Genomic DNA, 136,779 nt, shown 5'->3' on the forward strand with positions numbered 1-136,779 from the left:
CCTGAGGAGTGGGTGATTTGGGTGTGAAGTGACTAAGTGAATCAAGGAGTTGTACAGGGAGTGGTCAAGGTGGAAGGAGGTGGGGATGGGAAGATGTGACTGGTGGCGGGAGCACGTTGAAGATGGCGGAAATGTTGACGAATGATGTCTTGGTGACAGCAGCAGGGAAACCACGTTTAGTTCAGTTCAGAGATACAGCATGGAAACAGGCCCTTCAGCCCACCGTAGAGAACGTAGAGCCTGTTCACACTAGTTCTATGTTTCCCACTTTCCCATCCAATCCCGACACATGAGGGATAATTTACGAGGCCAAATAACATATAAATGTGAGGTTATCCACTTTGGTATCAAAAACAGGAAGGCAGATTACTATCTAAATGGTGTCAAGTTGGGAAAAGGGGAAGTACAACGGGATCTGGGGGTCCTTGTTCATTAGTCTATGAAAGTAAGCATGCAGGTTCAGCAGGCAGTGAAGAAAGCGAATGGCATGTTGGCCTTTAATAACAAGTATAGGAGTAAAGAGGTCCTTCTGCAGTTGTACAGGGCCCTAGTGAGACCACACCTGGAGAATTGTGTGCAGTTTTGGTCCCCTAATTTGAGGAAGGACATTCTTGCTATTGAGGGAGTGCAGTGTAGGTTTACAAGGTTAATTCCCGGGATGGCGTGACTGTCATATGCTGAGAGAATGGAGTAGCTAGGCTTGTACACTCTGGAGTTTAGAAGGATGAGAGGGGATCTCATTGAAACATATAAGATTGTTAAGGGTTTGGGCACGCGCGAGGCAGGAAACATGTTCCCAATGTTGGGGGAGTCCAGAACCAGGGGCCACAGTTTAAGAATAAGGGGTAGCCATTTAGAATGGAGACGAGGAATTGCTTTTTCAAACAGATAGTTGAGAGTCTATGAAATTCTCTGCCCGGCAGTGGAGGCCGGTTCGCTGGATATTTTCAAGAGAGAGCTAGATAGGGCTCTTAAAGACAGCGGAGTCAGGGGATATGGGGAGAAGACAGGAACGGGGTACTGATTGGGGATGATCAGCCATGATCACATTGAATGGCGGTGCTGGCACGAAGGGCCGAGTGGCCTACTCCTGCACCTATTGTCTATTGTCTAAACCTGCATACCTTTGGACTGTGAGATAAAGTCGGGGCACCCGCAGAAAACTCACGAGGTCACAGGGAGAACGTGGTGGAAACTCCACACAGACAGCACCTGTGGTCAGGATCGAACCCGGGTCTTTGACGCGGTGAGGCAGCAACTCTATCAGCTTTGCCACTGCTTACTAAAGAAAGTGGACATCTCCGCTGTCTTACAATGGAAAGTCTCATCTTGGGAGCAGATGCAGCGGAGATGGGGAAATTGAGAGTGGAGGACAGTCTTTACAAGTTTGGAAATCCATTCACAACCAGAGGCGTCTTTGGTTGCAACCGCAAAACTGTGTGAGGGAGTTGCCTTCCGCATGTTCCATAGATGCTGGCGCTGCACCCGCTGAGTTTCTGGCGCTGCTTTTCTGGGCGAACGCGAGGTTCGCTTCTACCGAGTGCATCTGCAGGGCGCTGGCGCTGCAGTAAACGAGTTGTGCCGGAGGGGCGCTGGTTGCAGTTCCGCGTGTTGCGCATGGAGGCGGGGCCACAAGGGGCGCTGGCGCTGCAGTACCGGGCGAGGCCGCGAGGCATGGCGCTGCAGTACCGAGTGGAGCCGCGAGGGGCGCTGGCGCTGCAGTACCGGGCGAGGCCGCGAGGGGCGCTGCAGTACCGAGTGGAGCCGCGAGGGGCGCTGGCGCTGCAGTACCGGGCGGGGCCGCGAGGGGCGCTGGCGGTGCAGTACCGGGCGGGGCCACAGGGGGAGGCGCTCTGGCGGAACGTCACGTGGTGCGGCGGGCACCGGAAGTGGGGTCGGGCGCCGCTGAGCGAGGCTCCGCAGCCGCTCCCATGGCGACCCGTGCGCTGCAGGAGTGGGCCCGGCGGCAGGCCGAAGGCTACCCCGGGGTGGAGGTGAAGAATATGAGCTCCAGCTTCAGGGACGGGCTCGCCTTCTGCGCCATCATACACCGCCACCGGCCTGACCTCATGTGAGTGTCCGGGGGGGAGATGGAGGACAGCGGCCGCTGTCCGGGTGGGGCGGCGGTGCTGGACAGGAGGGGACGGGAGTGAGTGAGGGGGATGGGGTGAGAGGAGGAAGTGAGTGAGGGGAGAGGGTGTGTGAGGGAGGGGGACATGAGGACAAGTTGAGGGGAATCAGGGAGTGAGTGAGTGAGGAGGGGAGGGGGAGGTGAGTGAGAGAGGGTGAGGGGGAGGTGAGGGGGAGGAGGTGGAGGGGGAGAGGGGAGGGGGGAGTGAGGAGGGAGAGGAGGAGGGAGTGAGGGGGAGTGAGGAGGGGGAGTGAGGGGGAGGGATGAGTGAGGGGGAGGGGGAGGAGTGAGGGGGAGGGGGAGGGTGAAGGAGGGGGAGGGGAGGGTTGGGGATTGAGAGGGGGAGGGGAGAGTGTGAGAGTGAGAGACGCAAGTGAGGGGCGGACGGGCTTGGGAGACTGGAGGGTGAATTGGGTGTGAGGGGGCTGGGGGTGAGTGACAGGCCAGGTGGGTCAGAGGGATGCAATGGCTGGGAAATGAGGTATGAGGACGAGGGAAGGGGGGGTGAGGTGAATGAGGGGAGGGTGTCTCTGCTGGTTAACAACAAAGGGACGTTGGTTATACCTGCTGGTTATGTTTGAGCAGAGGTGTAGCAGGTTATGGCAAATGAAGCAGTCATTCAGTATCAAGGAAACAAGTCATCACATTTTGGGTCATCTTGCGGAGAAAGTGGCCACGACTTTGGAGCCTGTCGTCAAGTGTCTGAGGATTGTCTGTCTTTTCCTTGTCAATTAAACCCTGGGCCATTTGCTCAGGTTAGACACAAAATGCTGGAGTAACTCAGCGGGTCAGGCAGCATCTCTGGATAGAAGGAGTGGGTGACGTTTCGGGTCGAGACCCTTCTTCAGACTGAGTGTCAGTGGAGAGGGAGACACAGATATGGAAGGGTACAGTGTGAAAACGAGACATCAAAGGGGACTAAGGTCAAGGAAGATGTAGAAGAGATCATTGTTAGCTAGGGGAAGGTGACAGCGAGGTATACAAAGATAACATTTAATCAGGAGGACAGTCAAACTAGTTGGAGGACAAGGATAGGGGTGGGATGAGAGAGAGGGAAAACAAGGGTTACGAGTTAGATAAGTCAATATTCATACCGCTGGGGTGTAAGATGTTCAAGCTAAATATGAGGTGTTGTTCCTCCAATCTGCATTGGGCCTCACTCTGACAGTGGAGGAGGCTCAGGACAGAAAGGTCAGTGTGGGAATAGGAAGGGGAGTTAAAGTGTTTAGTAACACCAGCACCTGCAGTTCCTCATTGCTCAGGGTGATTGGTGTGATCATTAGCGTGTGTTCTGGAAGAGGTGGGATTTTGGACAGATGCGTGGGTTTATAAGGCACTTTAACATCAGCTGGTGATTAGCTTTTCCTATGTTCTTATGATGTTCATTGTGGGCTAGCACATCTGTGTCAGAGCTTCAGTGCTGTCCAAATGTCCATTCTAAGCTAGCCCCATTTGCCTAGGCTAGACCCATATCCCTCTGAACATTTCTTTTAACATATCTTTCCAAATTTAAAAGCTGTTAAAGTATTTGTCTCAACTACCTCCTCTTTGCTTGTTCAGCAAACCCACCATCCTCTGAGTGACAAAGTTTAACTTGTGGGTTCCTGTAAAATCTTTCGCTTCTCACCTCAAAATTAAGCCCTCTTGTTTGTGATTACCTAAGGAAAAAATACTGCATTTACCCAGTCTATGTCTGACATGAATTTATACACCCCTCTGCTCATCAAAGAATGATTGCTGGCTTTACCTGGCACTAAACGTTATTCCCTGATCATGTATCTGTACGCTACAAATGACTCGATTGTAATCATGTCTCGTCTTGCTGCTGACGCAGCAAAAGCTGTTCACTGTACCTCGGTGCACGTAACAATAAACTAAACTGAATGAAGTCTGAGTCTGTCCAACCTCTCCCTAGAACTCTGGCCCTTTGATCAGACGTTGTGGGAGTGTTTGTCAGTGAGTCAGGGCACCGTGTTGCCATGGTATGTTTCATGAAGGAGCCTGTGTGAGTGTCCCACCACAAAACGTTTTGCATCCCATGCTTTCACATTATTCAGAATGAAGGCTGAAATAGTCAGCAAGAGAATAATTGTTGAAGCCTTTGTTTCACAAAATAAAACTTCCAAAGAATATGGCTTTTCTATCAGTGTTTTTCAATATTGGTCAAAAGAAACTGCAGACGCTGGCATTTACGGAAGATAGACAAAAGGATCAGCATCTTACAGTTTGTTCCCCTGGTCATCCGAGGTTGTCATTAGCAGATATTAGTGTACAGGAGAGAGTTCACTTGAGGAAGGCAGTTCCAGGACAGAACTCTGTGGGTGGTTGATGTGATCTCCAAGGTTCACAGGGAAGTGTCCTGTTGCTAGATTAATGAGCTGCCAGGTTTTCATGCAGGTTATGTTGGAGAGTGCCAGCACCCTGACTGTGCTCCACATGACCACACAGGCACGAGTGAGGTCAGTGCACGTTGCCTCTGCCTTCTGGTGCTCTGAGGAAATGGCTTCACTCCTGAGTGCTCTCTGAAAAGATGGTGAAGTCGCCCCTTCTGTGAAAACCTGCCTGTTGTGAGATTACAGACACAAAGTGCTGGAGTAAATCAGCGGGTCAGCTAGCACACTGAAGAAAAGGAATAGGTGAAGTTTCGGGTCTGAACCTTTCTTCAGACAGTGAGAGTTGTGAGAGTATAGCAGCTTTTGGGTTTGTTAGCAGGGTTGTCCCTCGAGCATCTGTGTTTGAGAGCACAGTGAAGGGATAGAGTTATACAGTACGGAATCAGCCCTTTCGGCCCAACTTGCCTATGCTGACTCGATGCCCCATCTACACTCATCACACCTGCTGCGTTTGCCTGATATCCCTCTAAGCCTTTCCTCTCCAAGTACCTGTCCAAATGTCTTTAAATGTTGTTATAGTACCTGCTTCGTCGTGTTGGTGCGATGTTTGAGTAACAGTTTTACTTGCCTCTTGCTTCCCTGTGGGTTGTTGTTCTTTAGCAATTCTGGGTTGATTCAATTGACTCCAGCTGCTTTCCCTCATTTGGTTGACTTCAAACAGCTAAACAGGGCGGCACGGTGAGGCAGCGGTAAAGTTGCTGCCTCACAGCGCCAAGGCACTGGGTTCGATCCTGACTACGGGGACTGTCTGTGTGGAGTTTGTACGTTCTCCCCTTGACCTGCCTGGTTGTTCTCCAGTTTCAGTGCTCCAATTTCCTCCCACACTCCAAAGACACACCGGTTTGTAGGTAAATTGGCTTGGTAAAATTGTAAATTGTTCCTAGTGTGTGTAGGATAGTGTTAGTGCGCGGGGATCATTGGACTCATTGGGCCAAAGATCCTGTTTCCGCGCTGTATCCCTATTCTAAACCAAGTCCTCTTGTGGCAGTTATGATAAGATACCTAGCCCCATTTGTCAATGTTCAAATGAAGAGTGCCCTTCATGAATCACTGCTCTTGGTCAATCTGTTGGGAAACTGCAAAAGTGAGTTAAAGAGGGAGAAAACCAATTAAAATAAACTTCTTGCGCCTCTCCACATTGCCACACCTGGAAAATGATCCTACATGTTGAGCGCTCTATGATGCATTAACACAGATGTGAGCAGAACGTGGTGCCGGGAATTGCTCTGGAGCAGGGAGGGGGTGTTTGCAAAAAGAGAGTCATTCAGTCTCTTGACATTGATGCAAATTAGTGTTGTTACATTGGCACACTGATCATGGCAATAAAATGCCCTCGTCTGCCAGAGTGTCTAGCTCCAGCCACTGAAAAGGGTGAATCGGGAATTCTGTCTGCCGTATAGACTGTATACAGATCCCTTTCTCCTTTCCACAACCATCACCCACTGCCTCTCTTTCCAAAGCTTCAGCACACGGTCTGTGGTGTTTCCTATCTTTTTGACTTTAGACTTCGGTGATACAGCGCGGAAACGGGCTTTACGTTGCACAGAGTCCTTGGCGAACAGCGATCACCCCGTACATTAGCACTATCCTACACGACAATTTTACCAAAGCCAATTATCCTACAAACCTGTACGTCTTTGGAGTGTTGGAGGAAACCGGAGCACCCGGAGAAAACCCACACAGTCACGGAGAATGTACAAACTCTGTACAGACAGCACCCGTTGTCAGGAACGAACTCGGGACTATGGCGCTGTGAAGCAGCAACTCTACCGCTGCGCCACTGCGTATGAAATGCTTTAACCTGTGTTTCAGAGCTGCAAGTAACCAGGTGATCTTTTTGGATAATGTGCATTATTCTGAGTTTGTTAAACACTGTAGCAGCCTGTGACAATTCATTGATCCATAACACCTTTGTCAGTTAATTTATAAACTTGAATAGCATTCAGCGAACATAAGTTGTGAATTGTCAGGGCTGATTTTGGGGCAGGCTCGAGGGGGAGTGGTGGACAACGACTGCCATTTTTCATACATTGATATGATCTTTGCTGGTGACGGATAGAGGGACTGGGTTTACTGGTTGGGGGAGAACAAGAAGTGTGGCAGAGAGGATAAATAAAAGATTTGATTTTTGTTTCGCAGTTTTGATTGAAAATCTGTTAATCAGTTAGAGTCAAATAGTTAATTTATATTTTCAAGAATTGGTTTGACACGTTGGGTCAATGCCAATCCGTGCTCTGTCGCCCACTCCTACAACTTTATTTCCCTTCTTTCACCAAACCTCTTGTGCAGTTACAGGTCATCACCTCAATTCTGCCTCACCCCTTCTATTTCTTGTGCCTAAGACACAGGTGGAAGCCAACCTTATCCCCATTACACAGCTACATCTCTTCACCAGATATAAGCTGTCCAGGGTCTGACCTCCCCAGAGGAGCATGGGTGAAGCTCAACAGACTTGGTACTGGAGTTGGGCCTTGGAGCTCAGGGCCTGGCAGATATTGGCGCAGAGACAACAACCTGGCTGCTCAACACCCGGCTTGAGATCTAACTATTCCTTTGGTTTATGTTTCATTCGCAAGAAGAAGACACAGTATATGTCTTCCCTGGTGTATCATCATCCAAAAGGAACATTTTTTTCTGTATCTGCCAGACATAATCCTGTCCAGCTCCCTAAAAAATCTCCCTTCAACTTCCATCATGCAAGTAAACTATCCTAGCCTCTCCAACCTTGCCTTGTAGCTAAAAGCCTTTATCACTGGAACCATTCTGTTAAGGATCCTCTATCATCCTTTCTAAAGCATGGCAGCCAATGATTCACTTGTTGTGATATTGGTGCTTTACAGAAGTTCAGTATAGTTTCAGGCACACAGTGCTGGAGTATCTTGGCATTTTGTGTCTTCATTTTTGTAAACCAGCATCTGTAGTTCCTTGTATCTCATCTTCAGCGTAATTATCCTGCCTTTGTATTTGTGATTTTTTCTTACAAAGTCCATAAACCTTTCTGGTTTGTGATTGCTGTCTGCACGTGTGCAGTTCTGGTCACCCCATTACAGGAAGAATGTGGAAACTTGTGCAGAAGAGGTTGACCAGAATGCTGCGTAGATTAGAGCGTGTAAGGAGAGATTGGACAGACTTGGATTTCTTTTTCGCAGGCTGATGGGAGACCTGATAGAAGTATTTAAAATTACCAGAAGCAAAGATAATCGGAACCTTTTTTCCTCAGGGTGGAAATGTCAAGGACTACAGTCATAGCTTTAATGTGAGTGGGGCAAAGTTTAAAGAAGATGTGTGGAGCTGGATTATTATACACAACGGTGGGTGCCTGGAACGAGCTCCCAGGGGTGGTGGTGGAGGCAAATATGATTGTGGCTTTTAAGAGACGTGCACATGAATACGTAGGAAAGGGAGGGTTATAAATCAATGTGTTCTGGCATCCTCACTGATCTGTGAACGTGCAGCCAGATCCGCCTGTTGCTGTCTATATTGTTTCATCTGTCTGTCAAAGTATGACGGGCTTATTTTGTGATAGGTGAGGCACCCACCATGCTGAGCGAAACGTTAAAAGTAGAATTGCTGAAAATATATCTGGAGGCCACGGTTTAACTCGATGACGTTTCATCAGAACTGGTGAACAGTTAAGGGCCAGTCTCACTTGGGCATCATTTACGCGACATCCTAAAAATTGGTTGTGCGTTGTGGCGTGTGGTTGCGTATGCAGTGACGCGCGGTGCCCCAGGATTTTGTAATGCCCAAAATCCACGCATGCCACCTGTGTGACGTATCCCTTGCGCACGCTGACGTACTGATGGCGTACGTGTAGCGCGTGGTGACGCATGGTTATGCACGGTGACGCACGAACATTGCCTGTGCTAGTTTATTATGTGTCACAGTGCATCAACGTCCGTAACCATGCGCCGCCCTACGCCGATGGCGCGGCATTCGCGCGTCATTTGAGCGCCGCACCACGTGACCACCCAGATGTAAAGCGCGCATAGTTTTGAAATTTTTTTCACTGGGAAAATCCTTGCCACGGAGATCAGACTAAGTACGAACAACATCACAAATGGCTCCCAAAAGAAGCAGGGCCCTCAAGAGCACTTGGCGCGCGACTGTCATACTGCTAGAAGATTTTCGCCGGACAGTCGTACGTCAGTCACTACCGGCCTGTGGCGTAAATGATGCCCAAGTCGGACAGGCCCTTTACTGACCTGAAACTCTTTCTTTCCACGAGGACTGGTCTACTTGTTTCCAGTGTTTTCTGCTTGAGTTTCAGATTTCTAGTGTCTGTGGTATTTGTGCAGTTGTGGGATCAGGTTAAGGAGGCAGCAATAAGCTGACGCCTAGTGCTTGTTTTAGAAGTTTGTAAATTGTAGCTAGAGGGAGGGGAGCGGTGCTTTAATGTGGACCAGGTTAGTCCAGATTCCAATGCACTGAGACTGGGAGACAAGGAATAACCTGCAGGAAACGATCATTACATCTTCAGAAGAATAAGAAAGTTGATTCAAAGACAACAGCAACGAGTCTCAAAATGCTGGAGTTAAGGGCGTGTCCCACTTGGGCGTCATTTGCGAGTAATTTATGCGTCACAACGCACACATCGTGATGCGCGCACGGTGCGTGGTGACGTAGGCAGTGACGCGCAGTCGCGCGCGGCGCCCCAGGATTTTGGGATGTACAGACGCGCAAATTTGCCCATCTGCGAGACGCGCAAATGACGCCCAAGTGGGACAGGCTCTTTACTCTGACTTTAACACAAATATAAAATCCAATCTTTTCATCTCTTTATTATTTTTTCCTCATCTTCTGTTCATTTTTAAAACTATCATTTCTCAGACCATACTCTGGCATCATTACATGCTTCATTTAGGCTTAGATAGACCCAAAAAGTTGGAGCATTGACCCAAAATCTCACCCATCCCTTCTCTCCAGAGATGCTGCCTGTCCCGCTGAGTTACTCCAGCATTTTGTGTCTTATCTTCAGTGTAAACCAGCATCTGCAGTTCCTTCCTACACATACTCAAGCAGTATAATTTATAAAGACAGTTTAGGTTTGACAAATAGAGTGGAAGGGGTGAGGAATGGAGGGGGTGGAGCAGTCAGAATGGTTGTACCTCGTGTGAAGGCCCAGGGAAGGAATCAGATTCAGATTCAGATTCAATTTTAATTGTCATTGTCAGTGTACAGTACAGAGACAACGAATGCTGTTGGGACAAGTTTACGGGACATAGTCTGACATTGTCTGCAGTTCTGAACAGCATCGACACGATGCACATTAATGGGGAAGCAGAGGGAACGTCTGGGGGTGATGCTAAAAAAAGATTAGATGCGAGCAGTGTTACAATAAGCTATTCCATCTTTTACATGATACATTTCTCCACTGAAATCCAAACCCATGCTTTTGTTAGCTTCAGGCTTGACCATTTCGATGTTTTCTTCATCAGCTTGTCATTTGGTGGAGATGGACTGGATTATCCCTGGTGTGGGTAAGGTAGATACAAAAAAGCTGCTCCTAATGGCTGATGGTGCAGGGAACCATGCGGAGTATACAATAAGGTCAGGCACAAAGTGCTGGAGTAACTCAGAGTAAATTGGTGACTTTTCGTGTCGGGACCTTTCTGAAGAAGAGACCTAGCCTAACCATGTTCTCTCGAGATGCTGCCTGACCAGCTGAGTTACTGCAGCATTTTGTGTCTTTCCATGGTAAACTAGCATCCGCAGTTCTTTGTTTCTTACAAAAAGGTCAGAGTTTGGACATGGAAAGGAAAGGTTCAAAGGGATATGGGCCAAATGCAGGCGTGGGACTTACATAGTTGGGCATATTGGTCGGCATTGGAAAGATGGGCCGAAGGACATGTTTCTGTGTTGTATAACTCTTAGTCTAAAGAATTCAGAGGATTGGAAGTCTTAAGATTATTACATGGAAAGGGACGAATAAGGACATGGAAAGATATCTTTATATAAGGATGTAAATTTTTTGTTTAATTTAGAGATACAGCGAGAAAGCAGGCCCTTCAGCCCACTGAGTCCGTGCTGACCTGTAATCCCCTTACACTAGCACAATCCTACACACAATAAATTTAACATTTATTTTTAACAAAGCGTACAAATTTGTACGTCTTTGGTGTATGGGAGGAAACTGGCGCATCCGGGGTAAACCAGTCACAGGGAGAACGTACAAACACGGCACAAACAGCTCCCTGAACTTGGGTCTCTGGAGCTGTAAGTTAATAAATGTTCATAAATGTTAAAAATTAATCTGATGTTGGATCAGAAGAGAATAGAAATGCAAGGCTTATGGATGGATAATAATAATAATAATGGTCCCTGGTAATTTGGTGTAGAAGCAGTGGGATTTAGGGTGAGCTGCATTTTTTGAGCAGAACAGGATAGTATTTGAAAGCCCATTTGACTCTTGAATGTAACATCCATAGATTGAAACGTACCTCCATTTCTTCTCCTTTTTCTAATTATCAAGTCTCTGCCCAGGTCAGACGACTGAAATGACACTCGGGTCATGATGTTTCAATTCATGTGACATTTTATTGGACTGGGTGGAAACCATTCCTTCATGAGCTGCCACCTGCCTCTGGCATGGTTAGCTAGATCACCTTCAGCCTCTCTTCACATTGGCTCAGTGTGGATATCTGTACCTACACAGTTCTATTATTAACTATCCATTTGCAGCCAGGAAATTGCATGCAGTTGATTTCCCTTCACATTCACATGGACTCGTTGCTGTTGTCTTTGAGTATTTTTAAAGCACAGATTGTCAGGTTCTTGATCAGTACGGGTGTCGAAGGTTACAGGGAGAAAGCACAAGAATGGGATTGAGCGTGAAAGATAGATCAGCCATGATTGAATGGCAAAGTAGAGTTGATGAGTCGAATGGCCTAATTCTGCTCTTGTGACGTGAACATGAATTTGGTATCTGGTTCTCTTCATTTTTGTTTATCATGACACTGCCCCTTAGGACTATCAATACCTTGACTTCCACATGGCCATCATCTCTCGTCTGTCGCTCAGTTCTGGATGCACATTGTCCTTCAACTAAATGTTGGGACGATCAAAGCTTAAGGGCTTTGCTTCCCGTCTTAAATTTGTGGGCGGCGCAGCAGTAGACTGCCTTACAGCGCTTTGCAGCGTCGACAAGCTGGGTTTGATCCCGACTATGGGTGCTGTCTGTACGGAGTTTGTACGTTCTCCCCTGACCTGTGTGGGTTTTCTCAGAGATCTTCGGCTTTCTCCCACATTCCAAAGACGTACAGGTTTGTTGGTTAATTGGCTTGGTAAATGTAAAAATTGGCCCTTGTGAGTGTAGGATAGTGTTAATGTGCAGGGATTGCTGGTCTGAGCGCACCCGGTGAGCTGAAGGGCCTGTTTACGCACTGTGCCTCTAAAAAAACAAAACAATTTCTATCCTCTCGCTAGCAGATTTCTGGAACTGAGCCAGACTGTTCACAATGCTGGTGTCATATTAATCACAAGACAAGCTTCTGGCCACAAACGCACATCAACATGCCAAATGCTGACTTCCACCTCTGTAATTTTGCATCATTCTTGTATCTACCGCAATCTGAGGAAAGGTCCTGACTCGAAACGTTGCCTCTCCATACTCTCCCCAAATACTGCCTGACCCACTGAGTTCCTCCAGCACTTTGTGTTTTGATCCAGGTCCCACCATCTGCAGTCTCTTGTGTCACTCCCCTCAGCTCACCTCTTACTGAAAACTTCTACCAATCGATTCCAAAGTACTTTTCACCAACATCCAATTTTTAATCAACCACAAAACAACATACACTCTGCTCCATGCCCTCATGCCATAAATACCATTCGCTCAATACACCCCTTGGTGCTTGGTGACCTGCTTGGGCTCCTGGCAAAGCAACAACTTTATTTTTAAATTCCTATCCATATTTTCTAACTTCTCTCCATGGCATCGCTCTCCCTCATGTCTGTGCTGCTCTTGATTGTGTTACGTTCGACTGCTATGTCTTCAGCTGCCGATGCCTGGAACTCTACTGTACCATCAGGCAAGAGATGTACAAGTGTGAAAACGCTCACCTCCAGATTCAGCACCAGTTTCTTCCCAGCTGTTATCAGGTAACTGAACCATCCTACCAACAACTAGAGAGCAGTCCTGAGCTACTATCTACCTCATTGGAGACCCTCTGACTATCTTTAATCAGACTTTACTGACTTTATCATGCACTAAATGCTATTCCCTTTGTCATGTATCTTACACTGTGAGTAGCTCAAGTGTAATCATGTATTATCTTTCTACTGACTGGTTAGCACACAACAAAAGATTTTCTCTGTACCTCGGTACACGTGACAATAAACTAAACTGAAAGCACTTCTTCCATCTTTGGAAAAACTTGATTAAGCTTAGGTTAATTCCTGGGGTGGCGGGACTGTCATATGCTGAGAGAATGGAGCGGCTGGGCTTGTATACTCTGGAGTTTAGAAGGATGAGAGGGAATCGCATTGAAACATATAAGATTGTTATGGTTTTGAACACGCTAGAGGCAGGAAACATGTTCCCGATGTTGGGGAAGTCCAGAATCAGGGGCCACAGTTTAAGAATAACGAGTAAGCCATTTCGAACGGAGACGAGGAAACACTTTTTCTCACAGAGAGTTGTGAGTCTGTGGAATTCTCTGCCTCAGAGAGCGGTGGAGGCAGGTTCTCTGGATGCTTTCAAGAGAGAGCTAGATAGGGCTCTTAGAGATAGCGTAGTCAGCGGATATGGGGAGAATGCAGGAACGGGTTACTGATTGGGGATGATCAGCCATGATCACATTGAATAGCGGTGCTGGCTCGAAGGGCCTACTCCTGCACCTATTGTCTATTGTCTTTGTCTTAGCAACACCCTTCTTATTTCCTCCCTCTGAACTGATTCCAGTTTTTACCCAATTACATCAGATCCCATAAAACACGTTGTTGTAAGGACCCTGTGATGTTTTCAAAGGATTGTTGAACCACAGTTGTCACACATTTACTGTTTGCAATAAATATATATAACTTTCTAGACTTGGATAGGAATGCAGGGAGCATGATTTGCAAGCCTTCGGATAACGCAATCATTGGTGGAGTTGTGGTGAGTGAATCAATCAATTAATCAATCAGTTTTATTCGTCACATTGCACATAAAGTGCAAGTGATATGAATTTGTCAGCAGCGGTACAATAATAAAGAACACACAACCACAATAAAAATTTTGCACAAACATCCACCACAGCATTCATCACTGTGGTGGAAGGCACAGAAATTGGCCAGTCCTCCTCCATTTTCCCCCGTGGTCGGGACCTCAACCTCTGCAGCCGTTGCTGCGGGCGTCCAGATGGTAAAGAACAAAGTAAAGTTGGCCGCGGGCCGGCCGATGGAGCTTCTTCTTCCCCCCGGGTCCCCCACATGAGATCCCGGGCTGTAGGTGCCGCGCCAGCTGGAGCTGTGCAGACCGCGGCTTCAGGCTGCCCCGGGCTAGCAAAGCGGAACGCTCCCCTCCGGCGAGCCCCAGAGAGGGCTCGCCCGCTCCACGGCGAGAGTCCACGCTGCGCCCGCCACTGAAGCCCCGGTCTCCGGGAAATGCCGCGCCGATCCTGATTGTTAGGCCACGGGGGAGGCGACCTGGAAAAAGTCGCCTCTCCATGGAGGAGCCGGCCAAAGCGGTTTCCCCCACACCCCCCCACACCACCCCCCACACAAAACACACAAAGAAACACTAAAAACATACTTTAAAACATACTAAAAAAATAAAAAAGGTTGAAAAAACTAACACGCTGCTGACAGGGCTGCTGCCAGTGCAGTGCCCCCACCGACACTGAAGGATGCAGTTTTCAAACAAGTGAGACATAGATGAATGGAGGGTTGGGTGACGTGGTGAGAGGAGCACATTTAACCCAGGCAGGTGTGAGTTAATGCATTTGGAGACGTTGAATTGGACATATACAGTAAATATACAGATGTACAGAGGGACCTTGGGAGGTTCATAGCTCCCTGAAAGTGGTGGCACAGGTGGCTTGGGTAGTGAAAAGAGCATTTGATATCTTGCCTTAATAGGCCAGTGTATTGTGTAAGAATGTGCAGTCTGAATCTTCAGTGCAATCTTAAGATGGGTCCTGACCCCGAAACATCACATGTCCATGTTCTCCAGAAATGCTTCCTGGCCTGCTGAGTTACTCCGGTACTTTGTATCTCTCATTGTGCATCGTGGTACATCGTGCTGCTTACCTACTTAGACTTGGTTCCTCCCACACTGCTGAGTGCATTGGGCAGCAAGCTTTCGCCATTCTGTTCGGTCGTATGCGACGTCCTCCACCCTCAATAGGGAGAGTGTCCCGGGCTTCCAAATCCTTCTGGAATGTTTGCCTCCACGTGAGTTTTAGTCGGCCTTTTCTTTTCCTTCTTCCGCCAGGTTGCCGTGTCTTTGCTATCTTAGGTGCACGTTCTGGTGACATTCTGAGTACATGTCCTGCAAATTTCATCCTGCGTGTCCTGACTGAGAGGCTTTGTTGCAGTTTCACGGTAGATCTCCTCGTTTGTGATGTGGTCTTCAGGATCTTCCTCAAGCAACGTTGTGGGGATGCATCCAATTTATTTTTCATCTTCACATTGATTTCAGAATCAGAATCACACTTTATTCGCCAAGTATGCTTTGCAACATATGAGGAATTTCATTGGCCAGCTAAGTCATACAATTAAAAGCAACAGATCACTCAAAAACACATTTTAACATAACGTGCCCTCCGCATCGAGGCGATCTGCTCCTGCATCGGGGGGATGTTAGCTCCCCCGCGCCCGGCGATCGAACCTCGCGTCGGGGCTGGTCAAGCCTTCCATGACGTTGGAGCTTCCCGACTCGGCCTCACCCGAGACTGCGAGCCCTTGATGTTGGTTCCGCGGTGGGAGCGATCCCAGGCAAGGGATCAGCTCCGATGGTAAGTCCACGCCCCGCGGTGGGGCTCACGACAGTCCGATGCGGCATCAAGCTCCATCGATGGTGGGCCACAGAGCCCAGAGAATGTGATCCGAAAATTGATCACATCCCCGGGAAGGTAGGAACCTGAAAAAAAGTTTTCTCCCGATCCCCTCCCCCCTCCCCCTACATAAAACGTACAGAAGAACGTTCAAACAAACTTTTAACGCACTAAAAAATAACAAAAAGAAAGAAAGCCATCTCCCCGGCGCCTTTGGTGGTCTACTGATTTTCCATGTCTTGAGGGCTGTAGGGTGGACCACAGACTGGAAGAGCTTGACTTTTAGCATCTTGGATATCACGCCACTGGAACATATTGGTTGCATTCGTGTGAAGACTGACTCCGCCTCTGCTTATGGACACCCCAAGCCCGGACAAAGGAGGAGGGTTGGGCGTAGGGCTAGCACCCCTACCCCGTAAAACCCTAACCCGCTACGGAAACAACAAGCATCGTGCTACAGCTGTAGAAAACATTGGTAGGATAGACACCAGCGGGACAGGCAGCATCTCTGGAGAGAAGGAACCTACGCTGCACTCCCTCAATAGCAAGAATGTCCTTCCTCAAATTTGGAGACCAAAACTGCACACAATACTCCAGGTGTGGTCTCACTAAGGCTCCGTACAACTGCAGAAGGACCTCTTTGCTGCTATACTCAACTCCTCTTGTTATAAAGGCCAACATGCCATTAGTGGTATCCCCAATGAGGAAGACAAGCAGTGAATTTACGGCTCAGCATTCTGCTGTGACTTAAAGACGTTTGGACAATCAAACCAGCATGAATCCCTTACAGTTTGCCATCTGACCAATTTTCAACCTGATTTTTAAAGGCTTGTGACCAGAGGAGAGTCCAGCAGCTGTAGCAGAACAGAGCTGTGATTCTATTGAGGAGAGTGAGGGATATTTAAGGCGTGGGATTATGAATCATGAGAGAGGTTATATTCACAAACTAAACCTATGGGGCTTAAGGAGAGAACCGAGGATTCGGTGACTGTGGAGACCCACTGAATAGCTGCCTTTGAAACTAAGAAAAAACATAAATAGTTGGTCTGCATACCACGTCACATTTGGAGAGAGAGAGAGCTCATTGATGATCTTTCACCACGAGTCAGAGTGGACTCAGTGGGTCGAAGGGCTTGGTTCTGCGCTGCATCTCTAAACTAAATTGTTGGATGCGAAGGTGGTGGGTCGAGAGGGCAAAAGTGTGGGAAATGGAGCAGAGGTAATTGAGCAGCCCTGAAAGGTGCTCCATGGCTGACGAAAATGATAGCCAATGGTAAAAGTACAGTCCACACAAGTGTGAGGGGAGTGGAGAAACAGGGGAGAATGGAACGGTCCCTGCGGGAAGCAGAGTGGGAGGAAGCAGCTACAAGAAGAGTCGGAGATGCGGCTCTGCCCTTTCCCCCACCCCCTCAACCCTCTGTCTGTCAGCCTCCACCTTCCAAACTTCCAGCTTGTTAGCCCCACCCTGTGCACCATTCTGGCTCTGTGCCCCATGCCCACCCCACCCTGTGGCTCCTGCCCCTGTTCCATACAGCTGTCTGTACCTGGTCTCTCCTAACACTCCTCCTCCCAGACTGTGCCACCTGTAAACTGACTGTGGCTGCTACACTGGCCGGGATCCTGACTGTGACCCACAGATTACTCTGCCCTCTACCTTCAGACTTTGGAAACTTTAGAGATACAACATGGTAGGCGGCCGTTCCGCTCACCGAGTCTGTGCCAACCAGTGTTCACCTCGTACACTAACACCATCCCACAGTTAGTAGGATACTACATCCTACACTAGGGATAATTTGCAATTTTACCAAGCCAATTAGCCTACAAACCTGTACGTCTTTGGAGTGTGGGAGGAAACCAGAGCACCAGAGAAAACCCACATAGCCACGGAGGACATACAAACTCCGTACAGACAGCACCTGTAGTCAGGATCGAACCCGGGTCTCTGGCGCTGTGAGGCAGCAACACTCCCGCTGCGCCACTGACCTTACTTACCTCTCCTCTGCTACCATTCCCTCTTTTTCTGGAACCTCCGTGGCCAAGAAGGGAAGAGTTCACATCTTGGCATTTGCTGCCGTGAGCGACGGTTGCCAGAAGGGCTGTGACCTTGAGCTATTGCACCGCAGGGCTAGTGTTGCTGCAGGGCCCAGCGTCCAGTCACTGGGCTGTTGCAAGGCAAGGTGTTGCATTTCTTGGTACAATAAGCATAGATCGACATTCCTGATTATATTTACTGTAAATATTATGAATAAAGTATATTTTTGAGATTTAAAAAAAAACATCTGAGTTGCCAAATGTTGGTGTGCGTTTGAAATGGTCAGATGTAATTGGCTTTCTTGTGTTCGTGCTCATGGTATTTATAGAAATACCATGCTTATTGCAGCACATTTCCTTTGCACCATTCCAAATTGTTAATGTTTAAATCTAGTTGCAATGCAGTGTCCCATCAAGCACAGCACAGCACACAGCCGGAGTTTCCATTCTCCAATCCAGACCAGCAGCAACTGACTGGGACTTCTCTCCGCTATAACTCTAACCCCCTCTCTCGTGTCATTGGTGCCATTTTTCTTAATTCCCACCCCTTTCTCTCCCTCATTTTGCTGCTGCTAACTATCTCACACATGTTCCTCACATACCCAACTGTTGCCAGGCATATCTGAGCAAAGACAGGTCGGGCAGCATCTCTGAAGAACATGGGTGACGTTTTGGATCTGGACCCAGTTCTGAAGGGTCCTGAACTGAAACGTGACCTATCCATGTTCCCCAGGGATTCTACCTGTCCCGCTGAGTTACTATCTAAATGGCGCAAATTGGGAAAAGGGGAAGTACAACGGGATCTGGGGGTCCTTGTTTATCAGTCTATGAAAGTAAGCATGCAGGTACAGCAGGCAGTGAAGAAAGTGAATGTTGGCCTTTATAACAAGAGGAATCGAATATAGGAGCAAAGAGGTCCTTCTGCAGTTGTACAGGGCCCTAGTGAGACCACACCTGGAGTATTGTGTGCAGTTTTGGTCCCCTAATTTGAGGAAGGACATTCTTGCTATTGAGGGAGTGAAGCGTAAATTTACAAGGTTAATTCCCGGAATGGCGGGACTGTCATATGCTGAGAGAATGGAGCAGCTGTGCTTGTACACTCTGGAGTTTAGAAGGATGATAGGAGATCTCATTGAAACATATAAGATTGTTAAGGGTTTGGACAAGCTAGAGGCAGCAAACATGTTCCCGATGTTGGGGGAGTCCAGAACCAGGGGCCACAGTTTAAGAATAAGGAGTAAGCCATTTAGAACGTAGACGAGGAAACACTTTTTTCTCACAGAGAGTGGTAAGTCTGTGGAATTCTCTGCCTCAGAGGGTGGTGGAGGCAGGTTCTCTGGATGCTTTCAAGAGAGAGCTAGATAGGGCTCTTAAAAATAGCGGAGTCAGGGGATATGGGGAGAAGGCAGGAACGGGGTACTGATTGGGGATGATCAGCCATGATCACATTAAATGGCGGTGCTGGCTCGAAGGGCCGAATGGCCTACTCCTGCACTTATTGTCTATTGTCTATTGAGTTACTCCAGTATTTTGTATCTTTCTTTGGTAAACCAGCATCTACTATTCTACTGTTGATTCTACTATATTGTATTTGATATTTTTGTTTCTTTTGCAGAGAATTTGACTCGCTCTGTAAAGAAAATGTCTATGAGAATAATCGCTTGGTAAGTGTTACATTATCAATAACTCAAGTTTCATGTTATCTAACCATTTCCTGAATTGCTTTGGGTTTGCATTGCAGTCTAAATATATTACCATTACTTCCTCCCCCAGCAAAAAGGTGAAATTGTGACCCTTTGTGCTATGAGTCAGTGCAAAATACACAATGGGTGCTCTGAGCCTGTTACACTTAGTAACACATTTCTCAACTTTCTGATCATTTAATCTATATTGGTTTTGGTTAAGTCCAACTTCACACTTAGTCCATAAAGACATCATTCTCTATGATCATAGAAGTGTACAGTAGATCCCATCATTAGTCCCTGGTGATAATTCCTTGTTAGACCAAATTAGTGAGGATAAGAGGACAACTCTGTTTTTCCTGTCAGTAACTGACGGAGACATTTTTGGCCCTGGTTTTGAGGAACGACACGGGTCACCTGTCGGTGAGAGAATACTTGGGGAGCAGTGATCATCAGAGCATAAGGTGTCTGCAGGAGTTTTGAAGTGCCAAGAGAGCTTTAGGTAATGGTTAGTCAACTGTTACAAGGTTAATTCCCGGGATGGCGGGACTGTCATATGCTGAGAGAATGGAGCGGCTGGGATTGTACACTCTGGAGTTTAGAAGGATGAGAGGGGATCTTATTGAAACATATGATTATTAAGGGTTTGGACACGCTAGAGGCAGGAAACATGTTCCCGATGTTGGGGGACTCCAGAACCAGAGGCCACATTTTAAGAATAAGTGGTAAGCCATTTAGAACGGAGACGAGCAAACACTTTTTCTCACAGAGAGTTGGAAGTCTATGGAATTCTCTGCCTCAGAGGGCGGTGGAGGCCGATTCTCTGGATACTTTCAAGAGAGAGCTAGATAGAGCTCTTAAAGATAGCGGAGTCGGGTGATATGGGGAGAAGGCAGGAACGGGGTACTGATTGGGGATGATCAGCCATGATCACGTTGAATGGCGGTGCTGGCTCGAAGGGCCGAATGGCCCATTCCTGCACCTATTGTCTATTGTATGGGATTCAGGAATAGACAATATAAGGATGAGGGAAGACCTCATTGAAACTTACCGAATAGTGAAAGGCATGTATAGAGTGGATATGGAGAGGATGTTTCAGGCCACAGCCTCGGAATAAAAGGACATATCTTTAGAAAGGAGATGAGGAGGAATTTCTTTGGAACCTGTGGAATTCAGTGCCACAGACGACTGTGGAGGCCGTCAATAGATTCATGGGTAAGGCAGAGATTAACAGATTTTTGATTAGTAAGCGTTAAGGGGAGAAGGCAGGAAAATGGGGTTGAGAGGGAAAGATAGATCAGTCATGATCGATTGGTGTAGTAGCTTGATGGGCCGAATGGCCTTATTCTGCTACGAAAACCTATGAACACCAAGTACTGAGGCAGAGATTACAAGACGGCCACTGCTCGCAGTGGGTCCATGTCTAGTGGTCACGAGTTTAGAAAAGAAGTGATGGTTCTTCGGAACTATCTGTTTGTGGGGGTGAGCCGTGACATGTGGCGGGACCATAGAAGCCGCGTTGATCTTTTTGGAACAGAAAACCTGCAGGAAGATTTGATAGAGGTACACGATATTACTGGTTCAAAAACATGGTAGAAAGAAGGAAACCTCACCATTCAAGGAACAAGGGGCAAGATTTCAACATTTTGGGCAAAACATATGAGGAATCGCAGCAAATTCTATTTTTTATTGCAGAGTAGATATGATCTTGAAAGATGTTGATCAGAGAGAATGGGACCTGCACTGTATACAGGAGAATGAATGAACGAATGAATGATGTTACAGTTCTCTGTATGTTCATTCTATGGAACGAGTAGCAGTGCTAGCTGCAAGTGTAAGTGTGTCCACGCGTGTAACCCAATTAGAGCACTCCGCCCATGTTAACCTTGTCCAACAGTTAAGCTTTAAAGCCGCAAGTTAATTCAGAGGTCCATTGTCATTGAGCAGTAAGTAAAGCTTTAAGAGGCCATTCGGCTAAAAGGGATTTGTGCACGTTTTGATCAGAGTTACAGCCGGCGCGTGCAGACCAGGTCCAGTGAGCACGATGACAGGTGGCACAACACAGCTCTCACCTCTCTGATAATGGAGCCCACACGGGTCCACCTGTATGGTGTGGTCACGGGACAAGGTCCGTGTGGTCGTGGGGGATATGTGTACACTGGGTGCCTGTCAGTGTGGCAATGAGTCACAGAGACCCGGGCTCCTGTTGAAAGTGTGATGGGGCATTCCTACACAGGGCACATCGCGGTCAGCATTGCTCTCCCAGTTGACAAGAAACACATTGAGATTGACCTCCAAACACAGTTTACTGCAATTATCATCCTGGCCCCTACCCCCCGCTCTCATCTTCCCCCGTCTGCGACCATTCTCCTTCATCTTTATGAAATTTGGTCTGCGGTTGCTTTTGCTGTTCTGAGCGCAGCGGTATATCGGATTCATCAGCACAAAAGTTGTGGTTTGGAGCTTAATTGTGACCATATGGATTTTGCCTTTTTTGAATCGTATGTGGAGTTTGAATTATTCATTTCGTTTTGGTTCATTTTGGGGGAGGAGGGGGGAGGGGGAAGGGCGTTTGGTAGTGTGTGCCAAAATTGGATGCTTATTATTTAATGAACAGTGAAGAAATGCAGAATTTGTTCTCTGTAAATCAGTATTAAATTGAGCTTGATAACGCTTACATGTTCTTAGTCATTACTGATGAATTTGTTTTTTTACCTATCGTATATTCAAATTCTGTGAAAAAAGATAGATTAGTGGGCGTTGGAGTGAGCATGATTCTCTCCAGCATTTCCTGTTCACTCTCCTGTATTTAATCATTAAAAATTAAACTGCAGTCATCAAGAGAATTGGGATCATTGCTTCAAAGAGGATATGTGCTTATCCAATACAAGGTTTGGTCTGAGAAATTGCAGCGTCTAGGCTCAATGTTTTGTTTTGCCTGCGTTTAGTGAACATGTACGTAGAGATACAGCATGGAAACAGGCCCTTCTACCTACCAAGTCCACATCGATCACCCATTCACACTAGTTCTATGAAACCCACGCTGCCGCAGGGAGAACATGCAAACTCCACACAGACAGCACTCGAGGTCAGGATTGCACCTTGGGCAATGGCGCTGTGAGGCAGTGGATCTACCAGCTGTGCCGCAGTTAAATTCAACTACAGTCATCAAATGGAATGTAAAGAAGACTGGAAGGACACTGGCGTTGATTTGGTGGCCATTTAACACAGCTCAAGATTTATTTTCACCTTCAAAATTTAAATTCTAATTTGAAGGATGTAACAAAATTGATACCTTCCTTTATTACTTATTCACAAGTAGGGCGGCATGGTGGCTGAGCGGTAGAGTTGCTGCCTTACAGCGCCATAAACCCGGGTTCAATCCTGACTATGGATGCTTGTCTGTATGGAGTTGTACATAGAAACATAGAAATTAGGTGCAGGAGTAGGCCATTCGGCCCTTCGAGCCTGCACCGCCATTCAATATGATCATGGCTGATCATCCAACTCAGTATCCCGTACCTGCCTTCTCTCCATACCCCCTGATCCCCTTAGCCAGAAGGGCCACATCTAACTCCCTCTTAAATATAGCCAATGAACTGGCCTCAACTACCCTCTGTGGCAGAGAGTTCATTCTCCATGTGAACTGCGTGGGCTTTTTCCTGGATCTTGGGTTATCTCCCCACACTCACAGGTTTGAAGGTTAATTGGCTTGGTATCATTTTAAATTGTCCCCAGTGTGTGTAGGATAGTGTTATTGTGCGGGGATCGCTGGTGTGCACCAACTTGGTGGACCGAAGGGCCTGTTTCTGTGTTGTATTGCTAAACTAAACTAAGTAGCAAGTGTAACTCTGTATATAGATCTCAGCTCTCATGGCAGTTTTCCCAGCTAGTTTGCAGTATCAGCTCGTAGACAATTCACGTTAGTCCCTGGCGATTTGTCTGGTCCCTCGACTGGACAAGCTAGATGCAGGAAAACTTTTCCCAATGTTGGGCGAGTCCAGAACCAGGGGCCACAGTCTTAGAATAAAGGGGAAGCCATTTAAGACTGAGGTGAGAAAAAACATTTTCACCCAGAGTGTTGTGAATTTGTGGAATCCCCTGCCACAGAGGGCAGTGGAGGCCAAGTCACTGGATGGATTTAAGAGAGAGTTAGATAGAGCTCTAGGGGCTAATGGAATCAAGGGATATGGGGAGAAGGCAAGCACGGGTTATTGATTGGGGATGATCAGCCATGATCACAATGAATGGTGGTGTTGGCTCGAAGGGCCAAATGGCCTCCTTCTGCACCTATTTTCTATATTCCTATGATTAGAATACATTCAGATCTTTTCCATGCAGTGTTGCTAATGAATGGGAATTCCTGCAAATGGGGCAGTTATAGTTGGATCTTTTATAGAGGAAGATGACTGAACTTTATTGCCCTCCCTCACAATGGGAAACGTTGATTCCGCTGTGTGGGAATGTTCATGTTAAATTCTATCGTGTGTTGTGCTCTCTTTATTCGTATGGCTGTATGGTAACTCAAATCTCACTGTACCAATTGGTGCATGTGACAATAAATATGAACTTGAACTTGATCACCATGTATTTCAGGGTCTTCAAAGGTAGTGAATATCTTTATTTGCCCTCCGCAATGTCAGTGTTTAAATAATGGTCAAAAACCTCTGGCCTGCTGTGAAGCTGGCATGCGTGTGGCTGTTTTCAGCATGGCTTCTCTTCAGCAACAGGATCACTGGGAGAATCACCCATGGCTCAATGTGGTCCAGCCTAATTAAACTAATCCCTTCTGCCTGCATGTGCTCCATGTCTGACCATTCCACCTATCCATCTAATAGTCTCTTAAACACACTTAGCGTATCGGCTTCCACCACCACCCACGGCAGTGCATACCACGCATCTACTGTGGTTGTGATTAAAGAAAAAACCTTTTCCAACACATCTACTCTAAACTGCCTTCTTCATCTTCAATCTATGCCCTCCAGTATTTAAAATTGGAGGAAAAAAGATCTGTCTACCATATCGATGTCTCTCATAATTTTTATAAACTACTGATGGGTCTCTCTCAACCTCTGGTGTACCAATGGAAACAATCCAAATATATCCAGCCTCTTTGTAGAGCAGTGGTTCCCAACGTGGGGCGTACGCCCCACAGGGGGGCAATTTGATTTTTTGTGAGGAGGTCTGGGTCCAAATTTTCCATTTTTATTTTTTTGGATTTTCCATCAGTTAAACATATGTAGTTTATGTTTCAGATGTTATTTTGAGTAAATAATTGTTTTTGGGTATAAAAGGTCTTTATTGTGTAGTTATTACATAATCACCACAATGTTCTTTTGAAGCTTGTTTAAACCAAGGTATTGGCGTTTTCAGATTCAGGTTCAGATTCAATTTTAATTGAAGAAAACGGTTTTAAGCTTCTTCAGCTGAAACGGAGTTCACTTTTTAAATGATAAGAATTATATATCACCACATGTGGGGGGGAGGGGGCATCAGGATTTTAGAGGTGATTAGGTGGGGCATGGCCAAAAAAAGGTTGGGAACCACTGTTGTAGAGCAATACCCTCTAATCCAGGCAGTGTACTGGTAACCTTCTTCTGCCCCTTCTCCAAAGCCTCCATGTTCTTCCTGTAATGGTGTGAGCAGAACCGCTCGCAATACTCCAAATGCAGTCAAACCAAAGTTTTGTGAAGCTGTGATGTGGCTTTCTGACTCTTAAACACAATAGCCTGTGATGAAGGCAAGCATACCACACTTCTTTATTCTATCTACTTATGTTGTGACCATGGATCGGACCCAACAAATACGAGTGGATTTTCACTGAGCTGTCACACATCCACACTAAAACATGACGGGTGGGTTTTTGAAAACCATGGAATTAACCACTGTGAACTATGTACAGTTTGGGTATTTCCTGAATCACATCTGCAGTAAAGTCTTTGCTGTCTTTCATGTAATTATGCACCTTTAATTTTCATTCCAAATTCACCCACAAATATCCATTTATTTTTCACCATCAACTTGCCACCGTTAAGACATTCCACATACTGTTGCGTCATTGGGTGCATTTTGGAAACTGCTATCCTCAAATTGAAAGGAATAAAAATGTAAATATCGTGTAGGTGGCATTCTGGCCTGCGGACTTAATTGGAGATTTTAAAAGATTTCCCAAATAGGTCCTTGGGAGTATTTATTTAAGTTTTACAAATTAAAAGTGAATAAGTTCAAGCTCAAATCATAGTATTTTCTTTCAGGGATATTGCAGTACAGGTACTCCCCGATTTACGATGCTTCGACTTGCGATATTTCGACTTTACGCTCGGCAGCGGCAGCGAGCCGCATGTCACTTCCCGTCTCGTGATCGCAATGCGTTTTCGACTTGCGATATTTTTGGTTTACGTTGGGTTTATCGAAACGTAACCCCATCGTAGGTCGAGCTGTATCTTTAATCAATACCGCTAGCATTTTTATTTCCCCTTCTCTCTTCCTTCTATGCGTTGTGGCCAGGAATATCAATTTTCCATTCCTGTTCCGTGTTTGAGCCAGAACTCTGTTACTGCCACCACAGTACAATCCCACATGGCAGTCATGGTCTGTAGCCTGCCAACCTTATTTGTCATAGTGTATTTAAGCACAGCATTCATTGCCAACCCTTTGCTTGGCATTCCGCCCTTGCTCGATCATTCCTCAATTTTTTATTTCACCATTCCTCTGTTAAAAGCTAACTTCAGTGATACAGCGTGGAAACGGGTCACACCGTGCCCACGCCAACCAGCAATCACCCGTACACTAGTTATATCCTACACACTACGGACAATTAACCTACAAACTTGCACATCTTCAGTACGTGGGAGGAAACCAGCGCACCCGAAGAAAACTCACAGGGAGAACGCGCAAACTCTGTACAGACAGCACCCGTAGTCAGAATTGAACCCGGGTCTCTGGTGCTGTTAGGCAGCAACTCTACCTCTGTGCCACCCTAAGTGCAAACGTTGAAGAATTGCTGAAGTCTGAAGAAGGGTTTCGGCCCGAAACGTTACCTATTTCCTTCGCTCCATAGATGCTGCTGCACCCGCTGAGTTTCTCCAGCATTTTTGTCTACATTTGATGAATTGCATGCTGTGATGCCCAATTTAAGACATCCCGACCTGTTTTCTATCAGTGATTAGAGGTTATGATTTTAACATTTGTGCTAAGAGTTAAACCAGCCACATTAGTTGTCCCTTTAATGACTGGTACACATCATGCGGCTATTTCCTGTTAAAGGTTCACTGAATATATCACTGACAGAAAGATTTTACAGAGAGATGCTTGAAATGTTATCCATAGCAGCAGTATTTCTAATCGTGTGTGGGAATAACTGGAGCGTTGTGCGATCAGATTACTTCTTATATAAGTGGATTAACTGCAAAGTTAATTAAATTAATGAGATTGTGCTTAGTGAGTTAAGGCAATTGGTGAAGGCTCATTAATTAATCAGGTGGATTAAAGTACAGTTGTGCCAATGGCACTTGAGTAATACACAGCGAGTCAATACTTCAGGTGGGAGAACACTGTACATTTGGCACCAAAGTAGGTTGGCCATTACCTGCGTGGCTAGTCCAGTGAATGAGAAATTCTCCAAATTAGTTCTGCTCCATATACCTATGTACACCACGAGCCATCTGAGATGCATTGGCTAAGCCTGCAATAAATTGCATGGCAGTTTAATGAACCCAGATATGATTTTGGCAGCATCAGTAGCACTGTTGGGAGCTACTTAGCAAGGGGACAAGACTTTTGCCTCCATCACAGTGAGGAGGTGCTTGGTGAACTCACTGTGGTGGATGTTAATTTGTGTTTATTGTATGTTTTGTTATTTATTATTATATGTATGACTGTAGGCAACAAAATTTTGTTCAGACCGAAAGGTCTGAATGACAATAAAGGAATCTAATCTAATCTAATTTAGTCATTGAGTCTGGCTCTTCCAGAAGCTATGAAGGATGTGGTGTGGAAAACATTGCCGCCTTTATGCTATTGGGAATTGGGCCTGGAGAGGGGTGTCGAGGTGGGGAATGAGGGGCACTACACTGACTTGAATCATACTGGAGCAATGGAAGGTTGTAGATGGAGGCTAAATATCTTGGCATCAGGTCAGGACAACATCTTCAAGTTCCACTCCTAAATCAGATGTCGAGGTGTTCACTGATGATCACGGTACCTCAATGGTTCAATGATACCTTATTTGTCACATGTACTGATGTAGGGTGAAATTCATTTTTATATTCAGTACAGTACAAGTATCACTGTACATAAGCACTTAGATACACCTTAAATCAGCATCTCATATGCAGTACAAGTGTATAACAATAGTACATTGAGTTAATAGTTTGAAGAAGGGTTTCGGCCCGAATCGTTGCCAAGTCTGAAGAAGGTTTTCGGCCTGAAACGTTGCCTATTTCCTTCGCTCCATAGATGCTGCTGCACCAGCTGAGTTTTTCCAGCACTTTTGTCTACCTGAGGCAATATTCAAACTCACCAGTTTGGCACCATTTTCAAATCCCGGTTGTTAGTGTAGGGTTCTTGACCTGACCATGAAGGCCCGTTGTCATGGTGACGTTGCACGGTCGGCCTGGCTAGTGAAGCTGTTGGTGTTCTCCACTGCTCCACCGCTGTAGGCAGGCCCTCGGGTTTCTTGGAGCCCAGTCCCAGCCGAGCCCCAGCGGCCTGGTCCACCGTCGAGCAGTGCACTCACTCCCACAGCCATTCTGCCCGCCGGCCCCCCGTCCCACACCTTCCTCTCTGAGCGGACGAGCCGGCCCTTCCGGGCGGGTTCCTGGTGCATCAATCCGTGGCGGATCGCGGTCCTGAATCCTCAGTCTGCGGCGGGCAAGCTTGGGCTGATAAATGGAAACGAGCATTCATTCCATGCAAGTACCAGGCAGTTGACAAGAAAACCCAACCACTCCCACCCTGGTCGTTCAATATTCTCTTATCACCAACACTTTACTGAGTCTTTCTCCCAGCACTTCCAGAAAGCCTATGCCTTGTGAAGGTAGTTTTCAGAATAAATAGGAAACTGTTCAACTGACGTCACCTCCACTCCATAACTGGGGTCACCTCAGCTTCAGTCTTCAAGCCGCAAGAACACATTTGACACTTGAATATTTGTTCTTGGTCAACTCAAGAGGATGAACATCAACAATGGTCCTCTCTCAACCTGGGCACACAGCACAACTCCAACTTCAAGATCCATGACAGAGAAGCGAAGACAATGTGGCTGCTGTCTGAGGACCCACTTGCCTGTACAAACTGACATCAATGAAGAAATTCTTCATTGCTCCATTCTGAATACTATCCTGAATGTGATTCCCAAGAGTTGGTGGGAATGTGGCACCTTTTTCTTTTCAAGGAGGCTGTGAACACGTTTTTGAACATTTTGCTTAGTCCGCCTGTTCATTTGCCCTATGGCAGAGCTTGGAGTCGATTGTCTGGTTCAAGAGTATGGTGTTGGGCATACAAACAGTAATGCTCGCCCAGTGGTGCTTGTTGAATATAACTGGGCATGGATACAAAATGCTGGAGCAACTCAGCGGGTCAGGCAGCATCTCTGGAGAAAATGGATAGGTGACGTTTCGGGTCAGGACCCTTCACCAGATCATCTTCAGTCTGAAGAAGGGTCCTGCTTTGGCCCCCATAGCAGAAGCATCCACGTCGCGGGACTGGAAACTGGAAGTATTCTGAGCTAATTCTGCTACCATCTATTGCGACAAGTGATGGCTTCCACTGATTGTTGCCGGAAGCTTGCGTCCTTTTCAGGATGGGCAATGACAGCGAGGTCAACATTTGTAACGAGGGACACGAAAAGAAAAAGGGTCCTGACCTAAAATGTCACCTACCCATTTTCTCCACAGGCGCTGCCTGACCCGCTGCTGAGTTACTCCAGCATTTTTGTGTCTATCTTTGGTGTAAACCTGCATCTGCAGTTCCGTGTTGTTACATTTTGAATGTAACAGGGGACTCAGTGCTGGGGGTTGTTAGCCTGGTTCATTGATCCATTTATTACAAGCAAGCATTGTACATGAGAGAATAAGCCCTTTCTCGAACTCCTGTCTTTGCAATGCTTGTAAGGAAGTGAGATGGAAAACAAGGTTACGTGCGAGGCAATCGCTTGAGGGATTGGTGCGACCATGATATTGGACTAGTGCTAGGTGCGGGGATTTGGCAGCTTCTCAACATACTCTAAATAGAGTGACACTTTGTTAACCTACCCCTACGAAGCAGACCTCGTACCTCTAGTTTAGAACTGTTGCTTTGTTCTTATGAGTCATGATAGAAATGTTCATGTGATATTGAATGAAGAGATCAAATGAGTGTTTTGCACCAGTTTATGTTATTGTGTGCAAGCCCAGAGATCTCACAGCAAGCATTTAAAGGGCACCTAGACAGGCACACAGATAGAAACATAGAAATTAGGTGCAGGAGTAGGCCATTCAGCCCTTCGAGCCTGCACCGCCATTCAATATGATCATGGCTGATCATCCAACTCAGTATCCCGTACCTGCCTTCTCTCCATACCCCCTGATCCCCTTAGCCACAAGGGCCACATCTAACTCCCTCTTAAATATAGCCAATGAACTGGCCTCAACTACCCTCTGTGGCAGAGAGTTCCAGAGATTCACCACTCTCTGTGTGAAAGATAGAAAAGGGTTGGAGGGATTTAGGATAGGTGCAAACAAGTGGGACGAGCTTGATTAAGCAACTTGTCCAGCATAGGATAGTTGGACCGAACGGCCTGTTTCAATGATGTATAACTCTGTTACGCTAATCTGCATGTCGTGTGATGGTGGTGCCAGTATAAATTTCAGCCTCATTTGTAAATGGCCCCAAGTTGAAGAATTTGGCATCCCTGATCTAGTGAGGGTGGAATATGCATAGTGCCCAACCATCCAGACTTGAATAGAAATTGCCATTCCCTCGTAGTCAGAGGTCAAAATCCCAAACTTCCACCCCATATGCTGTAGCAGTTCAAGAAGACTCCTCACAATGACTAAAACTTCCCTCAGTTTAGTTTTCGGTTTAGTTTATTGTCACGTTTACCGAGGTAGTGAAAGGCTTTTGTTGCATGCTAACCAGTCAGCAAAAAGACTATACATGATCACAGTCGAGCCGTCCACAGTGTACAGATACATGATAAAGGAAATATGTTTAGAGAGGAGGTTAAGAGCATAGTTAAAGTAAGATATGCTGCAGTTGGAGTAGAGATTTAAAAGAGTGGAGTGTTGCTGTATGTTTGAGGTCAGTGAGCAGTTGGTTGGAGACGGCCACAGCTGACCTGCGGTGGTGCCAGGGCGCTCCAGCTTCTGCCGGCTCTCTCTGCCCTCCAGCAGCTGTCCAGCCCATGACGTCAGCCTTCCATTCTCCTGCAGATCTATTTTTGAAAACAACAGGAACAGCAGTGTAAACACAAAAAGCTGGAGTAACTCAGCGGGTTCGATGAAATGTGCAGGGAGGAACTGCAGATGCTGGTTTAAACCGAAGATGAGCAATGGGTTAGACAGCATCTCTGGAGAAAAGGACTATGTGTTGTTTCGGGACGAGACCCTTCTTCATACTGAGTCAGGGGAAAGGGAAACGAGAGATATAGACAGTGATGTAGAGAGATGTAGAACAAATGAATGAATGATATGCAAAAAAAGTAATGATGATAAAGGAAACAGGCCATTGATAGCTGCGTAGACAAAAATGCTGGAGAAACTTAGCCGGTGAGGCAGCATCTATGGAGCGAAGGAAATAGGCGACGTTTTGGGTCGAGACCCTTCTTCTACTTTGAAGCTGGTACGACTTGGGTGGGGGAGGGATGGAGAGAGAGAGGGAATGGGTTGCAAGGAACTGCAGATGCTGTTTTACACTGAAGAGAGAGACAAAATGCTGGAGTAACTCAGAGGGACAGGCAGCATCTCTGGATAGAAAGAATGGGTGATGTTCCGGGTCGAGACCCTTCTTCATACCTTGCATTCAGAGAGGGAATGCAGGGGTTACTTGAAGTTAGAGAAATCAATATCCAGTTTTTGTCCCTGGTCAATTCGTCCCTTCCCACCCGAACCACCCCCTCTCCGGGCACTTTCCCTTGCAACCGCAAGAAATGCTACACTTGTCGCTTTACCTCCCCCCTTGACTCCATTCAAGGACCCAAGCAGTCTTTCCAGGTGCTGCAGAGGTTCACCTGCATCTCCTCCAACCTCATCTATTGTATCCGCTGCTCTAGATGTCAGCTGCTCTACATCGGTGAGACCAAGTGTAGGCTTGGCGATTGCTTCGCCGAACACCTCCACTCAGTTCGCAATAACCAACCTGATCTCCCGGTGGCTCAGCACTTCAACTCCCCCTCCCATTCCAAATCCGACCTCTCTGTCCTGGGCCTCCTCCATGGCCAGAGTGAGGACTACTGTAAATTGGAGGAGCAGCATCTCATATTTCGCTTGGGTAGTCTGCACCCCAGCGGTATGAACGTTGACTTCTCTAATTTCAGCTAGTCCTTATTGTCTCCTCCCCTTCTCAGCTCTCCCTCTGCCCACTGGCTCCTCGTCTTCCTTTCTTCTCTTCCTCCCCTCACATCAGTCTGAAAAAGGGTTTTGGCCCAAAACGTTGCCTATTTCCTTCGCTCCATAGATGCTGCCTCACCTGCTGAGTTTCTCCAGCATTTTTGTCTACTACCCAGCTTTTTATGTTCAGTTTAAACCAGCATCTGCAGTTCCTTCTTACACAGTAACAACAGTGTATTTTGAATCTGGTTTTAAAATGTAAATATTATTTATTATTATGGGTTAGTTCTGTCCTATTTATTTGGACACAGGAAGGAACTGGTCAGTGTTAATCTGTAAGAGGTAGTATTTAAATTGAAACCATTGCTAACTACCTGACAGGGTTCATTTCACACTTCAGTCTTAACCCACAAGCCTGTAAAAGATCATAGAGACACAAGGGACTGTGGTTGCTAGAGTCTGTCGATGGAATGCTGTCAGCTGCAAGAATCGGAGGATTCTTGCCTGTCCACATTCAGAGGCTAAGGTCAAGTCGATATTGACACATTCATGGACACACACACAACAGAATGAGGTTATAATTAACTTCCTCAGAGCAGAGTCAAAGTAGAGCAGACCGCTTAAGGACAACAGATATCTGCTCGTCCACAGTACAAGAAGGATGTGGAGAAGATGCAGAAGAGGTCTACCAGAATGCTGCCTGGATTCAAGGGTATGAGCTATAAGGAGAGGTTGCACAAACTTGGATTGTTTTCCCTGGAACGTCAAATGTTGAGATGAGACCTGGTAGAAGTATATACGATTACGAGCGGCATAGAGAGCATAGACAGTCAGAACATTTTCCCAGGGTGGAAATGTCAAAGGACTAGAGGGCATAGCTTTATGATTGGAGAGAGAAAGTTTAAAGGAGATGTGTGTGACAAGTATTTTACACAAAGGGTGTTGTGTGCGGTCATGGTGGCGTAGCAGTAGAGTTGCTGCCTTACAGCGAATGCAACGCCGGGGACCCCGGATCGATCCCGACTACGGGTGCTGCCTGTACGGAGTTTGTACGTTCTCCCCATGACCTGCGTGGCCCTGACAATAGGTGCAGGAGTAGGCCATTCGGCTGTTCGAGCCAGCACCGCCATTCAATGTGATCATGGCTGATCATCCCCAATCAGTACCTCGTGCCTGCCTTTTCCCCATAATCCCCTGACTCCGCTATTTTTAAGAGCCCTATCTAACTCTCTTGAAAGCATCCAGAGAACCGGCCTCCACCGCCCTCTGAGGCAGAGAATTCCACAGACTCACAACTCTCTGTGAGAAAAAGTGTTTCCTCGTCTCCGTTCTAAATGGCTTACCCCTTATTCTTAAACTGTGGCCCCTGGTTCTGGACTCCACCAACATCGGGAACATGTTTCCTGCCTCCAGCGTGTCCAAACCCTTAACAATCTTATATGTTTCAATAAGAATCCCTCTCATCCTTCTAAACTCCAGAGAGTACAAGCCCAGCTGCTTCAAACTCTCAGCATATGACAGGCCCGCCATCCCGGGAATTAACCTTGTAAACCTACGCTGCACTCACACAACAGCAAGAATGTTTCCACGCTATATCTCTAAACTAAACTAAACTTGACATCATGTCTGACACAGACATTGTGGACTGAAGGATGTTAGCAGACCAATTTTGAACAGTCTGCCAGTGCCGTTATCATAACTGAAACTGGCTTTTAGCAACAAGGTTTTAAGAGCTGTGGCATGTTGGAGAATGATTAGCTGCAAAGATTATTATAGGAAAATGAAAGCTTGGATTTGACATGGTATCAAGACTGTAATCAAAAGAGAAAATGCTGAAGAACAAAATAGTTAATGTTTCAGGACAATGGTCTTTGATCAGACGTTGAACTAAATTTTAAGCATGCACATGCAAGGTTTTGGATTAATTTAGTAAAGGATAAAAGGAAATTTTTAGTAGGGTGGTAGACCATAAATTGGATGAAAGTGAGAATGAAACTGGAATGTAAAAGAGGATGGTAACAGGTCAAGATTAAAAACAAATAAGGATGAATTTAGCAAAGCTGTAATTGAGAATTAGTCATCGTCTTATAAATAGAACACCGTGCATACCCAACCTGTGTAGGACTGAACTGCAGATGCTGGTTTAAACCGAAGATAGACATAAAATGCTGGAGTAACTCGGTGGGACAGGCAGCATCTCTGGAGAGAAGGAATGGGCGACGTTTCGGGTCTGAAGAAGGGTCTCGATCCAAAATGTCACCCATTCCTTCTCTCCACAGATGCTGCCAGTCCCGCTGAGTTGCTCCAGCATTTTCGTGTCTATCTTCGGATCATCCGATCTGCCATTAACCAGCTGATCAGGATGTCAGAAACCGTGCCAAAGTCCCAACAGACTTTGGTCTCTCCCTCCAGTGAATTGTGTGCTATGTTGATCTCAATGCACGAGGGTGACCTTGTCACCTGGCTGATGACTCCAGCCTTTGTCATACAACGGCGATTCAATTTATGAGTGAATTTTGGGGCTTTCGGGGTGCTTAATATCTTTGTGATCACGTTGTTGGGATTGTACTCTAGCTTCACAAGTGGTCAGACAGGAATTAGAGGATTGCCTCGAGGTTGACGACAGCTGCAAGACTAATTGGATTTTCATAGTTGAGGATTTTAACTTTCCGAAAATAGACTTTGACTGCAAAGTGTTCAGGGTTTAGATGGGATAGGATTTGTCAATAACGTTCAGGAAATTTTCCTCAAGCAATGTGTAGTGAGGGCTTTGCAAGGGATCGGGCAAAGCCTGACCTGCTCTTCAGGAATTGGGGCCGGCAAGTGACAGAAGTGTCAGTGGACGAGCACTTTGGGACCTGTGACTGCACGCCGCCTATTCCTTTCCTCCAGAGATGCTGCCTGACCCGCTCAGTTACTCCATAGATGCTGCCTCACCCACTGAGTTTCTCCAGCATTTTTATCTACCTTCGATATTCCAGCATCTGCAGTTCATTCTTAAAAGCTCAGCTACTCCAGCTTTTTATGTCTCTCATAGAGTTATTGTGTTCAATTTTGATCACCCCACTTTTGGAAAAGTACCATTAAGGGGCTGTCTCACTTGGCCAACCTCATGGCGATTAGGCGAGTTTAGGAGAGTTTGGAAAAAGTGTCATGTTGAAGACCTCCTTAGACTATGTTGAAAACTAGCTTCGACTAGCTACGACTAACTTCGGGAAAATTGGACACCGAATAGTGGAGAGTGAAGACGACCTCCTTCGATTTCCTTCGATCTCCCTTCGACTATGATAAAGATTATCTACGACTACCTTCGACTACCCTCGATTACCTACGACTAACATGCCGACCTACTACGACCTACTTCGACTAAACCTACGAGTAAAAAAAGCATCGATGTTTTTCCATGGCGACCTTTTTTTACTCGCGTGCATTTTTCGACATGCTGAAAAATATGTTGCGGCCTAGCTGAGGCCTCGAGTACACGGGGACTACTCTTGAGCATGAAGGAGAGTTACAAAGACCTCCTACGACCTCGTATCGACCATGCTGCGAGTATAAGTCGAGGGCAAACTTGCCAGAACTCGCGGATTAGGTTGCCCAAGTGGGACAGCCCTTTACGCTGAAAAAAGTGCAGAGAAGATTTACGAGGGTGTTGTCAGGACTCAAGGGCCTAAATTGTATTGTATTGTATTGTATTCAAATTTATTGTCATTGTCTCAATTAGAGACAACAAAATGAATTTCCCTTTACAGTCAGTATCATAAAAATAAATAAATAATAAATATTAAAACGCATTAAAAAAATAAAATAGAATTTAAAAAAAAGCACAAACACAGAAAGTCCACGACACAACACAACACAGTGGCACCAAGGTGAGGAAGGCACCATTGTGCAGCCAGCCTCCCCTCCGATCTTCCCAGATGTTCATCCGTGGTCAGGGCCTTCCGAGCACCCGCAGTCGCCGCCCCGGATGGCCCGATGTTCAGGCCCTCACGCCGGGCTAGTGGAATGCCGACGCCGAACCCCGACGGTGAACATCCTCCTCCTCAGCGGCCCGGACCTCCCGATCAGCCGCCTCCCGCAGCCGGAGTCCGCAGCTCCCGAGTCCGCAGGTCGAACTGGGCAGAGTCGCAGGACCCCACGTTGTTGATCGGCGCCGCCAGCGTTGGGAGCTCCGCAAAACGTAGGTAGATGAGAAGCAGGCGAGGCACGCAGAAGGCTGAGGAGGGGTATTATAGTGGCAAAAAATTGTGAGGGGAATAGAGAGGGTGAATCCAGAATCTTAGTCCCAGAGTAGGCGAATTAAGAACTAGAGTGTGTAGGTTTAAGGTGGGAGGGGAAACATTTAATAGGAACCTGAGGAGCACCTTTCTCCATACAAGCGTGGTTGGTGTATGGAACGAGTTGCCCGCACCCTGCACCCCACCCCCCCCCCCACGGGGCGAACGGCGACACCGCGCTCCCCCCCCCCACGTTGGGGGACGGGTCCCACTTGGTCTAGCAACATTTAAAAAGCAGGTGCATAGATAGGAAATAGACAATAGGTGCAGGAGGAGGCCATTCGGCCCTTCAAGCCAGCACCGCCATTCAATGTGATCATGGCTGATCATCCCCAATCAGTACACCATTCCTGCCTTCACCCCATATCCACTGACTCCGCTATTTTTAAGAGCCCTATCTAGCTCTCTCTTGAAAGCATCCAGAGAATCTGCATCCACCGCCCTCTGATGCAGAGATTCCACAATTGTTTAGAGAGATGTATATGGGCCAAACACGAACAAATGGGACTAGCTTAGATGGGGTGTCATGAGTGATTTATGCGGAAGGGCCAGTGTTCTGATTTTGACTTTTCGTTCTGAACTTGGGGAGTAGAAGGATTTGTATCATCAGTTACACAAAACAGAGTATAAATGCTGTGAAAGACTACTGGCAAGTTTGAATAGAAGCAAGATAACGCCCATATCCCTCTAAACATTCATACTCGGGGATCCCCGCCGGGTTGCCCTTGACTGCACCCCTCCAGATCCATTGGTCGCTCGGCTCTAGGGCGCATCGCAGGAGCCTTCTACCGCTGCACGGTGCATCTGGAGAGCTGCGGCTGAGACAGAGCGTGGGCCAGCTGGTGCCGGCCCATGACAGCCAATGTAGAACACAGGGCAAGGAAGGAGGGTCCCGAACCGAAACATCACCTACCCATGTTCTCCAGAGATGCTGCTTGGCCCACTGAGTTACTGCAGCATTTTGTGCCCCTTTGTGCTGCAAAGGTACTTCGTTGGCTGGGAATAGCTTTGGGCCATATTGAGGATGTGACGGGCACCATGTAAATGAAAGAGTAAACATCATTTTGAAAGGTTGAAACTGAACACCAGTTCATAAGTAAAAAGGAATCCCTGCCGGGATCGACCGGAGCTCCAGCAGCGGCGGGACAGCGCTGAAACATCGCGGGGCTGGCGATGCCTTACCGGGGGTCGCCGTCTGGAGCCCGGATTGCTGGACCTGCTGCACCAACATCATGGAGCTGCGGTTTGCGGAGCTCCCAACGCGGGCGACGCTGATGGACAGCGCGGGGTCCTGCGACTCTGCCCGGCTCGGCCTGCGGACTCAGGAGCTGCAGACTCCGGCAGCGGGAGGCTGATCAGGAGGTCCGGGCCGCTGAGGAGGAAGATGCTCACCGTCGGGGTTCGGCGTCGGCGTTCCACCAGCCCGGCGTGAGGGCCTGAACATCGGGCCACCCGGGGCGGCGACTGCGGGTGCTCGGAAGGCCCCGACCACGGATGAACACGGAGGGGAGGCTGGCTGGACTATGGTGCCGTCCTCACCTGGGTGCCATTTATGTTATGTTGTGTCGTGGACTTTCTGTGTTTGTGCTTTTTAAAAATTTTTAAGTTTTTAATTCAATTTCAATTTTATTTTTAATATGTTGTATTATTTATTTATTATTTATTTTTATTATTTTTTTGTGATTTTTTTATGATACTGCCTGTAAGGGAAATTCATTTCGTTGTCTCAAATTGAGACAATGACAATAAATTTGAATACAATACAATACAATACAAAAAAGACACAAAGTGCTGGAGTAACTCAGTGAGTCGTGCAACATCTCTGGAGGACGCGGATAGGTGATGTTTCAGGTCAGGACCCATCTTCTGAAGAAGGATCGTGACCCAAAATGTCACCTGTCTATTTTCTGAAGAAGGGTCCTTGGACAGGCCTGGCAGCATGCCTAGAGAACATGCATAGAGGTGATGTACTGGGAAGGTGCAATCCATGCTGTTCCTTAATCACTCCGCACCTTTATGAACATTTTAACTCCTATCCCCATTCCCATACTTACCTTTCTGTCCTGGGCCTCTACCGTCAGAGTGAGGCCTGATGCAAATTGGGGGAATAGCAATTGAGCAGCTTACACCCCAGGTATGAGAGTTGATTTCTCTAATTTCAAGTAACTCCTGTATCCCCTCCCTCCCTCCATCCTTTCTTCCCCACCATACTCACCCTTCCTGTTCCACTGGTCGCATCCTTGTATCTTTCTTGTTATCACTTCTTCCCCAGCCAACAATGGGCCATTGTGGGCTCCACCCTTCCCGAGGTCAACTGTTGCCGGCCCTGATTTGTTTTGGCCTATCCTCGCCTGCAATTTATTTCCTCCCACCTCTACATTCAATCTGAAGAAGGGTTCCATCACAGATACATCACCTACTCCTTTTCTCCAGAGATACTGCCTGACCCGCTGAGTGACTCCAGCAATTTGTGTCTATCTTCGGTGTAAACCAGCATCTGCAGTTCCTTCCCACATCTTGATGAAGTGTCTTTGTGTCTCCATAGGCGTTATTTATAATCCGCTAGTTAAACTAAGCAGGGTTTAAATTGGTTTTGTCACACATCTTAGCAAATGCTTACATCAGATTTAAGAGTTTTAACCTGGTATTGCAATTAGCCATTGTATACATTATTGCCATCTCCATCATTAAGGATATGCAACTGTGGTACTTGCGTTTAATTGGTGCTTCAAATGATTTGGCAACGGTTACTATGACTTTTGTGCCAGAGAAAGTTTGCATTTAGTACGCAGTTTAACAATTTCACCAAATCCAAGGGGCAAGTCTTCCGCTGACATTCATCTGAAGAAGGGTCTCGACCCCGAAACATCACCCATTCCATCTCTCCAGGGATGCTGCCTGGCCCGCTGAGTGACTCCAGCAATTTGTGTCTATCTTTGGTGTAAACCAGCATCTGCATTTCCTTCCTGCATTTTGATGACGTGTCTTTGTGTCTCCATAGGCGTTTGAAGTGGCAGAGCAGGAGCTGGGAATCCCCGCGCTGTTGGACGCAGAGGATATGGTGGCGATGCGCGTTCCTGATCGGCTCAGCATCCTGACCTATGTATCTCAGCTCTACAACTACTTCACTAACCAGAACCACGGTACGGAGCCAGCCCACCCCAGCCGCTTTGGAATAGCAATTCTATTTTGTAATAGTTTCCGTTAAATAGCCTGAAAGGTTGTATATGTAGTGAGCGGTTTTATCAAACGAAGCAGTTCAGCTCAAAGTTATATAGTCAAGACACCTTCCAAAAGAAGGTTTTGGTGCTGTACAGGCACCTCATGTTATCACGGGTTTCAGTCACCCAGCAGCAGCCAATGTGGTCCAGGAAGGCTGAATGCATGCTGCAATATAACAAGGTAAAAGTTGGTAGGAATCCCGCTGATATTCAAAGGATCAAAAAACTTTGGAACTAAAAGCTATCAATGAAACTAGAGTCAAAACTGACGGAATAAGCTTGCAGGCTGTAAGGAGTTATTAATATTCTAAATAGGAGACGTTGTGGCCCCTGTAACATGGAGATTGTTGCTCTCTGTGTCCCTCCCACACTGCTGTCTCCAATAACTGTCAGCTGGGGGCTGTTTTTCTGTTGTCAGGCTGCAGGCAAGACTTGCAGGCTGTGGCTGGTTGGTTTTTTTTCTTCTATGTTTCTTACTGCAAACATTATTTTAAGTTCCTTGATAAATGGTTTACACACTTTGTGCATTTTGAGTCATACAACAGAAAAATCAACCCCTTGAGGCAAGTTGTCTATTTGAGCGACTCTTATTTGGCCCATGTCCCTGCAAATCTTTCCTTCAAGATTCAAGAGAGTTTATTGTCATGTGTCCCAGATAAGACGATGAAATTCTTGCTTTGCTTCAGCACAACAGAATATAGAAGGCATGAATGCAGAACAGAGTTTCACGCAGAGAGTGGTGAATCTCTGGAACTCTCTGCCACAGAGGGTAGTTGAGGCCAGTTCATTGGCTATATTTAAGAGGGAGTTAGATGTGGCCCTTGTGGCTAAGGGGATCAGGGGGTATGGAGAGAAGGCAGGTACGGGATACTGAGTTGGATGATCAGCCATGATCATATTGAATGGCGGTGCAGGCTCGAAGGGCCGAATGGCCTACTCCTGCACCTAATTTCTATGTTTCTATGTTTCTATCAGTGTGTACATATACCATTGTATAAATATATACACACCTGAATAAATAAAACAGATAAAGTGCAAATAAACTGATAATGGGCTATTAATGTTCAGAGTTTTGTTTGAGTTGAGTTTAATAGCCTGATGGTTGTGGGGAAGTAGCTGTTCCTGAACCTGGACGTTGCAGTCTTCAGGCTCCTGTACCTTCTACCTGAAGGTAGCGGGGAGATGAGTGTGTGGCCAGGATGGTGTGGGTCCTTGATGTTGCTGCCAGCCTTTTTGAGGCAGTGACTGCGATAGATCCCCTCGATGGACGGGAGATCGGAGCCGATGATGGACTGGGCAGTGTTTACTACTTTTTGTAGTCTTTTCCGCTCCTGGGCGCGCAAGTTGCCGAACCAAGCCACGATGCAACCAGTCGGCATACTCTCTACTGTGCACCTGTAGAAGTTAGAGAGAGTCTTCCTTGACATAACGACTCTCCGTAATCTTCTCAGAAAGTAGAAGGTGCTGATGTGACCTGTCTAAATATATTTGAACATTATAGTCCTACCCACTTCTACAACTTTCTCTGGCAGTTCCATATATCTCAAATACCCTTTGTGTTGACCCTTCAGGTGTCCTTTTAAATCATTCCCCTCTTGGTTTCAATCTGTGCCCTTTAGTTTTAGACTCCCCTTCTCTGGAGGAAAAGACTGATTATTCACCCTATCTGCACCTCTTATGCTGCCTCAGTTTCCTAAGCTCAAGGGAAAGATGTCTCAGCCTATCCAGCCCCACCATATAACTCAAGCCCTCCAGTCCTGTTAGTGAATCTTCCCTGCGCCCTTTACAGCTTAATGATATCCTTAACGACCCGAAACGTTGCCTATTTCCTTTGCTCCATAGATGCTGCCTCACCCGCTGAGTTTTTCCAGCATTTTTGTCTATCTTCCTTCCTATAGTCAGGACTGCATGCAATACTCCTGGTGTGGTTTCACTTGTACAGTTGTAACATGACATCCTAACTCCTATACTTATCACCCTGACCGATGTACATAAGCATTCCAAATGCTGCCTTCACCACCCTGTTTACTTGCGTCACCATCTTCATGGAACGGTATACCTGTACCCCTAGGTCGTTATGTTCCACAACTCTCTCCAGGACCCCACCATTTCCTGTGCAAGTCCCTGTTCTGGTTTAACTCAGCAAAGTGTAGCACCTTACACTGGAACAAGTTGAATCCCATCTGACATTCTTTAGTGCAGTGCAGTGGAGAGATAAGTTTTTTTGGCCTTCCATCACAGCAATGTGATGGATGTTTATGTAAATTATGTTGTGTCTTGGGTCTATTTGTTTGTAATGTATGGCTACAGAAACAGCATTTCGTTTGGACCTCAAGGGGTCCAAATGACAATTAAATTGAATCTTGAATCTTAGTCCACTTTCCCAGCGGTCAAGATCCTAAATAACCACCTTCACTATCCACCATACCACCGATTTTTGGTGTCATCTGCAAACTTAGTGTGTTAATGTTGTCATCCAAATGGTTAATATAAATGACAAACAATAGTGGACCCAGCATCGATCCCTGTGGCATATCACTGGTCACAGGCCTCTAATCTGGAAAAACAACCCTCCACTACTGCTCTCTGACTCCTTCCACTGTCACTTTTGGATCCAGTAGGTTAGAGCACCCTGGATCCGATGGATTCTAATCTTCCAGACAAGGGTCTGAAGAAGGGTCTCGACCCAAGACGTCACCCATTCCTTTTATCCAGGGATGTTGCCTGTCCCGCTGAGTTACTCCAGCATTTTGTGTCTATCTCAAAGGCCTTGCTAAATATCCACTCAACAATCCTCTTCATCAGCTCTTCAAAAAAAAAACCAATCACATTTGTGAGACACAATAACTATCTGTGATCAGTCCTTGTCTTTCCAAATCCTAGTCCCTCACTATCCCCTCCAGTAACTTTCCCACCACTGATGTCAGGCTCACTGGCCTGTAGCTTCCCTGGCTTCTTGTTGCACCCTTTTCAAATAAAGGCACAATATTAGCCCTTCCTCTAGACTTCTGGGAACTCACTCGTGGCTAAAGACGATGCAAGTATCTTCAACGCTGACCCTGCAGTTTATGCCCTTATTTTCCGCAATATGCCCTAGGATACACTTGGAGATGTATCCACCTTGGTATGCTTCAAGACCGCAGCATCGAGTCTGTTGTGTGTTAACATTCTTCAGGCCATTAGCATTCTTTAATTCTCAACGGCATTTAGTTTGCACTCCTGACAAGAGGAAAAGATAGATTAGTTTGTGACCTTTAGAAACAAAATAGATGAATATCTGTAGGAGAAAAAAAATTGAAAGGACATGTGGCTTTTCAGAAATGTCTGGTTGAATATCTGCTTCCTGCACTGAGCTACTATGACTGTAGCTCCCTGTTTTACTTCAATCTTTTGCAACGCCTTGAAAATACAGATGAGATCTTGATCTGGTGCAGAATGACACCTTCCACTGTTCACTGTTGCGCTCCGAGCAGCAAGTGTCAAAAATACTGGACTTGAATTCCTTATTGCTCATGGAACTATTGCTGCCCTCCTGCATTGTTTTGCATCTCGTTTCCTAAGAATGTTAGTGAAGCTCCTGAGGCAGTATATAGTGTTTGAATAATATTGCAATGTAATCAAGTAGTAACAGACTGGGGACCTATAGACATTCATCCCTAACCAGTCTGGATAAGGGTCTCGACCCGAAACGTCGCCCATTCCTTCTCTCCAGAGATGCTGCCTGTCCCTCCAGCTTTTTGTGTCTTATCTTTGGGGACCTATAGATTACTGCCACCATTTGCTGTTCTAGTGATCTCCATTCTTTAGTGAGTGAAATGTAGACACAAGGAACTGCAGGTGCTGAATTTTTTTTTAAGTCTCAAAGTGCTTTAGTAAGTCAGCGGGTCAGGCGACATTTGTAGAAGACATGGATAGGTGACGTTTCAGGTCGGGAACTTCTGACCTAGCGATGTCTTCCAGAGATGTTGCCTAGACAGCTGAGTTACTCCAGCATTTTATGCCCCTGCTGGGTGAACTGTTTCCATTTAGAAACAATTAACCTGGCCAAACAAATGTAAGGATAGAAGGAATGAATGAAACATTCTTGTCGCACGTATCTTGGGTACCTCGGCAGAGTGAAATGCTTTGTTTTGCATACAACCTAGGCCAGGGGTCGTCAACCTAAGGCCCCCGTGCCGAATGTGGCCCGCAACCCGACATCATCCGGCCCGCAGGCGGATTTTTTTCCCCGTAACCACATCCTGGGCAAAGCCGCCGGCACGGCTGCGCACCTTCTGTGAACACGCGATTTGATGCCTGCCATCTGGGGTGGGATGGGGGCGGGATCCATGTGTACACGTAATAGATGTGGTCCGCCATCTGCTCACAGACACGCGCCCTGGCCCCTATGCAGTACAAGGTTGCTGAACCCTGACCTGGGCAATACTCAAGTGTCGGCACGTGTTGGTGCCGACAAAAGTACCGAACAGTCCTATCTACTGCGTTCCGCTGCTAGCCATGGATCCCAGTGTGGGAGGCAAGCGGTGGCCGTTGATTAGTCTGTTGCGATGTTGAAGGCTCACTGTCACATTGCTTTCTCTCTGCAGCTGGTGTTACCCCCTCCATGAAGAGACCAGCTGGATTATCACCATCAGAGCCGTCAGTTAAGAAAGTGCTCACTGTGAACAAACAAGTCCTCTCACCGCATGTACGTCTGTTGGTCATGTGACTCTTCAGCTGTTTTGGGTGACCTTAACTATCGTGGAAATAACGTTACTCATTTTAAACATTGACTGACTGATATCTTGTTGGGACTATTAACAGCAATCAATTATATTTCCATAGAAAACTGATTTGGGGGTTTTCAAAGAGATGGTAATGGAGAAAGGAAAAAGGCTGAGCCCAAAAGTGAGATGTGGGCATGAAACGGGTTGGATTTGGTGGGGAAGAAGACGAGGGAGTGGTTAAGAGAAGGAATCTCTGAGGGGTGCTCCTGTAGATGCTGGAAATTATGCTTGGTCCAAGGAAGTGAAGCTGCCAATGATTAATGCCGGGTGTAAGAGGCACTCATGACTGAGGAGAGGGACGTAGACATGCAGGAAGATTGTTCCCGATGTTGGGGAAGTCCAGGACAATGGGTCACAGTTTAAGGATAAATGGGAAATTCTTTAGATGAGAAAAACATTTTTCACACAGAGAGTGGTGAATCTCTGGAACTCTCTGCCACAGAAGCTAGTTGAGGCCAGTTCATTGTCTATATTTAAGAGGGAGTTAAATGTGGCCCTTGTGACTAAAGGGATCAGGGGGTAAGGAGAGAAGGCAGGTACAGGATACTGAGTTGGATGATCAGCCATGATCATATTGAGTGGCGGTGCAGGCTCGAAGGGCCGAATGACCTACTCCTGCACCTATTTTCTATTAGTCTATAGAGTTGGTGTGATATCTGTGTGCTTGCAGAAGCTTCTGGGACCACCATACCATATGTTACCATAGCAATCCATACTGTGGCATGGTTATTTGCAAGACTGGCATTCCTCTTTATGCAGGAGCCATGGCGGAGTATTGTCAGTAACCTCTTTACTCCTATACTGAAACCCTCTTGTTATGAAGGCCAATATTCCATTAGCTTTCTTCACTGCCTGCTGTACCCGCACGCCAACTTTCAGTGACCAGTGTACAAGGACACACAGGTCTCGCTGCACCTCCCCCTTACCTAACCCAACCTAACCGCATTGAGATAATAATCTGCTCCGGGTGCTTTGTTTTCCTCCCACATCCCAAAGAGATGTGGGTATGTAGGTTAATTGGCCCTCTGTAAAAAATCACTTCCACCCCCTCCCCATGTGTAGCAAAAGTGGGATAGCTTTGAACTAATGTGAAGGGGTGATCGAGGGTCAGCGTGTTCTCGGTGCGCAGGAGGGCCTGTGTCCACACTGTGTCTCTCTAAGCTGTAATTGCATTTTTATTATCCCCCAGAGTGAGTTCCCGGTGGCAACTGAGGAGAGGTCCAAGAGGAACACCCTGAGCAGCACATGTGCAATTTGCAGCAAGCACGTTCACTTGGTGCAGAGATACCTGGTGGATGGGAAACTTTACCACCGCAACTGCTTCAGGTAAGGTGAAGCAACAAGAAGCTGTGCATCTCTCTGCTGTCGTCAAAGCTCAGCAGGCGTCTCACGTGGGAGACTCATCCAAGTGCGTAACTAGATCCAGTGTTCAAGCAACTCCATGCCATCCAGAGTAGAGCAGTTTGATTTGTGTTCTGCTGGACGCCCTCTACCACCTTCACCCCTCCACTCCACCTGTACAGTGTTAAAAATATATATACGGAAGGCAGCAACAATTCACAAAGATTCTCAACAGTACCGCATTCATCGAGAGGGTCAAAAATCATGGGAGCAATATCACCTTCAATTCACATACCACCTCGACCTGGCTACATATTAACAGACTACATTGTTGCTAGATTGAGTACAAACGATTGTCTGAAGAAGGGTCTCGACCTGAAACGTCGCCTATTTCCTTCGCTCCATAGATCCTGCCTCACTCACCTGCTGAGTTTCTCCAGCATTTTTGTCCACCTAGGAATTTTATAAGTAACTGCCTTGTGACAATGTTGTTGGCTCATGGTCTACAATGGATCAAGAAGAAATGCCATTACCTCCTACAGAGCAAATGGAATGGCTGTGGGTATGGCTATGCCATTATCTCCTTAACTGTACAACATGTCAGTGAGCTACTTCCTGAGCAAGACCACTTAGTGGCGTGTACCTGCTGTGAAATCAGTCACAACAGCACTCATTGTTTAGAACATTAACAGGTGTAATGCTGGCGACTTGTCGTGAGGATAAGGTGATAATATCATGGCCATACACTTGAAACATATAAGATTGTTATAACATATAAGGCTTGGACACACTAGCGGCAGGAAACATGTTCCCGATGTTGGGGGAGTCCAGAACCAGGGCCACAGTTTAAAAATAAGGAGTAAGCCATTTAGAACGGAGATGAGGAAACATTTTTTCTCACAGAGAGTGGTGAGTCTGTGGAATTCTCTGCCTCAGAGGGCGGTGGAGGCAGGTTCTCTGGTTGCTTTCAAGAGAGGGCTAGATAGGGCTGTTAAAAATAGCGGAGTCAGGGGATATGGGGAGAAGGCAGGAACGGGGTGCCGATTGGGGATGATCAGCCGTGATCACATTGAATGGCGGTGCTGGCTCGAAGGGCCAAATGGCCTACTCCTGCACCTATTGTCTGTTGCCTATACCATCTACCATTCCATGTTTACTCTGTAGGAGGTGGTGGCATTTGTTCCTGCTCCCATGATTTTTTTTGTCCCTCTTGGTAATTGCAAAACCATTGAATCATTGTGAATTGATGCCGTGTATCCTATAAATTGCAAAACTACCGGTGGAGTGGAGGGATGATAGAGGATGATAGAGGACATTCAGCAGAACACTAATCAAACTATTCCACTCTGGGTAGCATGGAGCTGCTTGAACACTGGGTCCAGTTCCCACTCAGACAAGTTTCCTACACCAGACCTAACGATCTTTGAAGATAGTGCATGGAGGGGTGTTGAGAGGACTGATGATGAGTGTTGAGAGTATGCGCCCTCTGCCTTGCTCTTGCAACAGTGTTGGAGTAACTCAGTCCTCTGATGTAAGATGGGGAAAGATGATTTAACCATCACAGGAGAGCACATGATTGGACTGATAGACATAGAAAACATAGAAAATAGGTGCGGGAGGAGGCCATTTGGCCCTTCGAGCCAACATCGCCATTCATTGTGATCATGGCTGATCATCCCCAATCAATAACCCTAGAGCTCTATCTAACTATCTTAAATCCATCCAGTGATTTGGCCTCCACTGCCCTCTGTGGCAGGGAACTCCACAAAATAGAAACTTAGAAAATAGGATTATATTGATTATATTATGGTTATATTAACTTTGATTTGGCCCCTTGTACAAACCCGAGTCTGGGGTGAAAAGTTTATACTGTACACTTGTGATGCTCAGCCTAAAAAAGCAGAATTATTAACGTGGGGATATTGGACAAACATGAACATTTAAAAATAATAAATGCAGTGACAAAACTGAAATATTGAATTGAAGAAAATTCACTTCCTCCCCTTCTAGTGTGTCTGGAGTGCAGCTGGGTTTGTGGAGGAGGTGTTATCGTGGAGGAGGTGTTTGTAGAGACAGGGTTTGAGTCAGAATCGGATGAATTGATTTTGGAATAATGAACGATTCTATGCCCAAATTACATAGTGTCCTAGAACACAAAGTCTGGCCAGGGAGCATCTCTGGAGGGCGTGGATAGGCGGTTTTGTGTCAGAATCCCTACTGAAGACTGTAGAGTCCCAACAAAGTCACCTATCCATGTCCTCCAGAGATGATGCCTGACTCGGAGTTATTCCAGCACTCGGTGTTCTATGTAACATTCCAGCACCTACTATTCCTTGTGCTTATACAATGCAAATGGTATGTTAGCTTTCATTGCAAAAGGATTTGAGTATAGGAGCAGAGAGGTTCTACTGCAGTTGTACAGGGTCTTGGTGAGACCACACGTGGAGTATTGCGTACAGTTTTGGTCTCCAAATCTGAGGAAGGACATTATTGCCATAGAGGGAGTGCAGAGACGGTTCACCAGACTGATTCCTGGGATGTCAGGACTGTCTTATGAAGAAAGACTGGATAGACTTGGTTTATACTCTCTAGAATTTAGGAGATTGAGAGGGGATCTTATAGAAACTTACAAAATTCTTAAGGGGTTGGACAGGCTAGATGCAGGAAGATTGTTCCCGATGTTGGGGAAGTCCAGGACAAGGGGTCACAGCTTAAGGATAAGGGGGAAATCCTTTAAAACCGAGATGAGAAGAACTTTTTTCACACAGAGAGTGGTGAATCTCTGTAACTCTCTGCCACAGAGGGTAGTTGAGGCCAGTTCATTGGCTATATTTAAGAGGGAGTTAGATGTGGCCCTTGTGGCTAAGGGGATCAGGGGGTATGGAGAGAAGGCAGGTACGGGATACTGAGTTGGATGATCAGCCATGATCATATTGAATGGCGGTGCAGGCTCGAAGGGCCGAATGGCCTACTCCTGCACCTAATTTCTATGTTTCTATGTTTCTATGTCCTACTTGCGTATGGACCAGTGTTTGATCTGCTGTGTTGACGGAATCATTCTTGTCCTGTTTTTTCTTCAGGTGCAAAGAGTGTTCCAGCACTCTGCTCCCTGGAGCCTACAAGGCAGGTGCACATTCGGGCACCTTTGTGTGTACGCACCATCGAGGACGGGTTCCTGGACAGCCGCAGCGTTCTCTGTCTGGACACAGCCTGCAGTTGTACCGAGGGTCACTGCCAGCCCAGCCTCTCCCGTCAGCTAGCCCACGGATACTGCACCATGCACAGGTACCCACAGGAGCATCAGAAGGCTACAATCGCGGCCCATTGCCGGCGACAGAGTTAAATGCAGAGGAAAGTGGCGAGAAGTCGTACAGTGCAGGAAGCAATCAACCACCCTCAGTGCCTTTTAAAAGCTATCATTTTGCTACCGACAGAGTCTCGGAGCTTTCCAACAGCATTGACATCCATGAAATATCAAAACCTGAGGTGGAACCTCCTATTCAGGAGGAAACACAAAGGCCGACGGACCATAATGTCCACGATGATCAAACTGAGAATGGCTTAATTAAGCAGCTGGAGCCAGGGACACCCTCTGACCAGCTCACTGTCCAGAATGAGCAGCAGCAGCAGCAAGCAGTGGTCATGGAGACTGACATCATCGCACCTGGACCCAACACCTCAGAGTCTCCAGCCACTAGCAGCGGCCAAACCCCAGACACTAATCAGACTGCAGTGAACAAAGAAGATTTGGAAGAGAAGCTGAAAACACTCCCAGTTCCTATTCCAAGAAAAACATCCCCCATGGCAACACCACGTCCTGTACCTCGAACACGGGTCGTCTTTGGCAGTGGAACTAATGAAGCATCTGTCCCGAGATCGGAGAGCAGTGCACTAGCAAATGGTACGTAATTTGGTTTATACTCTCTAGAATTTAGAAGATTGAGAGGGGATCTTATAGAAACTTACAAAATTCTTAAGGGGTTGGACAGGCTAGGTGCAGGAAGATTGTTCCCGATGTTAGGGAAGTCCAGGACAAGGGGTCACAGCTTAAGGATAAAGGGGAAATCCTTTAAAACCGAGATGAGAAGACTTTTTTTTTCACGCAGAGAGTGGTGAATCTCTGGAACTCTCTGCCACAGAGGGTAGTTGAGGCCAGTTCATTGGCTATATTTAAGAGGGAGTTAGATGTGGCCCTTGTGGCTAAGGGGATCAGGGGGTATGGAGAGAAGGCAGGTACGGGATACTGAGTTGGATGATCAGCCATGATCATATTGAATGGCGGTGCAGGCTCGAAGGGCCGAATGGCCTACTCCTGCACCTAATTTCTATGTTTCTATGTAATGCATTTACATTAATGACTCAAAACATGCAATGAGTTTGCATAGATTAGACGCAGCTCATTGGCCTGGATAGGGAGTTTAAAAGTATCAGGAACATTGGCTAGTGCTCCAATTGACATGATGTGACATTCAATTTTTCAAAGGTGTTAGTAATGGGTCCTTGGCTTTTTAGTTTTGACTGGATTTTTAAAATAAATTGCTCTGGTGGTGTTTTCGCATGCATGACGGTGTCAGGGGTTACGGGGAGAAGGCGGGAGAATGGGATTGAGAGGGAGAGATAGATGAATGAATGAATAAGTTTATTGGCCCAAGTATTCACATACAAGGAATTTTCCTTGGTGCTCTGCCCGCAAGTGACATCATGACATACAGTGACAGTTAGGAATGATTGAATCCACGATTGAAAGGCGGAGTAGACATGATGGGCTGAATGACCTAATTCTGCTCCTAGAACTTGTGAACTTGTGAGGTGCTTAGAGGGGATAAAACTGAGAGTGAAAAAGGAAAAGAGAGAGGGAAAACTGAGCGTGAAAAGGGTAAAATGGCAGATGGTGTTTATTGTGGGGAAGTGTAAAGACATCTGCAAGATAGGTCAGAGTGCTCTCGAGATGGTGAGTGGCCAGGGGTTGTGGATGGGGGGGAGGGGGGGAAGATTTTCGGGGAGGCGTACAGAAATTAATAAAGATAATCGACAAGTACAAAATTAACTTTAGAAAAAGCATAGGATGTTGAGTTCATTTCAAAAGGTGGGTTGTCCTGTAGTTGTATGGAATGCTGGTTGGAGCACTGCACAGTCCCAGATACAAAGCATACATTCATGGAGTTAAAGGGACAGGTCGGGAGTATGTTTCTATTCCATGGAGAGTTAAAGACCAGGGGCCTTAGTGTAAAGATTAGAGACAAGCTTGAAGTTAGAACGCGCTTCTTCCACCCATAGCAATTGATACTAGATTAACTCAACCAACAGAAATGGCTTTGCGATAGTAAGGTGCACTGTGTTCTTTCTGAATGCAAGAAGATAAAGGCTCATTCTGATACATGTTGAGTATCCTGGAAAGTTAAACTGCAAGGGTACGTAGTCTAGACTGAGTGTAAAAGATTAAGATTTAATGTAATTGATGTCTGAGGAAGTTCATGGAATTGACAGTGGAGAGAGAGAAATGATTTCCTTCATGATAGAAGAAGAAGATAAATGTCTATCTCAAGAAGATACTATAGCGCACTCATTTGTTTTTTGTATAAAAATTCAAAAATTTTGGACTGAAATTTTTGAAATCTTTACAAAATTATTCAAAATAAAATTGATACCAAAAGCAGAATTGATTGTCTTTGGAACAATGGAAGGCAGCCCTGAACTAACTGTGTTTCAAAAGAATCTATTTAATTACGGGTTAATAACGGGGGAAAAAAGCTTATACTTAAATTCTGGAAAAACGCCCCTATACCAACAATAAATATGTGGATTTCAAATATGTTCGAAACATTACACCTGGAAGATATGAGACGACTCCTTGCAGGCAAATCAAACCACTTCCAAAAGACGTGATCTGCATTTATCGACTTACTACAAGTACAAGGTGCAACAGTACTTTAAAAAGAAATGGTTTCCGGATCTGGTAAGGGGGGATGAAAAATACAAAGTTGGTATATCCCTTTCTGCTCGGTCTTCATGAGAGAGCTTTTGTTTCTTTTTCTCTTTTTTCTTTTGTACGGCCTATTTCTTAACTTTTTTTCCCTAACTCTTTGCTTAATAGGTCTTTCTTTCTGATCACTTTTTCACAATATCACAATTTTTTTTCTTTACTTTCTTTACTTTTTAAAGCTTAAAAAATGAATTGGTACAATAAATGTAATAAGTTATACTTGGCTTGTATTATTGTAATGTACTGTATTATTTAACTTTTTTTTTAATGATAGAAGAAGCTATAACTTTAGAGCTAGAGTAATTAGGGGTAGCGGTAGATAATGGAATTTGAGAAGATCGACACAAAAAGCTGCATTAACACAACGGGTCAGACAGCATCTCTCGAGAAAGGGAATAGGTGGCGGTCCGCGTCGAGGCTCTCCTTCTGAAATTATTAAGGAATTTGGAAACACTCCAAAAAGCTGTTGAGGTCTGAAGATAATTACATATTTACATAATTACATATTTGGAAAATGAGTGACCTCTCTGTCCTGGGGCTCCTCCATGGCCAGAGTGAGGACCACCGTAAATTGGAGGAACAGCAACTCGTATTTCGCTTGGGCAGTTTACACCCCAGCGGTATGAACATTGACTTCTCTAACTTCAGGTAGTCCTTGCTTTCTCCCTCCTTCCCCTCCCCTTCCCAGCTCACCCACAGCTCACTGTCTCCGCCTCTTCCTTTCTTCTTCCCGCCCCCCCACCTCCATATCAGTCTGAAGAAGGGTCTCGAACCGAAACAACACCTATTCCTTCGCTCCATAGATGCTGCCTCACCTGCTGAGTTTCTCCAGCATGTTGTCTACCTTTAATTGATGAGGGTTCTCTTCAGCAGCATATACTCCTATTTGGAAGAGAATAGGTTAATTGAGGCATGCCATTGTACATGGCAGGTTGTGACCCATCTAGCCTGTGGCATTCATATACCAAACATGTTTCATTTTATCATGGTGACTTTAATTTCTTTCATCCCCATGTATTTATCGAGCTACATATCTGTTACTTGCCTCAATGTGAAGATGGGACTTCAAAGTAAATGAGGCAAATAATATCATTGCCAGCTCTAACTACCAATTCCTGAAAAAATTCCTATGTTGCAGATTTTATAAATCTAAAATAAATAAAATTTACATCATGCACAGCGTAGGTTTACAAGGTTAATTCCCAGGATGGCGGGACTGTCATATGCTGAGAGAATGGAGCGGCTGGGCTTGTACACTCTGGAGTTTAGAAGGATGAGAGGGCATCTCATTGAAACATATAAGATTGTTAAGGGTTTGGACACGCTAGAGGCAGGAAACATGTTCCCGATGTTGGGGGAGTCCAGAAGCAGGCGCCACAGTTTAAGAATAAGGGGTAAGCAATTTAGAACGGAGACGAGAAAACACTTTTTCTCACAGTTGAGAGTTGTGAGTCTGTGGAATTCTCTGCCTCAGAGGGTGATGGAGGCCAGTTCTCTGGATGCTTTCAAGAGAGAGCTAGATAGGGCTCTTAAATATGGGGAGATGGCAGGAACGGGGTACTGATTGGGGATGATCAGCCATGATCACATTGAATGGCGGTACTGGCTTGAAGGGCCAAATGGCCTACTCCTGCACCTATTGTCTATTGTCTATAATGTAAATCTCATATATTTTTTAGATTTATAAAATCTATGTCAGGAATTGTTCCAGAAATTGCTTATTACAGTTGGCAATAATAATATAAAAATGTAAAATATTTTCCACTGAGGCGCAGGTTAAGAGATGTGTAAATGATTTTCAATATTCCCAGAGGCTTAGAGAGTGTAATTGGTGAGTAGTAATCGTCAACTTAGGTTTAAAAAAACATTGCTGTTTATGACCCGTGGGGTGCAGGAGGTTGGGAGGATTGCATCAGCACAACATGCTCCTTTTAGGATTATTAAAGAAAGACATGAGAGGGACATTTCAATGGTACCGTGTAAGGATTTGTACAGAAAGAATACTAAAAGATGCGGCTAAATGGTGGTTACCATACATAGCCTTGTGCTACAGCTCGTGAAGACACTGGCTGCTCTCTGTACGATGATTGTGTGAGAGATTTCAATGTGATGAGGCCACAGATAGGACGGTGGTTTTCCTGATATGGTGAAGCTGCTGAATTGTAACTCAGGAGATCATTGTGTGACCCAGCCTTTAGTCAGCTGGCGGCTAGGATGTGGAATGAGATCATGAACAGAAAGGAGCATGTGACTGCGAGCAAGGCCTTGTATAGAAAGGAACTCAGGAAACATTTGACCTCTGTGTGTAACAAAGTGCTTAGAGGAACCTCAGTAATGTTCCTTGGGATGATGTGGTTAGGCGATGCTTTTTTTCCAAGCCAATAATATACATCAAAGACAAAGCCAAAGGAATGAGCAGCCCAAATGTACAGTACATTTTGCAGGCCAGGGATTATTTAGTTTTGTGTGGCCAACTTCAACAAAAAAAAATCTGGCACTGTTCTAAAGGGAATCCTGAAAAAGAAAAAAAAAATTTAAATCGTGTGCTATTTTTTAGAGGAGGAAATGGTTTTGTAGATACATATAATTTAAAAATAGATTTAGTTTATTGTTGCGTGTACCGAGGTACAGTGAAAAGCTTTGTTTTGCATGCAATCAAATCAGACAATACCACACATTATGTTGTTGTTCAAGAAGGAACTGCAGATGCTGGAAGATCGAAGGTACACAAAAATTCTGGAGAAACTCAGCGGGTGCAGCAGCATCTATGGAGCGAAGGAAATAGGCGACGTTTCGGGCCAAAACCCTTCTTCAGACTGATGGGGGGGGGGGGGGAGAAGGAAGGAAAAAGGGAGGAGGAGGAGCCCGAGGGGGGGGGGATGGGAGGAGACAGCTCGAGGGTTAAGGAAGGGGAGGAGACAGCAAGGGCTAGCAAAACTGGGAGAATTCAACGTTCATGCCATCCGGACGCAAGCAACCCAGGCGGAATATGAGATGCTGTTCCTCCAATTTCCGGTGTTGCTCACTCTGGCAATGGAGGAGACCCAGGACAGAGAGGTCGGATTGAGAATGGGAGGGGGAGTTGAAGTGCTGAGCCACCAGGAGTTCAGATTATTGCGGACTGAGCGGAGGTGTTCGGCGAAACGATGGCCCAACCTCCGCTTAGTCTCCCCGATGTAAATCAGCTGACATCTAGAGCAGCGGATGCAGTAGATGAGGTTGGAGGAGATACAGGTGAACCTTTGTCGCACCTGGAACGACTGCTTGGGTCCTTGAATGGAGTCGAGGAGGGAGATGAAGGGACAGGTGTTGCATTTCTTGCGGTTGCAACGGAAAGTGCCCGGGGAGGGGGTGGTACGGGAGGGAAGGGAAGAATTGACAAGGGAGTTGCGGAGGGAGCGGTCTTTGCGGAAGGCAGACATAGGGGGAGATGGGAAGATGTGGTGAGTGGTGGGGTCACGTTGGAGGGGGCGGAAATGGCGGAGGATTATTTGTTGTATTTGCCAGCTGGTGGGGTGAAAGGTGAGGACTAGGGGGACTCTGCCCTTGTTGCGAGTGCGGGGATAGGGAGAGAGAGCAGATACGGCGTAGGCGGAGGAATTGGTAGTAGGGGATGGAGTCTTTACAGGGGGCAGGGTGGGAAGACGTTTAGTCCAGATAGCCATGTGAGTCAGTTGGTATGTCGGTCAAAAGTCTAATACCACACATTATACTTGCTTGAAAGCCGCCTTGTTGAGTCTCATGTTTAAGAAGGAGGTGCTCTACAACTTAAAGCTTGAAAAACTTAGGTTCTCTCTCAAAGGCTCTACCAAGACATTCCTAGATACATGGAACCCTTTCCTGGAACTTGTTAACTCTCTTAACTTGTTTCCAGACTCGGAAGAGGACTGAGTGCCCTCTATCACTGCTCTGTCTTGTTGCAGCTGCTATCCCCTCAACCCCCCCCCCCCCCCCCCCCCCCCCCCCCCCACACACAATTTTTCTTTTTTTTTTTGTTTATCTTATCGTATTTGTGTGGATGTGTACGTATGTGAGTGTTGTTTGTCCCTGGGTGGCGAGGGTGGGTAAGGGTAAGGGTTTTGAAGGTCTGTTTACATACTGTTGTACAATTATGTCCTGACTATCACTGTCTGTTATCATTGTATGTATGCAAATTGCTGTTAAATTCAAAATTCAAGTAAAAAAGATTTAAATTAAGAAGGAACGTCAGATGCTGGAAAATCGAAGGTAGACAAAAATGCTGGAGAAACTCGGCAGGCGAGGCAGCATCTATGGAACAAAGTCAGTCTGAAGAAGGGTCTCGACTGGAAATGTCGCCTATTTCCTTCGCTCCATAGATGCTGCCTCACCCACTGAGTTTCTCCAGCATTCTTGATCACCTTTGTTGAGTCTGATTGTAACATGTTCTCACCTAGGCCACAGCTAACAATGGCCTATTTCCTTTATCATCGTTAACCTTTTGCATGTCTTTTATTCAATTGTTCTATATCTCTCTACATCACCATCAAAATCTTTCGTTTCCCTTTCCCCTTTCCCCTGACACTCAGAAGAAGGGTATCGACCCAAAACGTCACCTATTCCTTTTCTCCAGAGATGCTGTCTGACACGTTGGGTTATGCCCCTGCCCCACATAGGAAACCTGAACGGAAACCTCTGGAGACTTTGCGCCCCACCCAAGGTTTCCATGCGGTTCCCGGAGGTTGCAGGTGGTTGCCGGAGGTTGCAGGTAGTGGAAGCTGGTAGGGAGACTGACAAAAACCTCTAGGAACCGCACGGAAATCTTCGGTGGGGCGCAAAGTCTCCAGAGGTTTCCGTTCAGGTTTCCTAAGTGGGACAGGGGCATAACTCCAGCATTTTGTATCTAACTTCAGACAATATTAAACATGAATACAATCAAACCAAACTCAATAGATGAGAGTGCAGAATATAGTTCTCAGCATTGTAATAGTTCCAGAGACAAAAGTCCAATGTCAGCAATGAAGCAGGTTGGAGAATCGGGACTGTATCCAAGCTTATGGATGGACCGTTCAGCAGCCTGATAGGGGAAGAAACTGTCCCTGAGTGTGGTGGTGCGTACTATCAAGCTTCTGTATCTTCTGCTGTTGGGAGCAGGGAGAAGATGAATGACCAGGGTGGGAAAGGTCTTTGATTATGTTGCCTGTTTTCCCAAGGCAGCATGAAGTATAGATGAAGTCAATTCTTGCCATCTTGTGCAGAGTTGTGATGCAACCCAAAATTCTGGGTCATTGTTGCATAACCCTAGGAGTTCCAACATGTTTTATTGGAATATTTGTAAAATGTACTTTAGAGAAACATAGAGTGCCTGGAAAAAGACCCTTTGTCCCAACTTGCCCACATTGACCTACATGTCCCATCTACACTAGTCCCACTTGCCTGCGTTTGGCCTATATCCCTCTAATCCTGCCCTATCTATGTACCTGTCTAATTGCTTCTTAAACATTGCAGTAGTCCATGCCTCAACTACCTCCTCAGCAGCTCGTTCCATACGCCCACCACCCTTTGTGTGGAAAAAGTTACCCCTCGGGTTCCTATAAAATCTTTTCCCCCCTTCACCTTAAACCTATGAACTCTGGTTCTCGATTCCCCTAGTCTGGGCAAGAGACTCTGTACGTCTACCCGATCTATTCCCCTCATGATTTTATATACTTTTGGTGATATCATGTAAATAATGCAATAATCAACTTATTAGGTATGTTACAAAACCTACCTGAATCGTCATTGGGAATCTGCCCACAGCCAGGTCCGCGATTTTGGCGCTGTTTGGAGGGGGCGGGTTTAAAACGCGATTTTTACTAGGCTGTACTAATCGCAGATGTTCAGCCTAGTAAATCATTAACGAAAAATCGCTGCAAGACCCGGTCGCAAAAGGTATTATTAGTTTTATAGGCCTCGATAATATAGTTATAATAGTTTTAAAATTACTGTCTAATTCCGCAACCTCTCGCAGCCCCAGGGTTTTATAAAGCAAACAATTAAAGGTATGTACCTTATTTTTACATTAAATGGGGCATATATATAACCCTATATATCAAGTTATCTATAGCGAGTAGTTCATTTTGGGCTTTTTATATCCCGCAGTATTTTTCTCGGCATTTGAGGGCACTAATCCAGCGCGATGTCAACGTTCTAAACCAGCGCGTTCACATGAACCCACTAGAAAGCCGATTTAAATGGGCATTTATTTACAGCAATTGAACACTAAATTCCTTCCATTTGGCCTATAAATTAATGTAAATTAGATATAAAAATCATGTTATATTGTGAATTATTTATGAATAATCTTTGGACACTTAGGCTATTTAAAAATGTTAATCTTTCCTTAAGAAATGGGCTTTTGACTATCCAAGATCACAGCTTTTTTGTAATGTCCATTGAAAATCAATAGGGAACAAGATGCTAATTTCCGAGTATGAAAATGGCCATAACTTTTTTAATACTTGAGATATGAAAGTGAATTTGGTGTCAAATTAAACTTATTGTTATGCTTTATCTGATGAGATAAATTGCAGACTTGATTTTTAAAATCTCAAAATTTTGTAACATTGCTAACTTATCCATGACAGAATGTCATAACTGGCTTTAAAATAAATGTCAATTTCAACTGTTCATTTCATGATGATGGTTGAGTTAGAGCTATGAATTCAGGATATCAAGGAGAAGTCCCCTACTCTATGGAGCTGGGGTTGTGTGATTATTTGCCTGCAGAATAGACATGCAGTCTGTATATATTTAGAAGCAAATTTTACTTTACGGTTGAAACACAAAAAAAACGCAAAAGTTGAAAAACCTAAACATTCCTAATTACCCAAGTTAGGCAAAAATGCTGGAGAACCTCAGTGGGTTGGTCAGTGGGGACCCTGTATGGTCGCTAGTAGCCGCCCAAAGAGTCGTACCTTTTTCTGGTCGCCGCTGGAATTTCAACATTTTTAAAATATTCAGCCACCAGCTGCGACTAGGATGGGTGCCAGCCGTCCTGAAAAATCACGTAAATGGGACAGGCCCTTTATCACATCCTCATTGAAAATGATATTGTATCTGTCAAACTCAATTATCTCCCCATAAAACAATGGTAACAGCTGATCGTGACTATACTGTGTCAACAACGACTATCAAGATAAACGGCCTCTAATTGTCTCTATTCCCTTCCCTCCTTAAATAGCGATACTTTATTTGTCACCGTCCAAGTTTCTGAACTTTTTCAGAAATTTCGGGATGTTGCAAAGACATATGATTAAGATCTTTACAGCAGTCTCTTGTAAAAACTTTTGATGCAGGTTACTCATTTCAATGGATTTGTCAAGTTTTAGTCTCCTTAATTTCCCCAGTGTGAGGCATTTGGCGATATTGATTTACATTCTTCACCTTTCACTGGCTACTTGGTCTCACTCCATCCCTGGGTTTATCTGCACAGGAACTTCGACCTAACTTGCCCATTGTGGTTTCTCCGTTGACTCCACGGAGTCGCGTTTTTAAGCTGCAAAGTTACTTTCTTTATTCAATGCTAAATTTGTTTCATGTTCAAAAGAGCTCACACAAACATTCAAGAGGAATTGCAACATTCATTCTTTTACCTCTTCGCTTCCCACCATCCATGGATTTGGACATTCCCGGTGAAGCAGTGATCCAGCTAGCAGAGCCTCTGCCTCTACTCCAATGATAAGTTCATATTTGATAGGAGCAGAATTAGGACATTCGGCCCATCAAGTCTACTCTGCCATTCAATCATGGCTGATCTATCGCTCCTTCCTAACCCCATTCTCATGCCTTCTCCCCATTACCCCTGACACCCGTACTAATCAAGAATCTATCAATTGCCTTACAAATATCCATTGACTTGGCCTCCACAGCCTTCCGTGAAAACAAATTCCACAGATTCACCACCCTCTGACTAAAGATCCAAGTTCAGTCCTGACTGCCAGTGATGTGAAGTATGCATAGATAGAAACATAGAAAATAGGTGCAGGAGTAGGCCATTCGGCCCTTCGAGCCTGCACCACCATTCAATATGATCATGGCTGATCATCCAACTCAGTATCCTGTACCTGCCTTCTCTCTATACCCACTGATCCCTTTAGCCACAAGGGCCACATCTAACTCCCTCTTAAATATAGACAATGAACTGGCCTCAACTACTTTCTGTGGCAGAGAGTTCCACAGATTCACCACTCTCTGTGTGAATTTTTTTTTTTTTATCATCTCGGTCCTAAAAGACTTCCCCCTTATCCTTAAACTGTGTGACCCCTTGTTCTGGACTTCCCCAACATCGGGAATAATTTTCTTGCATCTACCCATAGGAATTTTGTAAGTTTCTATAAGAACCCCTTATTTCCAATGTTTTCCCTTTGGTCACAGTTGTAGTGTTCTTCCTATGATCACAGTTCTCCCTGTGGATCCAGTTACCTCACACAGGTTATTTGGGTTCTCTAGATTGCCCCTAGTGTAGGTGGAAGGGAGATTCTAGGGGTGGAGAAGGAGTTGATGGGATTATGGATAGAATATAATTATGGTTGGATTCGTGTAAAAATAGGTGAAGGGCCTAGTCCTGTCCTGGTGAGTTACTCCAGCATTTAGTGTCTATCCTACTTTCTTTTACACGTCCCATAGTTAGATTACTACTAACCCTGTTTCATTGCACATGTTGTGGTCTGAGTCTATTGCTGGCTCTGTTCTGTCTCATTGGGCGCCAAGGATTTATTTTATTATCTCCACGGGCTCCATATTTAAAAAAATAATCTTTTCAGTTCTCCGTAGTTGTAAAAGTTATTAAAAGCATTTCTGCTGTGTTGCATTCGAATAACTGTTGTATTTAGAAGTCGTGCCAGCATTTGGAAGTACTCGCTTTTAAATAGAACACAATCTCAAAATCTGTGCTTTCAATAAAACATCTGTTTTTAGTTATTATTCCACAATGCCTTGAGCATTCCAGATTACTGGTGCTGACATATGAAATAATATACAATATATATAGAGTACTGAACTAGACTCGCCCTCCCAATGGCTGGCAGACATTATCACAGCTAGCTTGTTAAAGACTAACATTATCAAGGGTGGTACAGCATCACTGCAGGTATTTCATTTCAACTACATTTCAACGTTCAGAGCCCGCATTTTCTTATTTCCAGTGTCCCTGAGATCTGGTCCCTCCTGAATAATACCTGGGATCCATCCCTGTTCCAACCATCTCCAGGACCTGTTCTCATTCCCTTTATCCCCGTGGAATTCTCTGCCTCGGAGGGCGGTGGAGGCCGGTTCTCTGGATACTTTCAAGAGAGCGCTAGACAGGGCTCTTAAAGATAGCGGAGTCAGGGGATATGGGGAGAAGGCAGGAACGGGGTACTGATTGGGGATGATCAGCCATGATCACATTGAATGGCGGTGCTGGCTCGAAGGGCCGAATGGTCTACTCCTGCACCTATTGTCTATTGACCTAATGTAACATAAGTGATGAATTAAGGATTGCATTATGTGGGCCAAATTAGTTATAACACAATTTTGATCAGGAATTAGAGAGCCACTAATTGTCCCCACCGCAATCAATCAGCCTGAAGAAAGGTACCAAAATGAAATATCGCCTATCCATGTTCTCTAGAGATACCGCCTGACCTGAGCTGTCTGAAGAAGGGTCACGACCCGATATACGTCGCCTACTCCTCTTCTCCATAGATGCTGCCTCACCCGCTGAGTTATTCCAGCACTCTGTCTCTATTTCACACAACAACTTCTAAGTTGCTTTGCAAATTGACAAGCCGAAAAAAAAAACCTGCTTGGATTTATAGAGTATAAAGTTTAAAAAAAGCACTCTACACAATAATCCTCCTCACAATGATCAGACACAGTTGCTTTCTAAGATCACAGCTGTTACTTTAACCACAGAAGGCATTTTAAATTGACAAGGTTAATACTTTGCTCTCACTTCCACTCCCCCCAGATGCAACAAGAACTGGTCCCTACCTTTCACCCCACCAGCCTCTGCATGCAACACATCATCCTCCAACATTTTGCACCACTAATCGCATTTTCCCATCTTTATACCTTTCCGCCTTCTGCAGACACCACTCCCTCCGCAACTCCTTGGTTCACTCATCCCTTCCCCCTGCAATCGCAGGAGATGCAACACCTGCCCAGATACCTCCTCCCTCGTCTCCATCCAGGGACCCCAACAGTACTTCCAGTTGAAACAGAAGGTTCACATGCACCTCCTCTCACCACACCTACTGCATTTGGTGTCTCCGATGTGGGCTCCTGTGCATCGGCAAGACAAGGCGTACACTCGGCGACCGTTTCGTGGATCACTTGCGCTTGGCCCACCAAGATCTACTGGATCTTCCGGTTGCTAACTAGATTAACTCCCCTTCCCATTCTCATAATGAACTTTCTGTCCTGGGCTGCCTCCATTACCAGAGTTGCCAGATTTACCATCTCTTTTCCCATTGACAGGTGCAATAATGCTCTATTAAACAATGACTTTACTATACAGCCTTTAGTATTGTTAGTTTGTAATGTTGTAACAAAGATAAACTTATTGCTGTTGATAAGACCTTTTTTTTAAAAAGGAAAAATAATTTATTGCAAGTCTGAAATGCTCTAATCCCTAAGCACTCTTTTACCCCCCATTAACACATTTGTTATAATCTTTATAATGTAACACAAGCTTCTGAAGGAACACAGCTCCTGTGTTATTAGCAGAACGACCTGTAATTTATTATGTCATTCCTCATGCCACTGGCCCAGTTCAAACCTGCCCGTGTCTGGCAAACGTCTGTGAGCTAAAACCCATTCATCACCAAACGTGCTAAATTCAGGATGAAATATTCATTTAAGGCTTTGCCTATGCTCTTAAGGTAAATGTAAAAGATGCTTTAATGCTCTTGCACAGAAGAACAGAGGTGCCCCACGTATCCTGGCAACATTAATCACTCTCTCTATTTTTAAACCAGCAAAATTATTATATTAGTGTTTGTGGAAGTTTATTGTGTACAAGTTGGCTGTTACATTTCATCTGTTATATTAGTGACTACCCCTAACGAGAACGTTATTGGGGGCAGCACGGTGGCGCAGCAGTAGAGTTACTGCCTTACAGCACCTGAGTCCCAGGTTCGATCCTGGCTACAGGTGCTGCCTGTACGGAGTTAGTACCTTCTCCCTGTGCCTGCATGGGTTTCTCCGGGTGCTCCGGCTTCCTTCCAAACTCTAAAGACAAACATGTTTGTAGGTTAATTGGCTTCTGTAAAAATGGAAAAATCTGTAGGATGATGCTTATTGCTGGTCAGTGCGGACTTACTGGACCAAAGAGCCTGTTTACGCCCTGTATCTCTAAAGTAAATGAAAATCACATGTACAGGGAAAAGCTTTGTTTTGCATGCTATCCAAACAGATCAGATATACAATACATGAATACAATTAACTCCCACACTCCAAAGATGTGCAGGTTTGTAGATTAATTGGCTTCTGTAGTGATAGTGAATTGCCCCTAATGCTCGTGTACGGGGATTGTTGGTCAGCGTGGACTCGGTGGGCCAAAGGGCCTGTTTCCGTATTGTATCTCTAAACTAAACAAAACTGTGAAAGAAACGCCTGTCATTGTTCACTGATTCTCCAGTGGAAGCTTCAGCCATTATCTTTGCTGTTTGTTTAGGAGGCGTGACTGAGCAAACTACACCAGTGCCAAAACCCCGGGATCGGCCACAAGCCCCGACAGAACGCAGCACGCCCGAGTCCAGGTACGTTAATCGGCCCCTTCAACTTCACACCTGTATGGGAAAGCAGCAGAATTGTTGAAGTTAACAACTGCCAAACGCAATGCTCGCATTGATTTCAAGGGGGCTAGAATACAAAAACAGCGATATAATGCTCATGCTCCATAAGAAGCAGGTCAGGCTGCATTTGGAGTACTGGGAGCAATATCGGCACCATATCTGAGGAAGGATGTGCTGATGTTGGAGAGGGTCCAGAGGGGGTTTACAAGAATGATCCCAGGAATGAGTAGGTTAACATATGATGAGCGATTGATGGCACTGAGCCTGTACTCACTAGACTTTAGAAGGATGAAGGGGAGAGACCTCATTGAAACTTACCGAATAGTGAAAGGCCTGGATAGAGTGGACGTGGAGAGGATGTTTCCACCAGTGGGAGAGTCTAGGACCAGAGGTCATAGCCTCAGAATAAAAGGATGTACCTTTGGAAAGGTGATGAGGAGGAATTTAGTTTGGCAGAAGGTGGTGAATCTGTGCAATTCATTGCCACGGATGGCTGTGGAGGCCATCAATGGATATTTTTAAGGGAATTGGCAGATTCTTGATTAGTATGGGTGCCAGGAGTTATGGGGAGGAGGCAGGAGAATTGGGTTAAGAGGGAAAGATAGGTCAACCATGACTGAATGGCAGAGTGGACTTGATGGGCCGAATGGCCTAATTCTGCTCCTAGGACTTATGAACATTAGCAAAACCAAGGAGCTGATTGTTGATTTCAGTGAAGGCATGCTGAGGGACCATACACGTGTGTTCATTGGTGTTGAGGAAAGACTCTACAGCTTCAAGTTCCTGGTGTACACGTCTCTGATGATCCCTCCAGCACTTCGATATCATTACAAAGAAAGCTCACCAATATCTCTCCTTTCTCAGAAGTTTGCGGAGATCTGGCATGTCACCAAATACTCGATCAAACTTCCACATGTATACGGTGGAACGCTTACTGAGTGGTTGCAACACAGCCTGGTTCTGAAAATCCTCATTTCCCAGGAATAGATGAGGCTGCAGAAATGACTGATATTGTCCAAACCACTGGTCTCCCCACCATCAAAGGGACCGACAGGAAGCACAGCCTCGAAGGGAACCAATATCAGCAAAGACCTGCCCCACACTGACTTCTCACTGGAGCATCGGGAGGAAGGTCCAGCAGCCTGAGTACCATTACCGCCATGTTCAAAAATAGCTGCTTCTCATCAACTCTCAGGGTTGTGATCCATCCTAAAGGGCCTGTCCCACTTTCCCGAGTTATTCACGAATTCTCCCGAGTTATTCACGAATTCTCCCGAGTTGTTTAACTCTCAGAATGTTTGTAACGAGGCCGTAGCAGTCCGTAGATATATCGTAGCGGCTCGTTATGCCAGCCGTAGGTACTCGGGGCATCAGGTAAGTCGGGACGTTTTTTCCAGCCTGGTGAAAAATGCCCACGAGTAAAAAAATAGCATAACAAGCCACTACGATATATCCATGGACTCCTACTGCCTCCTACGGACTTGTTACTGGAGCATCGGGAGGAAGGTCCAGTAGGGTCTTGGTGAGACCACACCTGGAGTATTGCGTGCAGTTTTGGTCTCCAAATCTGAGGAAGGACATTATTGCCATAGAGGCAGTACAGAGAAGGTTCACCAGACTGATTCCTGGGATGTCAGGACTGTCTTATGAAGAAAGACTGGATAGACTTGGTTTATACTCTCTAGAATTTAGGAGATTGAGAGGGGATCTTATAGAAACTTACAAAATTCTTAAGGGGTTGGACAGGCTAGATGCAGGAAGATTGTTCCCGATGTTGGGGAAGTCCAGGACGAGGGGTCGCAGCTGAAGGATAAGGGGGAAATCCTTTAGAACCGAGATGAGGAGAACTTTTTTCACACAGAGAGTGGTGAATCTCTGGAACTCTCTGCCACAGAGGGTAGTTGAGGCCAGTTCATTGGCTATATTTAAGAGGGAGTTAGATGTGGCCCTTGTGGCCAAGGGGATCAGAGGGTATGGAGAGAAAGCAGGTACGGGATACTGAGTTGGATGATCAGCCATGATCATATTGAATGGCGGTGCAGGCTCGAAGGGCCGAATAGCCTACTCCTGCACCTAATTTCTATGTTTCTATGTTACGAACATTCTGCGAGTTTGAAAACTCGGGAGAATTTGTGAATAACTCCGGAAAGTGGGACATGCCCTAAGCCACAACACCAAACACAATGGACTTTGCTGCACTACGGTCACTCTGCATACTTTGGTCTTTGCACTATCATGGTCTAATTTAGTTGAGTTTAGTGATACAGTGTGGAAACAGGTCCTTCAACCCACCGAGTCCACAGTCCAAGACCAGCGATCCCTGCACACTAACACTCCCACACACACTAGGGACAATTTTACATTTATACCAAGCCAATTAACCTACAAACTTGTACGTCCTTGGAATGTGGGAGAAAACGGATGATCTTGGAGAAAACCCACGCAGGTCACGGGGAGAATGTACAAACTCCGTACAGACAGCACCCGTAGTCAGGATTGAACCCGGGTCTCTGGCGCTGTGAGGCAGTAGCTCTACCATTGCGCCACCGTGCCGCCCAGGGATGGCTGATAATTTATTGTCTATGAATTATTGTTACATCCAATGTGCCTGTGAGGCTCATTAGCAGCAACAGCAATAAGTATTTCTTGCAGAAGTAAAGAATTCATTGTGTAGAAAGGAACTGCAAATGTAGGTTTATACTGAAGATAGTCACAACGTGCTGGAGTAACTCATCAGGGCTCAGCTAACTTACCTCAACAGAAGGGTTCTGACCCGAAGCGTCACCCGTTCTTTTCCTCCAGAGATGCTGCATAACCTGCTGAGTTACACCAGCACTTTGTGTTTATCTAAGAAACTCATTGATCTGGAGCACTCGGCAAAGATTCTTGTTTCTTGTTTATCATTGAGATCCGGTCATCAGATAAGGTGATGTTCCACATGTGATGCTCTGTAACTTTCTCTGTCAGATGGTCACTAGAATCCCTTCCTCAGTGACTTGGTGCTTTTGCTCAATCAACTGAAACTATTCGACAGAGGTGATGGTGCTGGTGATGCCAGTATCAGCTGCTTGCTCAGGGCAATGCTGCTCCTTCTCAAATCATGCGGGTCTGGTCACGGGGAGAACATACAACAGGAGAAGGTACAAACTCTGTCCAGGCAAGCAACTGTAGTCAGGGTCAAACAGAACCTCAGCACTTGGTATTCGCACACTGATGGTCAATGCATAGCTTGCCGCAGTCAACATAATGAGGGCCTTGAAGGAAACATTCACCTCTTTTCTGGCAGTTTGTGTATAACACTGCAGCTTTGAGGTGTGGGAACGGTCTTGGGCGATCGCTGCCACACGTGCAGATGTCCATGCTTTCAGTCCCTTCAACACACCGTCTGAGGGACACGAGGACATCGAGGACAGGCACGAGTGGACAACCAGGAATGGAAGGACAGCCTCCACACTGAGCAATGACGAGCTGCTTCCTCAAGCAGCACCTAGGAGGATTTCAGCATCCTCAAACCCAGTCCCCCCTTCATCCTTTCCCCAAAGGTTGCATCCAAGTTCGTGCCATACGGTCATAAGTGATAGGAGCAGAATTAGGCCATTTGGCCCATCAAGTCTACTCTACCATTCAATCATGACTGATCTATCTCTCCCTCCTACCCCATTCTCCTGCCTTCTCCCCGTAACCCCTAACACCCATACTTATCAAGAATCTATCCATCTCTGCCTTAAAAATATCCATTGGCTTGGCCTCCGCAACTTTCTGTGGCAAAGAATTCCACAGATTCACCACCCGCTGGCTAAAGACATTTCTCCTCATCTCCTTCCTAAAGGAACGTCCTTTAATTCTGAGGCTATAACCACTTGTCCTGGACTGTCCTTCTAGTGGAAACATCCTTTCCGCATCCACTCTATCCAAGCCTTTCACTATTTGGTAATTTTCAATGAGGTCCCCCCCCCCATTCTTCTAACCTCCAGCGAGTAGAGGTCTTCCCGCCGTGAAGAAACACTGGAGTATGAAGATCTCAAGCACCACTGACTGAAAATCCCAGGCTCTGACAGTGCTGCGGCTACTGCAGACTTCACAGGATGGCGGCTGGTGATGGCTCACCGTGCTCACATGCTGACTCACATTGTCCCAGCAGGTTAACAATAGAATCTGTCCTTACCTCACGATCAACTCACAGCCGCCTCCCCCCCAGGTGAATTGGCTCACTGTTTGGCTTCACGTCATTAAGCTTCTCAAGTACAAGTATGCATTGACAACCCAAATGACCTTTAAACTCTCGCTGACTAACCACCTCAAACTTCAGCGGGGCTGTCAAATGCACCCTTATAGAAACCCCACTTACTCCACCCTAGTTGTCCTACCAGTTCCACAGCAGGCAGTGCAGAAAGCAAATAGCAATTTGATCCTTTATTGTGAGAGGATTTGAATATAGGAGCAAGGAGGTCCTACTGCAGTTGTACAGGGCCCTGCTGAGACCACACCTGGAGTATTGTGTGCAGTTTTGGTCTCCTAATTTGAGGAAGGACATTCTTACTATTGAGGGAGTGCAGCGTAGGTTCACCAGGTTCATTCCCGGGATGGCGGGACTGCCATATGCTGAGAGAATGGAGCGGCTGGGCTTATATTCACTGGAATTTAGAAGGATATGAGGGGATCTTATAGAAACATTAAGGGATTGGACAGGCTAGATGCAGGAAAAATGTTCCCGATGTTGGGGGAGTCCAGAACCAGCAATCACAATGTAAGGAATAAGGAGTAGGCCATTTAGGACTGAGATGAGGAGAGAAACAATTCACCCAGAGAGTTGTGAATCTGTGGAGTTCTCTGCCACAGAATGCAGTGGAGGCCAATTCACTGGATGTTTTCAAGAGAGTTAGATACAGCTCTTAGGGCTAACGGAATCTGGGGACAAAGCAGGAACGGGATACTGATTTTGGATGATCATATTGAATAGCGATGCTGGCTCGAAGGGCTGAATGGCTTACTCCTGCACCTATTTTCTAAAGTATGTTTCTATGGCCGCATCCATGTATTCCTCTCGTCATGGTTCCATCCTTCATGTGGATTTGTTCTGACCTTTGTTGGCCCCCAGTCTCTCAATTTCAAGTCAAGTCAAGTTTATTTGTCACATACACATACGAGATGTGCAGTGAAATGAAAGTGGCAATGCTCGCGGACTTTTGTGCAAAAGACAAACAACAAAACAACCAAACAAATTATAAACACAATCATAACACACATTTTCTTTTACATAATAAATAATAGAAGGAAAAACGTTCTGTAGAGTTAGTCCCTGGTGAGAAAGGCGTTTACAGTCCGAATTGCCTCTGGGAAGAAACTCCTTCTCAACCTCTCCGTTCTCACTGCATGGCAACGGAGGCGTTTGCCTGACCGTAGCGGCTGGAACAGTCCGTTGCAGGGGTGGAAGAGGTCTCTCATGATTTTGTTTGCTCTGGAGTTGCACCTCCTGTTGTATAGTTCCTGCAGGGGGGTGAGTGAAGTTCCCATAGTGCGTTCGGCCGAACGCACTACTCTCTGCATAGCCTTCTTGTCCTTGGCAGTTTCCTCACTAACTTTAGAGATTAAAAGGAAATCTCTTTAAGTACCGAGAAAGGGAGGTAACAGAGGCAAATACTGAACAATTAAATTTGCGTCAAGTCTAATCAGTCTTGCCTTTTAAGTGAAGAAAGATACAAAATGCTGGAGTAACACTGCAGGTCAGGCAGCATCACTGCCGAACATGGGTCGGTGATGGTTCGGGTCAGACTTGGCTTTTAAGTGTTGATGGACCCATGATTTTGTATCATTTTTTACAATGCTTTTAATCATTTTTCCAGTGATCTAGCTATATTTAAGCAATGCGATCTGGATTTACAGGTCCCTCCCAATGATCCTTGCAATATCACTTGCTTTATAAAGGGGCTGCCCCACTTTCACGACCTAATTCACAACCTTTTTTACTCGTGGACATTTTTCATCAGGCTAGAAAAACGCCCCGACCAACTTGATGCCACGAGGACCTACGACCTCGTGACGACCATGCTGCGAGTATGAGTCAAGGACAAACTCGGCAGAGGTCGTGAATTAGGTTGTGAAAGTGGGACAGGCCCTTAAACTGTGTCCTGAGCCCAGGACTGATCCGTCTGTCCACGCTCACTGGATGAGACTGTGCCTGTACTGCCACCTGCTGCTAACAGATGCTTACTGCAGCAAAACCATGGCTGTCGTCATGGCGCTACTTCAACACTGCTGTCCGGGATTTTACTGACACTGATCCTTCACTGCTCTTTCCATTCCCCTGTGCCTACCCCATGTTCTGAGGTCCTGTCTAGCAGCAGGGTAAACAGACCATGTAATAGAGTGATAGATACTGACCATGTATCTATCAGATGCACGCAGTCTCTTGCCCAGAGTAGGGGAATCGAGGACAAGAGGACACAGGTTTAAGGTGAAGGGGAAAAGAATTAATAGGAATCTGAGGGATAACTTTCTTCACACAAAGGGTGGTGGGTGTACGGAACAAGCTGCCAGAGGAGGTAGTTGAGGCAGGGACTATCCCAACATTTAAAAACAGTTAGACGGGTACATGGATAGGACAGGTTTGGATGGATATGGACCAAACGTGGGCAGATGGGACTAGTGTAGCTGGGCCACGTTGGCCAGTGTGGGCAAGTTGGGTCGTACGGCCCGTTTCCACACTATATGACTGTAATAGTGATGGATATGGGCCATGTAATAATGTGATAGATACAGACTATATGATAGTGACGGATCTGTCTGGAAGTTATAAAGTTATTATACCAATGCTGATAGATGCAGTGTCACACTGTACCACTGCCAGTGTTTACAAACAAGTATTGTTAACACCTGCATGGGTGCCTTTGTCTTCCCGCGAGGTTGCAAGGCACACCTTGATCCTGTCACTTCTCACATATTTACACTTGTAATTATTTTGATTAAGATTAAAAATGTGTCGGCAGAAAGAAAATGAGATCATTTTAAGAAGAGTTTAAGAAGGAACTGCAGATGCTGGACAATCGAAGGCAGACAAAAATGCTGGAGAAACTCAGCGGGTGAGGCAGCATCTATGGAGCAAAGAAAATGGGCAACGCCGCCTATTTCCTTTGCTCCATAGATGCTGCTTCACCCACTGAGTTTCTCCAGCATTTTTGTCTACCTTCATTTTACGAGGAGGTGCTGTTGTCTTGCTTCCTGATGCATGATGTGTTTCCAGCAGGAAAGGCGACGCCAAGCCTAAAGACCCGCCGTGGCTTTTGCTGGTAAACTCTGAGCCCAAGAGGAGGCCTGCTCCGCCCCGGCCTGGAAGGCGGCCTAGCCCCGGCGACACCCAGCGGGAGACGGACGAGAGCCGCTCCCTGAACCCCTTCGAAGTGGACGATGAGGAAACGGGCGACGTGTCTGAGAAACTGACTGATACCGCTCCCAAACCGACCCACCCGTGGTACGGTATTCAGCCAGCTGGCAGCCCGAAGATCAGGAAGCGGCCAGCACCCCCTGCACCAAATGCATCGCCCTCAGGTGAGCCTGTCCACTACGTTGTGCCTATTCAGGTGGACTTTCTGGGATATATTTGAGAAAGAATGGGTTCCTAGATAATTATTTCCACGATTGTTTGAAGTCTGGTAACTTGCAGCCACGGAGAGGCAGCTGTGGTATTTATTGTGTAGGCACAATGAACTGATGCTGGTTTACAAACAAAACCCACACGGTGCTGGAGTAACCCATCTGTTCCCGATGTTGGGGGAGTCCAGAACCAGGGGCCACAGTTTCAGAATAAGGGGTAAGCCATTTAGAACGGAGACGAGGAAACACTTTTTCTCACAGAGAGTGGTGAGCCTGTGGAATTCTCTGCCTCAGGGGGGCGGTGGAGGCAGGTTCTCTGGATGCTTTCAAGAGAGAGCTAGATAGGGCTCTTAAAAACAGTGGAGTCGGGATATGGGGAGAAGGCAGGAACGGGGTACTGATTGGGGATGATCAGCCATGATCACATCGAAGGGCCAAATGGCCTACTCCTGCACCTATTGTCTATTATCTATTGTCTATTGTCTGGTCAGACAGCATCTCTGGAAGACGTGTAGGAAGGAACTGCAGATGCTGGTTTACACCGAAGGTAGACGCAAAATGTTGGAGTAACTCAGCGGGACAGGCAGCATCTCTGGAGAGAAGGAATGGGTGACGTTTCAGGCCGGCTGCTGCCTTTCTTCATGGACTCCTCACGAATCTGAAGATGGGTTCATGTCATCTAGAAGATGGACACAAAATGCTGGAGTAACTCAGCGGGTTAGACAGCATTACTGGGAAAAAGGATGGGTGACGTTTCGGGTTGGAATCCATCTTCAGACTGTTCAGACCAAGAAGAAGTCTGAAGAAGGGTCCTGATTAAAAACCACACTGATCCATGTCTTCCAGAGATGCTGTCCGGCCTACTGAGTTATTCCAGCACTTTGTGTTTTTTCTATTATTTATTGTGTGTTGGAAGAAGATCCCAAAAAGATGTATAATTAGTTGAGAAAATAACTATTCCTTTCCCCTTGAAAGAGTCGGCACTATATCTTCGTAGCATTGAGCAACGAGTGCATTCAGTAGAAGATATTCAGACACATTAACACACGCCAGGTTCTACGCAGAGCAGGACAATAAACGCTGAATACTCCAGGATAGACAAAAATGCTGGAGAAACTCAGCGGGTGAGGCAGCATCTATGGAGCAAAGGAATAGGTGACGTTTTGGGTCGAGACCCTTCTTCAGTCTGAAAAAGGGTCTCGAGCCAAAACGTCACCTATTCCTTTGGTCTGAAGAAGGATCTCGACCCGAAACGTCACCTGTTCATTCGCTCCATAGATGCTGCCTCACCTGCTGAGTTTCTCCAACATTTTTGTCTACCTTCGATTTCTCCAGCATCTGCAGTTCTTTCTTAAACATTCCTAAATACGCCAGGTATTGGAAGCTCCCAAATAACAAAAGTAGGAAATGTTCAGCAGGTTTGGTAACATCTGTAGAGAGGACTAGAATAACATTTTGGGTCTTTCACCAATAAAGTTGGAATTAAATGGATTTAAAGGGGCTTTCAGAGTCACGGAACGAGGAAGTTCTCTACAATGGAGTGCATGAACAAATCTTCCTCTCTTCTTCTTGAGTATGGCGTGCACAGCCTAAAGTTGCAGGACAACTTGTTCTATTTGATCTTATTTGATTGTGCACGCCGGGTTGATTGCATTCGTCGAAACAGGGCGGACCATGTGAAGGTTGCAATCCCCACACCCCACAAACATATGATGTAAGAGGGAGCACTTTACATTCCTGGGGCTTTGGAATGAATTTGCGGAGGTGCAACTCCACAGTTCAGGCAGATTGCAATCCAACAGAGTTGCATCCGTGGATCCTCACAGGAAGATAGACACAAAGTGCTGGAGTAACTCATTGGGTCAGGCACATCTGTAGAGAAAAAGGACGGGTGCTGTTTCGGGTTGGGACCCTTCACACCCAAAATATTACCCATCCTGTTTCTCTACAGCTGCTGCCTGACCTGCTGAGTTACTCCAGCATTTTGTGTCTATCTTTGGTATATACCAGCATCTGCAGTTCCTTTCGGCACAACCCCATAGCAAGGTTCAAAACGCTTTGGGGGGTTTTAAATTAATTCTGCAGGGATTTGGGCCGTGTTGAAAGGGGAGGGGGATAAAGAGTAGACAAGATTGGAAGAGACGAATGGAAGAGAAACAGTGTGTTTTGGAAAGGACTAAGCTGAGAGTTAAAGGAAACCCAATGTTTAAGGTACATGTACAAGAGGTACATAAAACATGGCTGCTACAGGCAAAATAAACCACATAAGACATTCTGTAGGCTGTCAACCGCTGGGAACAAGATTGAGGAGAAAACCTAGAGATACGATGGTGCAGCAGGTAGAGCTGCTGCCTCACAGCACCAGATACCCGGGTTCGATCCTGACGACAGGTGCTGTCTGTCAGGAGTTTGTACATTCTCGCTTGAACGTGCTTCGGTTTCCTCCCAAACTACAAAGATGTGTGGGTTTGTAGGTTAATTGGCTTCAGTAAAAAATAGTAAATTGTCCCTTATGCCCCTGTCCCACTTAGGAAACCTGAACGGAAACCTCTGGAGACTTTGTGCCCCATCCAAGATTTCTGTGCAGTTCCCGGAGGTTTTTGTCAGTCTTGCTACCTGCTTCCACTACCAGCAACCTCCGGCAACCACCTGCAACCTCCGGGAACCGCACGGAAACTTTGGGTGGGGCGCAAAGTCTCCAGAGGTTTCCGTTCAGGTTTCCTAAGTGGGACAGGGGCATTAGTGTGTGTAGGACGGTGCTAGTGTGAAGGTCGGTATCGACTCGGTGGGCCGAAGGGCCTGTTTCCGCATGGTATCTCTAAACTAAACTAATGTAATATGCAAAAGCCACAGGCTAGTGATAGTGGGGGAATTCAAATATCTATTTGGAGATGGCTAGCAATCACATAGATGGCAAAGAAGAAGATTATCTGATGCCTGTTCAGGGAAACTTTCTTGATCAGTGCATTTCTGGCTCAACAAAGGGGAGGTAGCAGTGTTGTTCTTTGGGAAACGAGCCAGGCCAACTGGAGAAATTATCAGGGGAATATTGAGGAAGTAGCCGTTGTAAATTTAGAATAACTGGAAAAGGATGTATAGGACACCACGGTAAAAATAGTCAGAGACTGAGGGGATTCAGTGGGATGGTGATAAATTTAGTCTCAATAAACTGGAATCAAAGCTTGGCAGGCAAAACCTCTAAATATCTTTGAATCTTTTACGGTATAACTATTTTGACTGAAGTGAGGGTCAGTGACTTCCAGAGATGCACATCAGTGACCTCTTCACACTTTTTATGTTGGTTCAATAGATATCCATTCAGTTGGCACTGGCGAGCGCATACTTGTGCCAATATGGAACTGCTCCTCATAATGGATTTTAGTAACATGGTATCAAAGCATATTGTGCCCTGGTTTGTCTCTCCTTAAACAGAGTGGAGTATGATGAAATAGACGCTTTTCCTGAATCGTTAAATCGTTGAATGGGCTCGCCCCGCCTTGCCTCTCTGAGCTGCTCCACCCATACGCTCCTGCCCGGCGCCTCAGGTCAGCTGATCAGCTGCTCCTTGAGGTACCAAGGTCTAAGCGGAAGCTCAGAGGGGACAGAGCCTTTTCTGTTGCTGCTCCGGCACTCTGGAACACCTTGCCGTTGCACATCAGACAGGCCCCCTCACTGTCCATCTTCAAATCCACCCTAAAAACTCATTTGTATTCTCTGGCTTTCGACACTGGCTGAGACATTGCTCCTGTTTTTAGTGCTTTTAATGTCTTTTAATTTTTACTGTTTTATAGTCCTTTGTTTTACGGTTTTTAATGGTTTGTAATAACGTCTTGTCCATGAGTTCTCATGTACAGCACTTTGTGGCAACTGCAGTTGTTTAAAGTGCTTTATAAATAAAGTTATTATTATTATTATTATTATTATTATTAACATCAGTCATTTCTACAGTACCGCACATCAGCCATAATGTTTGAGCCAAACATGATGCCAAGTTAAACTGATCTCATCTGCCTGAATGTGATCTATGACCCTCTATTCCTTTCACTTCCATGTGCTTATCTACAAGCCACTATCATATCTACCTCAAACATGCTGGAGAAACTCAGCGGATGCAGCAGCATCTATGGAGCGAAGGAAATAGGCAACGTTTCGGCCCGAAACGTTGCCTATCTCCTTCGTTCCATAGATGCTGCTGCACCCACTGAGTTTCTCCAGCATTTTTGTGTACCTTCGATTTTCCAGCATCTGCAGTTCTTTCTTAAACATCACATCTACCTCCACCAATGCATTCCACGACTTTTCCCTGCTCACCTACGCCCTCTAGTGTTGGGACATTCTCATCCTGGGAACAACATTCTGATTGTCCACCCTGTCAATGCCTCTCCTAATTTCATCTACAGTAAACTATCGTTTTACCGACCTCTTTATAACGGATTTGGGTTATAGCAGACAGACCTACCGTCAGCTGCCCACGCCACTCCCCGGCTGCCTGCAGCACTGGCTGCCCCTTGTCGCCCCCGACTCGCGCCTCTTCTAAGCCACACCGCCAAAGCTTACCTGGTCTCCGGCCACCCACGGGCCACGACCATTGACTCCGCCGATCCTCTCCTCTCCTCTCCTCTCGGGGCCGACAACTCACCTGGATTCCAGGCCCAGTTCTGGACCAAGAGTCTGAAGAAAGGTCTGGACCCAAACCACCACCTATCCATGTTCTCCAGAGATGCTGCCTGACTCGCTGAGTTACTCAGCACTAAGTTTCCTTTTATGTATTAATCAGCAACTGCGGTAGTTTGTTTCTACTGCTTATATAATGATATTCTCTAACTCGGTTATAGTGGACAATAGGTAAGAATGATCACCCCCTCCCCTGCACCTCGTGTTCCATCATAACGAGGGTTTACTGTACTTCACCAGCTGTACATCATCAGATTGCGGGGATTTAACTAGTTTTGTCTTGAACATACCAAATCTAGTTAGTTCAATTTCAGAATCAGAATCAGAATCGCACTTTTATTCGCCAAGTATGTTTTGCAACATACGCGAAATTTCATTGGCCAGGTCAGTCATACAATTAAAAGCACCAGATCACTCAAAAAAACACATTTTAACATGAACATCCACCACAGTGACTCCTACACATTCCTCACTGTGATGGAAGGCGAAATAAAGTTCAAGTCCTTCCTTAGTTCTTCTCCTCGATCGTGGGCCTCGAGCCCCCGGGTGACGGGATGATCTTGACGACATAGCCGGCGGCATTCGGGCCCTCCGCGTCGAGGCGTTCAGCTCCTGCATCAGGGGGATGTCAGCTCCCCCGCGATGGTCGATCGAACCTCGCGTCGGGGCTGGTCGAACCTTCCACGACTCCCGTTGGAACTCCCTACTCAGCCTCACTCGAGACAGCGAGCCCTTGATGTTGGTTCCGCGGTGGGAGCGATCCCAGGCAAGGGATCCGCTCCGATGTTAAGTCCGCGCCCTGCGGTGGGGCTCACGACAGTCCGAAGAGGCTTCCAGCTCCAGCGATGGTGGGCCACAGAGCCCGGAGAATGTGATCCGAAAATTGATCACATCTCTGGGATGGATAGAACTTGAAAAAAAGTTTCCCCCGATCCCCTCCCTCCTCCCCCCACATAAAACAAACCAAAGAGTTTATTTTAGTTTCTCTTCTGTGTCTGGTATTTTATATCCATCCTTTCCTGGTCAAATCTGTCCTCAGACATTCCCATAATAAGATTATGTAAGATTTTAGCAAAGTAGACTTTTAGAATCATAGAAGTTTTAAGCCACTAAAGACTGACAGTGAAAAGTTCTGTTGACTATTTATAAAGTAATAATCTCTATCATGTGTTATACGGTACTTTGTGGTACATACGTGATTATATATATTGGGAATGCAAATTATTATGTGTAGGAAGGTACTGCAGATGTTGGTTTAAACCAAAGATAGACACAAAATGCTGGAGTAACTCAGCGAGACAGGCAGCATCTCTGGAGAGAAGGAATGGGTGATGTTTCGGGTCGAGACCCTTCTTCAAACTGATGGAAATTATGCTAAATAAATACGAATTATTATTCCTGATTGAATTGCATTTGAACCCTTTAACAGAAGAAAATGTTTATTAGTTAAATAAATAATCATAGCATTTAACTGGAAGACGGACACAAAAATAAGAATAAGAAGTAAGCCATTTAGAACGGACACGAGGAAACACTTTTTCTCACAGAGAGTGGTGAGTCTGTGGAATTCTCTGCCTCAGAGGGCGGTGGAGGCCGGTTCTCTGGATACTTTCTAGAGAGCTAGATAGGGCTCTTAAAGATAGCGGAGTCATGGGGATATAGGGGGAAGGCAGGAACGGGGTGGGGGATGATCAGCCATGATCACATTGAATGGCGGTGCTGGCTCGAAGGGCCGAATGGCCTGCTCCTGCACCTAATGTCTTGTCTATTGTCTAAAAAACTGGAGTAACTCAGCGGGTCAGGCAGCATCTCTGGAGAGAAGGAATGGGTGACGTTTGAAGGATCTCGACCCGAAACAATTCTCCAGAGATGCTGCCTTTCCCGCTGGGTTACTCCAGCATTTTGTGTCTGTCTTTGCATCTGCAGTTCCTCGCTTCACATAGCATTTAACTTTTCAATGTAATTTGAGTTATCAATTGAGTTATCAATCTCTTTCAGCCCAGCGCTCAGTCTTCTCCGCAACCCCTTCCCCTTCCCTCAGCATGGAAAGCATTCCCGGGAGCTCCGCAAGGTCTACTCCAGAACTACGCAGGAGGTTTGAAGACAGCCCTGGCAAGGGCCCAGAGGGTGAGGGTCCAGAGGTGACCAGTGAAGATCCAGAGGTGACGAGTGAGAGCCCAGCAGTGGCTAGTGGGAGCCCGGAATTGGCCAGCACAAGTCCAGCGGACAAGACTCCGGAGACCTCCAGCGAAACTCCAACGGTGGCCGGCGAGATCCCAGAGGCGGCTGGTGAGTGGCCAGCAGTGACCGGCACAAGCCTGGAGGTGGCACGAGGAAGCCCAGGGGTGGCTAGTGGGAGTCCAGCAACCAAAGAGTCCAACGCAACATCTACTGAAGGACCAGCACCACCAGTCTATCACCGGCCTCCCCCTAAACCTCCGGCTTCCCCACGTCACCCATCTCCAGAATCGAACAGATTAAAAGCTGCCAGCTCTGACCAGCCAAAGGTAGGTGTGGAGATGGTGCGTCACTAAACATACAATAAATGAAACGTTCAGCTTATCTGAGAGAGGAACTTATAGAGGGGGGGGGATCATGCCTGTTGAATCTGATTTAGTTTTTTTTGGAGAGATGACCGAAAATGCGTGGACAGGGGAATGGAAATGATTGTGGGTAGATTCTTGACTAGTTTCGTTTAGAGGTCACCGAGCCTGCATCGACCAGCGATCCCCGCACACCAACACGATCCTACACACACTAGAGACAATTTACAATGACACTAAGCCAATTAACCTACAAAACTGTACGTCTTTGGAGTGTGGTAGGAAACTGGAGATCCTGCAGGTCACGGGGAAGACGTACAAACTCCGTACAGACAGCACCCGTAGTCGGGACCGAACCCAGGTCTCTGGCGCTGTGAGACAGCAGCTCTACCGCTGCGCTTCCATTGCCCGAAGTCTGTAGTAAAACATATGGCTAAGATAGACAATAAGCTGAAGAGAAAAGGATTGAACTTCTGCCGCCGAGGCCTCACCGCAGTTGACGCCCCACTTGGCGCCTCCGTGGTGCTGGCCCGGGCCCCAGACGCGGGCTCCATTGACTGCTCCGCCGACCCAGGCTTCTACTCGGCGATCCGGAATGCATCGAGGCCTCGATTAAGGCATCCGACCGCGTTCCCAGTCCACAGGGGCGGCGCATGACCCTTTGGGAAACTGGTGAATGCTCCCACTTCACATGAGAACCCTGTACAATAACGCGGGGCGTACAGTCCCTGACTCTGCCCCCACATGGTCATGCATTGATCAATGGTTCTTCCCGTGTACAAAGCTATGATGAAATTCTGGCATACATTTCAGTAGAGTATTGCTATACCTAAGCACAATCCCCGATTAGAACAAAGAGCACAGAAATAGTTCACTGAGACTGCATGCAAGAGTCGCCAGATTCTGGTGCCATTTTCACTCCAGTCTGGTCCGCATGCTAGTTATGTGATATTAATTATGGCATTGTAAGCAATGTTCATAGTTCATAAGTTCTAGGAGCAGAATTAGATGATTTGGCCCATGAAGTCTACTCTGCCATTCAATCATGGCTGATCTATCTTTCCTTCCCAACTACAACTTACTATTGAGGGAGTGCAACAAGGTTAATTCCCGGGATGGCGGGACTGTCATATGCTGAGAGAATGGAGCAGCTGGGCTTGTACACTCTGGAGTTTAGAAGGATGAGAGGGAATCTTATTGAAACATATAAGATTGTTAAGGGTTTGGACACGCTAGAGGCAGGAAACATGTTCCTGATGTTGGGGGAGTCCAGCACCAGGGGCCACAGTTTAAGAATAAGGGGTAAGCCATTTAGAACAGAGATGAGGAAACACTTTTTCTCACAGAGAGTTGTGAGTGTGGAATTCTCTGCCTCAGAGGGGGGTGGAGGCCGGTTCTCTGGATACTTTCAAGAGAGATCTAGATAGGGCTCTTAAAGATAGTGGAGTCAGGGGATATGGGGAGAAGGCAGGAACGAGGTACTGATTGTGGATGATCAGCCATGATCACATTGAATGGTGGTGTTGGCTCGAAGGGCTGAATGGCCTGCTCCTGCACCTATTGTCTATTGTCTATGCTTTCTAACGGTGTATCTGTAGATGTTTGTAAGTGTCTTTGGAGACACGCTAACTTTTCTCATTCTGCGGAAATCAAAGGTTCTATTCCAACTATTCCGTGACTCCGACTAATGCTTTCCAAGTGCTGACTGGAACTAGCAAATATGTCAGGACATTTAAAGGGCATGATAAGCGAGCTTTGTTACTGATTCATGAGGCTGATCATATCAACACAGCTGGAAGTATCTCTCCCACGCGTTCGTTCACACAACCTTTGATCAGACAATTAAATGTTCTTTTTGCAGTCGTCTTGCAAAGAAAATCCATTTGACAGAAAATCCTCTCCGGCCGGAGGTCCGGTCCCACTCAGACCACGGAGAGGGCCGAAGCCAGCTCGTCCGCCAGCCCCCGGTCACGGCTTCCCACTCATCAAACGCAAGGTGGGTACAAATCAGGGCTTCCAGCAGTCACGCCTTCCCTCCAAGATCAGAATTCGGCCACTCAGCCCATCAAGTCTGCTCTGCCATTCAATCATAGCTAGACACAAACAGCTGGAGTTGCTCTGCGGGACAGGTAGCATCTCTGGAGAGAAGGAATGGGTGACGTTTCGGGTCGAGACCCTTCTCTGAAGAAGTACCACTGTGCCGCCCGGCCTGATTCTAGGTCCTTGTGCTGCCTTAATAGAAGTGAATCCTCCTACGACTTCTTCAGAGAACGGTCTCGATCCGAAATGTCACCTATTCCTTCTCTCCTGAGACGCTGCCTGTCCCGCTGAGTTAACTCCAGCTTTTTGTGCCTACCTTCGGTTTAAACCAGCATCTGCAGTTCCTTCCTACACAGTCTAGTTGATCATAATGTTTAATCCTATTGAATATTAATTAATTTGTCAAACCATCAATGGTGCCAGTGTCTGCGATAAAACAGAAGTTAGAGACAATCATGCGTCTGTAAAATCCAGACACAGCAAAGATTGGAGCTTCTTAGAGCCCCCTCGGTGATGGCTGACCATGGGTGTCTCCAGAGTGCTATTCCCTATATGGAGGACATTCCCTATATGTGCGTGACTTTGTTTAACATGGGGAGACTGGTGCACAGACAGCCATCTTGACAGATCTGGGTCAGGATCCAGTGGCTTGGAGTCCAAGACGACCGGAGACCTGTTTCTGCTGCAGCCTTCATCCACCTTCCCCAGCCGTTGAGACGCTCCACTAAGGTCAGCCATCATCCTCCGCCTGTTCCACCGTTGAGGCCTAGATTGGATTGCTCTTTGTCAGAGACCTCCCCCTCGACCGTACCGCCATGGGTGGCCCTACATGGAGCCTAGCTCCGGACGGCATCGTTCTCAGGATCTCAGGTCCACGCAAGCTTCTCCACCGCGACAAGGTGACAACCCACGGAGAAGTAAAGATTGGCGCATGGTTAAAGAGAAATTACAATTCAAAATTAAAAATAGAATGTTTACGAAGGATACAGGGGAGAAGTGGCAGAGCTTAGAGGAAGGGAAAGGAATCAATAATACAACACAGCCCCCAACTCATGTATTAGTGAGAGAATGGGAGTGGGAGAGAGAGAAATATGCAAACATATTAAGGAAATTAGTAAAAATAGTAAATAAGCATGAGGAATTTTAATTACTTAAGACAACAAGACGGGGGAAGAATTAGACCATTCGGCCCATTGAGTCTACACCATTCAGACATGGGTTATCGATTTTCCCCCTCTACCCAATTCTCCTGCCTTGCCCCCGTAACCTTTGACGCCCTTACTAATCCCATCAATCCCTGTTTTAAAAATACCCAAAGGTGGTGAATTTGTGGCAATGAATTCCACAGATTCACCACCCTCTGCCTAAGGAAATTCCTCCTCATCTCCAGCCTAAAGGTACATTCTCTTATACTGAGGTTGTGCCTTCGTGTCTTAGACTCACCCACTGCTAGTAAAGTCCTCTCCCATTACTGTAAGCACTTATGATCTTGTTTAATTTCACCAATCTTTTTCTCATCCACTGTGGTCATCGACGTGCGATCTTTCAGGTGCACGCAGACCAGTACATTCCTGAGGAGAGTATCCAAGGGCAGCTGGAAAACCTGGAGCAGCAGCTGGATGAGCTGGAATTCCGCGGGGTGGCTCTGGAGGAGAAACTCCGCAACTGTGAAAACGGTGAGTTCAGCAAACACACGCTGGGCCGGGAACGTGGGCTGAAGTTCTTGGGGTTGAAGGGCAGGCTCGGAGTTCACCAGAAGTTAGAGTTTGCTGAAGTACAGGAAACGGGCAGCATGTTCCTGGGTGCCAAACTCCCATGCCCAGCCTGTTACATAGAAAATAGGTGCAGGAGGAGGCCATTCGGCCCTTCGAGCCAGCACTGCCATTCATTAACTATCAATAACCCGTGCCTGCCTTCTCCCCATATCCCGTGATTCCACTAGCCCCTAGAGCTCTATCTAACTCTCTCTTAAATCCATCCTGTGATTTGGTCTCCACTGCCCTCTGTGGCAGGGAATTCCACAAATTCCCAACTCTCTGGGTAAAAAGTTTTTTCTCACCTCAGTCTTAAATGACCTCCCCTTGATTCTAAGACTGTGGCCCCTGGTTCTGGACTCGCCCAACATTGGGAAGATTTTTCCTGCATCTAGCTTGTCCAGTCTTTTTATAATTTTATATGTTTCTATAAGATTACTCCTCATCCTTCTAAACTCCAGTGAATACAAGCCTAGTCTTATCAATCTTTCCTCATACGACAGTCCCGCCATCCCAGGGATCAATCTCGTGAACCTATGCTGCACTGCCTCAATCACAAGGATGTCCTTCCTCAAATTAGGAGACCAAAACTGTACACAATACCCCAGATGTGGTCTCACCAGAGCCCTATACAACTGCAGAAGAACCTCTTTACTCCTATACTGAAACCCTCTTGTTATGAAGGCCAACCTGTTCCTGGGTGCCAACTCCCCATGCCCTGCCTGTTTCTGGGTGCTAAACTCCCCGTGCCCATCCTTACGATGACCAGACCTTCAGCTGACTGTGGATGAGGGAGCTGCATTGAGCGTATAGTGGAGATAACTCTCCTACTGTTCAATGACTGTCGCCCGGGCAAGTGGACAGGCCCTCAGTTTAATCTCCACAGATGGCCGTCCAGTGTTCATGTCAGTCCGGAGATGACGGCCTGCATTTACGTGTTCAAATCCCTGGTCTCGGGCTTGGATTTAGAAATTTCTGTTGGTAAGGAAATTGAACCGAAAGAAGGAGGCCATTGAGTGCCCATGTTCACTCATCCCCAGCCCATTCCACAGGCCTGCACCAGATACTGTATGTGTGTTCCTCATAGAGACCCAACGTGCTGGAGTAACATTGTTGGCTGAGGGGAAGGTGACAACGAGGCTTACAAACAGGAAAGTTAATCAAGAGATAAACACAGAAAGCTGGAGTAAATCAGTGTGAGCTCCTGCTTGTGACACAAAAGTGACACAAGGCGGAGAACTAGGGTAGGGGAGGGAAGGAGAACTGTTTGCTGTTTTTCGTGTGTACATATGTGCGTGTGTGTATGTTTTATATATTATCAAAGGTGCAAATTACAGTAGGGATTGTAATATCAAGTCCTCTAAACTTAAGTAAAAAAAATATATATATATATTTTTTTTTAACTTAAGTTTAGAGGACTTGATATTACAATCCCTACTGTAATTTGCACCTTTGATAATATATGATCTATATATATGGGTATTTGTGAATAGAGTGATTGTGGAGACGATGTTTCCACTAGTGAAAGAGTCCAGGGCTAGAGGACGTAGCTTCAGAATTAAAGGATGTTCTTTTAGAAGGAGATGAGGAGAAATTTCTTTAGTCAGAGGGTGGTGAATCTGTGGAATTCTTTGCCACAGAAGGCTGTGGGGGCTGTCAGTGGATAATTTTATGGCAGAAATTGATAGATTCGTGATTAGTGCATGTGTCAGAGGTTATGCGAAGAAGGCAGGAGAATGGGGTTAGGGGGGATAGATAGATCAGCCATGATTGAATTGCGGAGTAGACTTGATGGGCCGAATGTCCTAATTCTTCTTCTATTCCTTATGATCTTATACACTGAACTTTTTTTTGTCTCTCATTTATTGTTTACATTGTACTATGTTTACATATGTGGAAGAAAGAACTGCAGATGCTGGTAAAATCAGTAACTCAGCGGGTGAGGCAGCATCTATGGAGAGAAGGAAAGAACGTCGCCCATTACTTCTTTCCATGGATGCTGCCTCACCCGCTGAGTTGCTCCAGCATTTTGTGTCTACATACTATGTTTACATATTCTGTGGTGCTGCTGCAAATAAGAATTTCACTCTTGACAAATGACAATAAAATACACTTGACGAGAGAAAAAGAGAGAGAGAGGGAGAGAGGGGTCAGGCTGTGTCACATCACCTGTCAACATGCGGTTCACATTTTCATCTCCAGATGACGACGAGGATGATCTTCTGGTCGACTGGTTCAAACTGATCCATGAGAAGCACTTGCTGGTTCGCCGTGAGTCCGAACTGGTCTATACGTGAGTGCTCTGTGTCTATCTGTGTGGTGGTTCCGTACCTCCTGCCCTGCAGCGCGTCTGACTGAGCGGTATCTGTGTCCCCTCTACAGCTGGCCTTTACCCCGTCTATCCTCTCTGCCCCCCTCTCCTCTCTGCTCCCTCTCCTCTCTGCTCCCCCTCCTCTCTGCTGCCCCTCCTCTCTACTCCCTCTCCTCTCTGCTCCCTCTCCTCTCTACTCCCTCTCCTCTCTGCTCCCTCTCCTCTCTGCCCCTCTCTCTCTCTGCCCCTCTCCTCTCTGCTCCCCCTCCTTCTCTCTCTCCCCCCCCCCCTCTCCCTCTGCTCCCCCTCCTCTCCTCTGCTCTGCTTCCTCTCCCCCTCTCCCTCTGCTCTGCCCCTCTCCTCTCTGCTCCCCTCCTGCCCCTTCTCTCTGCCCCTCTCCTCTGCCCCTCTCCTCTCTGCTCCCTCTCCTCCCCCTCCCTCTCTGCTCCCCCTCCTTCTCCTCTCTGCTCCCTCTCCCCTCTCTCCCTCTGCCCCTCTCCTCTCTGCTCCCTCTGCCCCCTCTCTCTCTACCCCCCTCCCCTCTGCTCTCCCCCCCTGCTCCCCCCTCCTCTCTCTCTGCTCCCCCCCCTCCTCTCTGCTCCCCCTCCTCTCTGCCTCCTCTCTCTCCCCCTCCTCTCTGCTCCCCCCCTCACCTCTCCTCTCTGCTCCCCCTCCTCTCTGCTCCCCCCCCACCTCTCTGCGCCCCCTCCCTCTATGCCCTCCCTCTCTCTCTCCTCTCTGCTCCCTCTCCTTCTGCCCCCCTCCCCTCTCCTTCTCCCTCCTCTCTCTCTGCTCTGTCTCCTCTCTCCTCTCTGCTCCTCTCCTCTCTCCTCTCCTCCTCTCCTCTCTGCCCCCCCTCCCCTTATCTACCACCCTCCTCCTCTATGCCACCCTCTTCTCTCCTCCCCCACCCCTTCTCCTCCTCCTCACACACTCACTGTTGAATTACAAAGCAATTTAATGTTATACTGTTTGTTGACACTTCAAGTAGACGTGGCTGAGAGCCTTTCTCTCTGCTGCCCCTCAGTCTGACATCCAGGCTAATCTGATTCCTCTCTCAATCCTCAGCTTTAAGCAGCAAAATCTGGAGGAGCGGCAGGCCGACGTGGAGTATGAACTGCGCTGTCTTCTTAACAAACCAGGTCAGTGTCTGCTGCATGATGACCCCAGGTCTTGCTTATCACTGCCCATCCTCTTAATGCTGATCACTGATCCTCTCACGCTGATCAGAGCTGCCCGATCGCAGCCCCAGCCTCCTCAGACTGATCACTGGCCCAGATCTACCAACCACTCCCCCAACTTCCACATGCTGATCATTGATCACCACATGCTGATCAGGACCACACAGTCACAGTCCCAGCCTCCTCACGCTGATTTAGGCTTTACTTTAGAGGTACAGCGCGGAATCAGGCCCTTCGGCCCACCTAGTCCGCACCAACCAGCGATCCCCGCACACCAACACTATCCTACACACTAGGGGACAACTTACAATTGTTATCAAAGCCAAATTAACCTGCAGACCTGTACGTCTTTGGAGTGTGGGAGGAAACCGGGAAAAACCCGCGCAGGTCACGGGGAGAACGTACAAACTCCATACAGACAGCACCCGTGGTCAGGATCGAACCCGGGTCTCTGGCGCTGTAAGGCGGCAACTCCTATGTTGTGCCACTGTGGGGACCTCCTCAGACTGATCACTGACCATGGACAAGCCGACGACAGCCTCTGGCCCCTCAGGCTGATCACTGCCATGCATGCGTGTCTCTGCAGAGAAAGACTGGACAGACGAGGATCGGGGCCGGGACGCAGAGCTGATGCAGGAGTTGATCACGGTCATTGAACAAAGAAACGCCATCATCAACAGCTTGGATGAAGACAGACAGCGGTAAGTAACGTGCAGAATAAATGAGATTATGGTACAGCTTGGTGGAGCATAAACCTATCACCCTTGAGCTACCCGCATAATATTGGGCTTATTGCAGAAACAAGAACTGCTGATGTTGCTTAATACACAAAGTACCGGAGTAATTCAGAAGAACTGCAGATGCTAGAAAAATCGAAGATAGACAAAAATACTGGAGGAACTCCGCGGGTGAGGCAGCATCTATGGAGAGAAGGAATAGGTGACGTTTCAGGTCGAGACCCTTCTTCAGACTGATGTCGGGGGGGGGGGCAGGAAAAGGGAAGGAAGGAAGAGGCGGAGACAATAGGCTTGTGGGAGAGCTGGGGAGGGGAAGGAGGGAGAAAGCAAGGACTTTCTGAAGTTAGAGAAGTCAATGTTCATACCGCTGGGGTGTAAACTACCCAAGCAAAATATGAAATGCTGTTCCTCCAATTTGCGCTGGGCCTCACTCTGGCAATGGAGGAGGTTCAGGACAGAAAGGTCAGATTCGGAATGGGAGGGGGAGTTGAAGTGCTGAGCCACCGGGAGATCGGGTTGGTTATTGCAAATTGAGCGGAGGTGTTGGGCGAAGCGATCGCTGAGCCTGTGTTTGGTCTCATCAATGTAGAGTGGTTGACACCTGGAACAATGGATGCAATAGATGAGGTTGGAGGTGGTGCAGGTGAACCTCTGTCTCACCTGGATAGACTGCTTGGGTCCTTACATGGAGTCGAGGGGGGAGGTTAAGCGACAAGTGTAGCATTTCCTGCGGTTGCAAGGGAAAGTGCCGGGAGACGGGGTGGTTTGGGTGGGAAGGGACGAATTGACCAGGAATTTACGGAGGGATCGGTCTCTGTGGAAAGCAGAAAGGGTGAGAGATGGGAAGATGTGGCCAGTGGTGGGATCCCGTTGGAGGTGGCAAAAATGTTGGAAGATCATATGTTGTATGTGATGACTGATGGGGTGGAAGGTGAGGACAAGGGGGACTCTGCCCTTGTTACGAGTAAGGGAATGGGAAGTAAGAGCAGAGCTGCGGGATATAGAGGAGACCCTGGTGAGAGCCTCATCTATAATAGAAGAGGGGAACCTCCGTTTCCTAAAGAATGAGGACATCTCCGATGCCCTGGTCTGGAACAGCTCATCCTGAATACAGATGCGGAGTAGAAGGAGGAATTCAGCGGGTCAGACAGCATCTCTGGAGAACATGGACGGGGGTCTGAAGAAGGGTCTCGACCCCCGAAACGTCACCCATTCCTTCTCTCCAAAGATGCTGTCTGTCCCCACTGAGTTACGCCAGCTTTTTGGGTCTATGGACAGGTGACATTTCAGGTCAAGACACAAAACGTCACCGATCCATGTTCCCCATTGGGCTTATTGTGCCTGGCAGACATTTCTTTGGAATAGAGCATCGAAAATTACAGCACAGGAACAGGCCCTTGGGCTCACAATCTCTGTGCCGAACATGATGTCAAGGTAAGCTATCGCCAACCTGCAATGATCCATACACCAACATTGCAGATCCATGTGCCCAAAAACCTCATCAAAGCCACTAATATATCTGCCCCCATCACCACCCCCAGCAGCGCATTCCAGGCACCGACCAATCCTCTGTGGGGTAAATAAAATTGCTCCCCACATCTTTTAAACTTTGTCCCCCTTCACCTTAAAGCTATGCCCCCTCGTCTTTGTCATTACCACCCTCTGTAAAAGATTCCGACTGTCTACCTTATCTAGCCTCCGATAATTTCATATACGTCGACCATGTCTCTCCTCAGCCTCCGATGCTCCAGAGAAAACAATCCAAGTTTGTCCAATCTGCATTTTGTGTCTACGGTTTAAACCAGCATCTAAAGTTCCTTCCTACACTATCCATGTACCTGCCTAAACGTGACAGTCCCTGCCTCGACTCCCTCCTCCGGCTGTTGGGCACACAGAGTTCCTGCAGATGATGAGACAACGTGCGGTGGGGGACTGGCAGAGGATGGTGAGATCCACCCCGAGACGGTTCAGTTTAGCTAATGTGGTGAATACCGAGGTACGGTGAAAAGCCTGTATCTCCTGTTATCCAGTCAGCGGAAAGACAATACGTGGTTACAATCGAGCCATTCAAAGTGTACAGATACATGACAAGCAGGTCTGAGAGAGAAACTGAAAGCAAATTCTCACCTTACTGTCTTACAGAGAGGAAGAGGAAGATAAGTTGCTGGAGACAATGATTAAAAACAAAGGTAAGATTATCTTTATTCAATGTCGAGCGGAGGTATGGTCTTTGAGCATTTCAGTTTGTTTCAACACCACATTAATTCTCCTCTATTTTTGTTCCGTTTCCCCTTATACAAGAGTATAAGCAGACCTGAATGGTCTGTCTGAAATTGGGAGGAAGGCGTGGTATGGGGAGGGGTCTTCCTGAAATGGCCTAGTGCTTCTCTCCTAATAACTAAATCCTAGGTCATCCTTGTGCCACCAGGTCTCCATTGACTTGTGTCTTCCCCTCCCTTCACAGCGGGGGCTATATGACGATGGTCACAGTTTACCTTTAGTGTTGACATTGACTGCCTTTGGAAATGTTTTGGTTCAGTTTAGAGATGCAGCGCGGAAACAGGCCCTTCGGCCCACCGAGTCCGCGCCGACCAGCGATCCCCGCACACCAATGCGATGCTACGCACACCTGGGACAATTTGCACATACACCAAGCCAATTAACCTACAAACCTGTACGTCCATGGAGTGTGGGAGGAAACGGAAGATCTCGGAGGAAAACCCACACAGGTCACAGGGTGAACGTACAAACTCCATACAGACAGCACACGCAGTCTGGATCGAACACGGGTCTCTGGCGCTGTAAGGCAGCAAATTTACCGCTGCGCCATCGTGCCGCCCTGATGTTTTGCAACAAGTAGCTGAAGTGAAACCACTCAAAGTACAAAGCAGAGTAGCTGCCACACAGCACCTGAGACCCGGGTTCGATCCTGACTACGGGTGCTGTCTGTATGGAGTTTCTACATTCTCCCTGTGACCGCGTGGGTTTTCTCCGGTGCTCCGGTTTCCTCCCACAATCCCAAGACGTACAGGTGTGTAGGTAAATTGGCTTGGTAAATGTGTGTCAAAAAAAAAATTGTCCCTAGTGTGTGTAGGATAGTGTTAATGTGCGGGTACTGCTGGTCGGCAGGGAGGGTCGAAGGGCCTGCTTCTGCACTGTATCTCTAAAACTAAAATTAAAACTCAACTACAAGTAGCTCTAAGGAGAGATAAACAGTAACTCAGCGGGTCAGGCAGCATCTCTGGGGAAAAAAGGAATAGTTCTTTCTTCTTTCATTCTGAAGGTTTCGACCCAAAACATCACCTATTCCCTCTCTCCAGAGATGTTGCCTGACCCACTGAGTTACTCCAATACTTTGTGTCCATCACTTAACTCTCGACTTGATTTTGCAGACAAATCAAGTGCTGGGCCTTGTGTTAGCACGGTGAGTGGCTGCAGGTCCAGCCTTGGTGGCTCTCTGGAGCATAGCCCAAACCAGACCTGCAATCATGCATTACATTCACTCCACTCCTTTAAATCTCTACTACAGATCTGTACACTGTGGACGGCACGATTGTAATCATGTATTGTCTTTCCGCTGACTGGTTAGCACGCAACAAAAACTTTTCACTGTCCCTCTGTACACGTGACAATAAACTAAACTAAACTAGTATATCCCCCATCCGTCAGGCTCCGGGCCTGTGTGTGCGCGTGTGTGTGTGTGTGTGTGTGTGTGTGTCTCTGTGTGTTTGTGTCTGTGTGTGTGTGTGTGTGTGTGTGTGTGTGTGTGTGTGTGTGTGTGTGTCTGTGTGTGTGTGTGTCTGTGTGTGTGTGTCTGTGTGTGTGTGTCTCGGTGTTTGTGTGTGTGTGTGGCTGTTTGTGTGTGTGTGTGTGTGTCTGTTGTTAGGTTTGCCCAACTTTCTCACTCCCAAATAAGGAACAAAAGATCAAAATACGGGACAACTTCCTCACGGCAATTCGTTAACCGACTCGGCCGTGGCTGGGTGAATGATGAGTTGGCCCGGGTGTTGGCCAGCTGAGGAGTTTTGACCCGGGCAACATCGCGCACAAAGTCCGGCACCCCGTCCAACTCAGGAACCGGTGATCGGCCATGAGAAGGAGGGGTGATGGTGGTGTCGGCGGTAAGCGAAGGTCCGAAGATCAGACATCTGGCCGGGCTGCCGACCGACGGGGCCACGTGCGAGGCGCTGCTGCTGCTGCTGCACTCCATGGGATGCACTACGTAGGGACGGGTGAGGCGGGGCTGGACACAGCGCTCCGACCCAACAGTCCCCTCGACCCGAGTAGTAACGGTCAAATTCGGGACAAGAACAGTCCCGTACGGGACAAACCAATTTAGCCCAATATACGGGATGTCCCGGCTAATAGGAGACAGTTGGCAACCCTAGTTTGTGTGTCCATGTGTGTATGTGTTCCCGGTCTCAGCCTCCGTCCTCTACAGACTCGCTCCTGTGGATCCAGGCTTTGTCCCCCATGCAGGCAGCCAACCCCTGAGTGAACCAAGAAGGCTCACCAGCGTCTCTTCTTCCTGAGGAGACTGAAGAAGGTCCATCTGTCTCCTCAGATCCTGGTGAACTTCTACCGCTGCACCATCGAGAGCATCCTTACCAACTGCATCACAGTATGGTATGGCAACTGCTCTGTCTCCGACCGGAAGGCATTGCAGAGGGTGGTGAAAATTGCCCAACGCATCACCGGTTCCTGGCTCCCCTCCATTGAGTGTGTCCAAAGCAAGCGTTGTCTGCGGAGGGCGCTCAGCATCGCCAAGGACTGCTCTCACCCCAACCGTGGACTGTTTACCCTCCTACCATCCAGGAGGCGCTACAGGTCTCTCCGTTGCCGAACCAGCAGGTCCAGGAACAGCTCCTTCCCGGCGGCTGTCACTCTACTCAACAACGTACCTCGGTGACTGCCAATCACCCCCCCCCCCCCCCCGGACACTTATTATTATTTATTCAATCATTTGCTATGTCGCTCTTCCAGGGAGATGCTAAATGCATTTCGTTGTCTCTGTACTGTACACTGACAATGACAATTAAAATTATCTGAATCTGAGTGTAGGGGATTGAGGCTCAGCCACTCTGGCAGGCGGTGGGCTATCGGCACGCTGCCGAAATACGGTCTCTAACTACTGCTTTTTCCTAAACAGATTTCCACAAGGAACCAAGCAGCGACGTGAAGAAAAAGGCAAAGTTCAAACCGAAGAAGATGCTGAAGTTTCTCAGCAACAAACCCGAGGGGAAGTCTAAAACTGGCAAGGAGAAGAACTTGTGATGAGGGAGAGGTGCGGTGAATGGAGAGCTGCAGGGTAGCCCTGCCCGGGCCGAGCCGACTGACCTTGCACAGTTGATTGTGTCGGGAGCTGTACCACACAGCGTCTGGTGACTGATTCATAGAAGTCTCATCCTTCATGTGCTGGCCGAGGCTGCTTACTATTTATGGACGAAAGACACAAAATGCCGGAGTAACTCAGCGGGACAGGCAGCATCTCTGGAGAGAAGGGATGGGTGACGTTTCGGATCCCGAAACGTCACCCATCCCTTCTCTCCAGAGACGCTGCCTGTCCGGCTGAGTTACTCCGGCATTTTGTGACTTTCTTCGATTTATACCATCCTCTGCATTTCTTTCCTACACATTTGGCCTGCTTATGATATATCACTTGTTGTACGTGCAATAGAACCAACCCTGCGCTATTTTTGCTTCGTGCTGTTCAGTCTAACTGGTGAGAAATTCTGCTCTCGGCTAAAGTTGTTTCCTTTCCACCGTGTGGTCTTCTGCAAGGTTTTCACAGCTGCAGGGTTGGGTGCTCGAGTGAGACTGGCTCGGAGCTCTTTCACCGGGGAGTTTTTGAGCTCGCTGCCGCTTGTCACCCTTGTTCCCATCTCAATCCGTGTGATTGAGGACCCGCCTGTTTCCTGCTGCCTTCCGCTGCTGCCAGGCGGGGTGGTTGAAGACTTGGCCACCCACAAACGGCCCACATCTCTGCAAGCTTTTAATAATAGATGCTGCATGTTTCACGAGACACAGTGTGCCATGAATCCGTCACCATCTGCAGCTGAAAACATTGCAAAGAGATAAGAGGGGCAGCGGTAGAGTTGCTGCCTCAAAAGCACTAGAGACCCGGGTTCCATCCTAACAATAGGTGCTGTCTCTCTCTCTCTCTCTATATATAGGCGTTATATATATATATATATATCCCTATAAATATAGGCGTTATATATATATATATCCCTATAAATATAGGCGTTTGCACGTTCTCCTGTTCTCCATGTGTTTTCTCCGGGTACTCCAGTGCAGGTTTATAGGTTAATTGGCTTCTGTAAATTGTCCCTCGTGTGTAGGATAGAATGGGTGATCACTGGTTGGCACAGACTGGGTGGGCCGAAGGGCCTGCTCCCACGCTGTATCTCTAAAGGAAACTTTACCGAGATGCCGCAATTACACCAGTGATTGGTAACGCAGATTGTACTCGTTGCTGCACACCCTCTGACAGTGCAAGGCTTGGGGTGATGTTGGGTACAACATGCAGGTATCGAGTGCTGAGCACCGTGTGTGAGTGTGGGATACGCCCTGACACTTACAAATAACGCGGAGATAGGAAATTCCCTCTTCGAGGGGGAACTGCACACACAAAGTGCTTCTGTATACCATAGGACTGGGCACCTCAGTGCCATCCTTCATCTATCTGCAGCCCCAGTGGATCACTGCAGCAAGAAACGACAGACCTTCAGTCTGTGAAAACCTTCCAACTAGCACTTGCCAGCGTAAGGTCCACATTTTACTGCAGTCTTCTAAATATTCCCACTTCCGTGCCCCAAGTAATGTATTCCCCGCTGCTCTGAGAGGCGGAGGAAGCTGTGGTGAACAAGAGGGTTCCTTTGTAGCTGTGTAACGTTGCAACAGACCTCTGAACACTGGTGGAAAATGGTTGTGAGCTCTTGTGCATAATTTCTCGAGTGTACACACAGAACACGGACACAGTCGCAGAGACCAACTGACACAAATATACTTTTAAACATAGTGACGGTCATTGTGAAGCTATCTCTATTAACTCTGCACTTTAATTGACCAGCGGTGTCTCAGCCTGCATGTTTCTCCGCAGGGTCATATATATTTATACATACACATGCTTCAAACTACAATGGAGTCATCTCCATTTGAGTCAATCTCCAGTCAAACTCGGTGCACTTTGGCCATGCTCAGCCTATGTTATAGTTGGCTGCATTGCCGGGCATTGAGCCGTTGCTAGGAGCTGTTCCAGATTCAGCAAGCCAAGAGGACTCACCAGTCTGACCAACGTACCTGCAGCTCTGTCTTGTGAGTGGCCGTTCACAGGTAAATGCGCCCCAGCAAGAAGCAACTTCAGTTTGGAATTCTTTCACGATCCAAACTTTTTCAGGGACTTTTCGATTTGTTTTTGAAACCTGGTCCTTCTGTAGATTGGATGAGAGCAACATATATTCTTTATTGGTCTAAGTACGGGACTGAGACTTGGTGTCTGCACCCTTACCCTCATTAATATAGTTTGTTGAGGTTTTGTCGGTTCTTAGCAATAATTGTATCTCTAATTAACATGCAGGTTCTGCTGCCAAAAATGCCTTAATTCAATTTATTGTCAAATCTTCAATTTAAACTCCTTCTTGTTCTTGTAACTGGGGTATTGGTGCCATGTCTTTGTATTAATCTTTCAATTATGGGATTGCTTTTATTCGTTCATTCAGACCATTTTGCTGATCCATATATTTAGCTTTTATTCTATTTTACTCGTTTGTATATAATATTTATTGAAAAACACAAGCACTGTTCTAAAGCTATATTATTCTGCTAACAAAATTGATAAAAATGGGTCTATTAAAATGGAACGTTGTCCAAAGTTGTGATTGATGTAGTAACTGTTGATTGTACTTAAAAACCTGTCTGCCTGGTCCTTGGCTGATTTTCCTCCATGTGTCATGGAGTCTCTTGCCCCTGTCCCACTTAGGAAACCTGAACGGAAACCTCTGGAGACTTTGTGCCCCACACAAGGTTTCCGTGCGATTCCCGGAGGTTTTTGCCAGTCTCCCTACCTGCTTCCACTATCTGCAACCACCTGCAACCTCCGGGAACCGCACGGAAACCTTAGGTGGGGACGCAAAGTCTCCAGAGGTTTCTGTTCAGGTTTCCGAAGTGGGACAGGGGCATTACAGTATGATGTACTTCGGCCCAACATGTCCCATCTACACTAGTCCCACCTGATTGCGTTTGACCCATATCCCTCTAAACATATCCTATTCATGTGCCTGCCCTAATGTTATTTTAAGGTTGTAACATACCTGCCTCAACTACCTGCTCCGTGAGCTTGTTCCATATCACTACCCCCCTTTTTGTAAAGAAAAAGTTACCCCTCCAGTCTCCATTAAATCTTTCCCCCCTTACCTTAAACCTATGTCTTCTAGTTCTTGATTCCGCTGCTCTAGGTAAAAGGCTGTGCATCCACCCAATCTATTCCTCTATAAAATCTCACATCATCCTCCTGTGCTCCTACGAATAAAGTCCTAGCCTGCTCAACCTCTCCCTGTAGCTCAGGCCCTCGTGTCCTGGCAACATCCTTCTGTCATTTTATTGTCCACTGGACCTGTTGTGACTGTATATAAGACTGGGCATCAGCTTCAGCATGTGCTGGATCCAATGTGGCTGTACTGTACCGGGCCAACGGATATGGGGAGAAGGCAGGAACGGGGTACTGATTGTGGATGATCAGCCATGATCACATTAAATGGCGGTGCTGGCTCGAAGGGCCGAATGGCCTACTCCTGCACTTATTGTCACTTATATCTACTGGACACAAGGAACTGCAGATGCTGGTTTACAAACAGTTGCTAACCATTTTTAACACCCCCCACCCTTCCCATTCCCAGACCAAGCTTTCTCTCCTGGACCATCTCCACTGTCAGAGTAAGGCCACGTGCAACTGGGGGAACAGCAGCTCATATTCTGCTTGTGTAGCTTACAACGGTGTGAACATTGAATTGCCCTATTTTAGGTAACAGCAACAACACCCCTGCCTCACCTTTATTTCCCCCCCCCCCACCTGGATGAGCACCCATTTCTCCCACTATCCCACCCGTCCTTCCCCCTCTCTCCGACCCCCTTCCACTTCTATCACTTTCACTGGTTTACATTTATCTCAAGTCAAGGGTATACCAAACATAGATACAATCAGTTTGCAGAATGTCATTCTCAGCATTGTAACGAATCTCATCCCCAGACAAAGCCCAATGTCCGTAATAGGATAGCGGTGAATCTGACATTGCTCTAGCTGATGGAGAGACCGTTAAGCAGTCTGATAATGAAGCTGTTCCTGGTGATGCGCGCTTTCAAGCTTCAGTACCTCCCTGCCAAACAAGAGCAGGGAGAAGAAGGAATGACCGGGGTGGGACGTCTTTGATTATGTTGGATGCTTTTCTGAGGCAGTGTGGAGAAGTCTGGTCTATGTGATGATCTGGGCTACATCTACAACCATCCTACCAACTTGAGAGCAGAGCTGAGCTACTATCTACCTCTTTAATCGGTCTTTACTGGACTTTATCTTGCACTAAACGTTATTCATGTTATTCCCTTTATTATATATCAGTACACTGGATGGCTTGAGTGGTCTTTCCGCTGACTGGTTAGCACACAACAAAAGCTTGTCACTGTACCTCTGTAGAGAGATACAAGTTTGTTTTCAGTAGGAAAGAAGGTGGGAGCGAGATGTGTAGAACAAAGGGAATGTCGCTGATATGGTGAGTTAGTGCAATAGTGACAGTTAATAGCAACATAGAAACATAGAAAAGGAGGCCCTTCGAGCCAGCGCCGCCATTCATTGTGATCATGGCTGAACCTCTGTCGCACCTGGAACCACTGCATGGCCTGCCTTCTCCCCATATCATTTGACTCCACTAGCCCCTAGAGCTCTATCTAACTCTCTCTTAAATCCATCCAGTGACTTGACCTCCACTGTCCTCTGTGGCAGGGAATTCCACAAATTCACAACTCTCTAGGTGAAAACGTTTTTTCTCACCTCAGTATTAAATGACCTCCCCTCTATTCTAAGACTGGAGTCGCCCAACATTGGGAACATTTTTCCTGCACTTTAAGCTGCTCACTCTGTATAAGGTGCCGTTAACATGGACAGAGTGGACTTTGGGCAAAAGGATCTGTTTCCAGGCTCTATTTCTTAATCCAAAAACTGAAAAGTATTCAAGAACATTGTATGAACATTGACTTCTCTAATTTCAGGTAGTCCTTACTTTCTCCTCCCCTTCTCAGCCCTGTGGAACGTCTCATCCTGGGAGCAGATGCGGCGTAGGCGGAGGAATTGGGAGTAGGGGGGCAGGGTGGGAAGACGTGTAGTCCAGATAGCCATGTGAGTCAGTTGGTTTGTAGTGTATATCGGTCAGAAGTCTAATACCACACATTATACTTGCTTCAAAGCCGTCTTGTTGAGTCTCATGTTTAAGAAGGAACATCAGATGCTGGAAAATCGAAGGTAGCCAAAATGCTGGAGAAACTCAGCAGGCGAGGCAGCATCTATGGAACAAAGTCAGTCTGTAGAAGGGTTTCGACCTGAAACGTCGTCTATTTCCTTCGCTCCATAGATGCTGCCTCACCTGCTGAATTTCTCCAGCATTTTATGTCTACCACTGAAAAGTATTCAGTGGGCCAGGCAGCATCTGTGGAGGGAAATTACAGATAATGTTTCAGGTCGGGGCCTTCATTCAGACTGATGGAGTAGAGGGGAGATAGCTGGGAGAAAGAGGTGAGAGGAAGGAGTAGGGCAAGGGCTGGTAAATGATCGGTGTATCCAGGATAAGGGAGCTTCTCCCTCCCCCATCTGACCCACTCCTCTTTACCTGAGCTCCTCCAGTATTTTGTGTTTCGTTGCTCTAGATTCAAGAATCTGCAGTCTCTTGTCTCTATATTAATGCTATCCACTTATTTACACGAGTCGAACACTGTGCAGTAAGCTCAATACCATCTATGACAAGGAAAACAAAATGAGACAGATGCTGGAATCTGATATACAACAAACATATTGGAAGAACTCAACAGTGTACCTTGCAGGCCAAGACCTGTAAGCACTCAGTTTGTTTAGTATTAATACTTTTGTACGATCTAGGATAAAACAGCCCTCTTGGTTGGCACCTTGTCCACTACCCAAGAAGGGACTGCAGATTCTGGAAAATCGATGGTAGACAAAATTGCTGGAGAAACTCAGCGGGTGAGGCAGCATCTATGGAGCGAAGGAAATAGGCGACGTTTCGGGCTGAAACCCTTCTTCAGACTGATGCAGGGTGGGGGGGGAGGTGCAGGAAGAAGAAAGGAAGATGAGGAGCCAGAGGGCCGAGGGAGAGCTGAGAAGGGGAGGAGACAGCAAGGGCTACAGGAAATTGGAGAAGTCAATGTTCAGGATGCAGACTGCCCAAGCGGAATATGAGGTGCTGCTCCTCCAGTTTGCGCTGGGCCTCACTCCGGCCATGGAGGAGGCCCAGGACAGAAAGGTCGGATTCGGAATGGGAGTGGGTGTTGAAGTGCTGAGCCACAGGGAGATCAGGTTGGTTAATGCGGACCGAGCGGAGGTGTTGGGCGAAGCGATCGCCAAGCCTACACTTGGTCTCACCGATGTAGATCAGCTGACACCTAGAGCAGTGGATGCAATAGATGAGGTTGGAGGAGATGCAGGTGAACCTCTGTCGCACCTGGAACAACTGCTTGGGTCCTTGAATGGAGTCGACAGGGGACGTAAAACTCCTTTCACAGCTGCTGCACTATGGCTACAGTGCGGGCCATCTACAAAATATGCCAGTCTGAAGAAGGATCTAACGAGAAATGTCACCTATCCATGTTCTACATAGATGCTGCCTGGCATGTTGATTTACTCCAGCCGTTTTTTTTTGTAAACCAGCATCTGCAGTTCCTTGTTTCTACAAAATTCACTGACTGCACAGCCAACGCCTTCTAGGCATTCCAATCCTGCAAGCCTTTCCATCAAGAGTATCAGCTTCAGAGACACCACCGCCTGCAGGCTCTCTCCCGAGCCTCACACCTTCCTGCGTGGAAAATACACCACCATTCCTACATCCTGGAACACCCGCCCCAACGGCACTGGGAGCACCTGCACCCAAAGTACCACAGCGGTTCAGAAAGACAGCTCTCCTCTACGTTCTTGTTAACAGTTGGAAGGGAGTAAATGCTGACCTGCCCCCTGAGCCAATATCCCAGAAACTCGTCCCTCATGTATCCAGGGAGAGTTGGTAGAAAGACCACATCCGGCACATCCAGGCCCAGAATACCTGTTACCCTATCACCTGTCATTGAGGGCTCCATACCTGCCCCAATAAACTTAAAACCCAGCGGTATGAATGTCGATATCTCTAATTGCAAGTAACCCTCACTCTCTGCCCCTACCCTAGTCGCCCTGCTAGTTCCACTGTTTTCATCCATGCACCCATTCGTTTTCACCTCTTCCACAGGCAACAATGGACCATTGTGGGCTCTACCTTTCCTTGGCCATCGGTGCCGGCTCTGATTTGTTCTGAACCTTTTCATATCTCTAGTTTCCCTCTCCCCTGACTCTCAGCCCGAAGAAGGGTCTCGATCCAAAACATCACCTATTCTTTTTCTCCAGAGGTCCTGTCTGGCCCGTTGAGTTACGCCAGCATTTTGTGTCCATCTTCCCTATAACCCTGCCTTGGATTTGGTGGGGTGCATGTGTGGGCGCAGTAAGGTTATGCATTGGTCTAATTGGTTGCATTCACCACTATATGATCATTCAGTGGACCCAAATGGTAACCGTTCTGCCCTTTAAACACTACAGTGAACCCAGGTGGGATGCATTTTCCATCCATTATCCTTCACTGGACCTAGGGAGCTGAGCTTGCCAACCAGAATAAGCAAAGCATGCTCAACACCCACACATTGGATCCAAAGAGACTGCATCTGCTAATGCTGGAGTGGGTTAGTTTTTGAGATACAGCGTGGAAACAGGCCCTTTGGTTCGCTAAGTCCATGCTACACAGCTCTCCCTGTATCCTAACACTATCCTACACACACTAGGCAGGGACAATTTTCAATTTTACTGAAGCCAATTAGCCTACAAACCTGGGGTGGAAGATTGCAACCTTCACGTGGTCCGTCCTGTTTCGACTAATGCAATCAACTCGACTTGCACAAACGGAAGATCAAATAGAACAAGTTGTCCAACAACTTTAGGCTGTGCACGCCACACGAAAGAAGAAGAAGCCTACAAACCTGCACGTCTTTGGAATGTGGGAGGAAACCGGAGCACCCGGAGAAAACCTTGGCAGTCACCGGGAGAACGTACAAACTCCGTACAGACGGCACTCATAGTTTGGATTTTTGGTGCTGTAAGGCAGCAACTCTATCGCCACTGTGTGTGGCCCTTGAGGAGGAGACTATGTGGGACTACGGGAGATTATGTGTTCAGCACGGACTAGAAGGGTCGAGATGGCCTGTTTCCGTGCTGTAATTGTTATATAGTTATATGTCTGTAGCCTTATCAAACCACACTGGATCCAGGGCCTTCAGTATTTCCCCAGCTCCCCAGTATCTCCCCATATTGGATCGAGGGAGCAAATTCATATAACTTGTGAATTATAGAACATAATGAGACAGAAGGACATTCTCACCGTGTGGATGGTGTTAGTAACAGCATTTAAAGTTAATTCTCCTTTCCCAGCTGGAGCCAAAGCCCCAAACATGTTGTCAAGTTGGAAAGGGTACAGAGAAGATATACGAGGATGTTGCCAAGACTCGAGGGTCTGGGCTGTAGGGTGAGGTTGAGCAGTGCTGGGACACTATTCCTTGGAGCGCAGGAGAATGAGGTGTATAATCCTATAGAGGTGTATAAAATCATGAGAGGAATAGATCGGGTATATGCACGGAGTTTCTTACCCAGCGTAGGGGAATTGAGAACCAGAGCCCGAATGTTTAAGATTAAGGGGGAAAGATTTAATGGGAATCTGAGGGGTAACTTGTTCACACAAAGGGTGTATGGAAGGAGCTGCCAGAGAAGATAGTTAAGGCACAGACTATTGCAACATTTATGAAACATTTAGACAAGTACATGGATAGGATAGGTTTAGAGGGATGTGGGCCAAATGCAAGCTAGTGAGACTAGTGTAGATGGGACATGGTTGGTGTGGGCAAGTTTCCACGCTGTATGACTCTATGACTATATTAGTTTTGCATCTGCCGCTACACCCAGATATCTTTTACAGTGGAGGATTTTTTCCCCAGCCACTGGTTATTCCAGAGCACCTGCACTGGATCCAGTGCATGGACTGCTAGCTGTTATCCTGCCCTGCACTGGACCCACAGGTTGGGTTGTTGCCTTGACCCCACCATTAGATCCAGTGGACTGGGTGCCCCTCTCCCTCTCCCCCTTGCACTGGATGCAGTGGCTGTGCACCCCCACACTGGCAGTGCTATTGGTACGGCCCGCGCCCCCCCACCCCCGCGCCGCTGGTGGTATCGCCCTCCAGGCAGGCCCCGCCCCCGCAGGCGGCGGTCGCGTTGCCACGGCAACGGCCCGGGCCTCGGGCGGGACAGACTGGGTCGAGGGGCCGAGCGGCGGCACCGGCGGCATGTCCAGCCGGCAGCAGATGCAAACCGGCGGCGGCTTCTCGAACTGTGTCAAAGCCCCGTACACCAGGGAGACCGTGGATGTGCTGAGGGGTGAGAGAGGGCGAGGGGGGAGAGGGAGAGGGGGAGGGAAAAGGAGGAGGAGGGGTGAGAGAGGGGGGGTGAGAGAGGGAGAGAGGGAGAGGGAGAGGGGGGAAGGGGAAAGAGAAGGGAGAGATGGGGAGGGAGAGAGGTTGATGGAGGGAGGGAGAGGGGGGAGAGAGAGGGAGAGGGAGAGAGAGAGGAGGAGAGGGGGAGAGAGGGAGAGAGAGAGAGAGGGAGGGGGGGAGAGAGGGGAGGAGAGGGGAGGGGGAGGGGGAGGGGGAGGGGAGAGGGGAGGGGGACGGGGAGAGAGAGGGAGAGAGAGAGAGAGAGAGAGAGGAGGGGGGAGATGAGAGTGGAGAGGGGGAGGATGAGAGGGAGGAAGAGGGGGAGGAGGCGGAGGAATTGGGGGATGAGGGAGGGGAACCAGGGAGGATAAGGGGAGATGAGGGGACAGGGATGGATAAGGGGCGAGGAGAGGGGCAGAAGGAGGAGGATAGGGTGAGGGACCCAGGTATAAGGGGCAGGGGGTGAGGGATAGAGGGGCGAGAGGGGCGGGGTGAGGGATGGGGGAGGGGCAGGATGGGGTAGGAGGCGAAGGGCTGAACGAGTGCTGATGAAGAATGTGAGTGACAGGCGGAGGAAGGTGAGGGACAGGAGAGGCAAGGGTCAAGTGGATGTGGGGCAGGCTGAGAGATGTTGGGCATGAGGAGGGGGGAAGCTGATGGGGCAGAGGGCAGGAGGAGGGGTAAGAGTGAGGGGCAGATCAAAGTGAGAGGAGGATGGTTGAGGTTAGGATGAGCAATAAGGTGAGGTGTGGAGGAGGGACAGGAAGAGGGGTGAGGAAGGATGAGGGACAGTCAATGAGGGTGAGGAGGAGTGTAACTAACCAGATTTAAGCAGACGGCAGCGGAGAGAGAGAGAGAGAAAGAGAAGCACTGTGCATAGAACAACTGGAGGAGGCTGAACCAGTGCTGATCTGGGCAGCCCATACCCTTACTTCACAAACAATGTGGTTTTCTCAATGAACATCAACAGATTTTAACAGCAGAAACAGCTCCAGATTTCCCATATTCATTTTGACATCACTGGAACAACTTAGTTTGAGTCTAAAGAAGGGTCTCGACCTGAAACGTCACCCATTCCTTCTCTCCAGAGATGCGGCCTGTCCCGCTGAGTTACTCCAGCATTTTGTATCTCCGTGATTTAAACCAGCATCTGCAGTTCTTCCCAACACATTGAATTCTGAGGATATGCCCTATCATTATAGACTTGCCAATTAGACTGCCTCTTTTTTCCTGCATTCAATGAAAAATAAATATAGTCTACACAGCCTAACTTTCTAATTTTATCCATATTTGTATCATTCTGGTGAATCTGCATTGGGGCCACTTTAAAGCCAAAAAACTCTCCCTACAGTAATTTGTGGAGCTGTCAACGGTAATCAAAAGTTATCACATTTGACCTTCATGTGGTTATAGCAGAGTTTCCATCACTTTGTATTCCAAAGATAGACACAAAATGCTGGAGAAACACAGCGGGTCGGGCAGCATCTCTGGAGAAAAGGAATAGGTGACATTTCGGAATGGAGCGTTTAAGAAGGAACTGCAGATGCTTGAAAAATCGAAAGTAGACAAAAATGTTGGAGAAACTCAGCGAGTGAGGCAGCATCAATTGAGAAAAGGAGTAGGTGACGTTTCGGGTCGAGACCCTTCTTCAGACTGATGTCGGGCGGGGGGACGGGAAAAAGAAAGGAAGAGGCGGAGATAGTGGGCTATGTGGGAGAGTTGGGAAGGGGGAGGGAGGGGGAAGGAGGGAGAAAGTAAGGACTACCTGAAATTAGAGAAGTCAATGTTCATACTGCTGGTGTGTAAACTACCCAAGCGAAATATGAGGTGTTGTTCCTCCAATTTACAGTGGTCATCACTCTGGCAATGGAGGAGGCCCAGGACAGAAAGGTCAGATTTAGAATGGGAGGGGGAGTTGAAGTGCTGAACCACAGGGAGATCAGGTTGGTTATTGCGAACCGAGCGGAGGTGTTGGGCGAGCCTACGCTTGGTCTCACCGATGTAGAGCAGTTGACACCTAGAACAGCGGATGCAATAGATGAGGTTGGAGGAGCTGCAGGTGAACCTCTGCCTCAACTAGAAAGACTGCTTGGGTCCTTGGATGGAGTCGAGGGGGGGAGATAAAGCGACAGCTGTAGCATTTCCATTCTTCAGACTGACGAAGGGTTCTGACCCGAAACGTCACCTGTCCAAATGTCTTTTAAATGTTGTTATAGTACCTGTGTGAACTACCTCCTCGGCAGCTCTTTCCGTACACACACCACCCTCTGTTTGGAAAAGTTGCTTCTCAGGTTCCTATTAAATGTTTCCCCCTCTCATCTTAAAGTTATGACCTCTGGTTCTTGATTACGCTTCTCTGGGTAATAGACTGTGCATTCACTCTAACTATCCCCCTCACGATTTTACACACCTCTATAAAAATACCCCTCAGCCCCTCCGCTCCAAATAAAGTCCTAGCCTGCCCAACCTCCTCTTATAGCTCAGGCCTTCAAGTCCTGGCAATATCAACGTAAATCATCTTGCACTCATGCCAGCTTAATGACATCCCTCCTATAGCAAGCTTGACGACATCCTTACAGTAGCATAAGTTTAAAATCAGTGGGGATAAATAAAATTTAACACAATTTATTGAATTCAAGAAACATGAACATTAAACCACTGGCAAAAAATCTGGATTGGGTACACTCCTGTACTGGAAACTACTTCTGCGAACAGTTTTAAACATGGACACAAAATGCTGGAGTAACTCAGCGGGTCAGGCAGCATCTCTTGAGAAACGGAATAGGTGACGTTTCAGGTCGGAACCCTTATTCAGACACGGGTCTGACACGACCTAAGGTTCTGACCAGAACCATCACCTGTTTCTTTTCTCCAGAGTTGCTGTCTGACCCGCTGATTTACTCCAGCATTTTGTGTTTAACTTCGGTATAAACCAGCATCTGCACTTCCTTCCTACTAATTTTAAGCAGGAGTGGGAGAAGTGGTTGAGGAACTTTACAGGGCTATAACTGTAAAGTAGGGCTATGGCATCAAGCACAGCTCCTCTTGAAACGAAGTAGAACAGGCAGTGTTGTTTTAATTCTACCTTTGTGAAACGTGCACAGAAAGAGTAGCACTAAGCCAGGGTAATAGAGAGAAGTATATATATAAATGGAAAGAGGAAACAGAGCTGCCTACAGACATAGACACAAAATGCTGGAGTAATTCAGCGGGACAGGCAGCATCTCTGGACAGCAGGAGTGGGTGACGTTTCGAGTCGAGACCCTTCTTGAGACTGGTTAGGGATAAGGGAAACGAGAGATATAGATGATGATGTAGAGAGATAAAGAACAATGAATGAAAGATATGCAAAAAAAAAGAAATTATGATAAAGGAAACGGGCTGTTTGTGACATGAAAACGAGAAGCTGGTGCAAATTGGGTGGGGAAGGGATGGAGAGAGAAGGAATGCCAATGAAGTTAGAGAAATCAATTCTCATACCACTGGGCTGTAAGCTGCTCAAGCGAAATGTGAGGTGCTGTTCCTCCGATTTGAATTTAGCCTCACTGACAATGGAGGAGATCTAGAACAGTAAGGTCTGTGTGGGAATGGGAAGGAGAATTAAAGTGTTTCGCAACCAGGAGATCAGGTAGGTTCGGGCGGACTGAGCGAAGGTGTTCTCCAGGCATATTGTGTACATCTTCTACTGACTGTTCCAGGATTCTGCTAGAGTTTTAGTGAGAGGGGACTATAGAAACTTCTCAAAATTCTGTTCTTCTTGCAGAGATGATGCTTAAGGATGAATCCAAACCGAGATGAAGAACTTTTTCCAGAGAGTGGTGAATCTCTGGAGCCACAAAGGGTAGTTTGAGGCCAGTTCCATTGGCTATATTTAAGAGGGATTTTAGATGTGGCCCTTGTCACTCTGGATCAGAGGGTATGGAGAAAAGGCAGGTACGGGATACTGAGTTGGATGATCAGCCATGATCATATTGAATGGCGGTGCAGGCTCGAAGGGCCGAATGGCCTACTCCTGCACCTAATTTCTATGTTTCTATGTTTCTAACAGTAAGGTCTGTGTGGGAATGGGAAGGAGAATTAAAGTGTTTCGCAACCAGGAGATCAGGTAGGTTCGGGCGGACTGAGTGAAGGTGTTCTCCAGGCATATTGTGTACATCTTCTACTGCTGTTCCAGGATTCCTGCTCTTAGTGCCTGACTCTTCTCATCTGTCTTCTTGCAGAGATGATGCATGAATCCAAACTGAATAAGTTCCAGCTGAGGCAACTTAACAGGAGGCTCCAGGGTCAGTATTTTCACTCTTGCTTCTCACTCTGTATTTAACAGTAAATGCATTCTCATGTTGTACCTGACCTCTGCGAGTGTTTTTTATGCAACAGCGTGCAGAAAGTTGCACTCTGTTTCTCAGCTACGATCGGCTTACCCTAAGAATGTTAATGGAACAAGGTAAATGGAACTTCATTCTTTATTAAACCTATCCTCTCAGACTGAAGAAGGGTCTCAACCCGAAACGTCGCCTTTTTCCTTCGCTCCATAGACTGTAGAAGGGTCTCGGCCCGAAACGTTGCCTTTTTCCTTCACTCCATAGATTGTAGAAGGGTCTCGACCCGAAATGCTGCCTTTTTCCTTCACTCCATAGCTGTAGAAGGGTCTCGACCCGAAACATTGCCTTTTTCCTTCACTCCATAGATGCTGCCTCACCCGCTGAGTTTCTCCAGCATTTTTGTCTCACTCTAGAAATATTTGATGCTGACTCAACATGCAAAGTGGTAAAGCTGTTTCATTCTTCGCTATGCCTTCTTCATGCAACGCAGACTAATTTTTTTAATTAACAGGCATTTTGCTGTGAGAAATTTTTATGGAAAGAATGACGTAAGGAATATAAACTGATTAGTACATCTTTAAAGGGAGTGCAAGAACAGGCAAGGTGGCTGGAGGTTGTTATGTACGAGAAACTACTGTTCAAAATGTGTAAATGAAGGCAAAGAAAACTAACAAAGTTGCGTGGTGTCTTCAGTTCTGGGCACCATACATTAGGAAGAAGGGCAAGGATTACTGAGAATATAAAGGTTTTCTGAAATGATAACTAGGATAAAAGATAAGTAGACAAACATTGAGAAACCAAGTTGATGCCCCTCAGATTAGATAAAGGTATGAGTACATTCAAGATCTTGAAGGATTTCAGGATAATTAGCAACTATTTCCAAGTAGGCAGAATAATAAACCAGAAGATGTGTATTTAGATAATTGAATGTAGAGCATTAGATGAGAACTACTTCTACACAGGTTATTGGTATAATCTGTTAATTTACAAAATGAAGTGTTCAGCGCAAACATCGTGAGCCGAAGAGCCTAGTACCGTGCTGTACGGTTCTATGCTGTATGAAATGATATGAGGAGAGAAAATTGTCAGGCTTTGAGGAAAAACAGATAAACCTGACTAACAAAATAGCTCTTTCACATAACAGGTAGAGGAATGATGGGCCAAATGGTCTCCTGTGCTGTTTTAATCTGTCCTCTTCTTTGTTGAAAATCTTGCTAAAGACTGTGTTTATTGTCTTCCTATTTCTGTTTTATTTACAGAGGGTGATTCATTACCTGTGAGTTGCAATCCCACTTCTAGCCTGGTTTTAGACTCCACTCCTCTGCCACCAGCCACCCCTGTCCGAGCCCAGCTACCCACCAAGCCACAACTACGCACTGCAGAAAGCTGCCGTGCTGGTGATGCATACCAGCGGGAAAGGTTTCGGCCTCGACCAACAAGTAGGTGATCAGATACATTCAAGACGTATATGTTTGTAGGCAGACACAAAATGCTGGAGTAACTCAGCGGGACAGGCAGCATCTCTAGAGAGAAGGAATGGGTGATGTTTCAGGTCAAGAGCCTTCTGCAGACTAGTCAGAGGAAAGTGAAACGCAGAGAGATATAGAACAAATGAATGAAAGATATGCAAAAAAGTTACAATGATAAAGGAACCAGGTAATTGGCATTAGTAAAAATTGTAGGATAGTGTAAGTGTACAGGGTTGGTGCGGGCTTGGTGGGCCGAAGGGCCTGTTTCCGTGCTATATCTCTGAACTAAAGTCTAAAGTAAAGTCCAAAGACACAAGGCGGATACTATAACAACATTTAAAAGATAGTTGGACAGGTGCATGAATAGGAACGTTTTAGAGGAATATGGGCCAAACATAGGCAGATGGGACTAGCATAGATGGGGCATCTTGGTCAGCATGGGCAAGTTGAACCGAAGGGCGTGTTTCTGTGCTGTATCTCTATGAGGAAGAATTTAGTCATTTATCTTCAAAAACAATTTTGAACAAGTTTATTCAACTTCATCCTTACCATAGCACCTTCACCATAACCATAGAATCTGCTTCTCACTTTCAGCACTTTTTAAAAGATCAGATTCAGATTCAGATTCAACTTTAATTGTCATTGTCAGTGTACAGTACATAGACAACGAAATGCAGTTAGCATCTCCCTGGAAGAGCGACAGAGATACGAGCAATAAATAAATCTATTTACGTGCATACAGTCATAGTGTTTTTCCTGTGGGAGGAGTGTCCGTTGGGGGGGGTGGTTGCCAGTCACCGAGGTACAGTGTTGAGTAGTGTGACAGCCGCAGGGAAGAAGCTGTTCCTGGACCTGCTGGTTCGGCAACGGAGAGACCTGTAGCGCCTCCCGGATGGTAGGAGGGTAAACAGTCCATGGTTGGGGTGAGAGCAGTCCTTGGCGATGCTGAGCACCCTTCGCAGACATCCTATTTCCATGCATGCTTCCTGAAACAAATAATAATCAAGCTATGCTAAGAATTTCCCACAAATGCTTTTAGAAAATATTGTTATTAACCAATTCTTCTTCAGGTACAGAAACATTTGAGGAGGCCCAGAATAAAACATTAAACACATTTTAAAACCTTAAATGATTAATTCTTTCAAAATTACTGATTTAAAATGTATCCATTTGTAAATTGCAACCTTTTCAAGCCTTTGCTGAAATCTTCAACATTTGTCCAAAGCCTGGGCTTCGGACTCACTGCTTTTTCCTCAGAGCTGTGACTATTGTCCGGATCTTTGCAGTGACAGAATGTGACCTTCCTGGTGATGGCGCTCTTGGCTACATAACAAATCAGCCAAAATCAACCCCTGTTTCACATACTCTTGTGCCCCTGTCCTGAACCCCTAGGCCGATCAAAGTGCCAGAGTAACCCTGCGGGTCAGGCAACACCCCTGGACTTTCGATTTTGGAGACACAGCATGGAAACAGGCCCCTCCGCCCACCGTCTACACCGACCAGTGATCACTAGCACTATCCTGCACACTAGGGACAATTTGTTTTCCAAACCAGTTAATGTACAAACCTCCATGTCTTTGGAGTGCGAGAGGAAACCGGCGCATCCGGAGAAAACCTATGAGGTGTCAGGGAGAACGTACAAACTCCATACCAACAGCACCCATAGCCAGGATCGAACCTGGGTCTCTGGTGCTATAGGGCGGCAACTCTACCGCTGCCCCATGGTGCCGCTCCTGAAGAACATGGATAGATAATGTTTTGGGTCGGGACACTTCTTCAGGCTGTTTGTAGAGGGAGGAAGACAGCTAGAAAAGTAGAGGGGAAGATCATCGCGTTGAGGCTCACGGGTATCGTGGGACCGCAATACGTCTGCGCGCGTACACGCTACATCACACCGGAGACGCGCAAAGATTTTGTTTCCCTACAAAATCCCGGAGCGCCGCGCAATACCACACTCCATACTCCATACCGCTCCACGCTTCTCCATGCCACCGTCCCGCACGGCCCACACGATACCCGTGCACCTCAACACGACGACAAGGTCGCGTAATTAGCGTGTGAAGGACACATGTGGGACAGGGGCTTTACTTACTTTTTATTACAGACTCAAGGTCCAGATGAAAGACAAGTCATTACATAGAATAAATTGCATACAAAAGCACCATAAATTACATATAAGAGCACAATACATGGTTGAAGATCAAGAATGAAAAAAATCAGTGTCCTACAACGAGACAACTATACCAATGTCTCCACAGCTGGGATTGGTAGCGTGTCGTGCTAAACCTTATCTTTGATAAGACCAAGATGATTACATTTTCAAGGTCATTATTCTGTAAATAAATCTATACATAAAAATTCTTAAGACAGTTTGTAAAGTAATGCCATTATCTCACATTTATCAGGGTTAAGTTCCATCTGCCATTGCTCTGCCCGATATACCAACTGATCTATATCTTCTTGTAGGCTATGACTATCCTCTTGACTATCTATATCAAGCTATTTGCAAACTTACTAATTACAACTTACTAATGTTGGGGGAGTCCAGAACCAGGGGCCACAGTTTAAGAATAAGGGGTAAGCCATTTAGAACAGAGAAGAGGAAACACTTTTTCCACACAGAGAGTTGTGAGTCTGTGGAATTCTCTGCCTCAGAGGTCGGTGGGAGCCAGTTCTCTGGATACTTTCAAGAGAGAGCTAGATAGGGCTCTTAAAGATAGCGGAGTCAGGGGATATGGGGACATTGAATGGCGGTGCTGGCTTGAAGGGCCGAATGGCCTACTCTTGCACCTGTTGTCTATTCTGCCTTTTCCTGGTGCTCATTCTCTCACTTGTTCACCGTGACCAATGTATGGTTACACTACAGGAAACTTGGAGAGAGAAAAGCAGCGGCTGCAAAACATTATGGCGACTGGGAAGGACGGTCCAACGCCAGACACGAAACAAAAACACAAAGAGGAGGAAGAGGAAGAGAAGCCAGAAATTGACCGTTTCGACGAGTGTAAGTACATCTGTTGGAGCGGCTGGTGGAGCTGATGCCTCACAGCTCCAGACAGACATCCTGACCTGTGTGGAGTTTACATCTTCTCCTTGTGACTGCGTGGGTTTCATCCAGGTGCTCTGGTTGGAAGAAACTGGCAGCACCCAGGGGATTGAGAGGGGATCTTATAGAAACTTACAAAACACAGGCTAGATGCAGGAAGATTGTTCCCGAGAAGTCCCAAGGGGAACTTAAGGATAAGGGGGGAATAAAACCGAGATGAGAAAAACTTTTTTTCACACAGAAGTGGTGAATCTCTGGAACTCTCTGAGGGTGTTGAAGCCAGTTCCAATTTAAGAGGGAGTTAGATGTGGCCCTTGTGGCTAAGGGGACAGGGGGTATGAAGCACGGGATACTGAGTTGGATGATCAGCCATGATCATATTGAATGGCGGTGCAGGCTTGAAGGGCCGAATGGCCTCTACTCCTGCACTAATTTCTATGTTTCTGTTTCTACCAACATGCCCCAGTATCCACTCTCGCCCCACCCCACAGCCCCACCCCTCTTCCCCTCCATTTCACACAATGTGGTGATGGATGTTACATGTGTGTGAGGGAATGAAGGTGGGGAGAATGCTCTGCTGGAGGTTTGGAGTGGGCAGTTGGTGGGGAAAATGAGTAAGGGTGAGGAACGTGTACTGTAGCAAGGTTAGATAGATGTTGGCCAGTAGGGAGGTGGATGGGTGTACAGTGAGCAGGAGACAAGGCTATAGGGGTAACGACTCTGGAGGGGGAATCTGGTTCGGGTGAGGGGATCGTGCCTTAGGATAGTGTTAGGAGATTATAGATAAGAGGGTGGGCCGGGATTATGCGTTGGCATGGTGTGGGTGGGGATAGTGCATTGAGGTGGTGAAGGTGGGTGAGGGTCAGTGGGCATTGTGTATTGCAATGGCGGGAGTGGTTGAGGCTTGTACATTGGGAGAGGTGCGTGGGGATGAGTGAAGATCACGGGTTTGGGTGTGGATTGTGCGTAGGGACGGTGAGGGTGGATGGGCATTGTGTGTTGTGGTGAGGGTAGGTGGGTGGCAAAAGTGCAAGGGTGGTGAGGACGGATGGAGATCGTACATGGGTGGTGAGGGAGGATGGGCTTGTTGCTTTGCAGCGTTGGGGGTGGTTGGGGATTGTCCATTGTGGGGGTGAGAGTCGGTGGGGATTGTACATGGGATGGTGAGGGTGGGTGGGGATCATGGCTTGGGGTAATGCATGTGGATGAAACATTAGATTCAGATTCAGATTCAATTTTAATTGTCATTGTCAGTGTACAGTACAGAGACAACGAAATGCATTTAGCATCTCCCTTGAAGAGCGACATAGCAAACGATTTGAATAAATAATAATAAGTGGGGGGGGGGGTGGTGATTGGGAGTCACCGAGGTACGTTGTTGGTATTGTGACATGCCGGGATGTTCCTCGACCTGTGATTCGGGGAAGAGACCTGTAGCGCATCCCGGCTTGGTAGGAGGGTAAATCCATGGGGTGAGAGCAAACCTTGGCGAGCTGTCCTCAGACAGGCTTGCTTTGGACAGACTCAATGGAGGGGGTGAGGAACCGGGATGGGGTCACCAATCTGCAAGGGACTGCCATACCATACTGTGGATGTACAATGCAATGCCATGGTCTGAAATAGAAGTTCACCAGGATCAGAGCAGATGGACTTCTTCAGTCTCTCTCAGGAAGAAAAGACGCTGATGAGCCTTCATTGAGGTGGTGGTTTCTGGGTGGGTGGTGAGGGAAGGGTAATTGAGGGACTGGGGATGTACAATATCTGAAATGGAGGTCAGCTGCTGCGGTCAGGCAAACGCCTCCGCTGTCAAAACGGAGTTTCTTCCCACAGGACTGTAAACTCTGATCTCACCAGGGGGTAAATGCTGTTGCATCTTCTTTTTTTTTTAAATGTAAATACTGGTTCTATTCTGTTCTGCTGTTTTGCACAATCCCACAAGCATTGCCACTTTCATTTCACTGCACATCTTGTATGTGTATGTAACAAATAAAGTTGACTTGAGAATGTACTGAGGGTTGCCAAGTGTTGTCGGGGATGGGTTGGCCGTTACCATTCTTGTCCTTCTCTTCCCTCCTGCCCAGTGTGCGATGAGATTGAAGAGAGACGGCAGTTCCTGGAGCAAATGGAATCTTTCGGTCGAGGGAAGGAATTCCGCGGAATCATTCACACTGAAATTTCCCAGGTACTGTGGGGTGAACATAGTGGAGCAAGCAGCCATCTCCAACATTTCCCTCTGCTGCACTTGCAGTCTACTTCATCATAGGTACAACCGTGAGTGAATCTAGTGCTAGGTTTGGTTCCTGGCCAAACACAGGAGAGAGCGTACAGTCAGATCGTGACAGAGCTGGACCTACTCCCATCATGGGACTTACTCCCCAAAATACTCCCCATCAGGTCATTTAGAGCGGCACGGTGGCGCAGAGGCTGTTACCTTACAGCGCCAGAGATCCGGCTTCGATTCTGACTACAGGTGCTGCCTGTATGGAGTTTGTACGTTCTCTCTGTGACCACGTGGGTTTTCTCCGGGTGCTCTGGTTTCTTCCCACAGTTCAAAGACGTACAGGTTTATCGGTTAATTGGCTTCAGTAAAAAAGTTGCAAATTGTCCCTAAAGGGTAGGATAGTGTTAACGTCCGGGATGATCGCTGGTTGGCACCGACTCGGTGGGCCGAAGGGCCTGTTTCTGCGCTGTATGTCTAAAGTCTATAAAGTCTTTAAAAAGTCCTCTTGACTTTTTAAATGAAGCCCTCCTCCTCCTCCTCCTCTGGAAGTCTTGACCTAAGTTCAAGGGGACACAGATGAGTAAAGGGCCTGTCCCACTTTCCCGAGTCCTCTGTCAATTTGAAAGGACTTTTTAAAAAAATCAAGATTTTTGTGATCTACGAACTCCTCCTCCCGACTATCTTTTTACTCGTGGACTTTTTTGTCATGCTGGAAAAAACGTCCCGACTTACCTGATGCCCCGAGTACCTACGGTTGGCATAACGGGCCGCTACGATATATCTACGGACTCCTACGGACTCGTTACGGACATTCTCCGAGTTTGAATCAAGGGGAAACTCGGAAGAATTCCTGAGTAATTCGGGAAAGTGGGCCCTTAACTGAGGAAGCATCTACAGAGCTACAGCTCTCCATTGAAGGAGACATGTAGCCATTGTTCACATTGCCTTAACTAGGTTGGTGGTGTATCTGCAGGACATGGGGCGAGGTCACTAGCTGTCTCCTGGCAGGTACATATAAGAGTGGGTTGCTTGTCTCCAGATCTTGGTGAGTGTGGAATTAAAGTGAAGCCGAATTTAAGTGAAGTCACGGAAGATTGACAAGGATGGTTCCAGGGCACGAGGGCCTGAGCTATTGGGGGTGGTTGAGCAGGCTAGGACTCTATTCCTTGGGGTGCAGGAGGATGAGGGGTGATTCATAATGTACAAAATCATCAAAGGAATAGACGCATAGAGTCGCTTGCCCAGAGTGGGGGAATCGAGAACCAGTGAATACTTAAAACACTCTTTGTTCCCAGTGGACCCCTCACCCCTTCTCATTCCCAGTCTGAAGAAGGGCCCCGACTTGCAACATCTCCTGTCCATTCCTTCCGCAGATGCTGTCAGACCTGCTGAGTTCTTCCGGCACTTTGTGTTTTGGTCAGGATTGCAGCATCTGCAGTTTCTTGTAGCTCATTCTCATTCCCTGCATACCTTCTCTCTCTCTCTCTCTCTCTCTCTCTCTCTCTCTCTCTCTCTCACTCACTCCGACCTCTCTCCGTCCACTTCTTCAGCCCCTATTGCCATGAACTATTGAATGATCCAGACAGGAATATCCAGTGTAGGTACACAAAATTGCTGGAGAAACTCAGCGGGTGCAGCAGCATCTATGGAGCGAATAAAAAATAGGCAACGTTTCAGGCCGAAACCCTTCTTCAGACTATCCAGTGGTTTATCATATTAACAGTGTGCATCAGGTTTAGTCAAGGGAGAATAATCTTCACGGGTTACTTGGCTCTTGTCGAATAACATGTGTGTCCGTTGTAGAAACTGCGGGAGATGGAGCAGATCGACAGAAGGAGGAGCAGTGAGTTGAAGCAACAAATGGAGATGGACAAGATGAAGAAAGAATATGCATGCTCATAGTTTTACACCAGATATCAAAATAAAAACAATTAAAACTTACCTGAGGAACTCATATAATAGAAACAATCACATTTCTCAGCTAGGTCTGGACCCGCTGCAGAAGCTGTCCACTCATATCACACTAGAGTGAGAGAGAGAGAGAAGTGAGTGCATTGTTCTTTTCCCATCTGGAATCAGTTGTAAAATAGCAAACAAAACGTTAAGTAACGATGAACATTGAGAGGTTTTCTGTGTTATTTTCTCTATTTCAGGTATTAAAGGTACTCTGGTCAGTCAGCAGGCAGCAGAAACCACCCCCAGAATCATTCCTGGACCAAGACCAGTGAATGACCTCCATTAACCAACCTCCTGTTCAAGAAACAACTGCAGATGCTGTAAAAATGGAAGGTGGACAAAAATGCTGGAGAAACTCAGCAGGTGACACAGCATCTATGGAGAGCTGTGGAGACCCTTGGGTCTCGACCCAAAACGTCGCCTATTCCTTCTCTCCATAGATGCTGCCTGACCCGCCGAGTTTCTCCAGCATTTTTGCCCACCTTCCATTAACCTCCAGCTCACTCCATTAGACACTGTCTCGTCCTTCCCTCTCTCACTGACCGGTTTAAGGGCTACACTGCTCCACTCCTACAAATCTATCAATTCAAAGTCATTCTCTTCATGAGCTATTTTTAAACCCCAATCCCCTTACAGGAAAGGCCATGTTTCCAAACTCCTTTCTAACTAGTCAACCCATTAATCACGGTGGTGCAGCAGTAGAGCTGCTGCCTCACAACGTTAGAGATCAGGGTCCATCCTGACCTGTCTGTGCAGAGTTTGCATGGTCTCCCTGTGACCACATGGATTTTCTCCAAGTGCTCCAGTTTCCTCCCACATTCCAAAGACGTGCAAGTTTGTAGGTTAATTGGTTTCAGTAAATTGCCCCTAGTGTGTAGGTATCCAAAGTGAAAGTGGGATAATATAGAATGGGTGTGATCAATGAACCTACTGGGCTGAAGGGCCTGCTTAGTTTAGATTACAGATACAACATGGAAATAGGGCCTTTGGCCCACCGAGTCTACGCCAACCAGTGATCAGTGGGAGGAAACCGGAGCATCTGGAGATAACCCAAGTGATCTCAGGGAGAACATGCAAACTCCATATTGACAGCACCTGTAGTCCGGATCAAACCCAGGTCTCTGGCGTTGCACCATTGTGCCGTCTCATGCTGTATCTCTCCACTAAACTCTCTATAAACTACTTGTTGCAGCCACTGGTTAACCTTTCATGGACAGTGAAGAAGGACATCTAGATCGTTCATGTATTGCATTCATTTGCAATCTAGTGCTTATAGCAGCACAGCACGGGAATAGGTCCATCGGCCCACAATGTCTTTGCCGAAGTCTCTTGGCAGGAACGGGGTACTGATTGGGGATGATCAGCCATGATCACATTGAATGGCGGTGTTGGCTCGAAGGGCCGAATGGCCTACTCCTGCACCTATTGTCTATTGATATGGTGACAAGACCAACATGTTTATCTGCCTGAACGTAATCCATATTCCTTCATTCCCTGCATATCCATAAGCCCGAAGTCCCTGGTACAATTAAGCTAGTTCATAGCTCAGAATTTAGTTGAAGTTCGTAGTGTTCAATAGTCTGATGATAGACACAAAATGCTGGAGTAACTCAGCAGGATAGGCATTAATACCTGAGCCCAAGAAGAGTAATGCCCCTGTCCCACTTAAGAAACCTGAACGGAAACCTCTAGAGACTTTGCGCCCCACCCAAGGTTTCCGTGCGGGTCCCAGAGGTTTTTGTCAGCCTCCCTACCTGCTTCCACTACCTGCAACCTCCGGGAACCTCACGGAAACCTTGGGTGGGGCGCAAAGTCTCCAGAGGTTTCCGTTCAGGTTTCCTAAGTGGGACAGAGGCATTAATTGACATGCCTCAATGACCACCGAGACATGTCACCTTACTCTTCTTGGGCACAGCAATTAATGATGCCATTTAAAAGCAGGTTGGAACCTCGGACCTCAGTAATGTGAGGTTGAAAATGTCCACGAAAACTCCATCCGATGGTCCATGTAGGTTATGAGAACATGACCAAGGGCACCATTGAGTCCAGAGGCTTTCCGAGGGTTCACCCAGCTGAAGGATCTTTTGATGTTGAACTCGGTGACTGAGATTGCAATATGGGGGCTATGGTATCCACCTATCGCATTGAGTTCTTCCAGGAGTGATGCCTCGCTGTCATTTGAGCTGCCACCAGATTTTGCCTTGTAGGAAGTGATGGCGTCAAGCCCTGTCACAGCTGGTGAATGCCCATCTTGTCTTTGGTTTAGAGCGGTCCCTTTTGAGGTTTTTTTCTTGGCCATATTGAGATCATATCTGGACATTATGTTAATCTGCATCGCCAGACTTCAATGCCTGAGATCTGGTCCTCAGAAGATTGTGGGCCACCTGGTTCATCCAAGGCTTCAGGTAGGGGATCATTCGGATGGTTTTCATGGGAACACACTCTTCCACACAATGCACTGACCAATGAAGGCAAGCATACCATATGCTTCCTCCATCTAGAATATAGCCTGCCTTTTGACTTTTACTGGAGTGCATGATCTCACACTTTTCCACTTTAAGCTCCATTAGTCAAATGTTCATTCATTCACTCAATCTATCCATATCTTCTTCGAGACCTCATCACAACGTGGTCTCCCACATATTTAAGTGTCTACAGCAAACTTAAATATATTAAGGGCTGTCCCACTGCGGCAACCTAATCTATGAGTTTAGATGAGTTTTGCCTGGGGTGGGAGATTACAACCTTCACATGGTCCACCCTGTTTCGACTAATGTAATCAACCCGATCAAATCAAGATCAAATAGAACGTTCAGATTCAGATTCAGATTCAATTTTAATTGTCATTGTCAGTGTATAGTACAGTACAGAGACAACGAAATGCATTATTGAAGTTAATGTTTTAAAGTTGACCTACAACTTTAGGCTGTGCACGCCATGCACAAGAAGAGTTTGCCCTGGACTGCTCAAACTCACAGCATGGTCGACACGTGGTCCTGGGAGGTCCTATGAGGTCACTGGAACTCTCCTTCATGCTCGAGGGAAGTTCCCGCCTACTCGTGGCCTCAGTTTGGTCGAGGATGCTGAAACTTTTCCCACGAGTCGGTATGGTTCTTTTGAACTCATAGTGCAGTGGAGTGGGGTTGCTATTTAGTTACATGCAGTCGAGGGCAGCCGTAGGCAATCTCCTTTGCTGACCGGGCATTTTAATTGCCTCATTGGAGTTTTCAGGACCAAGGAAAGCCAACTGGTAATGTTAAATGCCCGCTAAACTTTATTATAAGTTGGCTGGTTTCTTAAAAATGTCTCCACTCCTTCTCCCCCCCCCCCCCTCCACGCTCCGCGTTGGACCCAGGTTCGATCCTGACTACGGGTGCTGTCTGTACGGAGTTTGTACGTTCTCCCTGTGACTGCGTGGGTTTTCTCCGGGTGCTCCGGTTTCCACCCACATTCCATAGACTTCCAGGATTGTATGTTAATTGGTTTTGTTAAAAGTGTAAATTGTCCCTGGATAGTACTAGTGTACAGGGATCGCTGGTCGGCACAGACTCATTAGGCCGAAATGCTATACCTCTAAAATTAAAACTAAAAAAACTAATCATTTAATTTCACTAATAGTTTTCTTAACCTTTTTTTATTTGCAGTGGTCACCATAGATACATAAAAACGATAGGAGCTGAAGTAGGCCATTCAGCCCTTCGTACCCGTCCCATCATTCAAGTTGGTGCTCCATCTCCGTATTATGTTGCGACTCTCTCTGCCCCCCTTGATCCCTCTGTGTCTAAACATCTTCATTGACTTTCACCAGCCTCTGCAATAACAAACTCCACGTTCATACCGTCTGAGTAACATTTCATCTCATCTTTCTAACATCTTAGCCCAAATTCTGAGACCATGGCCAGGGCCGGATTTACGTTTAAGATAGACAAGCTTAAGCTTAACGCCTCGAGATCTAGGGGCGCCTAATCACCTCACTGCCTCACCGGACCAGTCCAACCTCGCCGCCCCACCGACCATCCACCCGCCGGGACCTCCTACTCTTTGCCCGCTGACCCTGTAGTCATGCTCCTCTAGTCGTGGGGGTGGGGGATTGAGAGGGGGGCTCACAAGTAAAATAGCTTAAACAGCTTCATCTAAATCCGACCCTGAGTGGCACGCTGTGTGTGTGAATGTGTGTGTGTTTGGATGTGTCTGTGAGTTTGTGTGTGTTTGGATGTGTGTATGTGTGTGTGTTTGGATGTGTGTGTGTGTGAAGTGAAGTGTGTGTATGAGTGTGAGGTGTGTGTGCGTGTGTGTGCAGGGCAGTGAGCAATGGACAGTGTGTTCACTAGTGTGTGCTCAGTGTGTTTATCAGTCAGCAGGGTGGGGAGCAGTGCACTATGCTCACTTGTGAACAAGGCAGTGAGCAGTTGTCGTGTTCACCGGTGAGATGGCGAGTGTTTAGTAGTGAGCAGGGCAGCAAACAGCGTGTGTTCAATTGTGAACGGGGGTGTGAGGGTGTGTGTTATGTTCGCCAGTGAATGTGGAGTCAGTGAGGGGCAGTGTGTGTGTGATTCAGTGAGTGTGCATTTAGTGAGCGGTAGTGTGTGTGGATTCAGGTAGAGACAGGGTGCTGACTTGTGAACAGTGAGTGCTGTGATGAGTGTGTGTAGTGTTCACTCGTGGGTTGGGTCGTGCGTGTGATTCAGTGAGGGGATCACTACTTGTAAACGGGGCAAATTAACTGTGGTGGCTGTAGAATGGAGATGAAGCAGGAGGTGACGGAGGGAGTGAGGGTGGTGAGCGGGCTGAGGGAAGGAGAGAGGGTAGGGAGGGAGGGACGGGGGGAGAGAGGGAAGGAAGGAGAGGGAGGGAGGGAGGGAGGGTGAGAGGGAGTGGGGGGTGGAGGTGAGCGGGCTGAGGGGTTAATTGAGGGGGGATTCTCTGTCCCCGGGCTGCAGCTCCTTGTCATCCACTGTGAGTTCTGCCTCGGCTCCGCTCTCCGCTGCCCTTCAGTCCCGGGGCCGGACAGCCGCTCCCGGGACCCGTTGTCCGGGCCGCCTGCCTCCGCTGTCCCCACGGTCACCTCCCCCAGAGCCACGGCCTCCTCCTCCTCCTCCTCCGCCTTCCCGTCCCCGGCCGCGGGCTGCTCCCGCTTCAGCTCCCGGCAGGATGAGGGCCGCCAGCACCAGCTCCGAGCCCCGCCAGCCATGTGTCACATCAGCTGCTAGTTGGTGAACGTGTGGACCAGGCGCCCTGCTCGGGGAGACAAGCACACAGCCGGCACACGTCGCCGCACCCTCTCCCCCAGCGCTCCCGGACAAAGCCTCAGGGTGGCGGGGGAGAGCGGCGGGGGGAGGCCGGTCGCCCGTGTACATGTCAGTGGTGAGCAGATGGACAAAGCGCATCGTCTCCTCACTTTATAGGTAACACTGTGTGTCTGCATGTGCGTGTGTCGGGCCTGTCCCACTTGGGCGACATCTTCGGCGACAGCCTGAAAAGAGGTTGTCGCGGGATGACGCAAGGTCGTGACCCATGTTGATGTATTTTGCGTCATCATGCCTCACTGTGCGTCCAGACGCGTCGCGCACGTCACGGCGCGTCATCTGAGCGACGCACCACGTGACCGCACGGATATATCGAGCGCCGACTTTCTAAAGAGTTTTTTCACTTGCAACGGAGACGATCGGAAAATGGCGCTCAAGAGAAGCAGGGCTCATCAGCAGAGCAGGGCACAACGAAAAGCAGCCAGGGACAAGATGCAGGTTCTGCAGGTTGAGGTCAAGGAGGAGGAGGCTGTACATTGGGACTATGATTATGCTGAGGATAGTGATGTCTCATTTGAGATCAAGAGGAAGAGGCAAATGGTAACCGAGCCCTATGAATTCAGCAGGGAACAAGAGGGGGAACTGGTAGATTGGTATCGGGACAACCCTGAGCTGTATGACAAAAACCACAGGCAGTTTAGGAATACAAAGCGAAGGTTCATGATGCTTGAGGACAAGGCAAAGGAGTTCCCTGGCTGCACGTGTATGTACACACTTACTTTGTTGTTTGGCGGCATTTCAGTCATTATAATTACAATTTGTTCCACACTGATCTTCACTCATTCCATGTTTTCACAGGCGACCAACTGTGCCAATTCTATAAGGGCCAGAGGACAATGTACGGCAGGCTGACACGCAGTTTGCACAAGTCTGGCTCGGGCCGTAGATTTGTGACCGAGAGGCAGCAGTGGATAGTGGAAAAATGGGGGTTTATAAATGACCATATCGTTCGAGTGGAGCCGAACCAGAGCACCAGGAAGGTGATTAGTATAAAATAATATTTTGACATTGGTAATTTGATTGTCATCTTGCTTGCCACGTCCTGAAGGTCTTGAAAATTTGTGATACATGGAAAATAGGTGCAGGAGTAGGCCATTTGGCCCTTCGAGCCTGCACCGCCATTCAATATGATCATGGCTGATCATCCAACTCAGTATCCCGTACCTGCCTTCTCTCCATACCCCCTGATCCCTTTAGCCACAAGGGCCACATCTAACTCCCTCTTAAAATACAATGAACTGGCCTCAACTACCTTCTGTGGCAGAGAATGCCACAGATTCACCACTCTCTGTGTAAAAAATGATTTTCTCATCTCAGTCCTAAAAGACTTCCCTCTTATCCTTAAACTGTAACCCCTAGTTCTGGACTTCCCCAACATCGGGAATAATCTTCCTGCATCTAGCCTGTCCAACCCCTTAAGAATTTTGTAAGTTTCTATAATATCCCCGCTCAATCTTCTAAATTCTAGCGTGTACAAGCCGAGTCTATCAAGTCTTTCTTCATATGAAAGTCCTGCCATCCCAGGAATCAGTCTGGTGAACCTTCTCTGTACTCCCTCTATGGCAAGAATGTATTTCCTCAGATTTGGAGACCAAAACTGTACAGTTGCATCTCCCCTTTTTCGGCCACCATTCAGATAATAATCTACTTTCCCCTGTTTTTCGGATAACCCACATTTATCCACATGCATCTTATTTGTCACCCAAACTATCCAAAGTCATACTAATCCTCTCACAGCTAACATGTGGGACGTGGAGATGTCGGTCATTAATATATATTGTAAATATCTGGGGTCCCAGCTGAGCCTTGCGGTACCCCACTAGTCACTGCCTGCCATTCTGAAAATGACCCATTTACTCCTACTCTTTGCTTTCTGTCTGCCAGCCAGTTCTCTATCCACATCAATACTGAACCCCCAATACCGTGTGCTTTATGTTTGCATACTAACCTCTTATGTGGGACCTTGTCGAAAGCTTTCTGAAACATCCACTGGTTCTCCCTTATCCACTCTACTAGTTACATCCTCAAAAGATTCTATAAGATTCGTCAGACATGATTTACCTTTCATAAATGCATGCTGACTTTGTCCAATGAATTCACCACTTTCCAAATGTGCTGCTATCCCATCTTTAATAACTGACTCCAGAATTTTCCCCACCACCGATGTTAGACTAACTGGTCTGTAATTCCCCATTTTCTCTCCCTCCCTTTTTAAAAAATGGGGTTACATTAGTTACCCTCCAGTCCTCAGGAACTACTCCAGAATCTAAAGAGGTTTGAAAAATTCTCACTAATGCATCCACTATTTCTGCGGCTATTTCCTTAAGGATGCAACTTATCTGGCCCTGGGGATTTATCGGCCTTTAATCCATTCAATTTACCTAACACCACTTCCCGGCTAACCTGGATTTCACTCAGTTCCTCCATCTCATTTAACCCCTGGTCCCTTGCTATTTCCGGCAGATTATTTATGTCTTCCTTAGTGAAGACAGAACCAAAGTAGTTATTCAATTGGTCTACCATGTCCTTGTTCCCCATGATCAATTTTTTAAATTTTATTTTTTATAACATATACACATTTATTTTCTTCCATTTTAACAAGGAGAGACCACAGCGTGCCATCTCCAGTGAGGGTGAGCTTGATCCGCATGAGCGACCTTCTGGATCCACCACCCCGACCAGCCAGGAGTACAGCACGAGGAAGCCGACCATTGTCATCCCCACTGCAGGCTGCAGCATAACTGCAGCTAGTCAGCGGATGATCAAAGAAGTAAGTGCTTTTGGGTGAATTATCAGCAGATTTCTCATTTGATCCATCCATTTTTCTCCATCGTTCCCCAAACATTACTTACCTGGATCGTACCCTTTTGTTGCAGATCGTGCAACAGGCAAAGGCAACAACAGACACCATGATCACTATGACACAGCCAAAGACATCACACGAGAGGATAGTTGAAACCTTCTCAGCGTTCTTAACACAAGAGATGCTCCTCATTCCTGAAAGCGAGTGGGTTAGCTTCTCCATGGAGGCCTTTGCCTTGGCAAGGGCCCACAGATTCCCTCAGCCGGTAAAATCTCTTAATCAAAGTTTGTGGAATTTCTAAAAATTATGACTTTAATAATGCTTTTGTATGAATTACTCACTATGAATTCAATGGTGTTGCAGAGTCTGATGCGGCACATGGCATTCATGGGTCACCCACAAATGGGGATGATGGCACCACCACATCAGCATGTTCACCATGTATAATGTGATACATTTTCTGAATCTGACTCGAGATTAACTGCGACACACAGCCTGTGAAAGGTTGTGATTTATTTTATATCATTTATTTTCCTCCCAATTCATATTAATAGGTTTATGTGTTTTATCCACAAGCATTGATGGGACCACAGCACACGGCGTACCCACCGATGGCAAGCGCACCCAACATCAGGGCACCAGCTCAACGCCACATCGGGCAGCAATGACTTCCACAGACAATACCAGGCAGCTTCCAAGAAGAGCCTATCAGGGAAGCCCAGCTGGACCCCAGGAATACACCCATCACCATGACACCAACATTTCCAGCCAGATTAGAGAGTCAGGACTGAAGTGTGAACCTGAGTCTGAATCTCACTGGTCATTTGGCTGCTGATAGCCGGGGGCAAAGTTCCCATAAAGAATGAACAGTACAAAAGTACATAAATGTACATTATTACGATATCTGAAATTATGTTCTTCCTAATGTGGAAAAACAAATCTTTTGAAATTATTTTTTAAGAAATAAATTGTTTATTGCTCTTTATATTTATTGTAAATAAGTTCATTTCCAATGTAATTATTATACTTCAGTGTAAACCTTTTTGTGTTGTGGAAAAAAAAGCTGTTTGTTCGACTATCAATAAAATTCTGGACATTTCTACGCAAATTTGATGTGTAATGATCTTCTCATTTCTCAGTATTGTTAATCATGGAATTAATTTCACATATATAAATCAACGTTTATTTAGATCAATAAAATACACACGAACATTGAAATGCAAAACTTGTCATATAATGTGGTCAATAAAAGGGACTCGGACACAAGCATTTCACTGCTTTTGATTGGTACAAGGAGACTACAAAACAACATGATAGACCACTCTGGAGGTGCAAGTTTTGCTGTACACTTCATACTGTAGAACACATCATAATACACCTTGAGTGAATTAATGGAGTTAGATTATTTTTAAATCACTCGGTGGCTAATCAGACGCAGTCTCCGAGGGGCGTTGCGACCAATCAGCGGCCAGCTTCCCTTACTGAGCTGCCTATCTGTATTTGCCTGAGTTACTGATACAATGTGTTCAAGTTCAAGTTCAAGTGAGTTTATTGTCATGTGTCCCTGATAGGACAATGAAATTCTTGCTTTGCTTCAGCACAACAAAACATAGTAGGCATTGACTACAAAACAGATCAGTGTGTCTATATACTATAATATAAATATATACACACACATGAAGAAATACAATGATAAAGTGCAAATAACAGATAATGGGTTATTAATAATCAAAGTTTTGTCCGAGCCAGGTTTAATAGCCTGATGGTTGTGGGGAAGTAGCTATTCCTGAACCGGGTCGTTGCAGTCTTCAGGCTCCTGTACCTTCTACCTGAAGGTAGCAGGGAGATGAGTGTGTGGCCAGGATGGTGTAGGTTCTTTGATGATGCTGCCAGCCTTTTTGAGGCAGCGACTGCGATAGATCCCCTCGATGGAAGGAAGGTCAGAGCCGATGATGGACTGGGCAGTGACTGGGCAATGTGGATGTGATCATCACACCCAGGCTCAAAATGGCCCTGAAATTCACCATATTACAAAAACATTTTCTCAAGGGGGCTTATAGCGCATCCACCTCCCCCCCCCCCCCCCCCCTTCCCAACCTCAGCCTCACGAATCTTAGCGAACCCCTAGTTCCTAAAACCCATGTCCATCACTTACAGGCGTGTTAATACTGAGCGCGATAGTGGTGTACAGTCATGAGCGCAGTAACTGGGTACAGATGAGATGAAAGGGGTACAGGGATCTATACTGAGCCCAATGCTGGGGTAAAACTAGTTTAAAGGCGGGGTACAGGTAGGTTTAAATGCTGCTTGGTTTTGATTGAGCATTGCGTGGGTATCAGGTCGCCCCAGTATCCACTGGCTGGGGTGCAGGGGTGGGTGCCGGGGTGTCAGGGTGTCAGGGTGTCGGGGTCGGGGGTCAGGGGTGTCAGGGTGCCAGGGTGTCGGGGTCAGTCAGGGTGTCAGGGGGGGGTGTCGGGGGTCAGGGGTGTCAGGGTGTCAGGGTGTCAGGGTGTCCGGGTGTCAGGGTGTCAGGGTGTCAGGGTGTCAGGGTGTCAGGGGTGTCAGGGTGTCAGGGTGTCGGGGTGTCAGGGTGTGAGGGTGTCTGGGTGTCAGGGTGTCAGGGTGTCAGGGTGTCAGGGTGTCAGGGTGTCGGGGTGTCAGGGTGTCAGGGTGTCAGGGTGTCAGGGTGGGTGTCAGGGTGTCAGGGTGTCAGGGTGTCAGGGTGTCGGGGTGTCAGGGTGTCAGGGTGTCAGGGTGTCAGGGTGTCAGGGTGTCGGGGGTGTCAGGGTGTCAGGGTGGGTGCCGGGGGTGTCAGGGTGTCAGGGGTGTCAGGGGTGTCAGGGTGTCAGGGGTGTCAGGGTGTCAGGGTGTCAGGGTGTCAGGTGTCAGGGGTGTCGGGGTGTCAGGGTGTCAGGGTGTCCGGGGTGTCAGGGTGTCGGGGGTGTCAGGGTGTCAGGGTGTCAGGGTGTCAGGCAGGGTGTCAGGGTGTCGGGGGTGTCAGGGTGTCAGGGTGTCAGGGTGTCGGGGTGTCAGGGTGTCAGGGTGTCAGGGGTGTCAGGGTGCAGGGGTGTCGGGGGTGTCAGGGGTGCCGGGGTGTCAGGGTGCAGGGGTGTCAGGGTGTCAGGGTGCCGGGGTGTCAGGGTGTCGGGGTGCCGGGGTGTCAGGGTGTCAGGGTGTCGGGGTGCCGGGGTGTCAGGGTGTCAGGGGTCCGGGGTGTCAGGGGGTGTCGGGGGTGCCGGGGTGTCGGGGTCAGGCCGGGGTCAGGGTGTCAGGGTGTCGGGGTGTCAGGGTGTCAGGGTGTCAGGGTGTCAGGGTGTCAGGGGGTGTGGGGGTGCAGGGGGTCAGGGTGTCGGGGTGCAGGGTGTCAGGGTGTCAGGGTTTCGGGGTGTCAGGGTGTCAGGGTGCCGGGGTGTCAGGGTGTCAGGGTGTCAGGGGTGTCAGGGTGTCAGGGTGTCGGGGTGTCAGGGTGTCAGGGTGTCAGGGTGTCAGGGTGTCAGGGTGTCAGGGTGGGGGGGTGTCAGGGGTGTCAGGGTGTCAGGGTGTCAGGGTGTCAGGGTGTCAGGGTGTCGGGGTCAGGGTGTCCGGGGTGTCAGGGTGTCGGGGGGTGTCAGGGTGTCGGGGTGTCCGGGGTGTCCGGGGTGTCAGGGTGTCGGGTGTCAGGGGTGTCAGGGTGTCAGGGGTGTCAGGGGTGTCAGGGTGGGGGTGTAGGGGGTGTCGGGGTGTCGGGGTGTCAGGGTGTCAGGGTGTCAGGGGGTCAGGGTCAGGGTGACGGGGTGTCAGGGTGTCAGGGTGTCAGGGTGTCAGGGGTGTCAAGGGTGTCAGGGTGTCAGGGTGTCAGGGTGTCAGGGTGTCGGGGTGTCAGGGTGTCAGGGTGTCAGGGGTGGGGGTGTCAGGGGTGTCAGGGTGCGGGGGTGTCAGGGGGGGTGTCGGGGTTCCGGGGTGTCAGGGTGTGTAGGGGTGTCAGGGTGTCAGGGTGTCGGGGTGCAGGGTGTCAGGGTGCAGGGGTGTCAGGGTGTCGGGGTGTCAGGGGTGTCAGGGTGTCAGGGGGTGTCAGGTGTCAGGGTGTCAGGGGTCAGTCAGGGTGTCAGGGTGTCGGGGTGTCAGGGTGGTCGGGGTGGGGGGTGTCAGGGTGTCGGGGTGTCAGGGTGTCAGGGGTGTCAGGGTGTCCGGGGTGGGGGTGTCGGGGTGTGTCAGGGTGTCAGGGTGTCAGGGGTGTCGGGGTGTCAGGGTGTCGGGGTGTCGGGGTGTCAGGGGTGTCAGGGGTGTCAGGGTGTCAGGGGTGTCGGGGTGTCAGGGGTGTCAGGGTGTCAGGGTGTCAGGGTGTCAGGTGTCAGGGGTGTCAGGGTCAGGGTCAGGGGTGTCGGGGTGTCGGGGTGTCAGGGTGTCAGGGTGGCCGGGGTGTCAGGGGGTGTCAGGGGGTGTGTCAGGGTGTCGGGGTGTAGGGGTGTCGGGGGTGTCGGGGTGTCAGGGTGTCAGGGTGCCGGGGTGTCAGGGGTGTCAGGGTGTCAGGGTGTCAGGGGTGTCGGGTGTGCCGGGGTGTCAGGGGTGTCAGGGTGCCGGGGTGTCAGGGTGTCAGGGTGCCGGGGTGTCAGGGGTGTCAGGGGTGCCAGGGTGTCAGGGTGTCAGGGTGTCAGGGTGTCAGGGTGTCAGGGGTGCCAGGGTGTCGGGGTGCAGGGGTGTCAGGGTGTCAGGGTGTCAGGGTGTCGGGGGGTGTCAGGGTGTCGGGGGGTGGGGTGAGGGGGGTGTCAGGGTGTCAGGGTGCGGTCAGGGTGTCAGGGTGTCAGGGTGTCGGGGTGTCAGGGGGTGTCAGGGGTGTCAGGGTGTAGGGGGGTGTCAGGGTGTCAGGGGTGTCAGGGTGCCGGGGGTGTCAGGGTGTCAGGGGTGTCAGGGTGTCAGGGTGCCGGGGTGTCGGGGTGTCCGGGGTGTCAGGGTGTCAGGGTCAAGGGGGGTGTCAGGGTGTCGGGGTGTCAGGGTGTCAGGGTGTCAGGGGTGTCAGGGTGCCGGGGTTGTCAGGGTGTCAGGGTGTCAGGGTGTCAGGGGGTGCGGGGTGTCAGGGTGTCAGGGTGTCAGGGTCAGGGGTGTCAGGGTGTCAGGGTGCAGGGGTGTCAGGGTGTTGGGGTGTCAGGGTGTCAGGGTGTCAGGGTGTCAGGGTGTCAGGGTGCCGGGGTGTCAGGGTGCCGGGGTGTCAGGGTGTCAGGGTGTCAGGGTGTCGGGGGTGCAGGGTGCCGGGGTGTCAGGGTGTCAGGGTGGGGGGGTGTCAGGGTGTCAGGGTGTCGGGGGTGTCAGGGTGTCAGGGTGTGCGGGGGGGTCCGGGTGTCAGGTGTGCGGGGGGTGTCAGGGTGCCGGGGTGTCAGGGTGTCAGGGTTGTCAGGTGTCAGGGTGTCAGGGTGTAAGGGTGGGGGTGTCAGGGTGTCGGGGGGTGTCAGGGTGTGCCAGGGTGTCCAGGGTGTCAGGGTGCGGGGGTGTCAGGGTGTCAGGGGTGTAGGGTGTCAGGGGTGCGGGGGTGTCAGGGTGTCAGGGGTTGTCAGGGTGTCAGGGTGTCAGGGTGTGTAGGGGGTGCCGGGGTGTAGGGGTGTCAGGGTGTCAGGGTGTCAGGGTGCCGGGGTGCACGGGGTGTCAGGGGGTCGGGTGTCAGGGTGTCAGGGGTGTCAGGGTGTAAGGGGGGTGTCAGGGTGTCAGGGGGTGCCGGGGGTGTAAGGGTGTAGGGGTGTCAGGGTGTCCGGGGTGTCAGGGTGTCAGGGTGTCGGGGGGTTCAGGGTGCAGGGGTGTCAGGGGTCAGGGTGTCAGGGGTGTCAGGGTGTCAGGGTGTCAGGGTGTCGGGGGGTGCCGGGGTGTCAGGGTGCCAGGTGTCAGGGTGTCAGGGGTGCAGGGGTGTCAGGGTGTCAGGGGTGTCAGGGTGTCAGGGTGTCAGGGGGTGCAGGGGTGTCAGGGTGCCGGGGTGTCAGGGTGTGTGGGGGGGTCAGGGTGTCAGGGGGGTGTCAGGGTGTCAGGGGTGTCAGGGTGTCAGGGGTCAGGGTCAGGGTGTCAGGTGTCAGGGTGCAGGGTGTCAGGGTGTCAGGGTGTCAGGGTGCCGGGGGTGTCAGGGGTCAGGGGTGTCGGGGTGTCAGGGTGTCAGGGTGTCCGTGGTGTCAGGGTGTCGGGGTGGTGTCAGGGTCAGGGTGGTGTCAGGGGTCAGGGGTGGGGGGGTGTCAGGGTGAGTCGGGGTGTCAGGGTGCCGGGTGTGTCAGGGTGTCAGGGTGTCAGGGTGCCGGGGGTGTCAGGGTGCGGGGTGTGTCAGGGTGCCGGGGTGTCAGGGGTGCAGGGGTGCAGGGTCAGGGTACAGGGTGGCCGGGGCGCATGGTAGGGTTGTCAGGGTGCAGGGGGTGTCAGGGTGTCAGGGTGTCAGGGTGTCAGGGTGTCAGGGTGGGGGGGGTGTCAGGGTGGGGGTTGGTGGGTCAGGGTGCAGGGTGTCGGGGTCAGGGTGTCAGGGTGCGGGGTGTCAGGGTGCTCAGGGTGTCGGGGGTGTCAGGGTGGGGGTGGGGGTGTCAGGGTGTCAGGGTGTCAGGGTGTCAGGGTGTCAGGGTGTCAGGGGTGTCAGGGGTGTCAGGGGTGGAAGGGTGCGGGGGGGTACAGGGTGCCGGGGTGTCAGGTGTCAGGGTGTCAGGGTGACGGGGGTGTCAGGGTGTCGGGGTGTCAGGGTGTCAGGGTGTCAGGGGTGTCAGGGTGCCGGGGTGTCAGGGTGTCAGGGTGTCAGGGTGTCAGGGGTGCAGGGGTGGCAGGGTGTCGGGGTGCAGGGTGTCAGGGTGTCAGGGGTGATGGGGGGTGTCAGGGTGTCCGGGGTGCCGGGGGTTGCAGGGTGTCAGGGTGTCCGGGGTGGTGTCAGGGTGTCAGGGGTCAGGGGTAAGGTGTCAGGGTGCCAGGGTCAGGTGCCGGGGTTGTCAGGGTGTACGGGGTGTCAAGGGTTTGTCAGGGTGTCAGGGTTTCAGTCCAGGGTGCCGGGGTGCCAGGGTGTAAGGGTGTCAGGGGGTGTCAGGGGTCAGGGTGTCAGGGTGCCGGGGTGTCAGGGTGTCAGGGGTGTCAGGGGTGTCAGGGTGCAGGGTGCAGGGTGTCGGGGTGTCAGGGTGTCAGGGTGTCAGGGGGGGGGTGTCGGGGGTGTCAGGGTGACGGGGGGTGTCAGGGGTGTCCCTTCAGGGTGTCAGGGTGTCAGGGTGTCAGGGTGCCGGGGGGTGACGGGGTGTCGGGGTGCCGGCATTGTCAGGGGTGTCAGGGGTGTCAGGGTGTCAGGGTGTGGGGTTGGTCAGGGTGCAGGGGTGTCAGGGGGTGCAGGGTGTGGGTGCCAGGGGTGTCCGGGGTGTGCAGGGGGTGTCAGGGTGTCAGGGTGTAGGGGTGTCAGGGGTGTCAGGGTGCCAAGGGTGTCAGGGTGACGGGGTGTGTCAGGGCAAGGGTGCTCAGGGTGTCAGGGTGTGCCGGGGTGTGGGTGGGTCAGGGTGTCAGGGTGTCAGGGGTCAGGTGACGGGGTGTCAGGGTGTCAGGGTGTCAGGGTTTGTCAGGGTGTCAGGGTGTCAGGGTGCGGGGGGTGTCAGGGTGTCAGGGTGCCGGGTGTCAGGGTGCAGGGGTGTCGGGGTCAGGGTGCCAGGTGTCGGGTGTCAGGGTGTCAGGGGTGCCAGGGTGTCAGGGTGGGTGTCAGGGGTGTCGGGGTGTCAGGGTTTCAGGGTGTCAGGGTCCGGGGTGTCAGGGTGTCAGGGTGTCAGGGTGTTCAGGGTGTGGGGTTGTCAGGGTGTCAGGGTGCCGGGGGTGTCAGGGGGTAAGGGTGTCAGGGGTGTCAGGGTGTCAGGGTGTCGGGGTGGTGTCGGGGTGTGGGGGGGTGTCAGGGGTGTCAGGGGTGTCAGGGTGTCAGGGTGTCAGGGGTGTCAGGGGTGTCAGGGTGTCAGGGTGCCAGGGGTGTCAGGGGTGCAGGGGTGTCAGGGTGTAAGGGTGCCGGGGTGTCAGGGTGTCAGGGTGTAAGGGGGTCAGGGTGTCGGGGTGTCAGGGGTGTCAGGGTGCAGGGTGTCAGGGTGTCAGGGTGTCAGGGTGCCGGGGTGTCAGGGTGCCGGGGGTGTCAGGGTGTCAGGGTGGTCAGGGTGTCAGGGGGTCAGGGGTGTCGGGGGTGTCAGGGTGTCAGGGTGTCAGGGTGCCGGGGTGTCAGGGGGTGTCAGGGTGTCAGGGGTGTCAGGGGTGTCAGGGGTGCCGGGGTGTCAGGGTGTCAGGGTGCAGGGGTGTCAGGGTGTGGGGTGTAAGGGTGTCAGGGTGTCAGGGGTGTCAGGGTGTCGGGGGTCAGGGGTGCCAGGGTGTCAGGGGTGTCAGGGTGTCAGGGGTGTCAGGGGTGTCAGGGGGGGGTGTCAGGGTGCCGGGGGTGTCAGGGGTGTCAGGGTGTGGGGGTGTCGGGGTGTCAGGGTGGTCAGGGTGTGCAGGGTGTCAGGGTGTCAGGGGTGTCAGGGTGTCAGGGTGTCAGGGGTCAGGGGTGTCAGGGTTGTCGGGGGGTGTCAGGGTGTCAGGGTGTCGGGGTGTCGGGGTGTCAGGGTGTCAGGGTGTCAGGGGTGTCAGGGTGTCCAGGGTTTGTCAGGGTGTCAGGGTGTCAGGGTGCAGGGGTGTCAAGGGTGTCAGGGGTGTCAGGGGTGTCAGGGTGTCGGGGTGTCAGGGTGTCAGGGTGTCAGGGTGTCAGGGGTGTCAGGGTGTCGGGGGTGTCAGGGGTGCAGGGGGTGTCCGGGGTGTCAGGGTGTCAGGGTGTCAGGGTGCAGGGGGTGTCCAGGGTCAGGGGGGTGTCAGGGTGTCAGGGTGCCGGGGTGTCAGGGGTGTCAGGGTGTCGGTGTGGGGTGTCAGGGTGTCAGGGTGTCAGGGTGTCAGGGTGCAGGGGTGTCAGGGTGCAGGGTCAGGGTGTCAGGGTGTCAGGGTGTCAGGGGTGTCAGGGTGTCAGGGTGTCAGGGGTGTCAGGGTGTCAGGGTGTCAGGGTCAGGGTGGGGTGTCAGGGTGTCAGGGGTCAGGGTGTCAGGGTGTCAGGGTGTCAGGGGTGTCAGGGTGTGCAGGGGGTGTCAGGGTGTCAGGGTGTCAGGGTGCCGGGGGGTCAGGGGTGTCAGGGTGTCAGGGTGTCAGGGTGTCAGGGGTGTCAGGGGTGTCAGGGTGTCCGGGGTGTCAGGGGTGTCAGGGTGTCAGGGTGTCAGGGGTGTCGGGGTGTCAGGGGTGTCAGGGGTGTCAGGGTGCCGGGGGTGTCAGGGTGCCGGGGTGTCAGGGTGTCAGGGGTGTCAGGGTGTCAGGGTGTCGGGGTGTCAGGGTGTCAGGGGTGTCAGGGTGTCAGGGTGTCAGGGTGTCAGGGGGTGTCAGGGTGTCAGGGGTGTCAGGGGGTCAGGGTGTCAGGGGTCAGGGGTGTCGGGGGTGTCAGGGTGTCAGGGTGTCGGGGTGTCAGGGTGCCGGGTCAGGGTGTCAGGGTGTCAGGGTGTCGGGGGGTGGGGTGAGGGGGTTGTCAGGGGGGTGTCAGGGTGTCAGGGTGTCAGGGTGTGTAGGGTGTGTCGGGGTGTCAGGGGTGTCAGGGGTGTCAGGGGTGTCAGGGTGTCGGGGTGTCAGGGTGGTGGGGGTGTCAGGGTGTCAGGGGTGTCAGGGTCAGGGTGTCAGGGGGTCGGGGTGTCAGGGTGTCGGGGTGCCGGGGTGTCAGGGGGTGTCAGGGGTGTCAGGGGTGGGGGGGGTCAGGGTGTCAGGGGTCAGGGGTGTCAGGGGTGTCAGGGTGTCAGGGGTGTCAGGGTGTCAGGGTGTCAGGGGTGTCAGGGTCAGGGTGTCAGGGTGGTCAGGGGTGTCAGGGTGTCGGGGGTGTCAGGGGTGTCAGGGGTGTCGGGGGGGGCAGGGGTGGTGTCAGGGGTGTCAGGGTGTCGGGGCAGGGGTGTCAGGGTGTCAGGGGTGTCAGGGGTGGGGGGTGGGGGGGTGTCAGGGTGTCAGGGGGGTCAGGGGTGTCAGGGGTGCCAGGGGTGTCAGGGTGTCAGGGTGTCAGGGTGTCAGGGGTGGGGGTGTGTCAGGGTGTCAGGGGTGTGCAGGGGTGTCAGGGTGTCAGGGTGTCCAGGTGTCAGGGTGTCAGGGTGCAGGGGTGGTCAGGGTGTCAGGGTGTCAGGGTGTCAGGGGGGGTCAGGGGTCAGGGTGTCAGGGGGTCAGGGGTGTCGGGGTGTCAGGGTGTCAGGGGGGTCAGGGTGTCAGGGGGGTGTCAGGGTGTCAGGGTGTGTCAGGGTGTCAGGGTGTCAGGGTGTCAGGGTGTCAGGGTGAGAGGGGGGGTGGTCAGGGTGTCAGGGGTGTCAGGGGTCAGGGTGTCAGGGGTGGTCAGGGTGTCAGGGTGCCAGGGGGGTCAGGGGGTCAGGGGTGCCGGGGTGTCAGGGTGTCAGGGGTGCCAGGGGGTGTCAGGGTGCGGGGGTGTCAGGGGTCAGGGTGTCGGGGGTGTCAGGGTGTCAGGGTGCCGGGGGTGTCGGGGGTGTCAGGGGGGGGTCAGGGGTGTCAGGGGGTTAAGGGTGTCAGGGGGGTCAGGGTGTCAGGGGTGTCAGGGGGGTGTCAGGGTGTCAGGGGGTCAGGGGTGTCAGGGGGTCAGGGGGGGTGTCAGGGTGCAGGGGTGTCAGGGTGTCAGGGTGGTAGGGTCAGGGTGTCAGGGTGTCAGGGTGTCAGGGTGTCAGGGGGTGCGGTGGTGTCAGGGGGTCAGGGTGTCGGGGTGTCAGGGTGTCGGGGTGTCAGGGTGTCAGGGGGTGTCAGGGGGTCAGGGTGCCGGGGGGTGTGCCGGGGTCAGGGTGTCAGGGGTGGCAGGGTGTCAGGGTGTCAGGGTGTCAGGGGGTCCGGGGTGTCAGGGTGTCGGGGGTGCCAGGGTGCCGGGTGTCAGGGTGGTCAGGGTGTCAGGGGGTCAGGGGTCAGGGGTGTCAGGGTGTCAGGGTGTCAGGGGGGTCCAGGGTGTCAGGGTGCCGGGGTGCAGGGGGGTGTCAGTGGGGGTGTCAGGGTGTCAGGGTGTCAGGGGTCAGGGTGTCAGGGTGTACAGGGGTCAGGGGTCAGGGTGTCAGGGTCAGGGTGTCAGGGGGGTGTCAGGGGGGTGTCAGGGTGCCAGGGTGTCAGGGTGTCAGGGGTGTCAGGGGTGGGGGTGCCGGGTGTCAGGGTGTCAGGGTGTCAGGGTGTCAGGGTGTCAGGGTGTCAGGGGTGTCAGGGTGGGGGTGTCAGGGGAGGGGGGTGTCAGGGTGTCAGGGGTGTCAGGGTTGTCAGGGTGTGTCAGGGTGTCAGGGTGTCAGGGGTCAGGGGGTGGTGGGGGTGTCAGGGTGTCAGGGTGCCGGGGTGTCAGGGTGTCAGGGTGGGGGGTGTCAGGGTGTCAGGGTGTCGGGGTGTCAGGGTGTCAGGGTGTGTCAGGGTGTCAGGGGGTGTCAGGGTGTCAGGGGTGTCAGGGGTGTCAGGGGTGTCAGGGTGTCAGGGGGTCAGGGTGTCAGGGTCAGGTCAGGGTGTCAGGGTGTCAGGGTGTCAGGGTGTCAGGGTGTCAGGGTGTCAGGGGTGTCAGGGGTGTCAGGGTGTCAGGGTGTCAGGGGGTCAGGGTGTCGGGGTGTCAGGGGGGGTCGGGGGTGTTCAGGGTGTGGGGGGGTGTCAGGGGTGTCAGGGTGTCGGGGGTGTCAGGGTGTCAGGGGGTGGGGTGGGGGTGTGTCAGGGTGTCAGGGGTGTCGGGGGTCAGGGTGTCAGGGTGTCAGGGTGTCAGGGGTGTCAGGGGGTCAGGGTGTCAGGGTTGTCAGGGTGTCAGGGGTGTCAGGGTGTCAGGGTGTCGGGGTGTCAGGGTGTCAGGGTGTGTCAGGGTTTGTAAGGGTGTCAGGGTGTCAGGGTGTCAGGGTGTCAGGGCTTGGTGTCAGGGTGTCAGGGTGTCAGGGTGTCAGGGTGCCAGGGTGTCAGGGTGTCAGGGTGTCAGGGGTGTCAGGGTGCAGGGTGTCAGGGTGTCAGTGGGTGTCAGGGTGTCAGGGGTCAGGGGTGTCAGGGTGTCAGGGTGTCCAGGGTGTCAGGGTGTCAGGGGTCAGGGTGGGTGTCGGGGTGGTCAGGTGTCAGGGTGTCAGGGTGCCGGGGTGTCGGGGGGTCAGGGTGGGGGGGGTGTCAGGGTGTCAGGGTGTCAGGGTCAGGGGGTGTCAGGGTGTCAGGGTGTCAGGGTGGTCAGGGGTGTGTCAGGGTGTCGGGGTGTCAGGGTCGGGTGTCAGGGTGCCGGGGTGTCAGGGTGTCAGGGGTCAGGGTGTCAGGGGTGTCAGGGTGCCGGGTCAGGGTGGTCAGTGGGGTGTCAGGGTGTCAGGGGTGTCAGGGTGCAGGGGTGTCAGGGGTGTCAGGGGTGTCAGGGGTGTCAGGGGGGGGGTCAGGGTGTCAGGGTCAGGTGTCAGGGTGCAGGGGTGTCAGGGTGTCAGGTGTGTCAGGGGTGTCAGGGTGTCAGGGGTGGGGGGGGTGTCAGGGTGTCAGGGGTGTGCCGGGGTGTCAGGGTGTCAGGGTGTCGGGGTGCCGGGGTGTCAGGGTGTCAGGGGTCAGGGTGTCGGGGTGTCAGGGTGTCAGGGTGTCAGGGTGCCGGGGTGTCAGGGTGTCGGGGGGTGTCAGGGTGTGTGGGTGTCAGGGGTCAGGGTCAGGGTGTCGGGGGTGTCAGGGGGGTGTCAGGGTGTCAGGGTGTCAGGGTGTCGGGGTGTCAGGGGTGTGCCAGGGTGTCAGGGGTGTCAGGGTGTGTCAGTGGGGGGTGTCAGGGTGTCAGGTGGTGTCAGGGTGTCGGGGTGGTGGTGCCGGGGTGTCAGGGTGTCAGGGGGGTCAGGGTGTCAGGGGTGTCAGGGTGTCAGGGTGTCCGGGGTGTCAGGGGTGTCAGGGGGTTGTCAGGGTGTCAGGGTGTCAGGGGGTGTCGGGGTGTCAGGGTGTCAGGGTGTCAGGGTGTAAGGGGGTCAGGGGTGTCAGGGGTGTCAGGGTGCCAGGGTGTGGGGGGTCAGGGTGTCAGGGTGCCGGGGTGTCAGGGTGTCAGGGTGTCAGGGGTCAGGGTGTCGGGGGTGTCAGGGTGTCGGGGTGTCCGGGGGTGTCAGGGTGTCAGGGTGTCAGGGGTGTCAGGGGTGTCAGGGTGTCAGGGGTGTCGGGGTGTCAGGGGTGTCAGGTGTCAGGGGTGTCAGGGTCTCCCGGGGTGTCAGGGTGCGGGGTGTCAGGGTGTCAGGGTGTCAGGGTGTCGGGGTGTCAGGGTGTCAGGGGGTCAGGGGTGTCGGGGGGTGTCAGGGGTGTCAGGGTGTCGGGGTGTCCGGGGTGTCAGGGGGTCAGGGTGTCAGGGTGTCGGGGTGTCAGGGTGTCAGGGTGTCCGGGGGGTGTAAGGGGGTGTCGGGGTGTCAGGGGTGTCAGGGGTGTCAGGGTGTCAGGGGGGGGTGTCGGGGTGTCAGGGTGGTCAGGGTGCAGGGTGTCAGGGGGTGCAGGGGTGTCAGGGTGTCAGGGTGTCGGGGTGTCAGGGTGTCAGGGTGTCAGGGTGTCGGGTGTCAGGGTGTCAGGGGTGCCGGGGTGTCAGGGTCAGGGGTGTCGGGTGTCAGGGGGTGCCAGGGGGTCAGGGTGTCAGGGTGTCAGGGTGTCAGGGTGCCGGGGGTCAGGGTGTCAGGGGTGTCAGGGTGCAGGGGTGTCAGGGTGTTGTCAGGGTGTCAGGGGTGTCAGGGTGTCAGGGTGTGCGGGTGTCAGGGTGTCAGGGTGTCAGGGTGTCAGGGTGCAGGGGTGTCAGGGGGTGTCAGGGGTGTCAGGGGTGTCAGGGTGCGGGGGTGTCAGGGTGTCAGGGGTGTCAGGGTGTCAGGGTGTCAGGGTGGGGGTGTCAGGGTGTCGGGGTGTCAGGGGTGCAGGGTGTCAGGGGTGTCAGGGTTGTCGGGGTGTCACGGGTGCCGGGGGTGTCAGGGTGCCGGGGGTCAGGGGTGTCAGGGTGCAGGGGTCAGGGTGTCAGGGTGTCAGGGTGCCGGGGGTCAGGGTGCCAGGGTGTCAGGGTGTCAGGGGTGTCAGGGTGCCGGGGTGTCAGGGTGTCAGGGTGTCAGGGTGGTGTCAGGGTGTCAGGGTGCGGGGGGTTCAGGGTGTCAGGGTGTCGGGGGTGGGGTGTCAGGGGGTCAGGGTGTCAGGGTGTCAGGGTGTCAGGGTGTCAGGGGTGTCAGGGTGTCAGGGTGTCAGGGTGTCAGGGTGACGGGGGTGCCAGGGTGTCAGGGGGTGTCAGGGGTGCCGGGGTGTCAGGGTGGTTCAGGGTGTCAGGGTGTCAGGGGTGTCAGGGTGTCAGGGTGTCAGGGTGTCAGGGGTGTCAGGGTGTCAGGGGTCAGGGTCAGGGTGCCGGGGGTGTCAGGGTGTCAGGGGTGTCAGGGTGTCAGGGGTGTGCCGGGTGTCAGGGTGCAGGGTGTCCGGGGGTGCAGGGTGTCAGGGTGTGCAGGGGTGTCAGGGGTGTCAGGGTGTCAGGGGGTGTCAGGGTCGGGGGTGCAGGGGTGTCAGGGTGCAGGGGTGGGGTGTCAGGGTGTAAGGGTGTCAGGGTGCGGGGTGGTCAGGGTGTCAGGGTGTCAGGGTGTCAGGGTTGTCAGGGTGTCAGGGGTGTCAGGGTGCCGGGGGTCAGGTGGGGTGTCAGGGTGTCAGGGGTGGGGGTGCAGGTCAGGGTGTCAGGGTGTCAGGGGGTGTCAGGGTGTCAGGGGTGTCAGGGTGTCAGGGGTGTCAGGGTGTCTGTAGGGGGTGTCAGGGTGTCAGGGTGTCAGGGTGTCAGGGGTGTCAGGGTGTCAGGTGTCAGGGTGTCAGGGTGTCGGGGTGTCAGGGTGCAGGGTTTGTCAGGGTGCAGGGGGTGTCAGGGGTGTGGGGGGTGTCAGGGTGTCAGGGTGTCAGGGTGTCAGGGGTGTCGGGGTGTCAGGGTGTCAGGGGTGTCGGGGTGTCGGGGGGTGTCAGGGTGCCGGGGTGTCAGGGTGCTGGGGTGTCAGGGTGTCAGGGGTGTCAGGGGTGTCAGGGGGTGTCA

At 48.8% G+C, this 136,779-nt stretch overlaps 3 protein-coding genes across 4 annotated transcripts; all 3 read left to right on the forward strand.

The window, feature by feature from the left end:
- Nucleotides 1-1,871: 1,871 nt before the first annotated feature.
- micall1a (MICAL-like 1a) lies at nucleotides 1,872-91,406 on the forward strand. 2 transcript variants are annotated; one of them, XM_055663011.1, is made up of 16 exons: nucleotides 1,872-2,071; nucleotides 19,144-19,192; nucleotides 39,019-39,160; nucleotides 43,825-43,925; nucleotides 45,194-45,330; nucleotides 48,426-49,246; nucleotides 62,985-63,069; nucleotides 70,346-70,650; nucleotides 77,368-77,876; nucleotides 79,774-79,908; nucleotides 81,502-81,628; nucleotides 83,909-83,999; nucleotides 85,086-85,159; nucleotides 85,785-85,899; nucleotides 88,078-88,124; nucleotides 91,085-91,406. In XM_055663011.1, the coding sequence occupies exons 1-16, from the start codon at nucleotides 1,932-1,934 to the stop codon at nucleotides 91,207-91,209; spliced, it is 3,003 nt and encodes a 1,000-aa protein (XP_055518986.1). In that variant the 5' UTR covers nucleotides 1,872-1,931; the 3' UTR covers nucleotides 91,210-91,406. The 2 variants fall into 2 exon arrangements, with proteins under 2 accessions (XP_055518986.1, XP_055518987.1); XM_055663012.1 differs by having other exon boundaries at nucleotides 70,349-70,650.
- An 8,964-nt stretch (nucleotides 91,407-100,370) lies between these two features.
- c37h22orf23 (chromosome 37 C22orf23 homolog) lies at nucleotides 100,371-113,876 on the forward strand. Its single transcript, XM_055662951.1, has 6 exons — nucleotides 100,371-100,653; nucleotides 104,930-104,992; nucleotides 106,291-106,470; nucleotides 109,367-109,501; nucleotides 111,625-111,725; nucleotides 113,568-113,876. Exons 1-6 carry the CDS (start codon nucleotides 100,371-100,373, stop codon nucleotides 113,664-113,666), a joined length of 861 nt encoding a protein of 286 aa, XP_055518926.1. The 3' UTR covers nucleotides 113,667-113,876.
- Nucleotides 113,877-119,242: 5,366 nt separating this feature from the next.
- On the forward strand, nucleotides 119,243-122,925 carry LOC129713744 (uncharacterized). Its single transcript, XM_055663014.1, has 5 exons — nucleotides 119,243-119,729; nucleotides 119,825-120,006; nucleotides 121,629-121,796; nucleotides 121,903-122,094; nucleotides 122,406-122,925. The coding sequence occupies exons 1-5, from the start codon at nucleotides 119,258-119,260 to the stop codon at nucleotides 122,409-122,411; spliced, it is 1,020 nt and encodes a 339-aa protein (XP_055518989.1). The 5' UTR covers nucleotides 119,243-119,257; the 3' UTR covers nucleotides 122,412-122,925.
- The last annotated feature ends 13,854 nt before the right edge of the window (nucleotides 122,926-136,779 follow it).

This window comes from Leucoraja erinacea, chromosome 37 (genome assembly GCF_028641065.1).
Source record: "Leucoraja erinacea ecotype New England chromosome 37, Leri_hhj_1, whole genome shotgun sequence".
NCBI lineage: Eukaryota > Metazoa > Chordata > Chondrichthyes > Rajiformes > Rajidae > Leucoraja > Leucoraja erinaceus.

Bases quoted from the DNA above. Each gene is read 5' to 3' on its own strand.
- micall1a (XM_055663011.1), top strand. From the start codon at position 1,932: ATGGCGACCCGTGCGCTGCAGGAGTGGGCCCGGCGGCAGGCCGAAGGC. The intron at 45,331-48,425 runs GTAAGGTGAAGC...TTTTTTCTTCAG, and splicing joins TACCACCGCAACTGCTTCAG to GTGCAAAGAGTGTTCCAGCA. The intron at 70,651-77,367 runs GTGAGCCTGTCC...AATCTCTTTCAG, and splicing joins ACCAAATGCATCGCCCTCAG to CCCAGCGCTCAGTCTTCTCC.
- c37h22orf23 (XM_055662951.1), top strand. From the start codon at position 100,371: ATGCAGTGGCTGTGCACCCCCACACTGGCAGTGCTATTGGTACGGCCC. The intron at 100,654-104,929 runs GTGAGAGAGGGC...GTCTTCTTGCAG, and splicing joins GACCGTGGATGTGCTGAGGG to AGATGATGCATGAATCCAAA. The intron at 104,993-106,290 runs GTCAGTATTTTC...TTTTATTTACAG, and splicing joins ACTTAACAGGAGGCTCCAGG to AGGGTGATTCATTACCTGTG.
- LOC129713744 (XM_055663014.1), top strand. From the start codon at position 119,258: ATGCCTCACTGTGCGTCCAGACGCGTCGCGCACGTCACGGCGCGTCAT. The intron at 120,007-121,628 runs GTGATTAGTATA...CATTTTAACAAG, and splicing joins CGAACCAGAGCACCAGGAAG to GAGAGACCACAGCGTGCCAT. The intron at 121,797-121,902 runs GTAAGTGCTTTT...CTTTTGTTGCAG, and splicing joins GTCAGCGGATGATCAAAGAA to ATCGTGCAACAGGCAAAGGC.